At 38.4% G+C, this 105,739-nt stretch overlaps 2 protein-coding genes and 1 pseudogene across 5 annotated transcripts; 1 reads left to right on the top strand and 2 right to left on the bottom strand.

Annotated features, from left to right (window-relative positions):
• The first annotated feature begins 1,707 nt into the window (after positions 1–1,707).
• On the top strand, positions 1,708–33,277 carry CLCC1 (chloride channel CLIC like 1). Of its 4 annotated transcripts, none has more exons than XM_061121253.1 (11): positions 1,708–1,933; positions 17,231–17,360; positions 17,787–17,888; positions 20,003–20,110; positions 22,122–22,343; positions 22,576–22,716; positions 24,074–24,167; positions 26,248–26,345; positions 26,614–26,760; positions 28,811–29,152; positions 31,033–33,277. In XM_061121253.1, the coding sequence occupies exons 2-11, from the start codon at positions 17,232–17,234 to the stop codon at positions 31,276–31,278; spliced, it is 1,629 nt and encodes a 542-aa protein (XP_060977236.1). In that variant the 5' UTR covers positions 1,708–1,933; position 17,231; the 3' UTR covers positions 31,279–33,277. The 4 variants fall into 4 exon arrangements, with proteins under 4 accessions (XP_060977236.1, XP_060977235.1, XP_060977234.1 ...); XM_061121252.1 differs by having other exon boundaries at positions 1,709–1,920; positions 17,220–17,360; XM_061121251.1 differs by having other exon boundaries at positions 1,710–1,933; positions 17,220–17,360.
• An 845-nt stretch (positions 33,278–34,122) lies between these two features.
• On the bottom strand, positions 34,123–85,831 carry GPSM2 (G protein signaling modulator 2). The gene is made up of 15 exons (XM_061121250.1): positions 85,636–85,831; positions 69,656–69,958; positions 60,438–60,659; positions 59,928–60,063; positions 59,436–59,578; positions 58,415–58,538; positions 58,201–58,316; positions 55,171–55,326; positions 53,961–54,069; positions 52,994–53,123; positions 45,732–45,802; positions 43,837–44,013; positions 41,535–41,694; positions 40,435–40,652; positions 34,123–34,951 (listed from the first exon to the last, which is right to left on the bottom strand). The coding sequence occupies exons 2-15, from the start codon at positions 69,709–69,711 to the stop codon at positions 34,724–34,726; spliced, it is 2,046 nt and encodes a 681-aa protein (XP_060977233.1). The 5' UTR covers positions 69,712–69,958; positions 85,636–85,831; the 3' UTR covers positions 34,123–34,723.
• On the bottom strand, positions 61,284–61,409 carry LOC133041830 (small nucleolar RNA SNORA70; annotated as a pseudogene).
• Positions 85,832–105,739: the final 19,908 nt, after the last annotated feature.

Consider the following 105,739-nt stretch of genomic DNA (forward strand, 5'->3'; position numbering starts at 1 on the left):
GTGTTTTTAAAAATTGAGATAAGCCAAAAGACATAACAGTGAAAGGGTAACCCATGAAATCAGAGAAAATACTTGCAAGTCATGTCTAATAAAGGATTAATATTCAGAATATATAAAGATCTCCTATCAAAAATCTAATTAAAAAATGGGCAAAAGACTTGAATAGACATTTCTTCAAAGATGACAGACAAATGGCCAATAAGCATGTGAAAAGATACTCTATCACTAATTAGGGAAATGCAATTGAAAACCGCTTCACACCCAGTAGGAGAGCCACTATCAAAAAAAAAAAAAGGGCTTCCCTGGTGGTTCAGTGGTTAAGAAACTGTGCTCCCAATGCAGGGGGTACAGGTTTGATCACACATGCTACGCAGTGTGGCCAAAAAACAAAAACAAGTAGGATGTGGAGAAACTGGAATTCTTGTGCACTGTTGAAGGGAATACAAAATGGTGCGGCTGTTGTGGAAAACAGTATGGTGGTTCCTCAAAAAATGAAAAACAGAATTACTGTTTGATCCAGCAATCCCACTTACAGGTATATATGGTCAAAATAATTGAAATCAGGATCACAAAGAGATACTGTTCATTGATGTTCATAGCAGCATGACTCACAAGAGCCAAAAGGTGAAAGAAACTGGAGTCCAACAGATAAATAAGCTGTGGTATACAATACAATGGAATAATGTCAGCCTTTAAAAAGGAAGGACATTTTGATACATGTTATAACATGGTTGATCCTTGAGGATATTATGCTAAGTGAAATAGGCCAGTCACAGAAAGACAAATATTGTATGATTCCACTCAAGGTACCTGGAGTAGACAAATTCATAGAGATGAGTATCTTTGGTGGTTGCCCTGGGCAAAGAGGAAATAATTTTAAAAAGTGCACAGAGTTTCAGTTTTGCAGGATGAAAAGATGTATGGAGATGGGTGGTGGTTATACTTGCACAACAATATAAATATCCTTAATGACAACTCTACTCTTAAAAATGGTTAAGATGATAAATTTTGTGTCAGGTGTATTTTAGTTTAAAAAAAATTGTGAAAAACAACATGCACACTCAAGTGTACTACATAATATGCCAAATTTTAACATACTTTGAAATTTGCTGCCAATAATTTATGTACACCTCTCATTCCTCCTAATGTGTAAAATTCATTATTTCCTCTTTGGAGAATTTTCTGAACCTGCAAGGCCAGTACTTAAGGACAAAATCAAAGCAAAACTTACTATTTCCAATTACCACAAAGCGTGCACTCCCCATTCCCTCCCTAGGATCCAATACTACAGGACTACTGTTGTCATTAATTATGCCCCATTAAAAAAAATTATGCTCAGAAAAGATTTATGGGTTTTATTGCAAATGTTAAGTATTCGAGAACTTAGAGAAAATAAATCGATAAGAAAATACGCTTTGTACCCGTTTAATAACATTTGGCTTCGAAGTAAGATCTCACTTGCAGAGTTCAGCTTATGAGGATAAAAGTCGCTCAGTCGTGTCCGACTCTTTGCGATCCCATGGACTGTAGTCTACCAGGCTCCTCCTTCCATGGGATTTTCCAGGCAAGAATACTGGAGTGGGTTGCCATGTCCTTCTCCAGGAGATCTTCCCGACCCAGGGACTGAACCTGGGTCTCCTGCATTGTAGGCAGACGCTTTACCATCTGAGCCACCAGGGAAGTCTTAAAGAAACTGAGGCCTAAAACAGGCCGACGGAGGCTGGCCCCGCCCCCTTGACGGGCTAATCTGCCGCGCGTCCGGGAAGGCCATACAGCCGCCGGCCGAGCGAATCGATGAGGACGCGCTCTAGGCAGGCCCCCAGCTGAAGTGCTCGGCGGCTTGCGGGGCGGCTGGCCATCTTCAATAGCTGCCAAGGCTGGAGTCTGTCTTCCCGGAGAGGCAGGCGGGCGACCCGAGACGTGAGTCCGCGAGGTCGGTTGCGTTTGTGCAGCGGGCGGGTTCTGCGGGCGGCGGCACAGGCGAGGCCAGGGGCGCTGTCGGGGCCTGCGGGGAACTTCGGAGCGCGGCGTCGACCGGGGTGGGCGAGCGACCTGCCCCCTTATCTTACCGGCCAGTTGGCGGCCTTAACTCTGGCTGCCGCGCGGTTGCTCTCACTTTACGCTCTTCGAAGAACGTCCTCGGGAAAAGGGGCAAGACGCGGAGAACGTTGAGCCGCAAGCAAACGTTGACTTTTGTTGGCTTCAGTTATCTCTGAAAACTTGAAAAACAATCCGAACGAATACCGTCAGCAGAATGGCTCGGATTTGGTTGTAGTTTTCAAAAACTCCAAATTAATTTGAATGTTAAAATTAGAGATGAATATTTATGAGTGGGTGGTGAAAAACAATGACATTTTTCACTCTGATGGTGGTTATGAAGGTGTGGTCCCCAGACTAGCTTTCTCATCATTATTATCATCGTCGTCCTCATCTAAGAACTGTTAGAAATGCTCTCAAGTTTGAGAATCACGGCTCCAGGAAACTACACAAACGCACGCGAACTAAATTGCAAGCCCCTGATTTCTATGCCCTTCAGTTGACTCTAATATCCAAGTTAATTTTCTTACTCATTTCACGTGTAAACTCGTTGAAATCAGATGCGCCTCTTTTATGCCGATTTCCACTTAGTGGCTGGCAATCTCTTTGGAGATCTCTTTGTTGGTAGCTGCCCAGTCTAGTATCGCCTGTTACAGCCCACTCTCTGCACTTCCCACTTTGTAGAGATGGGATCCCGCCGTTCCTCTCCGCCTTCTCAGAATAGCCCCTCAGGACCTTTGGTATCTTGCCCTGGAGAGGCAGTTTTTAGGTCGAGCCAGTCTGGTTTGGTGGGCTTCCCTGATAGCTCAGTTGGTAAAGAATCCTCCTGCAATGGGGGAGACCTGGGTTTGATTTCTGGGTTGGGAAGATCCCCTGGAGAAAGGAAAGGCTACCCACTCCAGTATTCTGGCCTGGAGAATTCCATGGACTGTATGGTCTGGGTTGGACCGCATAACAGCTGAGTGGCCTTGGGCAAGTTACTTATTTTTCTAATCTGTAAAATGGAGATAACAATAGTACTACTTTTAAGAGTTCTTGTGAGGATTAAATGAATGAATGTAACCGGTTTTGGCACGTAATCAAATACTTGCTACTATTATTTAACAACTTTGACATTAGCCTCAAAGACAGATGAAAAAAAAGATTAAAAAAAATAAAAACTAGGGGAGAGAGACTAATTACTGACAAATAGTAGAATCACAGGTAGCACCACTGAAGTAAACCAACGTAAGGTACTTTTCCTTAACACTTTGGGTGAGATGGTAAAGAATCTCCCTGCAATGTAGGAAACCTGGGTTCATTTCCTAGGTTGGGAAGATCCCCTAGAGGAGGACATGGCAACCCACTCCAGTATTCTTGCCTGGAGAATCCCAGGGATGTGGGAGCCTGGTGGGCTTCCGTCTGTGGGGTCGCACAGAGTTGGACACAACTGAAGCAACTTAGCAGCAGCAGCAGGAGTTCCTTAACCAGGGATTTATCCCTGGCCCATGGCAATGAAAGTGCAGAGTTCTAATCACTGGACTACCAGGGAATTCCTTAGTTCTTTTATTTTCATTGAAAATGGTTGATTTACATTGTTGTGTTGATTTCTGCTCTACAGAAGAGTGATTCAGTTATACATGTATATATATATATACATTCTTTTTTCTTTTCCATTATGGTTTATCATAGGATACTGAATATAGCTCTCTGTGCGGTAGAGTAGGACCTTGTTGTTTGTCCATTTCAGATATAGCAGCTTGCATCTGCTAACCCCAAACTCCCATTCCATCCCTTTCCCACCCCCTCGGCAACCACAGTCAGTTCTCTATTCACCTACTTAGTTCTTAACTGCTTAGAATTAGGCTCTTCATCATTTTATGAAAGTCATTTCACAGATGACCAGCTGATTAACCAATCCAGTGATTTTTTTTCAGACTTTATTTTTCTCAGCTTCTCTGGACTATTTAATTGACTAACACCTCCTTCAGATTAAGCCCCTTTTGGTTTCTACACTTTGCATGTTTTTGGCTTGCCTTCCATTACTCTCATTAGTCTTGAGTCTCCTCTTTTATATTTGAATCTTCTCAAGGCTTTATTCCTTAGCGTAACTCTTTTTTTCCCAAATAAAGTATACAGTTACCCAGTATTTCTAAGTATCTCTGGAGCGTGAGAGGGATCTTAGGATGCCTTTCCCATCATTATTATTATCTAGTGTTTTGACTTCACATTTTTAAACATAAAAAGTTAGTTTTTTTCAAAAAACTCTCAGTTGTTTATTAAATTTATCAGTATACTTGATTAGTCCCCGTACTCCTTGGTTCTTTTAGGCATACCTTTCTTCATTGCGGTTAAACTTCTTTAACATATCCAGAGTCTGTGGGTTGTTGACTTTGTTAGTTTTTTTTATGTCTGAAGAAATTTGTGTTAGTTTGCTAGGGCTACCATGACAGAGTACCCCAGACTGGGCAGCTTAGACAACAGAAGTTTTTCTCAGTTTTGGAGGCCACAAATCCAAGGTCACGGTGTAGGCAGAGTGGGTTTCCTGTAGTCTCTCTGGCTTGCAGCTGGCCATCTTCTCCTGTGTCTTCATGTCATTCTCCCTCGGACCTGCCTGTGTCCAGATTTCCTCCTATAAGGACGCAGGTCATAGTGGAGTAGGGCCCATGCTAATGACCCCATTTTAACTTAATCACCTGTTTAGAGATCCTGCCTTCAAATATTCTGAGGAACTGGGAGTTAGGACTTCAACATATGAATTTGGATGGAGGGATACAGTTTAGGTCATAATAGTAGCTTAATTAGTCTTTCCCATAGCGGGAAAAAAAAACCTTTTGTAAAGTGAGAAATAGACATACATACAGAAAAGTGTGTAAAATACAAATGTTCACCTTAGCAAGTTACTAAAAAGCAAGCACCGATGTAATTACAGGTTAAGGAGTAGAACATTGCCAGTGTCCTAGATGCCCTCCAGCATCTTTTCCCTTGTCTCATTCCTGATCTTAGAAGGAAGGGTCTCAATATTTACCAAGTGTAGTGCTTGCTATAGTACTCTGACAAAGTTCCCTTTTATTCTTGGTTTGCTAAATGTTTTATGTTAATCATGAATGAGTTTTCATTCTTTGATACTGGTTTTGGGGGCCTTCTCTTTTTCTTTGTTAATCTTATTATATATAGGGCTATCAGTTTTATTTGTCATTTCATAGAACCAAGTTTTGGTTTTATCATCTTCCCTGTTACATGTTTGCTTATTTCTTTTTATTCTTTATTTTTGCACTGAGTTCTTTCCGTGGTTCTCTCTCAGACCTCAGGTACTTTCCTCCTATGCGTGCATCGGTCAGCACTGTGCTGAATACTCAAAGGGGTCTGTTTTGATACCAGTTCTCTGAGACTGGGTGTCGCCAGTTAAGTTCTGACACTGCCTATCCAGAGTTAGTGTCCACCCCGCAAGATAAGGTTGTAAGACTTTCCCCACATAAGATGCATGTCTTAGAGGCCACCTGTACTTTTGACCAATAGATTGGGTGGTTCCCACAACCCCATCAGATGGGATAATTCACTAAGATGACTGAAAGCACTACAGTTAATGGTTACCTTATAAAGAATATAGACGAAGATCGGCCAAATGAAGAGACAGGTAGGGCGAGTCTGCTGGGGAGAATGCAGAGCGCCTGTGTCCTCGTGGAGTCCAGGCGTTTCACCATCTCAGCACATCAGTGCGTCACCAGCCAGGATGCGTCTCTGAGTTGCAGTGTCTGGAGTGGTTTTTTTCCTGAATAGATATATGTTATTGACATAGAGATGACTTACAGTGTTTCAGGTGCCCCGAGTGGTGATTCAGTCACACATACACACATATGTTATTTTTCAGATTATTTTCCATTATAGATTATTATGAGATATTCACTATAGGTCCCTGTGCTATACAGTAAACCCTTGTTGCATATCTATTTTTTTAAATTAGAAATCTAGCATTCTATTCATACTGAGTCAAATGAGTAGAATCAAAATGTCATAAATTTTTTAGTTAGGCAAAATTAATAAGTTTTCTAAAAAATATATATTATACATACTATTTATTATAGTATAGTATAACATACATATATTATGTATATTATAATATACACATAATATATTACCTTTATATAATATATATTAATGTAATATACTTATAATATATTATAATATATATTTATAATATATAATATATTATTATATATTATTACATATAGTATAATATACATATATTATGCTATACTGTATATAAATACAAAAACTTTTCTGTGCTTGATAAAGTCTTGAAAAAAAACATAAAAAAAAAGATGGAGAAATTGGAAAACATAAGCTAAATGAAATGGGAGCACTGAATATGAAATAGAGAAAGTGAAACGAGATAAAAGTAAAAGATCATCATATGGTCCAGTTGTTTTTAAAATAAACATGGTTTCTAGTTTAAAACATATCTGGAGCTCTGGAGGGAAAAAAAAAGGCAATACCTGAGCATTTGTATTTTTCAAAAAATTTCAAGATAATTCTGCTATGCATCAGGATTTTAAAAAGTGATTAAAGGTTTTTCTATTAAATGGTAGTTTTGGTGATACAGAATTCTATTATTTTCCTGTTGACCAATCATGATACAGTGGTATTGAGTTACATAATCACAATAGTAAAAGATGTTTATCTGTTTTCACAATCAATAGCCAGACCAAAAAAAAAAAGATAATTACAATTGCAAGCCATAATGGGAACATGTGCTGTGCTTCGTCACTCAGTTGTATCCAACTCTTTTCGACTGGAGCCTGCCAAGCTCCTCTGTCCAGGCAAGAATACTGGGGTGGGTTGCCATGCCCTCCTCCAGGGGAATCTTCCCAACCCAGGGATTGAACCCAGATCTCCTGCATTGCATGCGGATTCTTTACCATCTACCACCAGAGAAGCCCAGTGTAAAATAATTACATACAATTTGGAAAGTCAAGCAGAGTGCTGTGGTAAGTGGAAATGCATATATGTACATGTTTTCATCTGCCCAGCCAGTCTATGTCTTTTGGTTGGTACATTTAGTCCATTTACATTTAAGGTAATGATTGATATGTATGATCCTATTACCATTTTCTTGATTGTTTTGGGTTTATTTTCTCTAAGTCTTTCCCTCCTGTTGGGTTTCCTGCCTGAAGAAGTTCCCTTAGCCTTTGTTGTAAAGCTGCTTTGGTGGTACTGAATTTTCTTAACTTTTGCTTGTCTGGAAAACTTTTGATTTCTCCATCAAATCTGAAGGAGAGTCTTGCTGGATAGAGTATCCTTGGTTGTAGGTTCGTCCCGTTCATCACTTTCAATATATCATACCATTCCCTTCTGGTTTGTAGAGTTTCTGTTGAGAAATCAACTGATAACGTTATGGGCATTCTCTTGTATGTTATTTGTTGTTTTTCCTTGTTAATATTTTATCTTTGTCTTTAATTTTTGTCAGTTTGATTACTGTGTGTATCAGTGCGTTCCTCCTTAGGTTTGTCCTGCTTGAGACTCTGTGCTTCTCGGACTTGATTGACTATTTTCTTTCCTGTGTTAGGAAGTTTTTATCTATTATCTCTTTAAATATTTTCTCAGGTCCTCTCTCTCTCTCTTCTCCTTCTGGGACCCCTATGGTGCAAATGTTGGTGCGTTTTATGTTGTCCCAGAGGTCTGTTATGCTGTCTTCCTTTTTTTTTTTTTTTCATTCTTTTTTCTATATTCTGTTCTGTGGCAGTGATTTCCATCATTCTGTCCTCCAGTTCATTTATCCATTCTTCTGCCTCAGTTATTCTGCTGTTAATTTCTTCTAATGTGTTATTCATCTGTTTTTTGTTTTTTAGTTCTTCAAGGTCTTTGGTAAACATTTCTTGCATCTTCTTCATTGTTTTCCTGAGCTCCTGGATCATCTTCACTATCATTATTCTGAATTATTTTTCTGAAAAGTTGCCTGTCTCCACTTCATTTAGTTTCTTTTCTGGGGTTTTATCTTGTCCCTTCATCTGGGACATAACTTTCTGTTTTAACACTCTAATTAACTTTGTGTAATGTGATTTTTGTTCCAGCTCCTGTGGGATTGTGGTTCTTCTTGCTCCTCCTGTCTGCCCTCTGATGGATGAGGCTAAGAGGCTTGGATAAGCTTCCTCATGGGAGGGACTGGCTGTGGGGAAAACTGGGTCTTGCTCTGGTGTGCATGGCCTTGCTCAGTAAAGCTTACTCTGATTATCTGCTGATGGGTGGGGTTACGCTCCCTCCCTGTTAGTTTGGCCTGTGGCAGCCTAGCCCTGGGGTCTGTGGGCTCTATGGTAGGGTTAATGGCAACCTTCAAGAGGAATTATGCCAAGGGGGACCTTCCAGGACCACTACTGCCAGCGCCCCCGTCCCTGTGGTCAGGCCCTGCCAACCTGTGCCTCCACAGGAGACCCTCCAACACTAGCAGGGAGTTTTGGTTCAGTCTCCTGTGGGGTCACTGCTCCTCTACTCTGGGTCTTGGTGCATGTACAATTTTGTGTGTGTCCGCTAAAACTGGAGTTCTGTTTCCTCCAGTCCTATGGAAGTCCTATAATCAAATCCTGCTGGGCTTCACAGACAGATTGCCTGGGGATTCTCAGTCTCTTTGTTGGATCCCCAGGCTGGGAAATCTGGTGTGGGATTCAGAACCTTCACAACAGTGTTAGAACTTCTTTGGTATTATTGTTCTCCAGTTTGTGGGTCACCCACCCAGTGGGTATGGGGTTTGATTTTTATTGTGATTGTGCCCCTCCTACCATCTTTCTGCTGCTTTTTTGTCTTTGGATGTGGGGTATCTTTTTTTTGGTGGGTTCCAGCATCCTCCTGTCAGTGGTTGTTCAACATCGACATTGACATCATCTACATCTACATCAACATCTACATTGACATCATCTACATCTACATCAACATCAACATCCTGTAAGAGCCATTTTGGTGCTCTTACAGGAGGAGATGAGCCAAAGTCCAGAGTTTTTTTTAATCAGGTTTCATTCCGTAGGCATGATTGATTCATTGGCCACCTGACTGAACTCAATCTCCAGCGGCCCTCTCATCCCCAGAGGTTGGATGACTGAACAAGTTCAGTCCTCTAATCATGTGCTTGGTCTTTTTTGTTTGTTAATTAATTGCTTTTGGCTCTGCTGGGTATTCACTTTTGTGTGCGGGTTTTCTTTAGTTTGGGTGTGCAGGCTTCTCATTGCAGTGGCTCCTTGTTGCGGAACGCAGGCTCTAAGGTGCTCGGGCTCAGTAGTTGCGGCACACGGGCCCAGGTGCCCCTTGGCATGTGGAATCTTCCTGAAGCAGGGATTGAACCCATGTCCCCCGAATTGGCAGACAGGTTCTCAGCCCCTGGAGCACCAGGGAAGTCCTGCTTGGTTTTTCTGGTGAACAGTCCCCAACCTGAAACTATTTAGGAGCCCACCACGAGTCACCTCATTAGCATAACACGGTCCTGTCAGTTGGGAGAACTTGAGGGTTTTGAAGGAACTGGGAACAGAGATCAGATATTCTTTACTGTGTTGCAGGGACCCTCTGCAGACCTCTGGAGGTCTGTCTCTATGCAGATTTTCCCTCTTATCTCCAGCTCCCTTGGTTTTTCCAAACTCAACTCAAATCTCCTCAAGGAGCCCAGCTGCCTGAATTCTGCCTGAATTCCCTCTCTGGGTGCCTGTGGTCTGGAGACTCTCAAGACAGTCAGCTGGGGCAGTGGAAGGGTTATCCATGTTTGTTTCCTGTCTTTCAAGGATCACCATTCTTGCTTGGTGTTCAGTGTCTTTAAAACCATTTCGTATGCTTTGTGCAGTGTTCTTTCCTGGTTGTTGAGGCAGGAAGGTAAATCTGGTCCCTGTTACTCCATCTTGGCCAGAAGTGGGATTCTGGGGAGTACTTTGGAACATGGAGTCACTATGTCATCCTGACCTAAATCCTTTACCTGAACGTTTCCTTTCTAACTCCTAGACTGCTGTACCAAATCCAGTGGTCATTTTGTTGTCCTCTGATCACTTGATCTTTCAGCAGCGTTTGATACAGTTATCTGTTCCCATCCTTCTTCATTTGGCTTCTGGAATAACAGCCTCTCCTGGTCTTCCCCCTGCTTCACTGGTGCTCATTGACATCATCTCTTGTTAGCATCCCCTGTTCTCTCCAAGTGTTGGCATGCTCCAGGTCTCAGTCTTTTATCTTCATATTAGATCTTGTGGTGGTCTTAGCCAGTCCATGGTTTATCCACCTCATCTACATCTTTGTTGTTCAGTTGCTCAGTTGTGTCTGACTCTGCGACCATGTACTACAGACAGCATGCCAGGCTTCCCTGTTCATTACCAACTCCCGGAGCTTGCTCAAACTCATGTCCATTGAGTCGATGATGCCATCCAACCACCTCATCCTGTGTCGACACCCTTCTCCTCCTGCCCTCAATCTTTCTCAGCATCAGGGTCTTTTCCAGTGAATCAGCTCTTCACATCAAGTGGCCAAAGTATTGGAACTTCAGCATCAGCCTTTCCAGTGAATATTCAGGGTTGGTTTCCTTTAGGATTGACTGCTTTGATCTCCTTGCTGTTCAAGGGACTCTCAAGAGTCTCCTCCAGCACCATAGTCCGAAAGCATCAATTTTTCGGCAATCAGCCTTCTTTATGTTCCTGGTCTCACATCCATATATAACTATTGGAAAAACCATAGCTTTGACTAGACGGACCTTTGTTGGCAAAGTAATGTCTCTGCTTTTTAATAAGCTCTCTAGGTTAGTCATAGCTTTTCTTCCAAGGAGCAAGCGTCTTTTAATTTCATGGCTGCAGTCACCATCTGCAGTGATTTGGGGGCCCCCCAAAATAAAGCCTCTCACTGTTTCCATTGTTTCCCCATCTATTTGCCTTGAAGTCATGGGACCGAATGCCATGATTTCATTTTTCGCCTGTTGAGTTTTAAGCCAGCTTTTTCACTCTCCTCTTTCACTTTCATCAAGAGGCTCTTTAGTTCCTTTTCACTTTCTGCCGTTAGGGTGGCGTCATCTGCATATCGGAGGTTATTGATATTTCTCCTGGCAGTCTTGATTTCAGCCTGAGCTTCATGCAGCCTGGCATTTCGCATGATGTACTCTGCTTATAAGTGAAATAAGCAGAGTGACAATATACAGCCTTGATGTCCTCCTTTCCCAATTTTGAACCAGTCTGTTGTTCCATGTCCAGTTCTTTTTTTTTTTTTAGTTTATTTTTAATTGAAAGATAATTGCTTCACAGTATTGTGTTGCTTTCTGCCAAACATCAGCATTAATCAGCCACAGGTATGCGTGTGTCTCCTCCCACCCCATCCCACTCCTCTCGGTTGTTCCAGAGCCCACGTTAGAGCTTCCTGGGTCTTAGAGCAAATTCCCTTTGGCTGTCTGTCTTACACGTGATAATGTATGTTTTCATGTTACTCTCCATTCAGTGTTGCTTCTTGGCCTGCATGTAGGTTTCTCAGGAGGCAGGTAAGGTGTCTGGTATTCCCATCTCTAAAAATTTTCCACAGTTTGTTATGATCCACACAGGCAGAGGCTTTAACATAGTCAGTGAAACAGAAGTAGATGTTTTTCCGGAATTCTCTTTTTCTGTGATTCTATGGATGTTGGCAGTTTGATCTCTGGTTTCTCTGCCTTCCTAAATCCAGTTTGTACATCTGGAAGTTCTTGATTCATGTACTGTTAAAGCCTGACTTGAAGGATTTTTAACATTACCTTGCTAACATGTGAAATGAGTGCAACTGTGTGGTAGTTTGAACATTCTTTGGCATTGCCCTTCTTTGGGATTGGAACGTAAACTGACCTTTCCCAGTCCTGTGGCCACTGCTGAGTTTTCCAAATTTCCTGGCATATTGAGTGTGGCACTTTAACAGCATCATCTTTTAGGATTTGAAATAGCTTATCTACATCTTGAAGGCTCTCAACTGTATTTCTGTAGACCCACTTCTCTCCTTACCTCCATACTGTGTATGGGACATCTCTATGTGGATATCAGTAAACATTTGAAATGTACTGTGTCCGAAGCAGAACTCTTGATATGTCAGAACTTGTTGTCTGCCAACCTGAGTGTCCTTCAGTCTTTTCCCCTTCTCCCAGTTGCTCTGGTCACAAACCTTAACATCATCCTGAATCTTTTCTTGTCCTTACTTCTTACATCCAATTTACCAGAATTTCTGCAGTGCATTTCTATATTAATTACAGTTAGCACAAGATGGTGTAAAGAAACCAACCCCCCAAATCTTAGGACTTACCCTAAAATAAATTAATTTTCATTCACATGAAAGTAAAAAAACATGTTCCCACTTAATAGGTGGCCTTGCATGTGGTTGTTTAGGGTCCCAGCTCCTTCCATAGTCAGGCTCCCCTCCTCTGGGCTCAGCGTCCTCCCCATTCCCTGGTGGGGGTGCAGCTGATGGAAGTTCAAGCAGGGAGGCTTTCGTGGATGTGGTGCATATTTCTCCCACGGCTGTTGTGCTGACCAGGACTTAATTGTCACGTCCTTACTAGAAGATACCACTTGTTACCATGTGTTTAGAAAGCAGAAGCAATGTGCCTGGTGGCCTGTCAGCTGGGCTTTGCCGCGTGTCTTCTTTCTAGTTTCCTGCTTCTGCCCTTCTGTTTCAGCTTCCACATAGCAGCCCCAGTGGTTTTAGAATGTAATCCCGACTCTATCATTTCTGTGCTTAAAACTCTCTAGTGGCTGACTTCCTGTTACACTTAAGTAAAAACCATACTCGTTACTATGGCCTATTCCTCTTGTCCCCTCCAGCTCATTCACAAGACATAGTTCACAAACCTTGACATCCTCCTGAATCTTTTCTCATCCAATTTACCAGCAGTTTCTGCAGTGCACTTCTGGGTTAATGTGGATAGGACAACCTCATGGTGTAAAAACAGTTGATCTAGCCTTCTTGCCCATTCTTTGAATGCTTCAAACATAATCCCTACCTGGGCCTTTATGCTTGCTGTCTCCTCTCTCTGAATTTTCTTTTCCCAAATTTTTCTACAGTTAGTTTATTATTTTTCTGCCTAATATTGTGGTTATGTACCACTGTGTAACAGACCACCCCAAAATTTAGAGGCTTTAAACAACTGTTTTCTCATCTCATGATACTGTGGCTTATGGGCCTTTATTGGACTCAGCTGGGTAGTCATTTTTTCCCACGTGATGGTGGCAGATCACCAAGTCAGTTACCAAGGGATTGGACTGATCCACCAAGAGGACTCATCTACATGACTGGTGGTTGATGTTGGCTGCCAAGTGGGAGATCAGTGTGCCCCTACACGTGGGGTCTCCTGGTGACTTAACCTTCTCACAGTGTGGTGGCTGAGTTCCATGGGAGGGTCCTCAAAAGCAATTGCTCCAAAGTAGTAAAGTAGAGGCCGCTGATCCTGGTGTAGGGTGGGCCAGGCCATCTTCACCTTTGTCTTGTGTTGTTTTCCTTATCACTATCTGAAATTACTTTTTTGTCCATTTATTGTCGTCCCCCGCTAGAATGTAAGTTTCTTAAAGACGACCTGACTGATCTAGTTTCCTATTAGCCCCATCACGACAGTGCGCAGAATCCAGCAGGTATTTTGTAAATGTTGAACAAAGGAATGCTGAACTTTTCCCCAGGCCGTATTCTTATTCTCAGTTTCTTTAAGTTAATGGTATCACTGTTTTTGTTGATGGTGGGCCTTGAAATCTTAGAGTCCTGTCTGTCATCGTTCTCCTTTTTTCCTTCTAATGTGCATTCAGCTGCCAGGGTCTGTAGAATTAATCTTTAAAATGTGTCCGGTGGGTTCTTTCTGGTCTCATTGCCACCACTCTTTCAGATCAACATCCTTTTCTACTTCAGCCACCTTTTGAACTGAGTGTACATTTAACTCTGGTTTCATCTTCCCCAAATATAGTTACCATCCCCCTTGAAAACTTGTTAGCAAGTAAAGTTAGTTATAAGCTTTTTACTTTGGCAGAGTCATCGCAGCCCACCTCTCCAGCTCTGCGTTCCACTATGTGCATCCTCATGTTTCCAGGTTCTGAGACGAACATGTTGCTTTCTGCCTCCCATGTCTCGCAATCTTAGAATGTTGCCCATGCTTCAAAGTCTATTTCCCATACCCATTCCTCCGTGAAATCTTCCCAGTTGCTCCCAGTCAGATGTGCTGTTTCATCCTTTGAGCCCTTGAAGCTCTTTGAATCGCTGCTGAGGCCTTGATTGTTTGTACTTCCTGCTTACATTACTGAGTGTCTTTCACTTGCTGGCCACTGGGCAGGGTGTTGGGTTTGGAGAGGGGTGGGGCACGATGGAGGAGAGGGCATTGCTGCTGCTAAGTCACTTCAGTCGTGTCCGACTCTGTGCGACCCCCTAGACGGCAGCCCACCAGGCTCCCCCGTCCCTGGGATTCTCCAGGCAAGAACACTGGAGTGGGTTGCCATTTCCTTCTCCAGTGCATGAAAGTGAAAAATGAAAATGAAGTCGCTCAGTCGTGTCCGACTCTCAGTGACCCCACGGACTGCAGCCTACCAGGCTCCTCCGTCCATGGGATTTTCCAGGCAAGAGTACTGGAGTGGGGTGCCGTTGCCTTCTCCAGAGAGGGCATTAGGAAGGTGAATTCAGACTTGAGTAAGGAGTTAACCTTCTCTGTAAAATTTCACATTATAGTGCTGTGGTTTTCTACCTTCATTGTGTGACGGAACCAGCAGGGGAGCTTTGAAAATCCTTTCACCTGGTTTTGACTAAAAAGATGCACAACGTGAGAGTTGCGAGTTAAGTTTTATTTAGGACAAAATGAGGACTGCAGCCAGGAGACAGCACCTCAGGTAGCTCTGAGAGACTGCGCCAAAGAGGCCCTCCAGGCTCCTCTGTCCATGGGATTCTCCAGGCAGGAATACTGGAATGGGTTGCCATTCCCTTCTCCAGGAGATCTTCCCGACCCAGGGATCGAACCTGGGTCTCCTGCGTTGCAGGCAGATTCTTTACCATCTGAGGCACCAGGAAAGCGCCCAGGGGAAGGTAAATATATGATTTTGATGAAGGGGGAGTTCAGTGCATTCAGGTGCTTACTTTACAAATGGTTTTCTGCTAGTCACAAGGAGCTGATGTCACCATGAGCAGATTTAGTGCTTTTCTAGATATGAGGAGATGCAAGGATTGGGATCATGAAAACAGTTCCCAAAAATATCTGTCTAAGGAGCTCTTCTACCGGTTTCCCTGGAGCTCAGAGCGCCTCGTTCTCTGCGCTGAGTTCCCCTCAGGGGTGTTGAAGGCCTGCAGCTGTAGCCCCACAGGGTTCAGTCTTTGCAGAGGCAGATGGCAAACACCCCTGTTGTTTTTCACTCACTGGCAAGTGCTCTTGGCAAGTGCCAGTTTGTAGTTGACAGTGGTTCCTCACCTAGAGATTCTGATTAAGTTGACTTGGGAGGTGGCCATAAGATTGGAAAATTTGGAAGCTTCCCAGGTGATTGTAATGCAGGATTGAGAGCCTTTGTGGCACGGGACGAGACTGACCAGTAAGTGGTTAATTTCAGCGTGTGTTATGCTAGAAGAAGAAACAGCACACCCAGAACACAAAGTGTTTGCTTCAGCCTGAAGTGACTTTTATTCCTACAGCCCTACTGTAAGCCATTACTGGGCAGGGCCCAGGGCATTCTCATCTTGGAACTCCCTTACCTGATCCTTATTCGCAGAGGTTGTTTGACAGAACATTCTGCAGTGATGGTAATGTTCTGTATCTGCACTGTCCATTTTGGAAGCCACTAGCCATATGTGGTAATTGAGCACTTGAAATGCAGCTAGTGAGATAAAGGAAATAATTTGCAGTGTAATTTTAATATAAATAGCCATGTGTGGCTAATGGCTGCTGTATTGGACACTGTTGGATAGAGGAGATAGTGTGTTGAAACAGTTTTGACAGTGTTTATGCAGAGGCTTAGATGAAGCAAGCTATTTTCTCTGATTGAGAGTTTAGTCACCTCATTTGAATCTTAATTTTGCACCTTTTAAGTTTCCCATTTCGCACAGCTTTACTGAGAAATTATTCACATACTGTACAATTCATCCATTTAAATTGTACAGTTCAGTTTTTTGGGATATTCACGGATAATGTACAACCATTTCCACAGTTAATTGTAGATCACTTTTCATCACCTCAAAAGGAAACCCTGTAACAACTCACAGATATAGAGGGCAGACTTGTGGTTGCCAAGGGGTAGGGAGTTGGGGGAGGGATGGGTTGGGAGTTTGGGGTGAGCAGAGGCAAACTATTATATTAATATGTTGAATGGATACATAACAAGGTTCTGCTGTATAGCACAGGGAACTATATTCAATATCCTGTGATAAACCATAATGGAAAAGAATATAAAATGGGATGTGTACGTATCTGTAACGAATCACTTTGCTATACAACAGAAACTAACACAACATTGTAAGTCACCTATACTTCAATGAAAAAAAAACTCTGTACCATTTAACTACCACCCCTCTGTCTCTTATATCCTCGGTCTGTACACCTACCATTCTCTGTAGACTTTCCTACTCTGGACAGCTCATATCCATGGAATCATAATACATGGTTTTTGGTGACTGGCTTTTTTCACATGGCGTGATGGGGTCTCAGCAGTAAAGAACCCACCTGTTAATTCAGGAGGTGTGGGGTTGGATCTCTGGATGGGTAAGATTCCTTGGAGAAGGAAATAACAACCCACTCCATGTCCTCAGTGGAACTTGGCCAGCTACAGTCCATAGGGTCACAAAGAGTTGGATATGACTTAGCAACTAAACAACAAGGTTTTCAAGACTCACCCATGCTGTAGCATGGATCAATACTTCATTCCTTTTTATGGCCTAATAATATTCCACTGTGTGATGGTCATTAGCTTATGAACATTTGGGTTGTTTCTCTGTTTTGCCTGTTGTGAATCATGCAGCTGTAAACGTTGGTGTACAGGTTTTTGTATTGACATACATTTTCACTTTTCTTGGGTATATATCTAGGAATGGAATTGCTGATTCATTTATTAAAAAAAAATATATGTATAGTCTCAATGAGACTATGTGTGCATGTATGTATGTGTTTATATACAAATACCATTTTACTAAGTATTTTTATTTCAGTTATTAAGAAAGCATTATCTTAACACTATAAGTAGGTTGTTTTTATTAAAAGTTATCATATACTTCAATATATGTGCTAATTTTTGTAGCGTTCACACAGGATGCTGTGTTCTCTGCTCCTCTGTGAATGTCTGTGGCTGATAACTGCTTATGCTTATGATGATGACTGGATTGATCCTACAGACATGCTTAACTATGATGCTGCTTCAGGAAGAATGAGAAAATCTCAGGTATTTACAAAAACCCATGTGTGTATAATACCTTACTAGTCCTGTGATGGAAATAGTCTACATTTGTTATTGTTTTTCACAGAGCTGTGAAAGAGTCCTGTGTCAGTGATTAATGACCATGCAGAATATCTTCTTGTCTCTTAGCCTAATATGATTTCAACTCCACCTGTTTATTTCTGTTTCAAATTTGAATGTAAAGCTGATCAAAAGCAAACCCATTTGATTTTAGTTCTTAGCTAGTATATAAATTTGAGGCTGTTACCTTTTTGGTGGTTTAATACAGTTGAAGAATATAACAAGCAAAGCCATAAAATGAGGGAGTCAAAATTTTGGTCTTCATTAACTGTAGATTATTATTATTTTTTAACTAGATTATTTTTACAACTGAACTATAAAGAAATAAAACCTCTCTCTGCTTTGCTTTAGGGGAAATATGGTATGTCAGAGAAAGAAGAGGTCAGTCCTGACTTATCATATGCTGATGAATTGTCAGAATGTTACAACAGACTTGATTCTTTAACTTATAAGGTTAGGATTTTTTTATTCATGATTTTTGTATTACTTGTGATGTGTTAAATTGTTCTGTGTTTTCTATCTTTGCTAACATTACTTGTGTTTCTATCTAAAGTACGATTTACAAATATATAAATGATTTTTTTATTTAATTACCCTAGCCTTGGTTTCTCTTTACTCTGGCCTTGAATTTTTAAAAATAGTAGTTTTATTTTCCTGTAATAACATTTATCTCACTATGTTACCGGGCTGAATGTTTCTTGGGACAAAGAATATTTTATTCATTCTTGATGCTCTATCACTTGTCACAATGCTGGGCTGTAGTAACTCATGACAAGTATAGCAAATGAAGAAATGTCTCTACTGCTAGCTTATAAGCATAACAGTTGTTCCTACAAATGTAAGGGATTATTATAATCTGGTGTGTGGTAACTCTTACTTCATTTATTCAGTCCTTTTATTTCTGTGGCTGCAGTAGTCTGAGAAGGGAAGTAAGTCAAGACTGTTGGTTGGTTTGAGCACAGGTTATGCTGCAAGAACCCAGCTCTGCTGGTTTTGAGGCAGGGTGCTGGCGGCAGCCTGGAGGAGGCTGGGATGGGGGGACGGCAGAGGTGCAGCAACGCTGAAGGCTCACGCTGAGGCTGACGGGGTGAAGAGAAACGTGTTCAGCTTTTCTCTGGTGGAGTAGGCAAGTTGTGGTGGTTGAGGATAGGGAAGAGCTAGAGTGAATGGGAGAGGGTCCCAGCTTGAGAGGCTGGGAGAGCATGCTAATTGAGATCCAGATGCATCCCAGTGAGGTCTATAAGCAGCTGCTTGTGGTTCTTACCAAATGTGAATGTTGTCTCATCTGAGCGCTAGCAAAGAAATGCTTGGATAAAATTTGCTTCAGTCTTAACTGTGTTTTGTGGTGTAGAGAGCTAATTTGGCTGCATGGTAGGAAATGGAGAAATGTCCTTTTACTGAAATTTTTCATTCCATTGTTTGTGACTTTGGGTCTGACATTGTAAAAACATGATTAGTTAAATGAAGTCTTTAGTCTTTGTTTTAAAAAATTTTTTTTACTCTTAAAAAGAAATTAAAAAATTTTAAGATTTGTCAACCTTGCCTGAAAGCCGAGGAGTGCCCTGTGACTTCTTGAGTGTCTTTCTGTCCTGAGTCTGTGTGTGCTAGTGTCTGTGTTTATCATCCGAAGCCCATTCCAGTGCTCCACTCAGCTTGTGGTTCACACTCAAGTAATAAGTGTAAGTTGCTTATCGCAGGTTCTAAATGTCTTACAACGTGCACTACCCTCACTCAGAAACTAGCGGTGATTATAGACTTGAGTTCAGAGGAAGTCTGTCCTAATGAAGGATTCTGTGCAGACGGGCTGCTGTGTGCGGACATCTGGAGAGGCCTTCAGTTCAGTCGCTCAGTCGTGTCCAACTCTTTGCGACCCCATGGACTACAGTACAAAAGGCTTCCCTGTCTATCACCAACTCATTGCTCAAACTCATGTCCTTTGAGTCAATGATGCTATCCAACTATCTCATCCTCTGTCATCTGCTTCTTCTCCTGCCTTCAGTCTTTCTCAGCATCAGGGTCTTTTCCAAGGAGTCAGTTCTTTGCCTCAGGTGGCCAAAATATTCCTGCCGTTTGGTAGGGCATGATTGATAGTTGGCAGGAAAAATCAATAAAAGGCCAAAAAGTAATACTCACATTCAAGAAAATCTTTGCTGTGTCCTTCATCTTCTAGCTTCATGTTGTCTCTGTTTCTATTTGGCTGTGCTCTCTTTCTATTTTTTTCTCCCTTTTTCCTTTCTTTCTTTAAATCATTACTTTGGAATTAGGAAGGGGCAGATTGGTTCTGCTTATCCACATCTCTGCTTCCTTGTTTCATGATCTTCAGCTTTAAAACTGCTGAAAGTCAGCAGGAAAACTGCCAGTTGGTACAGTAGGGGACTCCTGGTGCTCTTCTGTTGCCTACTTTTTGCAAAGAGAACCCACAGAAAGCAGGCCAGATCTGCATTTTAATGCAGGCTTGATGAAAAGAACCAGCTCCTTACTTTGACCTCCATGGGGCCACTAGGCTAGAAACTTGACCCTTACATTAAACTCTGACAGTAACTAATGTATTTGTTTTGTGGTTGCAGATTGACGAATGTGAAAAGCAAAAGAGAAAAGACTATGAAAGTCAAAGCAATCCAGTTTTTAGGAGATACTTAAATAAGATTTTGATTGAAACCAAAAAGCTTGGAGTTGTGAGTATTTGATGTGAGACTAACGAGTGTAGTGGATATTTTTGTTATGTATTCATTTGACAGTGATAAAGCATCATTATGCTTCAACAGAGAATGCCTGACTCGCGCTTTTACCAGAACCCAATCCTGCAGGCCTGAAGGTGGCAGCCTGCTGGTGTGGTGGAAGGCAGTGAGCAGCGCCCACCCTTCCTCTTTCTCTTACAGTTCGTGGGGATTTACTTACTCTGTGCACTGCTGTACCACCGAACTGAGCTGGGGGGAGAGGGATAGTGTTTTAAATTTGCTATTTGAACTTTGCCGATCAGTTGCAAACTTAGACTTATGACTTGGTAAGGAAATTCTATTCCAGTCCTTACTTCTTTTCTATCATTTCCACACTGTCTTATTCAAATGATGTAATATCATTATGTATTGAGAAAAAGAAAAGTGGGTTTTAAGATTTTTCCCCTAGCTGTTTATTGTGGCAACGGCTGCTTTATAGAATTACATGGCATGGACATACTGTTCATGATTAATGTTACGATTCCATTTTTTTGAGTCATTGTTTTCCCTTCAGGGAGCCAAAACACCTAGAAAACTTTAAAAAAGGGAGTGTTAAATGAGTAATAATTCCACCTTATTTTGGAGCTGTAAAAGCAGATGTAATCATAGGTATACCCTTCAGTTAGAGTCTTACAATGAATGCAAGGTGGAAAAGAGTCTATTTTATAGATGAGGAAACAAGTGTGGCTAGAAAATACTCAAGATGGAGAAGCTTGGAATAGTTTTTGGTTTTTTAGAAATATTTAATCAGTGACTACTTTTTTATACTTACTGATGATTTGTAATATTACATGATACTTGGGTTTTGCTTATTTTATACCTACTTTGTAATATAAAAATCAGTATTTACTGTTAGAAAAGATAATTTTCTCTTATGTTAACTGGTTAATGTTTATAGAGATTTTGCTAACCTGTACTCACACTAATAAAGATAGTTGTGAATGTCATGTATGTTCGTGGAAACCCAGATTTTGCTGCTTTTTGAGATCCTTTTTGTTTTTCTTATTTGTACACTCTAAATTTTAGGCTGTTTGAAAGCTGTGTCAGCAAATAGAAAGTCCTAAACTGAATCATAAAATAATGATAGTTTATCCTCATTATTCGTAGATTCATATTTTTTAATATTTTGAATACTAAACTTTATTTGTAACCTCAGAATCAGTACTCCTGCTTTTGCGTCACTCTTAGACATGCGCAGAGTGGCAAAACATTTGAGTTGCTTGATGAGCCCACTTTCAGTTGAGGTGAAACAAGGCTATTTTCAGCTCCCATGTTATTTTGTGATCTCTTTATCTTTTCAGGCTATTTTCTAATTTTTAAACTTTTGCTGTTTAAAAATCTCCCAAGTGTTTCGCTGTCTAGCGTTCCTAAACACAGGGAGGCTGAGATGTGCCTTAGAGAAAAATACCCTTGTTAGATAAGTTAAGTCAGTCATGAGTCCCAGTGCTGTTGGCTATGGGCTCAGTATTAGTGGATCCACAGTATGTATTAGGTGTCTTTAAGTAGTAACATAAAAAGGTTATGAATTGATTGGTTGATGAAAATATGGTTGCAGGAAACTAAGCCCATATTTCCTTTAGGAACCATGGTTCAGTATTTGCTAACTGGTTCAAGGTGACTTTATAGAATGTAAGTACTACAGATAGCAGGAATCAACTGTAATTTAGTAAAATGTACTGTATGTTACTTGCATAGAGTTTTATAATTTTGAAATATTTTATAATTTTAAAAGCATTTTAAATTAGAAAATTTTGTACTTTTGAAATGTTTTTCAAGTTTATTATCTTTGGTTTTCATGTTGGCCTGTGAGACAGACAGGTAGATATTATTATTCTTATTTTATACCTGGGAAATATCGTGAACAATTACATATTTAGTTCCAAGTTGGTTTTATCTTAATGTTTCATTGAATAATGATAAAATTCTCCTTTTCTGTTTTTTTGTGTTTTTTTTGGCAAATTTAATTCAGCCTGATGAAAACAAAGATGACATGCATTACGATGCCGAGATTATCCTTAAAAGACAAACCTTGCTAGAAATACAAAAGTTCCTCAGTGGAGAGGATTGGAAGTCAGGTGCCTTGGATGATGCACTAAGTGATATTTTAATTAATTTTAAGCTTCATGATTTTGAAACATGGAAGTGGCGGTTTGAAGATTTTTTTGGCGTGGATCCGTATAATGTGTTGATGGTAAGATGGGATGAGGGGGACCTGATTAACAGTTTACTTTTTAAAATAGTTTAAAAAATTCACCGTAATTATGTTGAGAGCTCACACTAAGTCACTGATAGTGGGTTGATGAACATGCAGCACAGTGGTACAAATGATTTTGTATATTCAAGTCCAGTTCTTTTTCTTTGCTCTCAGCCTTTTTTGATGGGGAGGATGGCTTGGCAGTAACTCTCGGTGTTTCTGTTTCGAGGTGCTTCTGTGTCTGCTCTGCATTGTGGTGTTAGTAGCTACTGAGCTCTGGACCTGTGTTCGTTGGTACACCCAGTTGAGACGTGTTTTATTCATCAGTTTTCTCATCAGTTTGGGATGGAATTGGATGTATTTATATAAGGTAATATATAAGTAGAAGTTTCTAAAACTCTAAAGTGTTATTTCATAATAGAAGACTAAGCTATTTAGAGCTAGTGTATAATCTTGCCTCGGGTGAGGGTGTGAGGCAATGATTGGAGTGTTGGTGAGGAAATTGGCAGCTGCTCAGATGTCCCTGGTTTTTTGAGTCCTTGACCAAGTTAGTGGAGGGAAATGTGCAGTCCTGATTTTCATTCTGCTGATGTGTGGCATCTGGACAGCTAAATTAGAATAGAGTTATGTAGAGACGTGAAAAATTCTCATGTTGGTAACTTGGGGTAAGTCTTTTTTATTCTTTGCTGGAAATGATGCCAAAATACTGTTTTCTAAAGTTAGATTCTTTTATGACTATAAGAATGGTATATTTATAGCAGAGAATATAGAAAAGATAGAAAAATACAGAGAAATTTAATTTTTTCTTAATTGTCTAGGGAATTTCCTGGCAGTCCAGTGATTAGGACTCGGTGTTCTCACTGCCAGGTATCCAAGTTTGGGGAACTAAGAATCCTGCAAGTTGTGTGGAGTGGCCAAAAATAAAGTCTGTAATTTTTACCACCTATAGATAACCACTGTTGATGTTGTGAGGTATTTATAAACTTTTCCCAAATTTTTATTCTTTAAAAATCAGGACCACATTACATATTGAAATTTGGAAGAATCATTATTTTTCTTGACAAATTGACATATTGTTCATGTCAAACTAGCATAATCATTGAAGAAAAATTTTAGACATTTTTAGCAAGATGAGTCAAGGAGCCAACTATTTTCAGTGAATTCATCTGATTAAATCTTTGTGATATTTCTTTAACCTTTCTCTCTAAGTTCTGTAGCTTCTAGAACTAATTATTTACAAATTAGAGGAAGGAAGAAAGTTTGGTTGAAAATTATCTGTGATTTCCCCCAGGGCTTTGATTTAGAAAAGACATCTTGGCCATTTGTGCTGAAAATCATTCAAAGCAAAACACCATTTTGTCATGAATTGTTTAAGAAAGTGAGTAGGCCCTTAATAGGTATAGTTATGTTTTGGGGCATGACACGAGCTATATTTGAACTAATTTTTAAAACAATCTTCTCAGTAAAAAGGTTTTCTAGAATTCCTCCTCATAATTATTTTACAAAGAAGGCAATTGTAGTCAGTTCTTTACCTATTAAATGTGTTTTGCCGTGAGTTGAAAAGAGCCACTCTTTAAAAATCATATGTATTTTTTTCTGTGAAAAATTTTTAAATAGTCTGGTTTGGATGAGTGGTGAAGACATGCTTTGAAGTGTGGTTTTTAGGGTGAGTAGGCATAATCTTCATTGTTGGTAGCCTTTTCATGGTTCCCTTTGGTGTTGGTCAGCTTGCTTTTGCCCAGCATCAGGCCGAAGTTGCCAAGATGGAGCCACTTAACAATGTGTGTGCTGAGAAGATGAACTGGAGTGGAAGTCTCTGGGGTAAGATATTGGTTCTCTTGGCTTTATTTTGAGTAGAATTTCTGAGAATGAGGAAACATTTTTAATAATTACAAACAAATGATAAAATGCCGGAAGGAGGCTTTCCGTGACTGAACCGTTAGCATCAGAACAGGCGGGCAGAGTCTTGGGCTTCAGTGACTTGTGTGTTTCTGTGCTGTCACAGGAAAGGGATAGAAGGTATCTCTGTGCCAGCTCCGATACTGTCTGCCTGCCTGCGCTGGACTCACTTGTGTTCATCTAGTTCTTAGCAGTGTCTAGCACGTTCTGGGTCCTCAGCAGAAGTTTATTAGAGTCCACCAGTGTGTTTTCCATCTTTGATTTCATCTCTGTATTGACTTGTGAAATCTGACATTGTAGCTTCCCTGTGTGTTTTTGTTCATTAGAGGGGAAGTTATTTTACTTTTCTTTTCCTTCAGATTTTATAAACATTCTCACTAATGTTGACTGCCTTTAGTTATATGTACCTAACAGTGGGAGTGGTTTAATGATCAAACGCTGTTTGTAAATAAAAGTCCACACAATGACTGACTCAGAATAGAATTTCGGCAGCAAATCAAGGTGTCCAAAAAATTAATTTTCTTAAAAAGATATGGGAACTAAACCAGCCCAGCCTTACTTCCTGGCCTCAGGGAATAGCTGAATGCCTCCTGTAGCTCATACTAGTACATAAAGTATTATTCAGTTCAGTTCAGTCACTCAATCGTGTCCGACTCTTTATGACCCCATGGACTGCAGCACGCCAGGCCTCCCTGTCCATCACCAGCTCCCGGAGTTTACCCAAACTCATGTCCATTGAGTCGGTGATGCCATCCAACCATCTCATCCTCTGTCGTCCCCTTTGCCTCCCGCGTTCAGTCTTTCCCAGCATCAGGGTCTTTTCAGTTGAGTCAGCTCTTCGCATCAGGTGGCCAAAGTATTACAGTTTCAGCTTCAACATCAGTCCTTCCAGTGAACACTCAGGACTGATCTCCCTTAGGATGGACTGGTTGGATCTCCTTGCAGTTCAAGGGACTCTCAAAAGTCTTCTCCAGCACCACAGTTCAAAAGCATCAGTTCTTCAGTGCTCAGCTTTCTTTATAGTCCGATCTCACATCCATACATGACCACTGGAAAAACAATAGCCTTGACTAGACAGACCTTTGTTGACAAAGTAATGTCTCTGCTTTTTAACATGCTGTCTAGGTTGGTCATAACTTTCCTTCCAAGGAGTAAGTGTCTTTTAATTTCATGGCTGCAATCACCATCTGCAGTGATTTTGGAGCCCAGAAAAATAGTCAGCCACTGTTTCCATTGTTTCCCCGTTTATTTGTCATGAAATGATGGGACTGGATGCCATGATCTTAGTTTTCTGAATGTTGAGCTTTAAGCCAACTTTTTCACTCTCCTCTTTCACTTTCAAGAGGCTCTTTAGTTCTTCTTCACTTTCTGCCATAAGTGTGGTGTCATCTGCATATCTGAGGTTATTGATATTTCCCCCAGCATTCTCTTTCAGAATTTTCCACAGTTAAAGTATTATACATGAGTCTGATTTAGAAGAAGAGAACTAATGTTCTACTTTGTTTTATAACTAAAGAACTGACTTTTTAATTTTATTGAGATAGTTGTAGATTCACAGATAGTTGTAAGAATACAGAGAGATCCTGTAGACTCTTTACCCATTTTTCCCCACTGATAACATCTTGCATAATTATACTAGTGCAGTATCACAGCCAGGATATTGACTTTGAAACAAGCCACCTATCTTACTCAGATTTTTCCAGCTTTTTCTTGGATTCCTTGGTGTGTGTAAAGGGCTATTTTAAATTATTTACCTTTTAGAAATCTTCATAAAATATTTTCTCTGTATAAGACTTGCATAATTTGAATGGATTTTTAAAATAAACATTTTGGACATGAGATGACATTTTAGAAAATCACTATTAGTAGGAGTCAATTTGTACACATAGTTTAAAATTGATTGGGGAGGTTGTGGGGGGAAGAAGAGTTAAAACTAAATATTATTTGGGAATGAAATGCAACTTAAAAAAAAAGACTCTGTTTCTTGTCTGTTTTCTAACAGAATGGCTTAGAAGTTCATGGACCTATAAGGATGACCCATGTCAGAAATACTACGAGCTCTTAATAGTCAACCCTATTTTGTTGGTCCCCCCAACAAAGGTTAGAATATATTTTGTGAAAATTACTTACACAAAGTGAGTAAAAAGTCTCTGTGTTTATTAAAAATTGGCTTTTTAACTGCCACTTTGCCAATAATAAACCTTTGTTCTAGGAAAAATACTTTCATTACATAGTCATTTCCACATTAAAAGTATATGATAACACTTAAATGTGTGGAATTTCATAATTTCAGCCTCAGCACGGTTGATTTTGACTCACCTCAGTCCTTTGAGAGAAAAAATTAAGTTGCTTTTACCTTGCGTTGTAGGCATTGGCAGTTACATTCACCAACTTTGTCACGGAGCCATTGAAGCATATTGGAAAAGGAACTGGTGAATTTATTAAAGCACTCATGAAGGAGATCCCAGTGTTACTCCACGTTCCAGTGCTCATAATTATGGCATTAGCTGTCCTGGTTAGTACATAGCACTGTTAACATTTGGGATTTACAGAAAAAGGCAATTCTAGGATTACTAGGTTTATGTTGTAAATCAGGCTAAATCAAGCTTAATGGCATGAAAAGATGATTTTTGACGGGGGGGGGGGGTTTCTTTTTTTTTCCCATTTATTTTTATTAGTTGGAGGCTAATTACTTTACAGTATTGTAGTGGTTTTTGTCATACATTGACATGAATCAGCCATGGATTTACATGTATTCCCCATCCCGATCCCCCCTCCCACCTCCCTCTCCACCTGATTCCTCTGGGTGTTCCCAGTGCACCAGCCCGAGCACTTGTCTCATGCATCCAGCCTGGGCTGGTGATCTGTTTCACCCTAGATAATATACATGTTTCGATGCTGTTCTCTCGAAACATCCCACCCTCGCCTTCTCCCACAGAGTCCAAAATTCTGTTCTGTACATCTGTGTCTGTTTTGCATATAGAGTTATCATTACCATCTTTCTAAATTCCATATATATGCATTAGTATACTGTATTGATCTTTAGAAAAGATGATTTTTAAGTGATAAACATTTGTTTATATTTGTCCCTTTCTCTTAGTAAGAAAATGGTTCTTAAGTTTGATTGTAGATGTCAAAGTGGTGATTTAGAATAATACCCTCTTTTAATATTTGTTTTTTAAACTTTGTGAATTAATACACGTGGTATCAGTTGCTTATGTCCTCTTTGAGAAAATGAGCATTATTTCAGTCTGAGCTTTTTTGCCACACTGAGAACCAGAGAACATTGGGTTTAACATAGAATCAGAGAGGGATGTAGAAAGAGGTGCATATACTGAGAAACAATTTAGGGGGTCCAGAAACAGATATTTATTAAGGAATCTTACAGTATTACTTGTCATTCATCCATGGTCTCTTCAGCTCTTTTTTGGGTTGATTTTCAGCCTTTACCCTAATAAAGCAGTTGTCCCATTAAAACAAATGCAAAGAACTCAGATGTGCCATGGGAGATTATTAAAGAATTCTCTTCCCTTAAGGATGTAACATTTACTATGTTCTATTTACTTAAAAATTGTTACTCTTTTGGTATTGCTGTTTGGCTTGTGACTAGGATTCATTGGCTCAGGGATCTGGTTTTGTTAGGTGACATTAGTTGTATAGTAGTAGTTTAGTCTCTGAGACTGAAATTAATAGCAAAACCTTGTTATTGCTTTTTGCTTCATCTGCTGCCTTTTGCTGTTCCATCTTTAAAGAGTCATATCTCTAGTGCAGTGGTTTTCAAACTTTTTTCCTCAGGACCCTTCTGTAGTCTTAAAAACTGAACACCACAAAAGTACTTGTTTGTGGGAGGTTTATTTATTGGTATTTATCAGAAATTTAAAAAATACAGGCATCCACAAGCCCACAGTGGATGGGCCATCAGAGTGAGGGAGTCATTCTAGCCCGGTAAGACTCCCCTTTCACAAGGGGAGAGTGAAGAGAACTTACGTCTTTGTATTATGAAAAGTTTAGACCTCACAGATTTGTGAAAGTGTCTGGGACCCCCAGTGGGTCCCTGGGCACACTTTGAGAACTGCTGCCTAGTTTTTCCTTGGAGTGTGACTCAAAACTTTTTGAACTTTAGCTGTGGCTAAAGCAAGTTTGTAAAATAAATAAACCTACTGGAGAATATTTGTATAATGGTATGCAACTTTAATTTTCAGCATCTACCTTATATAATGGATGTGAATATAGACAGCATATGAGCAATGATCAGACAATTAGTACCTTTTAAATTTCTAGGCTTTAGCCTAACTGCCATTATGATATAATTCAATAAAAATGTGTCCAGCCGATTGAAATGTCTACTTAATACTTAACGATTTCTCAGATTTTGTTATGGGCTACTCTGGTTCTATATTAATCTAGAGAAGAGATCTTTAATGAAAACCCAGTGAAACTAACATGTTTATGTCTATAAATAACACAAGTTAAATTACGTAATTTTGTTGGCATCAAGGAAATCACCTCAAAATTTCATTGTCAGTCATTAAGTACTCAGGAATATGTATTTCTTTTCCTTCTAGAGTTTCTGCTATGGTGCTGGCAAATCAGTTAATATGCTGAGACATGTGGGTGGTCCCGAAAGAGAACCACCTCAGGCACTTCAGGCAGGTGAAAGAAGATGCAAGCAGGAAATTGATTATAGACCCCATGGTGGAGCAGGTGATGCAGATTTCTATTATAGGGGCCACATTAGCCCCATTGAGCAAGGCCCTAATGACAAAACATATGAGGGTAGAAGAGATGTTTTGAAAGAGAGAGATGTTGGCTTGAGATTTCAGACTGGCAACAAGAGCCCTGAAGTGCTTCGGCCATTTGATTTACAAGAAGCAGAGGTGAGAGAGCATCCCGAGGTGGTACCTGGTGTAAGTCAGCAACTGTTTATTTTGCTGTTTCTCAATACTAGGCTTAAGTACTTCCTATTAAGCTTTCGGTTAAGTGTTCTACTCTTACCTTTCATGGTTAATTATGTCACCAGTGATGTAACTATTCACTCTGTTTCCCCCTTTCTGGTCAAGTTAGTCCAGTCTCAGAAGAAATGAGATTTAACTTTTATGTTAAATACTAGTTAGCGGTCATTTGTTAGAACAGATAGCAATTCGTGTGACATTTTATAGGAAACCAACAAGTGACCATGACTGAAATTTCTAGCTTTGAAGAGATCAGAGAGAACTGCCCCCTGAGGCTGGAACCTTAGGGAGCTGGCCCACAGGAGAGCCCTGAAACCTTAGCTAGATGGGAGAGTGAGCTGGGGAAGGATCAAAAACCTTGCTTTCCCAAATCTTTTGGCTGGCTAGACTAACTTTTTTATCTGGGGAAGGGTCAGGCCTCTTTTCCACCATTATTGGCCATTTAAAGGGACACTTCCATTTCTGTTTGAGAGAAGAATTTGTATTGTCATTTGCAAAGTTTATGTTGCAGACGTAAACCTTTGGGAAACCATAACGAACACAGTAGAATATAGAAACTTGTAGAATCCTTCCCTTGGAGTTCCTGAGAAGGATAAAACATATCTGCATTGGTCTAGAAAATTAAGATGTTTCTTTCAGCTTTAGTAAAGTGCACGTAAAAGTGTTGGTCTGTCGTGTCCGACTCTTTGCGACCCCATGGGCTGTAGCCCGCCAGGCTCCTCCACCAGGCAAGAATACTGGAGTGGATTGCCATTCCCTTCTCCAGGGTATCTTCCCGACCCAGAGATCGAACCCAGGTCTCCTGCATTGCAGGCAAACTCTTTACCATCTGAGCCACTGGTTATCTGTCACTTAATCTCAGAAATCCTCCAGTTCCCAGCTCACTTGAAGGGAAAGTCAAAGATATCAAAATGGCCTAGGGCCTCCCACTGCTCTCTCCTCCCATGCTCCCTCCATGCTCATTCTGCTTCAGTCACAAGGGCCTCCTGTCTGCTCTTTGAGCTCAGCCTTTGTACTTGCTATTGTCTAGAATGCTGTTCCCATATATTCGTAAGGTTCATTTCCTCAAGCTTTACTCGTATCATCTTTTCAGACCATGCTAATTTAAACAGCAATTCAGCCTTCCCACCCCCAGCATGATACTGTATTGCCCAGTAAGTTCAAGGAAGGGGGCGGGAGTTTGTCTGCTTGCTCTTTTGTATCCCTAGGACCTAGAACTTAAGGTATGCTCTGTGAACGTTTGTCAAATGAACTATTCTCCCCAGGCAGGAGGAGTTAACAGTACTGGTCACCAGTCTTCCTGACCCTTCCTAAGCTGGGTCACTAGACCACCTAGCATACCCTGAGTGTCCCACTCCTCCACAGTTCTTTTTTTTAATGTTTATTTTTAATTGGAGGGTAATTATGAAGTTGTTGACTTCTGCTGTAAAACGAGGTAAATCACCATAAGTGTGTATATACCCCCTCCCTCTTGAACCTCCCCCCACACCACCCCATCCCGCTAGGTCATCACAGCGCAGCAGGCTGAGTCCCCGTGTCATTCGGCAGCTTCCCACTGTCCGTCTCACACGTGGCAGTGTGTGTTTCGGTGCTACTCTCGCAGCTCGTCCCACCCTCTCCTTCCCCCAGTGTGTCCACAGGTCTGTCTTCTGTGTCCATGGACAGTCCTGTAAAGCTTAACACTTACATAATTATAGTCCAGCACTGGGACGAGGACTTGAAAGAATTCAATGTTTGCTATAACAGATTTGTGGGAACTTGTTGAACATGTGTATTACAAACCTTCATGTTATGTTAATTGAACAATTACAGCACTGTAATTTTCTACTTTGTAGCTTAAATCACCTGATTTGGAATCAAAGCCCAAAGAGATGGGTGAAATCCCAGGAGAAAGCACTCCGACAGAAAGCAGTACTGAAAGCAGCCAGCCTGCTAAGCCTGTCTCTGGCCAGAACGTCTCAGAGGGTGTAGAAGGTTTCCCTGCAGTGGAGAAGGCCCAGCTTAGGACTGATGCCGCAGGCGGCCCAGAGGAAGGCAGCACATCCGGCCCAGCAAGCACTACAGTGGAAGTGTGTGGCTAGAGGAACACAGACATGGGCCACAGTTCTGAGCTCATCTTCGAGTTCTGTAATCTCTTCACAGCTGTTTCTTCTGCAAATATTCTGATATTTACTACATAGATGCCAACTTTAAACATCAGTATTTTTACTGACAATCAGAATTAACAAGTGTGCATGTATTCTCTGTTCAGTTTATTTCTTTGATATTAAGATGCATCCCATAAAGTTTTTGAAGTGTTAATTTTGGAACAGGATCTCATAGATGAACATATGGCACGTATTAATGATTTTGAATCATGAAAAAGACCATGTGAGGTAGGTGACATTGAAAAAGAAGTTGTTGTTTACAGGCAGATATAGGAACCAACTCACCAAAGTGTGTTTTGCCTTTTGGAAGTCCTGTGATACCTACTTTAGTTAATAGAATTATTTGTTAGTTGTGCATCGGACCCAGAATGTTTCTAAAAATGGTAGGTACTCAAAAACATGTAAGGAAAGTCACTGTGGTCACGTTTACCCACGTCATGCACTTCAGCATTTTAGCGCAGCCCTGGAGCCTGCGTCGCCAGTTTCAGTCTGACCCCCTGTAGGCTGCCCACAGACCAGCCTGCATTTTCAACTCTTAAAGCTGTTACTGGGCCTGCTTCTTTACCACCCCTTTGACTTTATTCTTAGCTAGGACAGAACTGAAGATCGTCAGGGGAATTTAGATTACATAGCTTGTTAAACTGCTAATCCCAGTTTTACATACTTTGAGAATGGCTTTATTTCTCCAGCAAATAAGTGCACAGGTTTTACAAGGCCTGTTTTCCTTGCTACTCAGAATCCCAGATTTGAGGTTATTAGATATTACTGTATCTTACATTATAGAGTAAACCATGTTGTCCAAGCCATATGAAGTTCTAAATTTTAGAGATCTATACAAAGAGAAGGATAAATACCATGATAAAAGACGAGTGGATTTTTAACCCTAGACAGGTGATATAATCCACACTTCAGTTATTCTGATTTTCAAACTATTCTTCATTTTAAACTTTAAAAAAAAAAAGCAATTTATAAATTTTGCACAAAAGCTAGCTAGGAAGCCACAATTACACACATCCGGGTATTCTTTGTTTTAACCTTCACACTACAAGTTCCAGTCAGCTGCTTACTAAAAATGACACCACAAGTAGTTTTAAAATTTTCGTGCAGGCATTTCTTTCAGAAAAGATTTAAAGCATTTGCTTTTTGATGTTTTTTTACATGAAATGCAGAATACCCCTTCTTGGCTCCCAGAAGCATCACTTAGATGCCTGTAATTAATTTTATGTGTTAATATTATTTTCTGGCTTAATATTGCAAAACATCATTAGTATTTATCTTATCAGAAAGGTAATTTTTTCCAATAAATGCAATATGATTTATATAAAACTTTGTAACACAAGCATGTAAGGATGTCTGCATCTTGGGACAGACTTGTGACATCGATGCATATAAGGTAGTCCTCTGCGGGCCAGGTTTGTTTACTCTGTTGGTGAATGTGCTCCCAAGGTGCTAGTTATCCTCTGGGTGGTGAAATGGATGCCTCAGTTGCTAGACTGTAACTGTGAGGGTAGAGTTAATGTTATTTTGCACTTCTTACTGCTGCTTATCAATCCAAAAATGAATCTTTAAAAGAAAATTTAAGTAAAAGTTCATCTTTGTACTCTTTGATTACAGATAACCATTTGGGGAGGAACTCTGCTTTGACAGCTAGCAAGGCAACAGTACTGCTGTTGAAAGATAACAGCAGAGTTCAGGGAAGGCTTATTAAAGCCAATTGAATATTCAAGGTCCGTTTATAACTAAAAGAAGTAGGCTTGTTTATTGTTTAGCCAACATTTATCATTAAAGTCAAGGATTATAGTAACAAGCTTTTAGGAATATCAGACTGAGGCATACAGCTCTTTTAAAGCAATTTTTAAGTGGAATGGCTAACACTGAATGTTTACAGGGTCTAAGAGCTACCATCTACACAAAATAAACACTTATTTTTACATTTTTGTGTTTTGGTATGCTGTCTTTGCTCAATAAATGTGCTTGTAAGAAAAAGCCCCAAGAAATTTAAGTGCGGGTTTTGGTTTTAAATGGGTGCTATTCCAGGACATTATATGCTGTATATAATATATAAAACATAATATAATCCGAGTGTTAACTGAGTACTTTTGACAAAATTTGTGTGATTTCAGAACCAAGAATAATCTTTTTTTTCCCCCTGAGCTCCTAATGTGAGTCCAGATTGTGTAACTATCTTCTCATTTTTTAAAACATTGGCCATTTGGAGAAGTGGTTCGCATTGCCTGTCAAAATCACCTGAAAGATTTTTAGGATGAACAGAGGCCTAGATCCCATCGCAGCTTTGCAGAATCAGAAGCAACCAGAAGTGAATGAGTTGCCAGCTTGTTCCAGGTGTGGGCATTTGTATTATGCAATTCAGTCTTAGTGCAGACCCAGCTCAGTCCCATCCTTGTTGACTTGCTTTTGCTAAACTTACTTATGTCACATTATGTCCCCTTGTAAAACACCTTCAGTTTCTGGAAAGAGGAGGAGGAAACTCCTCTTGTCATTAATGATAGCTGAGGGCTTAACCTACATCTTTCATACTTAATTTTCGTGGCCTAGGTTATTGACATAGTCACATAAGGGTTTTGGGGATTTTTTGAACATTGGGTCCTAAAAAACTTTACAATAGTATTTTGCAACAGAACATACAATTTTAAACCATTACATACACACACACACACACACACACACAAGTGCACATATATACATACCTGTACTTATATATGTATATATATATATATACACATAAATTATTTTAAAAATTACACAAAGAGGCCAAACCACACTAAAAGAAGTTTATTCTTAAATTCTTTTATGTTCTTTTATGATGGCTTTGGCCTAAAAATATATTGAAAATAGAGATTTTCTTAGTGGAAAAAAAATCTAGATTCTTTAACAGATGATATAATTTTTTTACACATTGGTCAAGTATATTATTTTTATGAAACAGCATAATTTCTCACTACATCCATGGTTAGGTATAAAAAATTGCCATTATCAATTAAGAGTAAAAAAATTACCTCAACAAGAGGATTAAATCCTAGTCTAGATTCATTTTAACTTCCTACTTTACAAATAGTAGGTAAAGGAATCTTAACAAGTTACCAAAGAACATAATCCCAAGCAGTAATCACAAAAGTTGATGAAGCACCTTTCAAGACACTTCCACTCAGAAACAAGTTGAGTGTCCAGAGGAGTGTAAACACTATACTATTAAAGGTTAAATATTTACATCATGCTAAAAACATTTTAAGCTGTAGTACAGTGCTATACTTTCTCCTTTTGAAGAAAAAAGTAGTAGACTGAATTTCCCTGCAGTGTTCTGAAAGGAAATAAGGTCATTTTAAAAAAAAGAAAATTCAACAGTATACTAGTGGTTTGCTTATTTTTTCCCAGAATTTTCAAGTTCCAACACAGCTTTACTCTGCAAAAGGTCCTTGAGCCCAAATTCAGTGTCTCTGTTCTGATCTCTTTGTAAAAGAGCTCTCTGTTCATCCATTCGCTTTGCTTGCGACCGTAAAATAAGGCTAAGAAAGTCCTCATCTGGTACTGTTGGCCCCTTTGTGGCAGCAGGTGGCGGAGCACATCTCTGGTCATCTAATCTGGATCCCTAGAAATTCACAAGTTAGAGATTAAAAGACAAATCAGGAGAGCGCCAAGGTGTGTTCTATCTACCACTCACAATAAGAAATGTAGCTTTAAATGTTTACTGCCTCTTAGAACTGCTTAGAAGTTTACTCAGTCTTTAGATCTGAAAACTAGTAAGATCTTTTCTTTGAAATGACTTATATAAACAATATGCTGGTTATGTTATGTAAGCAGAAGTATAGCCATAGCTTCATGGCTTTGGTAAGAGTAGTTAAGACACAAGGTCACCTGTGTCCATGATGCCAGTTCAAGATTATAATCTTACCATAATAGGCATCACCAAATAAAACTTACCAAATCTTTAGGAATGTAATATGAGGTACAGAAACTCTGCATCGCTTCCTTATAACATTGTCTTTGGCCAAGGGTCAGCAAACTATAACTCTACTGCCCATTGTTTTTGTAACAGTACTTTCACTTCAACACTGTGCTCGTTTGTTTTGAAATGTGTGTGGCTGTTTGCCTGCTACAATGGCAGAGTTGAGCAGTTGCAACAAAGGCCAAAGGGCTCAAAAAGCCTAAAATAGTTTCTCTATGGCCCTCTACAGAAAAAGTTTGCCTTGGTCTTAAGCATTTAAATCTTTTAAGTTCTAGCTTATGGTTCTTAGAAGCATGTTAGAAATGTTTTTGATCAAATAAAAAATAAAAGCACTTTAAAAGTTTACAGGATAGCATCTGGTATTGTAGCCCAAGAGGAAGAGTAGGAATGTGATAGCTGACACCTGAGTGCCCCCTGTGTTGCTAGGCGCTGCGTGCTGATGTGCCTAAACATTTAGCCGCATGGTCCCGTGAGGATGCAGTGGTTGACTGGCCGCCCAGTCAGCACCACCCTGGCGCACACACATACTCATCATCTCTCCTGTCAAAGTTCTTGGTCCTTTCATTGTCCTCTAATTCATCCAACACTCAGGCACTTCAGTTCCTAGACCTCCTCTCCCCTGGTGTTCTCATCCTTACCCTCTGCCTTATCCATTAGCTCCCATGGTCAGAGGCCAGACATAGTTATTCTCATAAACTGCACCATCTCTGAAATCACTTTAATATCCCATGTTGACCACTGACTCCTATTTTTCCAGATCAGGCTCTCCAGTACTCCTTCCAGTAAATCATTTTTTAAAAAACTGAGATAAAATAAACATAACATAAATATACCATTTTACCCATTTTTAAGTGTACAGTTCAGTATCAGGTACATTCATATTGTGTAATTATCACCACCATCCATCTCCAGAACTTTTTTCGTCTTGGAAGACTGAAACTCTAAACCTATTTACAACTCCCCACTCTCCCCACTCTCCCCTCCCTCCAGCCTCTGCGACCACAATTTTACTTTGTCTCTATTAACTGAACCATACAAGAGGAATCATACAGTGTTTGTCCTCTTTTGACTGTGTATTTCTCAGCATAATAGCTTCAAGGTTCATCCGTGCTATAGTGTGTTTTTAAGGCTGAAAATATTCCATTGTGTAAGTATACCACATTTTGTTTATCCAATCATCTGTCAGTAGACACTTGAGTTGCTTCCAACTTTGGCTGTTGTGAATAATGCTGCTATGAATATGGGTGTATCATATTATGAATAAATATCTGTCATGTCCTTGTTTTCAGTCATACCCAGAAGTGGGATTGCTGGATCATATGATAATTGTTTTTAATTTTTTAAGGAACTGGCACAGAGTTTTCCATAGCAGCTTCACCATTTTATAATCCTACCTGCCATGCACAAGGGTGCCAATTTCTCCACATCCACACCAACATTTACTATTTTCTGCAGTTTTTGGTTTGTTTTGATAGCTGTCCTAATGGGTATGAGGTGGTATGTCATTGTGGTTTTTATCTTCCTTTCTCTAATGATTTGTGATGTCACGCATCTTTTCCTGTGCTTATTGGCCATTTGTATATCTTCTCTGGAGAAATATCTATTTGTATTCTTTGCCCATTTTTTTTTTTTTTAATCTCTATGTTCGCTGCCTTTAATTTCTTAAATTTAACGACATGCTGTTTCCCCGTGTTTAACCACCATTTCTGATTCATTCACTATCCTGCTGTTTGTCAGCTACTAAAGAAGTAAGTAAATAAAAGCAAACCCCTCCTTCTGCTCTGCAGAAGCAAGACAGGGTCTGTTCTAGTTTGGGGAGCCCCGCCCACTCCCCACGAAACTGCGCAAACCGCTCTATTCGCGCTCCCAGTCGACCTCTCGCGAGGCCTTCCCTTCGCATGCCTCCAGAACCAGATTCTACCTCTGCTGTCACAGACCTAAGCAGGGAAGCTTTGTGCCTGGCTCAGACCAGGCTCAAGGCGGCAAAAGGACACGCCTTCATGCACCCAACCGCACGTTTTCTAAACCCAGCTGCGGACACTTGGCCTCAAAGATGTTTTCAGCGGGGATGATATCAGTTCAGTTAAGTTCAGTTGCCCAGTCGTGTCCATCTCTTTGCGACCCCATGGACTGCAGCATGCCAGGCCTCCCTGTCCATAGCCAACTCCCGGAGCTTACTCAAACCCATGTCCATTGAGTGGGTGATGCTATCCAACCATCGCATCCTCTGTCGTCCCCTTCTCCTCCCGCCTTCAATCTTTCCTAGCATCAGGGTCTTGTTCCAATGAGTCAGTTCTTCACATCAGGTGGCCAAAGTATTGGAGTTTCAGCTTCAGCACCAGTCCTTCCAATGAATATTTAGGAATGATTTCCTTTAGGATGGACTGGTTGGATCTCCCTGCAGTCCAGGTGACTCTCAAGAGTTCTCCAGCACCACAGTCCAAAAGCTGCTGCTGCTACTGCTAAGTCGTTTCAGTCGTGTCCGATCTTTGCCCATTTTGAATCAGGTTTTTTGTTGTCGTTGAGCTTTTGGAGTTCTGTATATTCTGGATTAATCTTTATCTGTTACATGATTTGCAGATATTTTCTGTGGGTTGCCTTTGTGCTTTGTTGATAGTGTCCTTTGCATAGAAGTTTTAAACTTTCATGAAGTCCAATTTGTCTTTTTCTTTTTTATTCCCTATGCCTTTAGTGTTATAATTAAGAAACCATAGCCAAATCTAAAGTCATGAAGCTTTCCCCTTATGTTTTATTCTAAGAGTTTTATAGTTTTTAGCTCCTACACTTAGGTCATTGATCCACTATGAGTTAATTTTTGTATATGGTATTAGGTATGTATGTATGTAGATATCCAGTTTTCCCAGCATCAGTTCTTTTGTATGTAGACATCCAGTTTTCCCAGCATCAGTTGTTAAGATTCCTTCCATACTGAGTGGTCTTGGCAACCTTGCTGAAAATTGTTTGACCATATATGAGTGTTTACTTCTGGGCTGTCTATGTATCATCATGCTTGTATGACACTGTGTTGATTACTATAGCTCTGTAGTAAATTTTTAAATCTGGAAATGTGAGTCCTCCAATGTTGTTCTTCCTATTCAAGATAGTTTTGGCTATTTGGGTTTCCTTGAGATTCAATGTGCATTTTAGGATGGATTTTTTATTTCTGTAAAAAAGCGTCACTGAAATTTTGGTAGGGATTGCACTTTATCTGTAGATCACGCTCTGGGTGGTACTGACTTTTAACAAAAAAAGTCTTACAGTCCAAGAACATGAGACTTATGTCATCTTTAATTTCTATCAGAAATATTTTGTAGGTTTCACTGTATGAGTCTTTCACCTTCTTGGTTAATTCCTAACTGTTCTCTTTGATACTACTTACAGTCTACTGTAAGTGGAACTGTTTTTTTAATTTCCCTTTTGGACTATTATTAGTTTATAGAAACGCAACTGATGGTGATGTTGATATTATATCTTTTAACTTTGTGACTTTCTAACTTTTTTTTTCTTGGTGAAATCTTTGATTTTCTACATCTCCAGGGAATTTCCTGGTGGTCCCGTGGTTGGGGCTGCACGCTATTACTGCAGGATCATGGCTTCAGTCCCTAGTTGGGGGAACTAAAATCCCTCATGCCATGTGGTGCCGCCAAAGGAAAAGAAAAAGACCCTGTTATCTCTAAAACAGACAATTTTACTTCTTTACCAATTTGGATGCCTTCTGTTTCTTTTCCTTACCTAACTGGCTAAAACTTCTGGTACTGTGTTGAATATAAGTGGCAAAGTGGGCATCCACGTCTTGTTCCTGATCTTAAGAAGCTTTCAGTCTTTTTTCACTGAGTATGATGATCGCACATACTGAGCACTGATACGATGATAGCTGGGGTAAATGATTTCTATTATGTCATGGTAGTTTCCTGCTATTCCTAGTTTGTTTATCATGAAAATGTGTTGAATTTTATCAAATAATTTTTCTGCATCAACTGAGATGATTGTTTTTTCCTTCATTTCGTTATTGTGGTATATTACATTGGTTGATTTCCATATGTTGAACCATCTTTGGATTCTAGGAATAAACCCCATTAGGTTTTATGGCATATAATCCTTTTAACATGGTGCTGGATTCTGTTTGCTAGTATTTTGTTAATTTTTGCATCTATATTTGAAAAGGATATTGGTCTGTAGTTAAGACTGGCTTTGGTATCAGGGCAGTATTTGCCTCATAGAATGACATAGGAAGTGTTCCCTTCTCTTCAATTTTTGGAATTGGTGTTGTTTAGACATTTGGTAGAATTTCCCCATGAAGCCAGCAAGTCCAGGGCTTTTCTTTTGTCAGGAGTTTTTTTTTTTTTTTTCCTCCTTCCTCTCTGTTTCAGTACATGGCACTGAATTTACTGAAATTTACTGAATTTATTGAAATTTACTCAGTTATTCAAGCCAAAAAGGTAGGAATCATCCTGAATTCTCTTTCTCATACCCTCCATCTAGTTTATTAACGGATCTTGCCAACCGATCATAATTTCAAAAATATGTCCCTCTTCTGACCACTTACACTATGCCCACCACACTAGTCCAAGTCACCAATATTTTTTGCCTTATTACCACATTAGTTTCCTTCTGACACCTTTGCCATCACATTCTTTCAGCAGTTGTTGGGATGATCCCCCAGAACCCTCTAACGTCTTTCCATCACATTTGGAATACAAGACCTCATCGTGGCCTACAAGAGTCTATATGATCTAGGCTCTGACTGCTTCTCCATCCTCATCCTATAAGCTCTCCTCTACCCTTTACTCTATACCAGTCACACTGGCCACCTTGCCATTCCTTGAACATGCTGACTCTGCATGGAATGCTCTTTCAGTGAATTTTCACATGGCAGACTGCTTTACCTTATTCAGCTCTCTGTTCCAGTGTCTACCATAGCTCAGAGGGAGTCATCAGCGACACCCCACCTCACAGCCAAAAGGAACTCAAAATAAGAAGCTATCACAAGGGAATGTCTCCCTGAATAATCAACTGATTGCCTCACTAATATAAAATGAGCTTTTCCCAAGTTAGAATCATAACACTGCAAAAGTTCTGAACAACATCTGAGCTATATACAGAATGGCAAAAATATGCAGACATACCTGACATTTGACAAGGATGTCAAAGAAGTCTTCGTCAGGCTCTTTGTTGTCATTAGTCATCAGATGGCCAAGTACTGACTGACTGTTGTTTTGTGTCAGACGAAGCCCAGGCAGATTACTGAAACTGGCCCTCTGGTCATCTAGACGGCGGCTCTGTGAGCTGGCAAGAAGGTCTAAAAACTCATCTGTGTTGGGGGACACCACAGAAACCGGTGGTGCTATGGATAGAGGGGAATAAAATCCAAAAATACCAGTCATTTAAGCATATTATACACATATAATTTATTTCTGCCTTGTTCAGTCCCGGCACCCTCCCTGCCCTCTTGCTTTAGCTCTGTTGCTGAGGGTCACTGATAGGCTGGGGCCAGACTAGATGGGTGGTGAAGGGAGAATCAATTTCAGAGTACTTCATATGGTTATTTGGATTTAACTGTATTTCCCTTTACCTAATAGCACCTAATATGTAACTTATAAGATATGGGGCTAGATTTTGGAGGTAAATAGCTTTTCTTACATAATCTCAGCCCAGGATGAATGGGACCGTATTTTTGTTTCATGCTCTGGTTAGGACATTTAGCTAACTATAAGTGCTGCTGGCAAGTCTTGATCTTCAGGAGAGGAAGTCTTTTGGTAGCTGAAATAGAAAATTTTTTGTAGCCAACCTGTTTTAATCTTTCTATGGCTCAGGCAAGCCTTAGCTTCAGCCATAGCCACAGATTCCTCTTCAGTCTGTCTGAGCTTTTCTTTTTGAAACCACATATGAAGCATTCATATTTTACATGTAATCATAAGGTATGAATACCTAAAATTTTTTCCTCATTATTGTTAAGTTAGATTTTCTTTTCCCCAACCCCTAGGAAACTCAGGAGGCAATATAGTATAGTTATTAAAAAGTGCACCGCACTAGATAGAAATACAGATAAACTCAGGGGAACTGAAACAAAACCTTGTTTAAAACTGTACAAATTCCAGCATTTCAGATATACTTCAATTCAGGCTCCTTGATTGTACCTCCTACGATAAGAATTAAATTCTCAGAAATAACTACAAGAATATCAAAGAGAACTACTCAAACTGCAGGAGAGGCACAGATAACTTACTTTTTAGCATCCTTTTGGGGGGAGTGGAAGAAGCTGCCGCAGCAGCTGATTTAGAGTTCTTCTCTTGTAAGCAGCACCTCTGATCATCCATCCGATTGCTTTGAAATCGGCTTAATAAGTCAAAGAACCCTTCATCTCCAATAGATTCTGCACTGATTTTCTAAAATATTGAGAGAGAAAAATTTCACTAGTCCAGCATTATCATTAGATCATCAGTGAAACAATATCATCTACCTCAAATGCAAAGGATGAAGATTTAGAGTAAAAAGCTGACATTTTCTTTGTGTAAGATGGCACCATTTGGTAATAGTTATTTCAGTCCAACTAACAAAAAGCATTTCTAGTTATTTTACTTTTTGATCCTTGTATTTCTAAAGCTAAATAAATTACCTCAGACTTAGGGGAACTGTTACAGATACTGAATGAATTACCCAAATATCAGTGATATGAACATGTGCCCCACCAGGTTCAAGTTCAGCTCTTAGATTTTACAACAGAATTTAAATAAACTAAGAACTGATAAACTAAGAAAGACCAAGAAAGCGTGTATGTTTTCTTGATATAGTGACTTCTAAAGTCTTTAACTGTAAATATTTGAAGATCCTGAAAAAATATAAACTTCAAATGAATACTTGAGAAAGAGGGATACCTGTTATACTTTATTTGGAAAGATTCAAAACTAAAATGACTAATGTTTAATAAAGACAATTTTTTCACAATGATAGTCTTTATTGAAGTACATGTATACAAAATGTTATGAGCCCTAGGAGAAGGGTGCAATTAATTATTAGGTGAAATAGCAGAAGCTTACATGATATTTGAGTTCCTGAGCATAAGCATTTGCAGGGTAGAGATGTTTCATACTGATTAATATGCAATTCCAAAGATTTGCAGTGTACAGGGGATAATGAACTGAAGGGCAAGCAGGGGTAGTGAAGAAGGGGAGAAGAGGAGGTCAAGACAAAGGCCTCTGTATGACAGGCTTACAAGCTAATTAAGGCTTATCCTATGTGAAATGAGAGAAACACGATAATAGTCAATTTTAAGCAGTTTTGTACAGAAATCAAGCTGGCCCTGCCTGGTTTGGAGAGGTTAATAATGCAGGGAGGGGGATCAGTGCAGGTACCTATTCCAGAAGTATGGGCAAGATAAAGTAGTACATTAAGAACTAATACACAGTAGCAGAGATTTCTTAGGGATTAACTGGATGTGGTCAGGGAAGGAGGAGGAGTCTAGAATGACGCCTGCGTTCCCAGCCTGGGTGACAGTGTACATACAGAGCATTCCTCTTACTGAAGTAAGGAAAACAAGAGGGCTTCAGGTATGGGAATGATAAGTATGTGTATAAGCTACAGTCAAATGCATTAATCACTAACAAAAGGAGCATGAAGCCTCTTAATTCATAATTCTGCACACTGAAAGACAACAAGGCTCCAAAAATACAGACACCTTCAGTTAGGCTGATGTGCTTGGTTAGACCTCAAACCTTGAGCAAAGAGACTGCCTTCCAGTTCTGCTCTGGACCTACAAAAATATTCCTGGGCCACTTTTATATACCCCATAATGTTTCCTTTTGTGAGTCATACATACGTAAGAAACATGTGAAAAACTGATAGAATCGGGGCAAACAACATGACAGGGTGCATGTATAAATAAAATGCTGACGACAAGATCAATAGAAATCTGTTAAATAAAAGACTACCACAGTTTTTTCAAAGGTTCTCACTGCTTGAAAAATGGGCTTGGTAATTTGAAGTAGCTTCTTTCTAATTTATCTCATCTTTTTTATCAGAGTGTAGGGTAGCTTAGAGATACCCCTGATACTTACCAGTAATCCCATGGTATTTTTCAATTTTTAAATATTTTGTTATATTTAATAATATGATTCCTATGCTCACTTTTAAGCAAAATTGTTTTTAACTCTATTAGAACTTTAGTAATAGAAATAAATAAAAGTTGATGCATGCAGACAGTTCTCACTTTAAATTAGTATTTAAAAATTCTTGAACATCTGAATTTAATTTGTTCTGACTTCTAAACTGAATGGAGGACATTTTAGTTTCTAGCTTTGAAAAATACAGAAATATAATCTAATGATTTTAGATCACTGGCTTTGGAGTCAGATACTCATGTGCAATAAACAAGAGAATCTACAAAAAAAAAGAAAAATACAGGAAAAATAGGAAAATACAGAAGACTACTTTGAATATTTTATATTGACTATGTAATAATAAATTATAAAAATCCAGTATGACTATAAGAAACTCAAAACACAATACTCTAAAACTTATTTTAAACATACCCTTTGAGAATTCGGAATTCGGTGATCAATGGAATTACTAGCGTCTTGAAGAACTTTAGTGGAGGAATTAGTTTTGTATTTTTTCCCCTTCAGTCTGTTGACAAAGAGGAGCTTTGCAGAAGGTTTGGCAATAAGAGGTTTTTGTTTAGCAAGAATTTCACTGTTCCAGTTTTGTACCTACAGAATTATAAATGGAAAACAGGACATCAAAAAAAAATCAGTAACTGGGGGTGGGATGAGTTAATAAATTCCTTTTTGACAACATATCTCACTGTTTCCAAAAGCTTGGACTAAATGTATGCTATGAATTTCTTACTATCAAAATATTAAAGTGGGGGTTTTTAGAAATCTTAAGAATAAGAAAAAGTTTGCCAAAAGTCATAAAATTTAGATGGTCAGAGAAGCTGAAGTTTTATTCTCAATGTGAGTTACCAAAAATTAATTACAACTGGAAAGTTTGAATATATCTAGAATTTTTAACCTTAAAAATTGACATCTAAAACTTACAAAGCAGTAGTAATTTTCTGTTGATAAAACTACTGAACTCTTTGACTTTATTATGAGGTAAAAAACAAATCACAACTAGAGATAAAGCTTTATCATCATTTGTCTATTGGAAAATTACAGGGTTGAATCTGATCAGCTTCTCATGGAATTACTGTTAGTACCACTTACAGACACACCAAATTAATTTTGCTGCTTATTACTAGGTTCCTACCTATTAGAAGAAGGAAGATCTAAACTGACTTAAAAGTTTTTTGTGTCTACTTTTTTAAAAATACTCTATATAAAGATTTGAGAACCACACTAACAATATAAGAGGTAAATATTTGGAGAAAATCACGAAGCCCTTCAAAAGTTAACCAGAAGTTAAAAAAAAGTTTGTAATTAAAAAAATATATTGGAAATTAGTTCAAATCAGATGTTGTTCTCATGATGACTACTTACACAAAAAATGTCAATATTCAAAAATCATATGCCTATTATAATAATAGAGCAGAATAATAATGACACAAAGATGTTGATATAGTACTATGTATTATAAAATAGTATCTGTTAATATTCATATAAAATGCAAGATGAACAAATACAAAAATATTAATTTTCCTTACTTTTGGAAGGTGTGATTATTGATAATTTTAATTTCCTCATTGGAAGTTTCCCAAGTTGTTATAATAGATATATCTTATAAAAAGTGTTTTAAGAAATATCAATATACCATAAACAAATAAGAGCAAACCATAGCAATGTAAAATTAAGATAAATGGAGGTGGACGAAAGCAGCCTAGGTTTATTCTTCAGTAACCATTTTCCCAATTATAAAGTCCCTTCTCTGTTACTTTAAAAAAAAAAAAAATCCTAGAGAAGATGCATCTTGAATAAAGAGTTATTGCTTTGTTTAAAAAAGCTTTTCAAAAGTGCAGCCAGAAAAACTAGCTTGATCATAAGTATCATTAATCTTGCCAATAATGTTGCTGCTATTTAGTTGAAAAAGCTAAGCTTCTTAATCCTTTTTTTTTATTTTCCTGATCTTTTAATTAAAGAAAAACAAAATAATGCATGTACATGGTAAAATATTCAAACACTTCAAAACAGTATATAAAGCAAGCATTTTTTATAACCCAGATAGCAATTTTCCCAGAGGTAATCACTGTTATCAAGTATCTTACAAACCCTTCTAGAAACATGCAATTACAAAGGATATATATGCATAAAAGTTCTCGTGAACAGATGGCACCATACTGTACACATTGTTTGTGCACTGTACTTGATTCTTTTCAGAGGAAAATGTTCAAGTGATACCCATATGACAGGGCTTAAATTATTTAATTTAAATTAAAAGTTGCTAAAATATTTTAACAGTTCAAGAAATTTAAAACAGAAAAACTGCCAACCTTTTCTGGTGTTAACTTCATAAGCTCCATGTTTTCCATACTGTGTCGGCGTCCAAACTTGGGGCGTGCACCTTTGGGAAAAAAAGTTAATTCAAATAAACTAGGGAGCCCTGAAGACTGCAAATTCAGCATCACTATGTTATTTAAATTTAAAGTCTGCTACACAAACCCATATGGAAGGAGGAAACATGTATAAACATATATTCTTTCAAGAATAATAAATTTTCCATACCAACTAAATGAATAGAACGTTTTGATATAAGGAAGTTAAGATTTTGGTTGCAAACGAACTTTGGTTACTAACATTACCCCTTAATTTAGAAAAGGCATTTCTTAATAACTGGTCTTATATGATACACACAGTCTCCTAAAACCCACCCAAACGGTAGAGTAGTTTTACAAGTAAATACATAAGGAAAGCATAGTGAAGTCGCTAAGTCCAACTCTTTGCGACCCCATGGACTGTAGCCTACCAGGTTCTACCGTCCATGGGATTTTCCAGGCAAGGATACTGGAGTGGGTTGCCATTTCCTTCTCCAGAAGATCTTCCCGACCCAGGGATTGAACCCAGGTCTCCCGCATTGTAGGCAGATGCTTTACCGTCTAAGCCATCAGGGAAGTTTCAATTTTGAGGTAAGAATCAAAATAACATCCCCAATGCACTTTTCTCAGTTATCTGTTTCCATTTTAAGATCTCCATTGACAACAGGTTTACTGCCAGTCAGGAAAAAAGTTAAATAAAAAGATCTTCAAATATCCTTTTCAAAAAGGTATCATTAAATATGGAAAGTTTTTATAGCCAAGAAATACATGATAATACCCAGTTTAAGAAAAAAACTATGACCAACACATTAACTCCCCCTTTTGTAACTCCCCCTATAACATCCCTCTTCCTCCATAAGTTTTTATGTTTTCATTACACATGATACATCTCTAAGCAATGGAGCTTGTTATATAACATTATATAAAAGGTCTCATACTATGTATTCTCTAACTTGCTTCCTTTGAGCAATCTCATGTTTGTGAGACTCATCCAAGTTGGTACAAGTAGTTTAGTTTTTATGCAATTTATAGGACTAAGAAAGCATATACCGTTTCTATTGGTGACAGATATTTAGGTTGCTTCCAATTATTTGTTGTAAGCAATATTACTATAGAAATTCTTGGAAATACTTCATGTACATGAGCAAGGCTTTGTTCTAGTTTGGATGTCAGACATGTGTAACTGGGAGTGGAGCTGCAGGATGATACGGCTGGTACATCTTCAACTCTACCAAAATGTTGCCTGGTTGCTCTTTTGAGTACAACTTCTATTCCCATCAACACTGCATAAGGACTTCTATTACCTATATTTGTTTCAAACTGGTATCAGGCCTTTTAATTTTCATCCACCAATACTACCTCACTATAGTTTTCCCTGATTAAGTTAAAGTTGCTCAGTTGTGTGTGACTCTTTGTGACCTCATGGATAGTACATGCAATTCTCCAGGCCAGAATACTGGAATGGGTAGCCGTTCCCTTCTCCAGGGGATCTTCCCCAACCCAAGGATCAAACCCATGTCTCCCACATTGCAGGTGGATTCTTTATCAGCTGAGCCACCAGGGAAGCTTTCCCTGATTAAATGGGTTAAAAAGTGAAAATTGCTCAGTCATGTCCAACTTTTTGCAAACCCATGGACTATACAGTCCATGGAATTCTCCAGGCCAGAATACTGGAGTGGTAGCCTTTCCCTTCTCCTGGGGATCCTCCCAACCCAGGGATTGAATCCAGGTCTCCCACATTGTAGGCGGATTCTTTACCAGTTGAGCCACAAGGGAAGCCCAAGAATACTGGAGCGGGTAGCCTAGCCCTTCTCTAGGGGATCTTCCTGACCCAGTCGAACCAGGGTCTCCTTCATTGCAGGCGGATTCTTTCCCAACTGAGCTATCAGAGAAGCCCACCTCATATATTTATGGGCTATTTGTATTTCTTCTGTTCATCACTTTTGCCTATCTTTTAGTTAGGTTATCTGTCTTAATTCATAGGAGTTCTTATACATTGAGGATACAAATCCTTTTTAATCATTTGTGTTGCAAATGTCCTCTCAGTTTGTGGTTTCTCTTTATGGTTTCTTTTAATGAAAGGAAGTTCTTAATTTCAATGTCAGTCTTCTTAATGGTTTTGTTTTTGTGTTTTGAGAAATCCTTCCCCACTCTGATATCATAAAGATATTCTTCTTTACTTTCAGAGATAGCATACCGATTGAACAGACCAATCACTCATTGTGATATGACCTCTGTGTCATTCTGTTTTTCTCATTTGTAAAGAACAATGATACCCACCTTATATATCACTGTGTGATGATAAATGCATCATCACTTGTAAAGGGGTCAGTCAATGCCTGGTACGCAGTAAGCATTTAGCAAGTGTTAGATGGCTGATCATAATTACTACTTTAAATCTGTCTTTCATATTTAAATCTTTGGTCCATCAAGAATTTTTATGTGATACTAATTTCCATATATGCAAGGATTAAAAATATAGAGGCTGTATATCCTATTTGAGCTATTTGTCTCTATGACAATAACACTGTCTTAATTAGCTTTATAATCTTTATATCTGTACAGAAAGCACTTCTCATTTCTTATTTTTCATCAGGAATGTTTTGGCTCTGAGTTCTTAGCCCCTTTTTCTTTCATGTAAATTCATTAACAACCTCGAGTTCGATGAAAAAACTGTCATGATTTTCTTGGCAGCACAATGAATATATATCAATTTGGGAAGAACCGACATCTTTTATAATATTTAGTTTTTTGACAGGAGCAATTCCTGACAGAAATGTGTTTAAGTTTCCATTTATACTGGATTTTCTCATTTCTCCTTTCAGTTTAGTTCATTTTGCTTTTGTACATTGAAGTTTTGTTACTAGGCTTACCAGGTATCATACATACACATATAAGGCTTTTTTCTCCCTGATGAATTGAATTGTTAACCATTGTGAAGTGACTGTCTTCATTTCTAACAAGATGTTTTGCCTTAAAAGTACATTTCATCTGTTATTAATATACCAGCTTTCTCTTCATTAGTTTTTCCATGGTACCTTTTTTTTTTTCCCCAATCCTTTTACTGTCAGACTTATATATTTAGTTGGATTTTGCTCTTTTACCAATTGGATACCCCTGTCCTTTAAATGGAACATTTACATTTAATAGAATTACTGACATATTTGGATATTTGAGCTATTTTCTTCTTTATTGTGTTTACTAATATATAATATTAATTGATTTCCTGATATTCAGTCCACTTGAATTCCTGTTTATTTTAAATACATTGTGGGCTTGGTTTGCTAATATTTTGTTTAGAATTTTCCCTCTATGTTCATGAGTAAAGATTTGCTGTAATTTTCCTTTCTTATATATATTGTTCTTGTCTAGTTTGGATATCAAGGTTATACTCTTTTCAGAAAGACTAATAAAGTGTTCTAATTTTCCAATTACCTATATAATTTTACAGAAGGTTGGAATCAATTTTCTTAAATGTTTGGGAGATCACACTGTAAAATCCCCTTGGCCAAGTATTTTCTCAGTGGAAGGATTTTAAATAACCAAAATTTAAATGACGAAATTTTAAATTACCAAAATGGACCAAATTTCTTTATGGTTTTAGGCATTAGTGATGTCATCCATTCACATTACATTCTACCATTAGATTTTTCTAGATTCAATTTTGATAAGCTTTTTCTTTCTTTTTTTTAGAAATTGTCCATTTCTTCTAGGTTTTCAAATAAAATTATTCAGGATAATCTCTTTATAATGTCTGTTGCATCTACATTATGTCCCTTTTTTCTCTTTTTTTTTTCCCCTCAAATAATCTTGCTGTAGAGTTGTTAGTCTTTAACTAAATTTTGGGTTTTTAAAAATTCTCTTGGGCTTCCCTGGTGGCTCAGTGGTAAAGAATCCACCTGCCAAAGCAGGAGACGCGGGTTCCATCCCCGGTCCAGGAAGATCCCGCGTACGGCAGAGCAACTAAGCCCACATGCCACTGTCGAGCCTGTGCTCCAGCGCCCGGGACGTGCAGCTGCTGACCCACTTGCCGCAGCTACTGAAGCCCGAGTGCCCGAGAATGAACACGCCACAACTAGATAAGCCGCCACAATGAGAAGCCCGCACACCACAACTAGAAAGTAGCCCCCACTTGCCACAACTGGAGACTAGCCCGCTCAGCAGTGCAGACTTAGCACAGCAAAACAAAAAACAAAAACTCTCTATTGAATCTTTGTTTTAATATCATTAATTTCTATTATTTCTTGCCTTCTATTTCTTTTGAGGGTTTTTTTTTAAAATTTTTTACTTAAAAGCTGAATATTCAGCTCACTGAATCTTTTTCCTTTTTAAACATGATACAATGTAAGTTTTGCTCCAATGTAAGTTATGTATCATATAAATTAAAATTTAGGACTCTAAATTATTTTCTAATTTTATGTTAAGATTTCTTCTTAAACCCATAAAGTTTAAGTGTGTTTTTAAGTTTTCAAATGAATATGTGTTATACATTATCTTCTTGTTAATTTCTAACTTAACTGCACCATGCTCAGGGCATGAAATCTATGTGTTTCTTTCAAATTTGTTGGTTCAGCATGGTGGTTAAATTTTTGGAAGTGTTTCATGAATGCTTTCAAAAGAATGTGAATTATCAATATTGTGAAAATGACTATGCTACCAAATGCAATCTATAGATTTAGTGCAATCCCTATCAAATTACCAATGGCATTTTTCACAGAACTAGAACAAAAATTTTACAATTTGTATGGAAACACAAAAAACCCTGAATAGCCAAAGCAGTCTTGAGGAAGAAGAATGGAGCTGGAGTAATCAACCTCCCTGACTTCAGACTATACCACAAAGCAACAGTCATCAAGACAGTATGGTACTGGTACAAAGACAGAAATATAGATGTGGAACAAGATAGAAAGCCTGAGACACACCCACACACCTTATCTTTGACAAAGGAAGCAAGAATATACAATGAGGAAAAGATAGTCTCTTCAATAAGTGGTGCTGGGAACACTGGACAGCTACATGTAAAATAATGAAATGAGACACTTCTAACACCATGCACAAAGAAAAACTCAAAGTGGTTTAAAGACCTAAATGTAAGACCAGAAACTATAAAACCCTTAGAGGAAAACATAGGCAGAACACTGTAGGACATAAATCACAGTAAGATTCTCTGACTCACCTCCTAGAATAATGGAAATAAAAGCAAAAATAAACAAGTGGGACCTAATTAAACTTAACAGCTTTTGCACAGCAAAGGAAACTACAGACAAGGTGAAAAGACAGCCATCAGAATGGGAGAAAATGATAGCAGATGAAACAACTGACAAAGGATTAATTTCCAAATATACAAGCAGCTCACGCAACTCAATACCAGAAAAACAAACAACCCAGTCAAAAAGTGGGCAAGAAACCTAAACAGACATTTAGGTGGTTTAATCGCTAATTCATGTCTGACCCTTGAGACTCCATGGATTGTAGCCCAATAGGCTCCTATGTCCATGGGATTTCCCAAGCAAGAATACTGGAGTGGGTTACCATTTCCTTCTCCTGGGGATGGAACCTGGGTCTCCAGCATTGCAGGTAGATTCTTTACCATCTGAGCCACCAGGGAAGCCTTCAGCCACTAGCCATATGTGGCTTTTAAAACTTTAAATTGTATTTAAAAATTCACTTCTTTTTGCACTAGCCACATTTCATTTCAAGTGCTCAACAGCCACATATGGCTAGAGGCTATTCTAGTGGACAGCACAGATAGAGAACATTTTAATCTTCACAGAAAATTCTATTAGCATGGATCTAGAGTGTAGGATAAGAGGGAAAAGGATAACATTAGGAAGGAAGGAAGGATATGGATAGGCAGAAAACAGAAAAGGAGAGAGGGAAGAGAAAAGGTCAGCAACCAAACCCCAGGCACTACAGATGTCAAGGATGGAAACATGAGAAAGAGAGTAGAGTTATAAAGATGCGTGGTCAAGTGAGGTGGAGGCAAACCAGAAAGAAGTTAATCCTGGAGGCCAAATGAATGAAGTATTTGAAGAGGCAATCATCAGCTGTAGGAAATACTGCTGAGAAGTCAAATAAGCTGACATCTAAAACTGACCATTCTATTTGGTAAAATGGAGGCCTCTGGTACCTTGAAAAGGTCTTAGTGTCATGATGGGGCCAAAGTCAGAGTCCAGTGACTGAGTCAGAGTCCAGTGAGTTGAAGACAGAATGGGAGGAGAATACGACAACAAACAGTGATATTATTTTCAAGTTTTGTTATAGAGGGGAACAAAGGAATAGATCTATAGCTGGAGGGATCCATGAGGACATGTGATCATTTGTTAAAATATGAGAGCTATTACAGCTTAACTTACTTGAAAATTAAACACAGGAAAACCTTTTAGTCCATTATTCAATTACAAAGTACACAGTCGAGTTTACCATACTGTTCATACTTCAGTATCATTTTTCAAGTAAATGTTCTTTCAAAGTCTTAAGCAAGTAACTAGCCACTAATTTTTTCTTTTCCTTCTTGCTTTTCTCTGTATGGGTAGAGGAGGGATATTGCAAAGATAAAAGCTAGATTATTCACTGACTTTTAAGTTCAAAACATGTCTGTGTCAGTAATTTTTTTCAGACTGAGAATTTTTTAAGCCTAAGCTTAATGGAACTCACATAAAATTACATATGAATGGTATTCAAAACTGTGATTATAATCTTGTTAATTTTATTTTTTTAATCAAAAGGGTTTTTTTCCACTTAGAAACACAGACATTATAGCATATTTTTTTTCCTGTGACAACATCAAAACCAAATCAGCATCTAAAGAAAATTTCTAGGCTTTCTGAACTAAAAAAAAAAATCCTAGGAGATTTTCCCTTAAAAACGAAATGAGGGAAAAAAACCTGAACAAGTTAAATATGAAAGACATTTGAAATTTAAAGGGTTAGCTATTAAAATTTTTAAATTTTTGTTTCTTCACGTTTATAAATTTTGGAACCAGCTTACAGATACAGAATTTAAATGTATTTTTATAAAAAAAAAACTATACCTTCATCATATTCATGATAAAAGCTATAAAGTAGGGTCTATTGATAAATTAATGGGGCAGTGGTAAAGCAAAAAGGTATAAAAAGTTCCTATGTTATATATCTTTCTGGATATGGTAAACTTGAGATAAGTAATTTAATATAAATCTTGAGGATAAAGAAATTGGGTTTTGAAGACCTAATACTTACCATGCAAACTGTTATCAATTTCAATATTTTCCGATACCATTGAATTGTTTGTGCTGTAGCTCAGACCAAGGACCATTTGAAGGTCTGAGAGATTCAGTCGTGCTGTAAGCTCACCACTTCTATCTCCAACCTACAACCACAAGCATTTATTTATACATTTAGAGTAGTATTTAAAGTAAAGAATGGTGAAGATTAGTTGAAAATATTGTGAACCTAAAACTGGAAGAAAATATGGAGAAATGAAAATAGTTATTTTAGAATTATAATACTATGAATGAAATGGTTTTTTCCATTAATACTATTTTAACGAAGAAAGAAAAGGAAAGTTTCTAAACTATGGCAGTAAGACTGATGAATATATTCTATCAACTCTTCTCTAAATATTAGACAGATCTTAATCTCTGTGATCAATTAAATAATAATGTAGGTTATTCTGTGACATGTTAACTTGACATCACATGAGTAAAATTTCCTTATAATATTGTATTTCCATACTGTAGTAACAGTATTAAACCAGCACTAGACATTATACTAGGCACTTTTATATACTTTATCTCTAATCCTTATAACAATTTGCAAAGCAGTTATTATTCCCATTTTACAGATGAAAGAAATGATGCTCAGAAAATGTTTCCAAGCTCAAACAGCCAGCAAGCGGCAGAATTGTAACAGGAACCAGTCCTTGATTCTAAAAGTCATCTTCTTCCTTTCATACCATGTTACTCTTCCACATAGAGATGGGGGGACAGTGGAGATAGGTCAGTGATCCTCTCATTCCTCTATCCTACATCAAGGCCAGTGCAAACATACCTCTGATCTGTATCTTAAAATGCTTTCCGTTCTTATGCCTAGAGAACAATATATAATCAAATTTATTACTCGGCCATACAGCAGGATTCTAGAGAAATAATAGGGCTGCAGATCTGTGAATCACAGTAGCACAAATAACCATTTTTTAGTTTCATACCTCTCTTGAAATTTCCAAGTGTTTTTCAGCAAAATGCATCGCTTGGTCATGATTTCCTAGAGCTGTGTATGCATTTCCTAAGCTCCAACATGCTCTTCCTTCACCAATTCTACAAAATAATTCAAAGTTATCTGAAAGTAAGTTGGTGTGAAGAATAAAATTTATCATGTAGTAATTAAAGGTATAAAACAATGCTTTGAATTTATTTGGTCTTTCTTAGAAAGAACAAACTATCATAATACTAGAGATATATAGTTGGCCTGCTTCAGGTTCTGCATCTGGGGATTCAACCATGATTTGAGAAACTCCTGGATATGGAGGGCCAGTTGTACTACACCATTTTACACAAGAGACTTGAGTCTCCATGACTTTTGGTATCAACAGGGGTCCTGGAATCTTAACCACCATAGATATCAAGGGATAACTGTGTTAGAATATCCAGATAATACTGAACTCAGAGTCAAGTTTTAAAATGGAAAAGATCCTTTTTAAACATGTAGTTTACTATAAATAAAGTCTCAGGGATAGGTCTTGTAATTCAACTACCCCATTTTCTTTCTATGACAGCCTTACTGGGTAATCACTCACTATGAGGAAGACAGAACTCACTACCTCTTGAATTAGCATACTTCATTTTGAATAAGTATATAGAATTCTTCACACTGAAATAAAAATTTATCCTATTTAAAGCAAATGTCAGAAAGTAAAGTCCTGCACAAATATTCTGTTTTTTAATATAGTTTAAAAAAAATTAGCCATCAACATTTAAAAATCAGAATATTTTATATAAAACTCAGAATTCCTCCCTTCTCTTGAAAAAAGAGGTGGCTTTGGATCCTCATTCCTGGCCTGCAACCCTTAGCTGGAGTGAAATAGCAGCTGTCCCCTTAACATGAGGAGTAATATCTAATTTCACCACAATTTCCACACTGGTCTAGTCAGGAGGACCTTTGCAGGCATGTGAGTTTGTGACCTATTTACTGATCTTGGTTCAAGATTATATGGAACCAGTCAAATCCTCTAATATGTGCTAACCCTTCAAAACATATGCTAGCATACAGAGAATGCTACTGAAACAGAGAAGATACCTTATAAAGGAATTAAAAGGAAAACAAAGCAAACCAAAAAAGAAACTTAAAGGAAAAATTCTAGGGATTCAACAATATATCTATATTTTATCATAACAACAATAAGAAGGTGTAGAACTTACCTATCATTAAGCTCTTGAGCAATTGTTAAGTGCTTCAGATGATAGTCAATGGCCTTTTCATAGTCTTGAAGTAAAGTATATGTGTTTCCAAGACTGTAGCAAGACTGTGCTTCTATAGCTCTGTCTTTAAGCTGGCGAGCCAATAGTAGAGTCTTTCTGAAAAAACAAATTAATTCTTACATAAAGATCATTTTTATTATTGGCTATAGTAAACATAAAACTCACTTTCCTCCTGCCTTTAAAGTAAATCTACTTTAGGGCCTAATATCCCATACTTTTTCCACTACTTCTAGGTAAAATGAAAAGACATCCTTGAAACACAAAAAACAAATCCAGACTTTTAGAATAAATGTAAGAGTCCTATTAATTCCCGAGATCAAAGAATTGATGCATGAGATCAAGTGCCTCTAAAGATTAACAGTATTTTTAACATTTACAAAATCCTTTCCCTGTTGCCAAAGAATTGATGCTTTTGAAGAAGACTCTTGAGAGTCCCTTGGACTGCAAGGAAATCCAACCAGTCCATCCTAAAAGAAATCAGTTCTGAATATTCATTGGAAGGACTGGTGTTGAAGCTGAAACTCCAATACTTTGGCCACCTGATGTGAAGAGCTGACTCAACTGAGAAGACCCTGATGCTGGGAAAGACTGAAGGCCCGAGTAGAAGGGGACAACAGAGGATGAGATAGTTGGATGGCATCACTGACTTAATGGACATGAGTTTGAGTAAACTCCGGGCGTTGGTGATGGACAAGGAGGCCTGGCATGCTGCAGTCCATGGGGTCACAGAGAGTTGGACACAACTGAGCAACTGAACTGAACTTCCCTGTTGCAATGCAATAACATTAAGTCAGTTTGTCTACATACATCATACTGTTGCCTTTCCATTTTGTCAAAACTGAAAATACTTAATGTAAATTGCTTTGTATAGGCCATAAGTCACCAGTTCATGAAAAATATTAAATGCCACATTTAAATATTAACCAAACTCTACCTTGTGGAATCGCCAATGAGAAGCGATTATGTTGATTATCATAACAACAATAAGAAGGTGTTGAACTTACCTATCATTAAGCTCTTGAGCAATTGTTAAGTGCTTCAGATGATAGTCAATGGCCTTTTCATAGTTAAGAGCATGGGCCCTAGAGCCAGGCTGACTGGGTTCAGATCCCAGCTTTGTGAGTTAGTACATCTGTAACTGGGACAAGTCACTCAGCCTCTCTATGCACTAGTTTCCTCATATGTAAAAAATAGGTTTTGTTAGGATTAAATGAATTAGTATATATAATGTGCTTAGCATAGCATCTTGCTCCGAGTAGAAGCTAATAAATGTTAGTGTTTTGTTATTATTATCATCAGTGCTTCAATCTACAGATGCTTTTGGATCCAGTAATATAAATGACTCTTTCCTATAATTTCTGCCAAACAGTATAAATACTGCATATCATTATAACTATATGAAAAATAAGTATATGATAGTTGATAGTTTTATTAAGCAAACAAATCTGAAATTACATATTTGATAATGATACTTTCAAATTTGTCACCCAGCGAGGCTACACACTTACTCTAACATTGCCTGTCCTCGCCAACATTTTTGGAAGACTTTTGGAATTGTCTTCTGACCCTGTGGCACAGTCCTTTCTGGCATACTGTTATCCTTTGAGAATACAGTTAATTTGAAAATGGTTAGAAGTCTTTCTATAACCAAACTCTGTTACTAAAGTAAGTTTACCAACTACTGTTTCTATCCTTTCTATTATAGACCTGTAATATTAAGATAGTTTTTCCAGTGTGGCTCTGAAAACAATTCCAAAGAAGAGTTCCAAAAATATTTTTAGCCAATATTTTTGTAATATGTATAAAGTTCTGAATTCTCCTTGCCTGTGGGTGTGTGGGGCAGGAGTAAGTTTCTTTAGTCAAACAGCCACCATCTCTACTTTATTACAGAACTTTCCAGTATTTAATACAAATACATCATTTGTTAAGACTTTTCTATGTCTTTTGGATTTAAAATATAAGAAATGTTTATATTTAAAGTCAAAATATATACTCCTCGTATAGTGATGTATTTTATTTAGAAGGTTATTTCATATCTAACTAGTCAACCAACAAATACCAACCATTAGTTGAAGTTTAAATGGGATGGCATTCTAGTTTTTAACATGAACCTAAAGCAATTTCACCTTTTTTTTAGATGATAAACTTTCCAGACCTCTCTCACACTAGATTCTTCAACAAAATATAAATCAGTCACTGTGTCTGTGGTTCCGTCATAATGGCTTCTGCCTAAGGCCTGTATGGACCTTCAATTCCCACTAATTAGAGAAAACTCCAGACAATCTCGAATGCAAAGATCAGGCAAAATGAAGCAGCCTAAACTTTGCTATCATGTATGTTTTAAGCCTACCAGTAGCTTAAAAAGACTCTGTCTCAGAAGATGCTGGGAGTGCTACTCAAGTGAACAGGGCCTCAGCTTATAGAGAGAACCAAAGATAGGCAGAGAGGGTAGGAGAACTACTCGATAAGATGGTAGGATGAGCTGGGGGAAATTCAGCAATTGCTGGAGGAAACTAGGGCATCTGTTTATTACCAGGCTTTCATGTAGCCTCTCTGCAAACCCATAATTGGTGGTGGGGGAGCATGTAAATATATATACCATACATGCTGAACCAGTGTAAAAGACTTTAAATGTTTACAATGTCATTGAAAACAGTTTTAAAGATAAAAATTAATAAAAATATAAACGGGCTATGCTGCTGCTACTAACTGTTAACAATAACACATATCGAGCACTGTGGGCCAAGTACTGTGCTAAGTAAGTGCTTAACATATTCTTTCATTCAGTCCTCATAACAATCCCCAAAGCAAAGTACTAACATCTCTGATTACAGATGAGAAGCCTCAGACTTAGAGAGCCAAAAGTCCTGCTGCTTAAATGCACCAAAAAAGCTATAAACCCAAAGCCTGTGATTTACTGGACTGTATAACTAACCATTTTACATTTATCTACAGAAATATTAGACTAACTTGTAGTATTCAGAGGCAGTTTCAAATTCACCAAGAAATATATACGCATTTCCAAGGTTGCTGTATGCTCTTCTTTCAGCTGCTTTATCTCCAAATTCTTTTGCAATAAGGAGACGCTGAAACAGAAAGTTTTAATTAGATAAACTGAAAAAAATCTGAAAGCTGTTCAAAACACTGATGAAGAAAATGATCTGGCTCCAAAGCCTTACTGTACCTGCTCATGAGCTATAACTGCATCCCTGAAGTTGCCAAGGAGGTAATGCGTGTTTCCAAGATTTCCAAAGGCCCGTCCTTGGGCTGCTCGGTCACCCAAAGCAGTCACTAGTGATAGGTTTTCCCTAAGTGATAACAAAGAGTTTTTTTTTTAAACAAACAAACAAACAAGGTTGAAAAAACCATTTATTGATCTTTATTTACAAATCAAATTCTTTTTATTTATTTATTTATTTTTAACGGACGGGAGTAGTCTGAATTGGGTTAGGAGGCCCCCACGCTGGGTACCTCCCCTCAGCCACTGAACTCACTTCGCTGGCCGTGACTCTGTTCCAAGCTCCGGCTAAGGAGGCGTTTGCCAGGCCCCTCCGCAAAGGCGGGGTCCATGGCATCTCCTGCCCAGTCTGCACTCGCGGAGCCCCGTTCTCTGGGAACTCACCTCCCCGAAGCTCAGGGAAGGCCCTGTTAGGGCTGCTCTATGGCCCTAGTCTCAGACCTTCTCAAGGGACATGGGATAGAGTGACTAAGCGCACTCAGCTCCTAGCCCCACTGATGAGCTTCCCTACAAATCGAATTCTTTATAGGAAAAAAAATGTAAATAAGCTTACAGCCATAATGCGCCACGTTTTAATGATATGTCTGTGCTGGAGGATGGTTACAGGAAATAACTGGGTACATTTTACTCAACCATTCAGGTAGGTTTCTTCTCAGAGTCCAGGACAGAGTAATCTTAGAACCTGTACAGCTAAGAAGTTCTATGAAAGTCTGTTGATAAAAGACTCCGAATAACCTAAGACTCCCTGTTGATATTTCTTATTGGTGCCACTAGGTGGCACTGGTCTGCAGTTTAAATGAAAGTTTTCCTGGGGAGGGAGGAGATTACTACTAAGAGAACACTAACATTTTAGCAGCAACTTCATGGTCTATTTTACTTACTAGTCTATGATTTTAAAATGTCTGCCAAACTTAAAAACTTTACTACTGTCTGAGGTGGACCACATGACTGCATCAGGGCTACTCACTCATAATAATCCACAGCTGCCTGCAGAGCATTTCTTACTTCTTCTGGAAATTCTCCTACATCCTGAGGACCAGGGCAGCCAAAACTTTTCCCTTTGGCATGATACACATTTCCAAGATTGTAAAGTGCTCTTGCTTCTCCCACCTAGATGAAAATATCAGCAGTTTATATTTTGAAATCAGAGGCCAGTATTGCAATGCTTATCACATATACTTATTTGTAACATCCTTGATATTACGGTCAAGAGAAAAAAATGTTTACATCAGCCATCCATACAGAACCACAAAACACATGACCATGTATGAAAGAAGGACCTTTTACTATCTCGTCTTCTCATCTATTAAAATTTTTTTTTGTTTTTCTTCTCTCATTTTTCTGTACTTTCTTTTTGGTATTAACTTTTAGATAAACTATAGAATAATTAAATAGGATTAAAACACAAAGCAATTTCAAATGAAAACATTTGGTCTACCATCTAATGTTTCCTCATTACCTTGTCATTAAGCTCTCTGGAAATATCCAGGTGTCGCTGACAACAAACTATAGCTTCATCAAAATTCCCAAGAACTTTCAAAGTATTTCCCAGATTACCACTAGCTTTAGCTTCCCCCAACTGGTCTCCAATAGTCCTAGGGTTTAAAAAAAGGAAAAAGAAAACAGTGTGTTAAAATATAAAGCAGCCAGAATACAGTTTTCCCTAGAGAACAGTTGACATGCTTAAGGTAAAAAAGACTCATTATTCTTGAAACCTACTTTAAATAAAAATTTTAAACTTACATTTCTGTATTTAAATGTAATTTTCATCCACTTAATTAAACTCTAACATCATTTCACCACTATTCATTTACTTAATTAAACTGTGTTCAGCCTAAAGATTAGTTTTACAATGCAATGCTAATGAATTAAAACTCATTAAATGTACTATTAATTTTTTTAATTGAATGAAAATGCTTTTTAAAGTGACAATTTAGGGAGAAACTATGAAAAAGCTTAAATTAATTACCTTGCAAGAGTTAAATCATGATGATGGTATTCTAGTGCTTTGGCATAATCATGCAAATAGAAATAAGCATTGCCCAGCTGGCTGTAAATAGCGCTAAGAGTTTTTAGGTCTTCAGTTCCAACTTGAACTGCAGCTTCAAAGAATGACACACCAGCACGGCAGTCTCCAGATTTACACAGACGCTCCCCTTCCAAGGCCAGTTCAAGGCAAGAGGCTTCCATTCTATAAAATTATATAGGACAGACATTTACAACATTACATTACAACTGTATCAGTGTCTTTAACTTCCAGCAATATAATTTCAAGGTGGACTGTGGCAATTCTTGGTTACAACAGCTGCCTCTACAACTGAAGTATATACACACTATTGATAACACAGTAAACTTTGCCTATTCAAATGTCTCTCAGCCACAAAGGTCTTTTTCTTTTTGACAGGAAGTAGGATTTACTGGTGGGCGTGAGTGAGGAGGGGGCAGCACCAGGGCTCTCATGAGTGCTGGGCCTGCCATTTGGTCAGAGAGCGACGTCAGGGATGCACTTGACCTCACAGCCATCTGCGATAAGCCACTCTCCTGCCACCATGTTTTCAAATTCATCTACATTAAACTTAGTAAGTCCCTACTTCTCGGAGATACGGATCTTCTGGTGGCCAGAGAACTTGAATTTAGCCCTGCAGAGAGCCTCAATCACATGTTCCTTGTTCTGTAGCTTGGTGCAGATGGACATTATGACTTGGCCAACATGGACCGTAGCCCCTGTGCCCTGGGGCTTTCCAAAGGCACCACACATCCTTGTCTGGAGCCAAGACTGGGGACAGCGTGCCAGTCATGAGTGTCCACTGGAAAGGGGTGTCTGCAAGGTCCCTTAGGACAACCTGGAGAGCAACAGGCTGCATATACTACTGAGGAGGGTGCTGTGGCAGCCACCGCACACTGGGCCCCATGGGTAAAAGAACACAGGTCTTTTTTACAGGATAGCCAAACATCTCTATATGGAGCTGATGAAATACAATTCACATTTTATGGCAAGAGGAGGAAGAGTGAAAAAAGTTTTTCTTCTGCTCAATTGGCTTCCTTCCTCCCTTTTTGTATGTGTTGCACATCTGCATTAACCAGACCTCCTTAGGAGATAACATTCCTTCTCAATCTCATCAGATGTCACAATGACCCCTTAGGAGGTCTTGTAATGGGCCATGGTGATCCATGACTCATATCTTGCTTTGCACAGGTAGATGTGGATTGTGAAAATGTCAGTAATATGTCATCTAATGTACAGAGCTTGAACCTCAAAGGGGCAGAACAATTCTCTGAGCTTTCTGAGAGGTGTTCCCAGGTTATAATCCTCAATTTGGCTTGAATAAAATATTTCATTTCTTTCTTAGATCCATTACTTTTTTTTTTTTTTTTGTCAACAGAGCTCATTCTAATTGGCTCACCCAGAGCAATCTGTTTTACCAATGAGAGAATCTAAAATAGTGTTTCCTAAACTGTTCTGAGTTATGGCAGACTATCGGACTTTCTGGGAGTTTGGGGAGAAAAGGAATGCCTGTGGGAGGAGAAATCCTTTAAGTAATACTCTTCTCTATCCAGGTATGCAGGTGATCTACTCAGCCCCTCCAACCACACATCTCTACATCATACTCAGGTGAACTCTCATATGTATGCAGGCACACGTGCGCATGCAAGTGAGATTGCACGTGCGCGCACACACACACACATACACACACACTCCCCTTCCTCGTCTTACCACCACAAGATCACCTATACTGTAGAAAAATAGAAGAGCAAAATATCTTCAGGTACGAGGTACATTTCCATGAAAGAAGTGTTAAGAAACCTTATGTTAGAAAGCAATGATTTAAAGATTTGCAGAAATTCTAATTCTCAAAGTCTGTCACTAAATTTTAAAAGCCAGAAGAATTAAGTCACTATAAATATATCTAAGAGAAAAAACTCCAATACTTCCAATTCTAATCCTACACTTTAGTAGGTGCTCTTCATCAAAATTGCCATGGTGGTTCTTCAACATTTTCATGATTTCTGCCACGTCTATGTACTACATAATCATTCATTTAAATATATTTCTGTATTTGGCAAATTCCTTTCAACTGGCATGTGCCATTAACTGGCTTCCTTGGTGGCTCAGATGGTAAAGAATCCACCTGCAATGTGGGAGACCTGGGTTCAGTCCCTGGGTTGGGAAGATCCCCTGGAGGAGGGCATGGCAACCCACTCCAGTGTTCTTGCCTGGAGAATCCCCATGGACAGAGGGGCCTGGTGGGTTGCAGTCCATGGGGTTGCAAAGAGTCAGACTTGACTCAGTGACTAAGCACAGCACATTAAAAAAAAAAAAAATCTAGCTTCATCCAAAGCAGTATCCATGAAATTGAGTTTGATGTGATACTCACTCTTCTAATGCACATCAAAACAAATATGTAACTATTAAGACAGGGTGCTCAGGGCTGGTGCACTGGGATGACCCTGAGGGATGGGATGGGGAGGGAGGCGGGAGGGAGGTTCAGGATGGGGAACACATGTACACCATGGCTGATTCATGTCACTGTATGGCAAAAACCACCACAATACTGTAAAGTAATTAGCCTCCAATTAAAAAAAAAAAGTTAGTAAAATAAACTTAGATACTACCAGTGGTATAACACCACCCGTTGGAAGACTCTGATTTAGCTCATCAAGCATTTTAATCTTTAGAGGAGCACTAAATTACTTCTTACTAGAATTGTCTTTGAGCAACTCTACATGAGTGGTGGTTCCTGATCCCGGCTGCACAATAGTAGAGCTCACATGGAGCACTTTTTAAAAAAACTTTGGGTCCCACACTCCCCTGGGCATGAGGCATGCCCTCAGAATTGTTTAATAGCTCCCAGGTAATTCCAAGGTACAAGCCAGGGTTGAGAATCACTCCTTTAACAGGAAATGTGAATTAAACCACCACTCACCCTAAACTCATTGAAATATGATTACACTGTGTATTTTTTGTAGTAGGTCAATTAATACATTTCTTCAGGTGCTGTCTTTTAGCCTATAAAACTTCAAGGATCCTCAGAGTCATAAATTAAAATGGGGTTGTAAAAGTGGAAAATAAATCAGATGAAGCTAGATGAAAAATCCAGATTAACAGAGCCAATTACAAAGATTCAAATCAGAATTCTCGCTCAGAAGTAGTCATCTCTGAGTGGTAATTTTGAAGTTTTATATCCAGGTGTCTTTTTTTAAATAATTTAGCCAAAGGCTAAACTGCTTGTTTATGGTTAGACTAATGACTTCACCTTCACTTTATAAAACAAGGTAAAATAATGCAAGTTAACCTCTTTTTAACATTTTGCTTTAACATTAGACTAGGGATGGGTGGGAAAAGCTAAAGCACATAGAAAAATAAATTAGTTTACTGGAAATCTTAAATTGCTGTTTTATATTTCTTTATAGGTCACTTCAAATTAATAAAACCTATTTTTGTCTTCCACAAATGAAAACTTCCCTTTATTTTTGAATATGAAAGAGTTCATAAAAGAAAAAAGATTACTTTTGTTTAAAAACCTCTTATGAGGTTACTGGTATATCGAATGTGTGAAGAGAAGAGTCAGCAAAAGATTAATATATAAAAACGTGGTTTTATCAAAGGGTTCTTTTGCCAGATGAGGTACTTGAGCTAGTTATTTTTATTTGTCTAAATACTGAAACCACTGAACTTCTAAGAATTATCATGGGGGAAAAATTGGAAAAGACATTTTTACACATAAAATACATTACTGTTTCTATTAACAAATTTTAAGCATAATACTAATTATGAAAAAAATTATATGTTGAGCAATTTCACCACTAGGAGTTTATCTTAAAGCTACATCAACACAAATTTAAAAGGATGGTCACAGAAGTGAAAAACCACTAACAGTTTAAACGCCCATCAACAGAGTATTGGTTTAAAAAATTACATGCCACCATAGGATAGAATACTAGTGATGGCACATGGCTTCACTAAGAGAGAGATAGAGAAACTGTCATCACCTGCGGAACCATCAATCCAGGATGATTAGGTTGCTGGCCAGGAAATTAATAAAAGACAAGGCTATTGAGACAAATTTATTTTTAAAGCAGGACAAAAAAAATTAACATAAAAATTTCTCTGCCATTTGAGCCACTACCTTCTGCATAAGACATTAACTGGATCCCCTCAGAAGACACAGGAATGCCTACTTGCCCCCCAACCCCCCGAAAAGGCAATTACTCCTGGAGCTAGCACGTAACTCCTTAAGAGGAAACACTTTTCTCCATCCTGTAAGGGGTCACTCTCACCTTGCTGGATGATGTGAGCTGTCAACATGCTGCTTTGACGTAAAACTCTCCTTGTCTCAAAAACTTGTATTACTGTGCCTTGACTTCTCAGGAAAGCTTTCTGAAAGACTGTCTCCAGGGTTATAATCCTCCAGTTGGCACAATAATTTCCCTTTCCTTCTAAGATTGACTAATGATTAACTTTTTTGTCAGAACTATTCATATATAGGATGTGTAAAAACTGGAAGTTAATAATAACAGTATGTCCATATAAAACAGAGAAGCATCTTCTTCAAATAAATATCTTCACCACAAATATTTGATGTTCTGAACTTAAATTTACACATTATAACGGAACCATCAATCCAAATGCTGTTGCATCTCACAGAACTTAACTATAAGGCTGAATGGTATCCTAAGAATTACAAATCTTTTAAAAGGTATTTTACATAATTCTCATTGGAAACAGTGATAGCTACCCGGAACCCTGCTGGCTACACTGTCCTTAAAGGTAAGACTGCCCTACAGGACAATCTACCTTAGAAAATCATTTCAGTAACAAATGCTCAAAATAAAGCTCACACTCTCTAGCTTATGAGTTTATTTTGACATATAGTATAGTTCTGATATATTTTATTGGAAAAAAAGTCAAAGTTCTGGCAAAATCTCCAACACCTCAAATATAGCTAATTGCAAAATAGCGAAGGAAGGCTGGTTTATAAATTTTTTAGAAGATCATTAAATAGTAACAGAGAAAGTAATTTCATATCCTCTCTGTCTCTATGAGAGAATAGAATTACTTCATCTGTTTACCAGTTGGGTTGAAAACAAAGAACATACGATGATTAGAAGACAAGCCAGGAAAATATCTGTCCATTAAAATATATCTCACATATAAAGTTTTCTTTTCATTCTTCCTAATGGTCCACTGAATTATATAATAAAAAAAAGTATATTTCCAGTAAGTATAAAGACAGCACTACTATCTTTGACTGAAATGTTTACATTTTTGTCAACAGATTGAACATTACAGCTTTAAATCTTCATCTTCTGCACAATCTCACATCATTTCAATTTATTTTAACTTTTATATTTTATTATTTTTTACTCTTCTCCTACAACTTGATTTTTTTCTTCACTTCCTTCTTTTTGGTTTCTTGTGTTTACAGTATATCAACAAAAGCCAAAAGAGGATTAAAATCTTGATGCTATATTAAAAAAAAATTAATAACCAGTTCTGTCCAAATCTGACTTCCCTTCAAAGGCTTATATACTAATTAAGAATAAATGATGCGATTCAGGACTTAAGATCAAAGCAAGAGTGCCCTGAACCTTCTCCACTGTGCTGTCTCCTGTGGTTGTCCACTGCTCGCTGTAACCCCTAGAGTTCCACCTTCTCTGTGTTTTAATTGGGCATAGATCCTTTTATTACCAATCCTAGCCGCCATAAACAATTTTCATCTATCCAGTCTACCACATATGTCTAGTTATTCTAGTTTACTTTGTCAAAGGGAAAGTGCAAAACTATCTTGCATTAAATTTAAATTCTGATTGGTAACTTGGTTTTAAAAGTGATTATTCTAAAATATAATAAATTTCATCCTCAAAATGATGCTGTGAGATGGGTATTATTATAGAAGGGGAAAATGAGGCTCAGTGACCTGCTTAAGATAATACAATGGCAAAGCTGAGACGTGAAATCCTGTCTTTGTCTCCAAATCCAGTGTTCTTTCCACCACTCCACATTACCTCAAACTATTCAGAAAGAATATTATTAATAATTATATTTATCTAGCAAAATTGAAAAATTCAATACTAAAATTACATTCCTTCACAACTTATGTGCAATAGCCTAATCTTTATATAAAAGTATTGAAATGTTTTTCTTTATAGTAACAAGTATAAACAAGGAAATTTCTTTGTTTACTTATATATTTTTTTACTTATATAATTTACCTATAAATTATATAAGCAAAGTATAATTATATAAGTAAATAGAAATATTTAATTATATTTCTTTGTTATACTTAAACAAGTATATATAACAAGCTAAACAAAGAAATACAAAACGAGAGAAATTAATATAATGAACCTGATATATCTACCTTTCTACATCAACAATTACCAATATATGATACATTATCAATATATATTTCATCTTTACTTCCACCCTCACTCTACAACTTTTGAAGTAGATTGTAGAAAACACAGAATTTCATTTGTAAGTATTTCGGTATGTAACTCTGAAAGATACGGAGTCATTTTCAAAAAATACAATCACAGTACTATTACCAATCCTAAAAGCTTTAATGACAGTTATTTAAAATCAGTTGCACACTTTTTAAAAGTTTAGAAACAAATCCCATTTTACTGTCAGTCTCCATTTCTCTCTACCTTCATAAATAAGTTGCAAAATATTTCATAAAGCATTCTGATATCTCCTAGGAGGTTTCTTAGTATCTGAAGAATTATTCCATGTCAAAATTTACAAACACATTGTGCCACAGAAACTCCTCCAGGGATAGACGAGGACCTCGATGAAAGAACCAGATGGATAAAACATTACATGCTAAGTGTTTACCAGAATAGAAAAATAACCTATACAAGGACATGACGCCTAAAAAAAGGGATCCAAACTATTACCTGCAATTACATACTAAACCAGTCAGTATACAGAATGCTAATTGTACAGGACTGACAAAACCAGAGATTTGTTTGCTGTAGTCTTACTAAAAATAGTTAAGTTTTACATTTCTTTTATAGGTGAAGTCCTATATCAATATATAACCATGTTTGACCTATGCTATATCATGAAAAATGATAAATCTAAGATCTTCCTATAGGCACAGGTATAATCCACTCCTCATCAATTGTTGTTACAATATTAAACACATGGAAATATATACACTACCATATGTAAAACAGATAGCCAATGGGAATTTGCTGAATGACTTAGGGAACTCAAACCAGGCCTCTGTAACAACCTAGAAGGGTGGGATGTGGTAGGAGGTGGGAGGGAAGTTCAAGAGGAAGGGGACATAGGTACATCTATGGTTGACTCATGTTGATGTATGGCAGAAACCACCACAATACTGTAAAGCAATTATCCTTCAATTAAAAATAACTTTTTTAAAAAAAGAAGTAAGCCATTCTTGAAAATATTTAGCAAAATATTTAGCAAAAATATTTACCTGTCTTATTAAATATTTTCAAGAATGAACCATCAAGTTCATTTGATGGTTATATCCAATGAAATTCAAAGGACGTTCCATCAAATGTGGAGCCAGACAACAAGCTAGGCATCATGGGTGCCCAAAGGGAGCCAATAGTCAAAGGAGGAAGTGGCAGAGGAGGAGACAAACACATATAAAACAGGTACACTGAATTTTAATGTAGTGAGTGCTGAGAGAGATGCCCAGGATATGTGAGCACAGAGAGGGCACTTAAAATATGCAGTTCAGAAACAGTTTCCAGGAGAATATTTCTGAGCTGAATTCCTAGATATTGAGCAGAATGAGCTAAACCAAGACAGGAGGAAGGGCATTCAAGCCATAGGGTGTAGCACCAGCAAGGGCACTGAGTCATGTGCAGGGAACCGGAGCTCAAAGTGCAAGGTGAGGAATGGCAGGAAGTAAGGATGAAGGCACACGTGGAGGCCAGGCAATGCAAGCTCCTGTGTACTGTATTAAGCATGGCTCTACCCTGCAGGTGACTAGAAGCCACCAAAGAGATCATGCACAGGTTGCATGATTAACTCTGTATCTTCATACTAAGCCCTCTAGAGGCAAATTTAAAAGAGATTCCAAGAGGATAGAATGGAGAATGGAGGGAGTCTGGAAGGAAGATGATGGGGACCTGAACTTTCGCAGTGGTGGAGAGAATCCAGATGGATAGATGAATCTGAGCAGCAATTCGGAAGTAAAACTGGCAAGACTTCACACTAGACACAGAGGTTTCTGGAACTATGTCCCAGAGGGTAGAGTGAGAGCATTTCTATTCAAAATTCATTTAAATTATATTGAATGTCTTCCATTTTCTTTCATTTGAAACTTTTAAATTTGCAATAGAAATGCCCTCAGCTTACCTATATAAACTTTCTTGGCACCGTGCCCAAACATGAACCATCTGCTCCAAAGCAAATGACAGTAAGTCTCACTATTTCCTATGCAAGTGCTAAGATACCTAAGGTTTGGTATCAAACATCTTCACTCATTAGGGATAAGAACATAAAGCTAGAAGTTCTGATGTTTATTTAATATTAACTCATAACAGTTTTGATAAGGAATCTAGTAATATCTAATCACCTGATAATTAAATCTTCCATTCTAAATTCTGTGTTTATTTTACAGTTAAGAACAATGAGCATAACTTCCAAAATAAATGTTAAATAATGATGATGTACATATTTCTTGGTTTGTTCCTAAATATCTCAGAAATGTCATTAATATTTTACCACTAAATATTAAACTGATCATTCATTTATCATGTTTAGAAAGTACCCACCCACTCCAACATTAACACCCCTTTTCTTAAAAGCTCATTTATAAAAGATCACTATTTAAAAATTGTAACACAAAAATTAGGTCGTTCAGCCAACCACACTACAAAATCTATCTTCTACCCTCGAAGATTTAGAAATATATTTCACTTTTAAATTTGCATTATAAAAATAGAAACAGAGTTTAAAATAACTAATCATAAACTCTTCCACAGAACATTAATAAACAAACTATAGAATATAATTGTTCTCTACTACCATTTTCCTATAGAAAGGATATAAAAACTTACTACAACCACAACAAAGAGAAAACACCGTTTAAAGGAGATACTATGGCTAGTATATTTTTATATTTAAATTTCAAATGATCAGAGTTAAACACATGTTTAAATAAGTATTAAAATTACCCACTAAGAAAGCAGCAGTCTTACCTGTAACGAACATGAAAAGAATGGTCTTCTCTCATGCTTATCAAATTTTCCTCCATCGAGTCATATTATAAGCTGGGTATACTAAGAAATTATTTTATTTTGTGCCAATCCAGCTCTACAATGTAGAATTGTTGCAGAACATTGTCCGGTTAGTATATTAATGAGTTGGTGTTAATACATCCTAAGCTCCTGCTTCTTCTTTATTAATAATGAAAGGAGGTCAATGTCAGACAGCTTAAAGGTTCAAAATGTGTCCCAAATCCTTGCATCTCTGGCCCTTTCAGCGGCACTTCAGCAACATTTCTGCAAAAGGAATACAAGATGTTTTGCTTGAAGTCCTGTTTTCAAAGAATAACCTAAAGTAATTCCAGGCTGTACCGTAATCACACAGCTAACTTCACAGACTGCTGTCAGGTCAACTATGGTAGAAAAACAGCAAAGGGCTTAATCATCAGAGGGCTTCTACAGAAGGATGTGAACATATGATATTTACTTGAGACATGTACTTTTTAATTTTTTAAATTGGTTTAAAATACAATAATTAATGTTACATTTTCCATTACAAATATAGAAGAATAGATATAATACTAGTATCTTAAAATTGTGACACTTTAAGATTTAAAAAACTACCATTAACAAGTAAAATGAAAATTCAACAACTCATTTGAACAAGTCAGTCCTAAACTCTATAAATTTATTTCTTCAAAGAAGATATTTATGCTGATTTTAAAATTTTCTCTGAAAGTGATTATACCCACAATGAACAGCAAAAGGATGAATAAGAAGATGTAAAAGAGGACATCAAAATCATAAAATGTGGGGGAAGAGAGTAAGAAAACATGCACCTTTTCCTCCCTGGAATGTATCTGAGCCTACATGACTACCAGTCTAAGGCAAGTAGATGTACGAAAGGGTTAACATACTTGAAAAACAGGGTAACAACAAATCAAAAACATACAACAGATTCACAGAAACCAAAAGAAAGAGAACATAAGTATAATACAAGAAAAAAATCATCAAACCACAAAATGAAAAGCAAAAAGAAAAAGGGACAAAGAAGAAATATAAAATCAACAGGAAAGCAATGTTTAAAATGGCATAAATACACATCTATCAATAACTACATTAAATGTCAATGAACTAAATGCTCCAATCAAAAGATGGAATGGCAGTCTGGATTAAAACAACAGACTACAATATGCTGCCTACAAGAGACCCACTTTAAGGCAGAGTAGACATATAGATTGAAAGTAAAGGGATGGAAAAGGATATCTCATGGAAACAAAAACGACAAGAAAGCAAGAGTTGCTGTACTTAGACAAAATAGACTTTAAACCAAAAGCCATAAAGATAAAGAAGGATGCTATATGGTGATAAAAGGATCAATACAAGAAGAGGATTTTACACTAGTCAACATATATACATCCAGCAAAAGCAGTTATAAGAGGGAAGTTTATAATAATACAATCTTACCTCAAGAAACAAGAAAAACATCAAATCAACAAGCTAAACTTGCATCTAAAACAACTAGAGAAAGAACAAACAAAACCTCAAGTTAGTAGAAGGAAGGAAATCATAAAGATTAGAGCTGAAATAAATGAAATAGAGACAAAGAAAACAATCACAAAGATCAATGAAACTAAAAGCTGGTTCTTTGAAAAGATAAAATTGATAACCTTTAGCTAGACTTATCAAGGAAAAAAGGGAGAAGACTCAAATCAGTAGAATTAGAAATGAAAAAGGAGAAGTTACAACTCATCCCATAGAAATTCCAAGGGTCATAAGAGACTACTATGAACAATTGTATGCCAATAAAACGGACAGCCTGGAAGAAATGGACAAATTCTTATAAAGGTACAGTCTCCGTAGACTGTGAACCAGGAAAAAATAGAAAATATGAACAGACCAATCACAAGCACTAAAACTGAAACTATTATTAAAAACCTCCCAACAAACATAAAAGTCCAGGACCTGATGGCTTCCCAGGCCAATTTTATCAAACATTTGATTCTTTGCGACCCCATGGAATTCTCCAGGCCAGAATACCAGAGTGGGTTGCCATGCCCTCCTCCAGGGGATCTTCCCAACTCAGGGATCAAACCCAGGTCTCCCACATTGCAGGTGGATTCATTACCAGCTGAACAGTTAACAACTATCCTTCTGAAACTTTTCCAAAAAATCACAGAGGAAAGAAAACGTCCCAACTCATTTTATGAGGCCACCATCACCCTGATACCAAAACCAGATAAAGATACCACAAAAAAAGAAAATTACCTTTTATGATTAAAAAAAAAAAAAAAAAAGCTCTCCAGAAAGTGGGCATAGAGGGTACATAACTCAACATAATAAAGGCCATATATGATAAACCTGTATCCACTGTTTTCCCATCTAATTGCCATGAAGTGATGGGACTGGACACTGGAAAACAGTGACAGACTTTATTTTCTTGGGCTCCAAAATCACTGCAGAATGTAATTGCAGCCATTAAATAAAAAGATGCTTGCTCCTTGGAAGAAAAGTTATGACCAACCTAGACAGCATATTAAAAAGAGAGATGTTACTTTGCCAGCAAAGGTCTGTCTAGTCAAAGCTATGGTTTTTCCAGTAGTCATGTATGGATGTGAGAGTTTTCCATAAAAAAAGCGCCAAGGAATTGATGCTTTTGAACTGTGGTGTTGGAGAAGACTCTTGAGAGTCCCTTGGATGGCAAGGAGATCCAACCAGTCAATCATAAAGATCAGTCCTGAATATTCATTGGAAGGACTGATGCTGAAGCTGAAGCTCCCAAACTTTGGCTACCTGATGCGAAGAACTGACTCACTGGAAAAGACCCTGATGCTGGGAAAGACTGAAGACAGGAGGAGAAAGGGATGACAGAGGATGAGATGATCGGATGGCATCACTGACTTGATGGACATGTGAGTTTGAGCAAGTGCTGGGAGTTGGTGATAGACACGGAAGCCTGGCGTGCTGCAGTCCATGGGGTCGCACACAACTGAGTGACTGAACTGAACTGAAGGAGACAAAAGACCCGTACACTGAAAACTGTAAGATGCTGATGAAAGAAACTGAAGACGACATAAATAGATGGAAAGATATACCATGTTTGTGGATTGGAAGAATCAATGTTGTAAAAAATGATTATATTACCCAAGGCAATCTACGGACTCAATGTAATCCCTATCAAATTACCAATGGCATTTTTTCACAACACACACAAAAATCTCAAAATTTGTACGGAGACACAGAAGACCCCGAATAGCCAAAGCAATCTTTAAAAGAAAAACAGAGCTGGAAGAATCAGGCTCCATGACTTCTGACTACACTACAAAGCTACAGTCATCAAAAGAGTAAGTTACTGGTACAAAAATAGAAATATAGACAACAGAACAGGAGAGAAAACCCAGAAATAAGCCCATGCACCTATTGTCAATTAATCTATGACAAAGGAGACAAGACTACACAATGTTGGAAAGAGTCTCCTCAACAAATGGTGCTGGGAAAACTGGACAGCCACATGTAAAAAAAAAATGAAATTAGATCATTCCTTAAGTCCAAACACACAAAAAAGCTCAAAATGGATTAAAGACCTAAATGTTGAGACTGGACACTATAAAACTCCTGGGGGAAAACATAGGCAGAACACTCTGACATAAATCACAGCAACATCTTTTTAATCCATGTCCCAGAATAATGGAAATAAATGCAAAAATAAACAAATGGGACCTACTTAAACTCAAAAGCTTTTGCACAATAAAGGAAATGATAGACAAAATGAAAAGAGAGCCCACAGATTGGGAGAAAACATTTGCAATAAGAAATTAGTCTCCAAAATTTACAAACAGCTTATTAGGCTTACTAGCATCAATACAAACAACCCACTCAAAAAATGGGCAGACCTGAATAGACATTTCTGCAAAGAGGACATACAGATAGCCAAGAGGCATATGAAAAGATGTTCAACATCACTAGTTATTAAAGAAATGCAAATTAAAACTACCATGAGTTATCACCTCACACCAGTCAGAATGGCTATCATCAAAAAATCCACAAACAAATCTAAAACAAATGCTGGAGAGGGTGTGGAGAGAAAGAAACACTCCTGCACTGTTGGCAGGAATGTAAATTGGTACAGCCACTATGGAGAACAGTATGGATTTTCCTTAAAAAACTAAAAAATAGAGCTACCATATGACTCTGCAATCCCACTCCTGGGCATATATCCAGAGAAAAACATGGCCCAGAAAGATACATGCACCCCAATGTTCATTGCAGCTCTGTTTACAATATCCAAGACATGGAAGCAACCTAAATGTCTGTTGACACAAGAATGGATAAAGAAGATGTGGTATACATATACAATAGACTATTACTCAGCCATTAAAAAGAATGAAATAAGGTCATCTGAAGCAACATGGATGGACCTAGAGAATGCCATACTGAATGAAGTAAGTCAGAGAAGGAGAGATATCATAGGACATCCCTTATGTAAGGAATCTAAAAGAAATCATGCAAATGAACTTATTTACAAAACAGAAAGAGACTCATAGACTTAGAAAATGAACTTATGGTTGCCAGGGGGAAGGAACAGTTAGGGACTTTGGGAAAGTCACGTACACACTGCTGTGTTTAAAATGGATAACCAACAAAGACCTATTGTATAGCACATGGAACTCTGCTCAATGTTATGTGCCAGCCTGGATGAGTTTTGGGGGTTTGAGGGGGAATAGACACATGTATATGTATGACTGAGTCTCTCTGCTGTTCACCTGAAACTACCACAACATTGGTAATCAGCTCTACCCCAATACAAAATGTTTTTGGTGTTAAAAAAAATTAAACATATATGCATCTAATAAGGAAGCACCCGATACGTAAAACAAATACTAATAGATATAAAGGGAAAAATAGTGCTCGCTTTGGCAGCACATATACTAAGATATAAAGGGAAAAATGGAATACAGTAATAGTAGGAGATTTTTCAACACTCTACTTACTTCAGTGGACAGATCTTTCATTCAGAGAATCAATATGGCAACTGCTACTGCTAAGTCACTTCAGTCGTGCCTGACTCTGTGCGACCCCACAGACGGCAGCCCACCAGGCTCCACCGTCCCTGGGATTCTGCAGGTAAGAACACTGGAGTGGGTTGCCATTTCCTTCTCCAATGCATGAAAGTGAAAAGTGAAAGTGAAGTCGCTCAGTCTTGTCCAACTCTTAGCGACTCCATGGACTGCAGCCTACCAGGCTCCTCCGTCCATGGGATTTTCCAGGCAAGAGTACTGGAGTGGGGTGCCATTGCCTTCTCCCAATATGGCAACAGAGATATTCAATAATATAACAGAACAGTTAGACTTAATTGATATTTTCAGGACAGTACATCCAAAAAACCAGAATATAGATTCTTTTTAAGTGCATATGGAACATTTTCCAGGACTGACCACATACCAGGGCATAAAAGAAGCCTCAATAAATTTAAGAGTATAGGAATTAACTCAAGCATCCTTTCTGACCATAACAGAATGAAATCAGAAATTTCACAGAAGAAATGAGGAAAAAAGTAATTACATGGAGATTAAACAACATGCTGCTAAAAAAACCCCAATGGATCAACAATGGAATCAAAGAGGAAATTAAACTACAACCTTTAAGGTAATAGTTAAGAGAAACAAGGTGAACATAAGATATATGTGCTTACAGAAATAAAATTATACATATGTGTGTCTGTGTGAGTGTGTATGTATTCTTGGAATCCAGTGTTATAAACAACCCCATAGGTCAGTTAGCCCAACATATTACTACAACATTCCCAGAAAGGTTACAAGGCAGCTAATCCTAATTTTGAATAGTCCTTTCAGCAATCTATTCCATATTTTGAGCAATCTTTCCATTTCTACCCATTTCTCCCTTCTACTGCCATCCAGTAAAGCCTAACTTCTTTTCCACATAACATCCCTTTAAGTATTTCAGCTATAACATAAACTAGACTCTAAATAATACACAGTCACTGCTTTGTTAATTAACTATAGTTAGGATAGTAGGGAACAGAGTAGGAGGAGAAAAGTAGAAAGGATTAGTCTAGAGGGATTTCCTAGAGCAAATGCAGTTTTCATATTAATAACCAATGCGGCATATAAGAAACACAAAATATTATCCCTCTTATCCTCTCTCTTGGCCAACAAATGAAGCAGTATCTTAAGAAAGGAGGAAAAGATGGGTAACGGTTATTAAACCAACAAATCTCTTTTTCCTTTTGTTTAGAATTCCATTGTACTTTTTTTCTTTAATAAAAAACATTGAGGGAACTGGGCTTCCCAGGTGGTGCTTGTGGTATAGAACCCACCTGCCACTGCAGGAGACATAAGAAATGCAGGTTCAATCCCTGGGTCAGGAAGATTCCCCAGAGGAGGGTATGGCAACCCACTCCAGTATTCTTGCCTGGAGAATCCCATGGACAGAAGAGCCTGGCAGGCTATGGTCCACAGGGTTGCAAAGAGTCAGACATGACTGAAGCGACTTGGCACGCAGGCACATTAAGGGAATTAGTATAGATAATCAGAGCAACAGCTCCAAAGTGCATTTAAATTACACAACAGCTAAACTGTCAATTAAACTGTTTTCCACTACCACTTTGAGGTTTAGGTTATTTATAGTATGGGGCAGAAGGTGAGGTATTAGAATTAAGTTAAATTACAATTTAATTGAAATATTTTTCCAGCCGTGATATCATAATGAAATCCCCAAGCTCACCAAGTATTAAAAAAAAAGTTAACTTCATACTTATTAAAATATAAATATTTAATTAAATTAACAAATGTATATAAATGGAGCTGCAAAATACCTTACTTGGTTAGGACTGCATACAGAACTGTAAAAGAATGTAACTCACCATTTTACCAAGATAATTTATAATCTATTTTCAATGGGAGAGTATCCCCCAAAAGTTACTCTTAAATTCAATCTCTAAAACAATTAAGTAATATTTATCTTACATTTAGTCACTGAACAAACAAGTAATTCTTTTTTTTTGCCACTTTATTTTTTTAATTGAAGGATATTTGCTTTACAGAATTTTGTGGTTTTCTGTCACACGTCAACCAGGATCAGCCACAGGCACACCTCCCTCCTGAATCTCCCTTCTAATCCCACCCTAGACTGTCAGAGAGCCCCTGCTTCAGTTCCCTGAGCTGTACAGCTAATTCCCGTCAGCTGTCTATTTCACTTACGGTATTGTAAGTTTCCATGTTACTCTCTCCATACATCTCACCCTCTCCCTTCTCCCCCACCCCCCGCCCCATGTCCTTAGGTCTGTTTTCTATGTCTGTTTCTCCACTGTGGCCCTGAAAATAAATTCAACTGTACCATCTTTCTAGATTCCATATATATGTGTCAGTATACGATATTTATACTTCTCGAGTTCACTCTGTGTAACAGGCTCTAGGTTCGTCCACCTCATTAGAAATGATTCAAATGTGTTCCTTTTATGGCTGAGTAGTACTCCACTGTATATATGTACCACAGCTTCTTTATCCATTCACCTGTCACTGGACGTCTAGGATGCTTCCATGTCCTAGCTGTTGTAGACAGTGCTGCAGTGAACACTGGGGCACATGTGTCCTTCTCAGTTTGGGTTTCCTCAAGGCATATACCTAGGAGTGGGATTGCTGGGTCGTATGGTGGTTTTATTCCTAGTTTTTTAAGGACTCTCATACTGCCTTCCATAGTGGCTGCATCAATTTATATTCCTACCAGCAGTGCAAGGGGGTTCCCTTTTCTCCACACTCTCTCCAGCATTTATTGTTTGCAGACTTTTTGATGATGGCTATTCTAACTGGTGTGAGGTGGTATCTCATTGTAGTTTTGATTTGCATTTCTCTAATAATGAGCCATGTTGAGCATCTTTTCATTTGTTTGTTAGACATCTGTATGTCTTCTTTGGAGAAACGTCTGTTTAGGTCTTTTTCCCACTTTTTGATTGGGTTGTTTTTCTGATATTGAATTGTATGAGCTGTTTGTGTATTTTGGAAATTAATTCTTTGTCAGTTGTTTCCTTTGCTATTATTTTCTCCCATTCTGAGGGCTGTTTTCTCACCATGTTTATAGTTTACTTTGCTGTGCAAATGCGTTTTTAAGTTTAATCAGGTACCACTTGTTTACTTTTGTTTTTATTTCCATTACTTTAGGAGGTGGGTCATAGAAGGGCTTGCTTTGATTTACATCATCAAATGTTCTGCTTATGTTTTCCTCTAAGAGTTTTATGGTTTCTGGTCTTACATTTAGGTCTTTAATCCATTTTGACTTTATCTTTGTGTATGGTGTTAGGAAGTGTTCTAATTTCATTCTTTTACATGTAGCTGTCCAGTTTTCCGTGCACTACTTATTGAAGAGGCTATCTTTGCCCCACAGTACATTCTTGAACAAACAAGTAATTCTTTATTCAATGATTCATGTTGCAAAAATCTCTAACCAATTTATTAACAATATGTTCATTCATGCTCCACATGGAGTTAACAAACTCACTGCATATTTTTATATATTACAAGTACAACACTAATAAAATTTACAATAATATTAAATTATAAATTGTTCATTAAGATAAGAAAATTTAATGACAGGACCAGAAAATAGAATGGAAATTATAGGTTTGAAAGAATATTAAGAAGTCATCAAGTTTAATTTCCAACCTCCATTAAGACTTACAACTTACAACTAATAATTTACAAAGAACACATGCCCTTAAAAGCACCTCCCAGGTTTAACAAGCAATGCTCCAAAAACCACACTGCTAACAAAATTGTTAACTTACAGCAGTTTTTTGGTCTGACTATAGATAAAGAGAAAGCATAAGTATTTTCCATATCCTAGAAACTGACAGAAGCATGTAGATTGTCTCATGTCTAATTACCTGATTAGGAAGTCAAAACAGGCAGACTCCCCAATTACATACCCAGTCAGACTTCTAGACACTGTCCAAGGTATGCAATCAGAGTAAACAATAAATCCCAGACTTGCTATACTCCACTGGCAACAAAGAATCATCAAACTAGGTGACTAGGAAAAACGGGGGATAGACAGTTACAATTACAGCTGATCTTTGAATGGGTCTGAACTCCACAGGTCCATTTGTAGGAGGACTTTTTTCAATAAATAGATGCTATAGTACTACACAATCCACACTGTTGGAGAAGGGATAAGATACCCACTCCAGTATTTTTGGGCTTCCCTTGTGGCTCAGCTGGTAAAGAATCTGCCTGCAATGCGGGAGACCTGGGTTCGATCCCTGACTTGGGAAAATCCCCTGGAGAAGGGAAAGGCTACCCACTCCAGTATTCTGGCCTGGAGAATTCCATGGATTGTATAGTCCATGGGGTTGCAAAGAATCTGAAACGACTGAGCAACGTTCACTTCACTTCACTTCACTTCACAGATATAGAACCATGGATACAGAGGGACCAAATGTAAAATTATTAGTGGATTTTCCACTGCACAAGGGGTCAGCACCCTACACCGCCACAGTTTTCAAGAGTTAACTGTGTATTTTTTGTCCTTATTTCAATTTACTGGAGAAGGCAATGGCAACCCACTCCAGTATTCTTACCTGGAGAATCCCATGGCCAGAAGAGACTGGTGGGCTATAGTCCATGGGGTTGCAAAGAGTCAGACATGACTGAGCGACTAACATATACACATTATCTAAACTATCTACTCCTGACTGTAACCTAAGTGCCAATAACTTTTGGTCTGATTCTTTCATTCATGTATCTCTACATACTAGTAAAACCCATTTGATAATAAATATAACTTACTTGTCTTGCCTCCAGGTTTGATAATTTAAATTCTTTAAATTTCTCTTATCTTAATAATTCCCTCTAAAGTACAATACTCAAATTCCCCAAATCCCTTTCAGTTGTAATGTTTCAAATCAGATATAGTAGCTGTTTATAAATTGGTACTGGAATAAACATTGAGGAAGAATGAAGGACATATTTAAATAAACTTCTTCCACTTTAGAATTCAGGGTCAGGTTGGAGCAAGAACACACATCACAGTGCTAATGGGGTAGCAAAGCAGAATGCCGAAACATCCACTTACAAAAAAACTCAAGTAACCACCGTAGGTAAACTATTTTCTGTCAAATTAGGTATCTGTAAGTATACCCTAATTTATTTGTAGATGGTCTAAATATGGCTTGTCATCTGATCCAACCATCTATTTCTAGTTACATTTTATCTGAACGATATAGAGGCAACAGGATGGCAAGTATAAGGAACAATGCATGTAAAATTCAGAGTAGGAAGGGAAAAGCAGGAAGTTTACTTAGAGTATGCAGAGTGTAAGAACAAGCAAAAGCTACAGTAAGCAAAGTCCAGAAAGAGTTCAGAGCTTGCTTTCATGTGGCAGGTGCTGAGGAGCCAAGCAAAGAAAAATTATTCTGCCATCAGAACGTAAGACTGATGTGGGAAATTAGTGCCTGAAGTAAATGAAGTCAGGATCAAGAACGTCTAGGTACTTGATTAAGTAACCTAGCTAAGAGTACCTACAGAAAAATGAAAATAATGCCCCATGGCTTGAAGAGGGGCAAAGGTCAAACAGTGACAGATGCTTACAAGACTTCCAGTTATGAGGATAGGTGGAACAGTAGCAATATGCAGAGTAACTGATGAACTGGACTGTAAGAGTCATACTTCCGAGTTGAAATACATGGAATAGTTATATTAAACTTGTGCTTGGTAAGTGCTATGTTCACAAGAAACAAAAAGGTATCAAACTTAATAATCTGAAATCAGATAAAACTTGATAAATGGGGAAGGATGGGGGTGGGGGGAAGTAGAATGAGAGATTAATATTTCTTAAATTAAAAGTTGTAAAGTACCAATGAGATTCAAATGTTAAAAACTGATGATTCAGTGGCAAAATTAAGGAGAAATTGCTAAGGGATAAATAAATAAGGCAATGCAAAAAAGGTCTGATTCTTTATTCAATGTATTTTCTACCAATAATATAATAAAACTTGCATAATACTGTGAATTAAACATAATTTCAGATTATATGCATCTGTGTATCTATATCTATCTATACTGTTACATATAGTGTTACCTGATAACTGTCATTATAGCAAATGTAAATTACAAAATTCCAAATTAATAAAAAAATAGTGCATAGTAAAGCAGATCATTTCTTTATCATTCTGGAGAAAGGAGAATTTGCCACAGAGTATGCTATAAAAACTGTATCAATAAAGTTTTCTTATAGCAAATATATAATCCTAAAGTATGTACATCAACTAAGGTTACATCTTAACTTATTGCTAACCTTTAAATTTGCAGCAATCAATGTAAGTCTATAAGATGTTAGGCCAAGTTAGGTTAAAAAACAATAACTAACAGTGTAACTGCTTACTAAATATATATTTTATTATAAAGACTTTCTAATAAGTTGCTTGTGACCACTGATCAGCAAAATAAAAAGAATAAATTCAAAGAACAGATTAGAATAATAGTTCTAGATTCCAAGTAAATCTATATCTTAAAGGCACACCACCAGTCAGAAGAGTTCTCATTTATTTTGAAATTAATCCTCATGGATCATTTTGAAAAACAGCAAATACATGCAAAGTCAAAGCACTATTGATTTTAAACTCTCATTTATTCTTGGCAGATCAGAACAACAGAAATTTATGTTCAGAGCTGTGGACATTAAAAGGCCAAACAATGAATGCAACTATTTCAAAGTGGTATAATCCAAAAACAATTTTAGTAATATAAGAATTCCCTATTGTGTTTTCAAAGGTTTACACCTAAAAGTTCACCATTCTAAACAACTAAACTATACATAACCTTCCATTTTGATGAAGAATATTTATATTTCTATCCATCACATAAAGCTAAAAAGACTTCAAAGAATATGCACCCTGGATAATCAAAATACTAAAAAAAAGTCATACATGAAATTTCAAATTAGATACCTACTAAAACAAAATGGAATCTAGAAGAAAGATTTGACTAGTTCAAGCCTTCCTCTCAGCACTGCTGTTAAACAGTGAGAAAGGACCAAGTGTATGAGTCTACTCACAAGAGACAGGCTGAATGTCTGTAACAGCAGTGTTCAACAGTCTCTACATGAAGCACTGCAGACAGAATCACTACTGCACAGGCAGCCTCTTAAGTGTCTTAGGGTTTGGCATCCCATGATAAAGCAGAAAGAAGTTGAATATTGAATATTTTCCTGAGAAAAAGGTGATAGACTAAAAAGGGGCTCTATTTTTAGATTCTATATGGAGCCAATATGAATTATGCCAGTGATTACGCTAATCATTGAAACTGCTCAATGGGATATGATGAGGTAGTTGCCTAAAAATTTCAAGAACCAAAGGAAGTTTCTTTTATGCAACAGTTCTAACCTTGGTTACCTTTTTCCCCTGCAGAGCAGTTAATCAAAAATCCTATTTCAACAAGACTACTTATTTATATTTAAAAATATAAATATGTCCAACTAAAGGAGAAAAGTCTCATCTGTTTTCATTAGAATAAAATTAGCAGTTTTCTCCCTATTACTTGGTCTTATTTCTCCTCAAAGTGAAGTCCAGAGTTTACAAATAATGTTAATTTTCCCTCCTATAAAAAATTTTGAATATACTGTACTTTTAATCATTAGTAAAATCAATAACCTTTTGGAGGAGTTTCAATTAAACATATAAGTGACTTTTAGTTAATTACTGTAAACGTAAAATTGGATACAAAGCAATATTTTAATATCAAGGTTATAGAAGACACAATGATAATTTTTTTTTAAATTTTAAATTCAATCAACCCCAATTATATTTTCAGTACATTACAAATGACTACTCAGGTTATAAGGCCAGGTAATCACAAGAAAAATGTCTGCAATCCAAAAACCCTATGACTCACACTAAGCCCGATTTCCTTAAAAAAAAAAAAAAACCCTAAATATATACATTAATCCTTGCCCTTTCCAATCTGTACCTTTTGTCAATAAATAAGTTATTGGATAAACTTAATGCAATTAATAGGAGCTCAAAGAATACAAAATAAACATCATCTTATGAACACATTACTAAGACAGAAAAAAAAAGAAATACTTATTTGTAAACAATGGGGAGAATATAACTTGGAGAAAAACTGGTCACCAAATAAATCACCAGAAAATATGACTCACAACCCTTTACTACTACCAATGTTGGTCAGCCATCAGCTTAAACCAATTAATATATGTATGAAGAACTAAACAGTGAAAGAGAAAAGAAGTGGCTCCTTCTACTGAGCCTTGTTCTTGAGTTAGTAAATGACAATGAATCAGTTCTCTTAACAGAAAAACTCTGAAATGACAAAACTGGTTTCAAATACATTTTTAAGGAGAAAATAAACCCCAAATGCAAAATGATTATATATGCCTTAAAAGAATCCCTAGAGAGTTTGAATTCAGAATTCTTCACAGGAAAATATAACTGCTTTCTCCTTCCAAAAGTTATCACCATCCTGTGTGAAAATGTTTCTATTCAATTCAGTAATGTTTTGAGATGATATTGGAAGAATAATTCTAAGTAAAAAGAACTAAGAAAAGTTTTTTTGAAGCAAGGAAATCTGTTCTGCCACTTGAAGGATGGGTAAACCTTACTACTAGGCAAATTGAGAAAAGGCATTTCAGTCACAGGGAAATGCTCACACAAAAGCAGAGGGGGTGGGAGTGTAGAGAAAGCGTGCCACTTTCTGGGGTTAGGAGTCAGCAAAGAGAATTCTAAGAAGGTACTAAATTGTGAGGGACTCTGAATATACATGTGGCTGAAGGAGTATTTGGCCTTGTATTTGTACGATGAGAAATCTTGTGATTTTTTTCAACAAAGGAATTGAAAAGTTGGATCTGTGTTAGGAAGATAAACTGGCAGACAGAAGAAAGTTACTTCACAAACTCCAGAAACCATTATTGAAAATAAAGCCTTCTCTCCTCATCTCACAACACCAAGCAAATTGCTTTGCACAGAATTGACGTCCAGCAAACTTTTTTCATTTCTTGCCTAAAGAAGGTAAGAACTGTTAAGAGGCAAAGAAACCTATGGTAGTGAGAAAACTAGACTTGAGTACATTTCTGCTCCACAGTAAAAAGGATATTTATATTTATGTAAATAACTCAGGAAGAACCTCTTAAATTTTTACTGTTTTCATAAGGACAATTAGAAGGATATTGAAAGTGTTATGTGATTTATAAAGTATTGAAAGGAGAATAGCTGTCCAAAAAGAAGGGCTGAAATATTTCTGCATAGTTCACAGCAAAACACAGCACATACAGGCATCTTAAAAGTGGGATTATGTCTCTACGAATGTAATCTAGAGACCCAGAGATTTAAAGAAACACAGAGAAGCAACTGGGACTTGGTCATAGTTTGAATCTCTGCACAGTGACTAGTTACTACTTAAATGATCTAGTTAAACTCTCAGGGTTGGTTTGGCATAATGAAACTTATCCAACATGTGTCTTTGTGATTAGAGATATGATTTACAAAAAGCACCTCAATGCCTGGCTCTGGTACTTAACAGAAGTACTCAATATAGTAGTAATAATCATAATTGCCATTGTTGTTTAAAAAATTACACGTCTATTAGATTTAGAATGCTAGTCTAAATCTATGTCACATTTTCAATTTTAAAATTCAAGAGATCTAATTAAAAAGTTTTTATCTTTTAGGTAAATTAGAAACATTTTATGCTTAAGAACAAGGCCATTTTAAAAACTACTATATCCTATCTTTGTTTTAATTAGCCTAGTACCAAGTCTGAGATTTATATTAAAACACTGTAACACTGCATGTCTGATTTAATAACAGAAGTTAATACAACTAAACAGTTTATCCAGCCAAAGAGGATTTGGAGGGAAAGCTTTCTAAAACAGTAACACATAACTTTTTACTCTGTATCAGCTTCAAGGTAAGCTGTCCCTCCTCCCCTGAGCCTCCACACTACACACACACTCACACTCACACGTCAACCAAAAGCGATCTGCCCCCTTTAAACGATGATTACTGACTTCTAAACGGTTAACCAAAGCTGCCTCTTGAATAATGACAAGCCAAGCAAAAGTGGCATTTATCAGGTAATCGCACAGGTGATTATAAAGCCGGAAATCTTCCGTGCACCCTTCTAAAGTGGCAGCTTCAAAATTCAGCTTCCCACACAGGCCACCAGACTCCAATACAAGCCGACTGAAAGGAAAGCCAAGAATCTACTTCGTTTAATTCCACGGGAGGGTTATATTATACATTAAAGCAAATAAATTTTCCACCCTTAGTCGTTTTCTTTAAGAGTTCAAATGATAACAGTTTAAAAATGAGCTAACTGGTTACCATTAAACAAGGAAACTATAGGTTTTTTATTATTCGAAGATACTCTATAGATTTTCAGGAAAGGGCTTTCTTGACATTCAATGCTTACTAAAACTTTTTGCAGCAACTATCAATTTCTATGGTAAAGCGACAGGTTGATTTCCCGAGTCCACTAACTTCAATATGGTAAACGCAGGTGTCTGACAAAGGCTGCCTGCTCTAGACAGCAAACTCAACACTACAAGAAACGCGATCCTTCTCGGATTTAATTCCACGGGGTTTCGCGTTTTTGTTTGTTACTCACACTCAGAATACGTAAGTTGTTCTTGTATCCTGCTGTACTTTTTATTAAACGAACAAATTAGGGAAGAAAGCCCTTAGGATGTACTCTAATTTTTAAATGTCCAACTTGAAAGAAACTGAGGGCTCGACCTGGAGCGGGCTACTCCTCACCCCGAATTTCTGATTTCTCGACTTGCGTCCCCGCGACCACTCTGGCCCCCTCCTGACGCGAACAAAGGAGCTCGCCCCCAGACCTTGGACACAGAGCCCGCCCCCCACTCACTCACACGCCCCACTCACTCACACGCCCCCCTCCCTGTCACCTCCCTCCGTCCGGCGTCCACAAACGCCCCTCCGAACTCACCTCCCGGGGGCCGCGAGTGTAGGGAGCGCGGCGGAGACGGCGAAGCTGCAGCAGCAGCGGCCACCTGCGCAACAGGCGGGTGGCAGCGGCCGCTCCCGCGGCAGGTCCCCAAGCAGAGGCACCGCGGGAGGCCGGCGCGCGCCCCCCGCCCCCAGGTCACGTGGGCCAGAAGTCCCGCTCCCTCCTCACCGCCCCCAGCGTCGGCCGCCACGCAAGGGTCCCGCAGCACCGCCCGCCAGCTACCGCACCCCCCGTCTGCGCCTGCGCCCAGCTCCGGGCGCTCCCATTCAAACAGACAACGCCCCGCGTCTTTCGGACCCGCCAATGGCCGGCGGGAGGCGGGGCGATCGGCGCGCTGCCCCGCCCCCCGGGCTGGGCTGGGACTGCGTGTCCGATTGAGGGAGGGCCTGTGGGCGCTTAGTCTCTCCGTGGCTCAAGGGTCTCTCCTCAACCGCCAAACCGAAGTTATTAATACTTTCCTGCCCTCGCGTTTCTTCTTCAGGCAGTGGCGAGTGGGCGAAAAATATCGTCCACAAAGCGTCCTTCAGATGGGTCTGGCCGAGACCAGAAAGACCTCTGAAAGACGGGAATCCCAAACAAGTGCCTCCTGCCCTGAAGGCTTGGTGCCGGCCCAGAGACTGAGACTCCCAGCGGCGTCTGTGGGATGTTTGAGAAAAAGGGCTCTGTGAAGCGAACAGAGGGCCCCGTGTGAAAGTTTGAACAAGGCAGCCTCAGTTCTTGAGGCTGTGTGACAATTCCTGTTGTTCCCAGCTGTTCAAAAAGCAAACTTGTGTTGACTGCAGAATCGCTGGTTCCCAGGAAAATTGGAAGGCAACTTTGCTGCGTTTTAAGCAGCTCCATTTCAAATAAACTAGGAAGAATACGCTTTATTTCCGCTCATTTCCTCTTCATATCAAGTTAACTGAAAAATAGGTCTGTTTGTTCTTTACAAAAATACTAAGATTATAGTCTCTCTTGTTTTAATTATCTGAAGAATTTAATCAGATTATTTTCCAAATAAATATTTGTCCACCGAAATGAAGTTTAAATGTTTTTACAGGCTTAAGAATGTGTTAAGAAAACTCCAGTTTCAGTATCTCTCTGAATGATGGCCGTAACCAGTGATCCAAGCAACATTCCTCTTATTAGGAACGCGTTACGGGAAAGTGACTAAAATAACAGCTTTGGCATCAAACTAGACCTAGATTTTAGTTTTGTCTCTGCCACTTACTGGTTGATTGACCTTGAACAGGTTGGTGGCTTAGTCGCTAAGTTGTGTCCGGCTCTTGTGATCCCATGCCAGGCTCCTCTGTCCATGGGATTCTCCAGGCAAGAATACTGGAGTAGATTGCCATTTCCTTCTTGAATGGGTTAGCTTTATCCTTTTTAGCCTTAGTTTCCTCAGATGTAAAACACAGATAGTAAAATCCTCTTTGAAAAGGGTGGTTGCGATGCTTAAGAGAGGTAAGTTTTAAGTGGTTAAACTGACTGCTCAATAAGTGGTACCGATTATCAGTATTGTCAGCCACTACCCTAAATATCAGGAGCTTATAAACACCTGAATTAACTGGCTGTATTATTTCAGGTATTATAATCCCTTCTTACTCATCTTTTTGGGGTATTGATTCGAAAGCCACAAAGGAAGTACAGCAAATTCAACATGTCCAAAATGAATCATCATTTCCTCATTTTCCCCTTTCAAGTCTTCTCTTACACATATGACTTTGTCACTCATATCAGTTACCTCCATCTTACTCAAGTTGAGTATCTTTTAAAAGGTGTAAATCAGAGTACGTCACTCCTCTCCTTGAAAACCTTTAGTGACTTCTCATTTGATTTCAGATAAAATCTAAATTTCTTACCATGACCCACAAAACCCTACTCCATCTTCCTCTGCACACCTCTTCACTCTCCTGCATCTCCCTCCGGAGGGCTCACTTCCCTCCAAGTACACAGGACCTTCCTCAGACCCTGGCATAGACTAAGCCTCAGGGTTCTCTCAGGGCCTTCCCTGCCAGTTCCCTCTGCGAGTTTTTTCCCCCAGGCTCTTTTCAGCCCTCGGCTTTCAGCTTATTCATCACAGTATTCAGCAAATATTTACTCAGCTTTTGCTAATGTTTTAGGAACTGTTCTCTCTGTGTGTGCAACTTAGTCGTGTCCGACTCTTTGCGACCTCATGGACTGTAGCCCACCAGGCTCCTCTGTCCGTGGAATTCTCCAGGCAAGAATACTGGTGTGGGTCGTCATTTCCTTCTCCAGAGGATCTTCCCAACCCAGGAATTGAACTCACATCTCTTGTGTCTCTTGTGTCTCCTACCTTGGCAGGTGGGTTCTTTACCACTGGCGCCACCTGGGAAGCCCTAGGTGCTGGGAATATAGTAATGAGCAGGACAGAACACAGCCCTGCCCTCCTGGAATTCAATTAAAATAAATAAGAATGATATCAGTGAGGAGAATTCAAAGCAGGGGAATGTGAGAGTGACTGAATGACAGCTCTACATTGAGTGTCAAGGTAAGACAGGCCACTCTGAGAAGACAGTATTCAAACTGAAATTATAAAAAAGAGACAACTTTCCAGCACAGCTCAGGGAAGAGCACATTAGGCAGAAGGGAACATCCAATGCAAGGACTGAATTTTAATGTGAGGACTAGCTTTGTGTGTTTGAGAAGCTGGAAGGAGGCTGAGGACAGCTTACAGCTCCAGTAGGCCTTTGTAAACCAGGGAAATGTGTTTGGGCTTTATTTGTTTAAATGTTATAGAAGCCAGTGAGAGATTTTAAACTTGGGAATAACTTCATCTGTTTATATATTTTTTTAAAAAGTACTATGGAATAAATCTAGAATTTGAGACATTCTATAAGACAACTAGCCCAGACTCTTCGTAAGCATTATTGTTTACAAAAAACAGACCAGGAAAAGTTCGAGAATCTTGATGGGGTTCTAAATCAGAGGTGGGTAGGGAATAGAGAGAGAAAAAGAGAGTTGAAGAAAAGTGACTATAAAAGACATTTGAAAAGCAACTGGGAAATTTTGAATATAGACCGTATATTAGATAATATTATGGAATTACTGTTCATTTTCTTACATATGACATGGAATTATGGCTATATAGAAGAATTTTTTTATTTTTAGAAGATGCAAGCTGAAATATTAAGGATAAAGAGCCATGACTTCTGCAACTTATATTCAAATGGCTCAGCAAAAGAGAGAGAAACAAAAACCAAGTATTAACAATTGGGTCTAGATAAAGATATATGGGGAGGGGTGTGTGTGTGTGTGTGTGTGTGTCTAGATAAAGATATATGGAGGTGTGTGTGTGTGTGTGTGTATGTATGTGTAGGGCTTCCTTAGTGGCTGAGTGGTAAAGAATCTATCTGCCAATGCAGGAGATGCAGGTTCAATCCCTGGATCATTAGGGAGATCCCCTGGAGAAGGAAGGGGCAACCCACTCCAGTATTCTTGCCTGGGAAATCCCATGGAAAGAGAAGCCTGGTGGGCTACAGTCCATAGGAGTAGCAAAAAATTTGGACACAACTTAGCAACTAAACAATAATATAGATAGATAGATACTATTCTTGCACTATTGTATAATAGCATAAGATACTATTCTTGTACTATAACTATACTATACATGTATAAGTACATATGTGTGTGTGTGTATATATATATATATATATATATACACACTATATAGTAATTTGGAAAACTCAGCAGTGGCCACAAGACTGGAAAAGGTCAGTTTTCATTCCAATCCCAAAGAAAGGCAATGCCAAAGAATGCTCAAACTACCGCACAATTGCACTCATCTCGCATGCTAGTAAAGCAATGCTTAAATTTCTCCAAGCCAGGCTTCAGCAATATGTGAACCATGAACTTCCAGATGTTCAAGCTGGTTTTAGAAAAGGCAGAGGAACCAGAGATCAAATTGCCAACATCTGCTGGATCATCAAAAAAGCAAGAGAGTTCCAGAAAAACATCTATTTCTGCTTTATTGACTATGCCAAAGCCTTTGACTGTGTGGATCACAATAAACTGTGGAAAATTCTGAAAGAAATGGGAATACCAGACCACCTGACCTGCTTCTTGAGAAACTTGTGTGCAGTTCAGGAAGCAACAGTTAGAACTGGACATGGAACAACAGACTGGTTCCACATAAGAAAAGGAGTACATCAAGGCTGTATATGTCACCCTACTTATTTAACTTATATGCAGAGTACATCATGAGAAACGCCGGGCTGGAAGAAGCACAAGCTGGAATCAAGATTGCCGGGAGAAATATCAATAACCTCAGATATGCAGATGACACCACCCTTATGGCATAAAGTGAAGAAGAACTAAAAAGCCTCTTGATGAAAGTAAAAGAGGAGAGTGGAAAAGTTGGCTTAAAGCTCAACATTCAGAAAACTAAGATCATGGCATCCGGTCCCATTACTTCATGGGAAATAGATGGGTAAACAGTGGAAACAGTGTCAGACTTTATTTTCTTGGGCTCCAAAATCACTGCAGATGGTGATTGCAGCCATGAAATTTAAAGACGCTTACTCCTTGGAAGGAAAGTTATGACCAACCTAGACAGCATGTTAAAAAGCAGAGACATTACTTTGCCAACAAAGGTCCATCTAGTCAAGGCTATGGTTTTTCCAGCAGTCATGTATGGATGTGAGAGTTGGACTATAAAGAAAGCTGAGCGCCGAATAATTGATGCTTTTGAACTGTGGTGTTGGAAAAGACTCTTGAGAGTCCCTTGGATTGCAAGGAGATCCAACCAGTCCATCCTAAAGGAGATCAGTCCTGGGTGTTCATTGGAAGGACTGATGTTGAAGTTGAAACTCCAATACTTTGGCCACCAGATGCGAAGAGCTGACTCATTGGAAAAGGCCCTGATGCTGGGAAAGATTGAGGGCAGGAGGAGAAGGGGACGACAGAGGATGAGATGGTTGGATGGCATCACTGACTCAATGGACATGGGTTTGGCTAAAGTCCAGGAGTTGGTGATGGACAGGGAGGCCTGGTGTTCTGCGGTTCATGGGGTCGCAAAGAGTCAGACACGACTGAGCGACTGAACTGACTGACTGATAGTATTACACATTATTCTTATAATATACTATTGGTATATTATTGTTTTACCTTTTCTGGAAATTTGGAATTTTTCAGAATGAAAAATAGGAAGATCACTTTGTAGACTTCCATTTTTGATAGTAATGAAACAGTCCCACTCTCAGACTGAAAGCAACTTAAAATGGTTTTAAATGTTTTTTAAAAAAATAGAAAATTTGTTAATAAGCTAGCATGAAAGTAAGGACTGATTACTCAGAAGCCAGAAACTAGTAAGAGATAAGTAGAATGCTGTTTAGTTGTCATGGTCTCATGAGGCATAGAAAAAAGAAACAAAGGCCAGGTTCCTGTCAAGATGAGAAATTTCATAAGAGACTCCACACATAAAGCCAGGATCCCCCAGAAGGCCTCTTAAGCCTTTTTCCAGAAGACTACAAGAGAAAGCTGCCTATAAGCAGCCTTACAGTAGGATGGAGGGGAAATGCCTCCTCTGAGACTTTTTTTTAACCAAAGTCAATAATCTCCTGTACCTGGGTTGTCTGAAAATACTCAAGCACATAATTTACCTTAAAGTGGTTTCAAGTTGGTGGTGCTCTCACATAGCTGGCAAAGGCAAAACCAGGTCACATTTAGAGAAATCTAAATGCTATAAGCTGAATGTCTGTGTCCCTGCAAAATTCATGTTTAAACCTAATCCTCAGTGTGATGGTATCTGGAGATAAGGCCTCTGGGTGGTAATTAGTCCTAAGAGTGGGGCCCTTGTGAATGAGAATAGAGCCTTTATAGAGAAGACCTCAGAGAACAACCTCAGCCCTTCTACCATGTGAAACAAAGTGAGATGATGGCCTTCTATGAATCAGAAAATGGGCCCTCACCAAACACTGAATCTGCCAGTACCTTGATCTTGGATTTCCAGGCTTCAGAACTATGAGGAATAGGTGTTTTATTTATATAATGGTATCTCACTTTATGGTTATTTTGTCAACCCAAGTTGACTGTAATACCAACTTAACCCATATCCCAAACATTTCTATAGAAAAACTTCCAAGAAATGTGAACTCTCAGTCAAATCACAAATCATACAAAGAGACAAGACATCTTGTACAAGAATTAACAGGAAAAAAAACAAAACAAAACCCAAAAGTGAATAAAAAAATCTCAGATAACAGAATCAAATACATAAAGACTTTAAAACTGGAATTGATTATAGCCATGGATTATATAAGTGTGTTTAATATGATTAAAGAAAATAACAACGTTCTGCAAAAATTGAATGGCAGGTTTAAAAAAATCTAGGCTTTAAAATTTTTTTCTAAATCCATAATAATTAGAATTTAAGATTCACTGACAGGTTTAACAGCAGATTAGACATGCGGAAGAGAATCAGCAAATTGGAAGATAGAACTGAACTTGTTTTTTCATATAAAAGAATCACAGAGGATAGAGTGAGAAGATCTAATACATGTCTGATTGAAATTCTAAGATGAGAAAAGAAGCAGGTAACACTTCCAGTAGGATTAAAAAAAAAAAATTTACACCTAGACATGAGATAATGAAAATGCAGAGCATTGAAAACAAAGAAGTAACCAACTGTAAAACCATCGAGAGAAATGACCAATTACCTCCAACGGAACAAAAATGAGGCAGACATTTGACTTTGCAACTGCAAAAAAAGTAAACCAGAAGAAGCATATCTATGGTATTACGGTCAGAGAAAATGACTGTCAGTCTCAAATTATTTAACCAGTGGAAATATCTTTCAAAAATGAGGATTAAATAAAGGCATTTTCAGGTAAACAAAAACTGACTTTGCCATTACAGAGCCTCACCGACTGAAGCTGTGTGGGTTCTCCATCAAGAAGGAAAATGATCTTAGATGGATAGTTAAGGATGCAGGAAGGAAATGGTGACTATATTAAGTGGTAAATATTAATAAATACATATAAACAACTATTAATTGATGTCATTTTTCTTTCTCACTTTGTAAACTCAATCATCTATTCAATAACATATAGCAAACACTCTGCTGGGTGCTAGGAAAACAGCAGTGGTGTTCTTACTGCACATTTCTAGATGACCCCCTGAAACACAGGCTTCCTTGACCATTTTCCAGTGCCTTGCAGAAGGAAGAGAGCAATGAGTGTGTATAACCTTAAACCTGCTGGGTTTTCAGGATAGATCAAGATCAAGCTTAGCTTTTTTTTTTTTTTTTAAAGCTGAAGTTGGATAGATGGACTTTTCTCTGAGTTATAAATGACACCATTGAATCAACACAGATTTGAATAAGCAGGTAGATAACACCTGTTGCTTCCATTTCCAACAAATCTATCAAAGAATAACAGCACTCCCTTTACTGAAAGAAAGTCAGAATGATGGGTGTGGAGGTTCCTCAGCAAGAATGTAGGCATGGCAGCTCTACCTTTTGGAATAAAAGAGAAAAAATTAAGGGGAAGGAGCTTTTAAAGGAACACCTAAGAAAAGGGGCATGGGAAGGTGACCTCAAAATGCAGGAGGAAACAACCTATTAACAGGCTTAATCTTTGATCTGAAATGGAGAGTTAATCAATCAATAATAATTGCTAAGATTAATTGATGCTAAATATGCCCCAGGCACAGTTCTAAGCACTTCACATGCTTAAGGATTATACCTGTACCTTGACTGACATAAGGACTAAATTAATTAATACATGTAAATTGCTTAGGACAATACCTAGTGCATATAAATACTATATACTTTTTGTTATTACTATTGTTTTAGTTAGTGTTTAATCTTCACAGCAACCCTATGAAGTAGGTATTAATATTAACCCCATTTTACAGAATATAAGGTTGGCTTCCCTAGAAGCATATCCTGAGACAGGGATTTAGATCCACAGGATTTATTGAGACCTCTACAGGAGGAACCTATAAAGAGAGCAGTGAAAGGGATAGGAAACAGAAAAGAGCAGAGCAAGAATAACTCCAAGGAAATCTTAGCCTTGGTCCGATTCATAGACGGAGGGCTCTAGAGTCTAGAGCATAAACCTCACTTTAGAGAAGGGAGCTGACTTTTTGTTCCCTCTATTGGGATGGGCCGAAATGTTACTTCCCCAGGTATGGCAGCTCCCTCTAGTGCAAACTCCACAGAGAGGAGAGCAGCTGTAATCCTTAGGAGCCAGTCTCACAGCAGCTGGGAGATGTTTATTTAGTAAAGGGCCTCTGAATAGGGCCTCTATATAGCACCCACCACAGCTGGTAAATAGCAGAGCCAGTATAGTCTCTCCCTATACTGCCTCTTGTGAAGTCAAAAGGAAAATGGTAAATGGAGACATAGGTGACTGACAAAGGGTTAGTACTAAATACTTAGTATTTAAAGAGCTCTTACAATGAATGAAACAACCCAACAGGAAAAAGAAAGGCAACAACCTGATAAAAAGGCAAATGACAGGGACCAACACTTTACAATGGAAATTCAAGAAACCACAATGAGCCCACAAATGAACTTCAGCTTCACTAGTGTTTCAATAAATGTAAATTAAAACAATGGGACATCTTTTTGCCTATTATATTGCAGATTTTAAAGGATGATAATACTGTTGGTGAGAGTACGTGAAATTACTCCTTTTATGTGCTGCTGTTGGGGCTGGAAATTGGTATTATCATTGTGGAGGGAAATTCTGTAATACATATAAAAAACCTCTGTACATCTTGACCAAATTCCATTTTTAGGACTTTACATAAATGATTGGACAAGTGCACAAAATAAATGAACCAGATGTTCATTACATTCACCACACAATCATTTTTATTTTATTTTTTTATTAGTTGGAGGCTAATTACTTCACAACATTTCAGTGGGTTTTGTCATACATTGATATGAATCAGCCATAGATTTACATGTATTCCCCATCCCGATCCCCCCTCCCACCTCCCTCTCCACCCGATTCCTCTGGGTCTTCCCAGTGCACCAGGCCCGAACACTTGTCTCATGCATCCCACCTGGGCTGGTGATCTGTTTCACCATAGATAGTATACATGCTGTTCTTTTGAAACATCCCACCCTCACCTTCTCCCACAGAGTTCAAAAGTCTGTTCTGTACTTCTGTGTCTCTTTTTCTGTTTTGCATATAGGGTTGTCCTTACCATCTTTCTAAATTCCATATATATGTGTTAGTATGCTGTAATGTTCTTTATCTTTCTGGCTTACTTCACTCTGTATAATGGGCTCCAGTTTCATCCATCTCATTAGAACTGATTCAAATGAATTCTTTTTAATGGCTGAGTAATATTCCATGGTGTATATGTACCGCAGCTTCCTTATCCATTCATCTGCTGATGGACATCTAGGTTGCTTCCATGTCCTGGCTATTATAAACAGTGCTGCAATGAACATTGGGGTGCACGTGTCTCTTTCAGATCTGGTTTCCTCAGTGTGTATGCCCAGAAGTGGGATTGCTGGGTCATATGGCAGTTCTATTTCCAGTTTTTTAAGAAATCTCCACACTGTTTTCCATAGCGGTTGTACTAGTTTGCATTCCCACCAACAGTGTAAGAGGGTTCCCTTTTCTCCACACCCTCTCCAGCATTTATTGCTTGTAGACTTTTGGATAGCAGCCATCCTGACTGGTGTGTAATGGTACCTCATTGTGGTTTTGATTTGCATTTCTCTGATAATGAGTGATGTTGAGCATCTTTTCATGTGTTTGTTAGCCATCTGTATGTCTTCTTTGGAGAAATGTCTGTTTAGTTCTTTGCCCCATTTTTTGATTGGGTCATTTATTTTTCTGGAATTGAGCTTCAAGAGTTGCTTGTATATTTTTGAGATTAATCTTTTGTCTGTTGCTTCATTTGCTATTATTTTCTCCCAATCTGAGGGCTGTCTTTTCACCTTGCTTATAGTTTCCTTTGTAGTGCAAAAGCTTTTAAGTTTCATTAAGTCCCATTTGTTTAGTTTTGCTTTTATTTCCAATATTCTGGGAGGTGGGTCATAGAGGATCTTGCTGTGATTTATGTCGGAGAGTGTTTTGCCTATGTTCTCCTCTAGGAGTTTTATAGTTTCTGGTCTTATATTTAGATCTTTAATCCATTTTGAGTTTATTTTTGTGTATGGTGTTAGAAAGTGTTCTAGTTTCATTCTTTTACAAGTGGTTGACCAGTTTTCCCAGCACCACTTGTTAAAGAGGTTGTCTTTTTTCCATTGTATATCCTTGCCTCCTTTGTCAAAGATAAGGTGTCCATAGGTTCGTGGATTTATCTCTGGGCTTTCTATTCTGTTCCATTGATCTATATTTCTGTCTTTGTGCCAGTACCATACTGTCTTGATGACTCACACAATCATTTTTAATGTGGAAACATTAGACACAACTTACATGTCCCAAAGGATTGGTGAAAATAGTTCTAATTTATCCATATAATGGAACATCATGTAGCCGTTAAAAATTATGGCTGGTAGGCATAGAAAGATATTCTCAATGTATTGGATTGAGTTCCTTAAAGACCATGTTATGGACTTCTCTGGTGGTGTACTGGTAAAGAGTCCCCCTGCCAATGTAGGGGACCCAGGTTCCATTCCTGGTCCTGGAAGATTCCACATGCCATGGAGCAACTAAGCCCATACTCACAACTACTGGAGCCTGCAAGCTCCAAGGTCTGCAAGTCACAACTACTGAGCCCATGCATTGCAACTATTGAAGCCCACGTACCTAGAGCCTGTGCGCCATAGCAAAAAGAAAGCCAATGAAACGAGAAGCCCGCGCCTCTGCAAAGCAAGGAAGATCCAGTGCAGACAAAAATAAATAAAAAATTTAAAAAGCGCATGTAATATAGAACTATAAATATTAATATTGTCTAACATTTTATAATATGTTCATTATTTTTAGTTACTTTTGTAATAAAATAACTGGTCATATTGTGGATAAGAGATAAATGAGCAAACTACTGAAATAATGCACAAATAAATAAAAATGGCCAATAGCATATGAAAAGTGTCCAACCACACCAGTTATCAAAGTACTTCAAATTAAAACAACACTGAAACTACTTTTTTGACACATATTTTTAAATTGTTACTATTTAGTGTTGCAGAGTATATATAGACATATCACTCCCAGGTTGTTGATGAGAATATATGCCTTTTGAAACTAATTTAGTATATATATTAAGAGTATTAACATATTTACACTCAGTCCTAATACTTTCTCACCTAAGAATTATTTCAAGAGGAAATAATTTAAAATACAAGCAAGAATGTTTACTGTTAGGTTATTTTAAAACACTGAAAAACTGAATACAACGTAAATGTCTGTCATTAGAGAAATGATTACAGTATAGCTATAGAGTGGATATAACTACTTTTTAAAAGGTGCTTATTTCAAAGTTTTTAATAACACAGGGAAATATTCTTGATGTTAAGTGAAAGAAAGCATGTTGCAAAACTGTTTGTATATTATGACCCCAACTATATAAAACATGTGGCTCAGACAGTAAAGAATCTTCTGGCAATGCAGGAGACCTGGATTTGACTCCTAGGTCAGGAAGATCCCTTGGAGAATGAAATGACAACCCACTCCAGTATTCTTGCCTGGGAATCCCATGGATAGAAGCACTTGGAGGACTGCAGTCCATGGAGTTACAAAGAGTCTGACACAACTGAGCTACTAACACTTGAAGAAAGAATTTGAAGCATTCTGACTCTACAGTTTTTTGCTACTTTCACATTTTTTATTAAAGAAAAACAGAAAGGAATATTTTTAAGTTTAAAAATGAAGAAAAATTACTATGGATTCGTATATCCCCTCCATATCATTTCTGTCCTTTATCGAGCCCATCTTTGCATGAAATGTTCCCTTGGTATCTCTAATTTTCTTGAAGAGATCTCTAGTCTTTCCCATTCTATTGTTTTCCTCTATTTCTTTGTACTGATCGCTGAGGAAGGCTTTCTTATCTCTCCTTGCTATTCTTTGGAACTCTGCATTCAAATGGGAATATCTTTTCTTTTCTCCTTTGCTTTTCACTTCTTTTCACAGCTATTTGTAAGGCCTCCTCAGACAGCCATTTTGCTTTTTTGCATTTCCATACAGAAATGGTATGGGCCTAACAGAAGCAGAAGATATTAAGAAGAGGTGACAAGAGTACACAGAACTGTACAAAAAAGATCTTCATGACCCAGATAATCACAATGGTGTGATCACTCATCTAGAGCCAGACATCCTGGAATGTGAAGTCAAGTGGGCCTTAGAAAGCATCACTACAAACAAAGCCAGTGGAGGTGATGGAATTCCAGTTGAACTATTTCAAATCCTGAAAGATGATGCTGTGAAAGTGCTGCACGCAATATGCCAGCAAATTTGGAAAACTCGGCAGTGGCCACAGGACTGGAAAAGGTCAGTTTTCATTCCAATCCCAAAGAAAGGCAATGCCAAAGAATGCTCAAACTACCACACAATTACACTCATCTCACATGCTAGTAAAGTAATGCTTAAATTTTTCCAAGCCAGGCTTCAGCAATATGTGAACCATGAACTTCCAGATGTTCAAACTGGTTTTAGAAAAGGCAGAGGAACCAGAGATCAAATTGCCAACATCCACTCGATCATCGAAAAAGCAAGAGAGTTCCAGAAAAACATCTATTTGTGCTTTATTGACTATGCCAAAGCCTTTGACTGTGTGGATCATAATAAACTGTGGAAAATTCTGAAAGAGATGGGAATACCAGACCACCCGACCTGCCTCTTGAGAAACCTGTATGCAGGTCAGGAAGCAACAGTTAGAATTGGACATGGAACAACAGACTGGTTCCAAATAGGAAAAGGAGTACATCAAGGCTGTATATTGTCACCCAGCTTATTTAACTTATATGCAGAGTACATCATGAGAAACACTGGGCTGGATGAAGCACAAGCTAGAATCAAGATTGCCTGGAGAAATATCAGTAACCTCAGATATGCAGATGACACCACCCTTATGGCATAAAGTGAAGAGGAACTAAAGAGCCTCTTGATGAAAGTGAAGGAGGAGAGTGAAAAAGTTGGCTTAAAGCTCAACATTCAGAAAACTAAGATCATGGCATCTGGTCCCATCACTTCATGGGAGATAGATGGGGAAACAGTGGAAACAGTGTCAGACTTTATTTTCTTGGGCTCCAAAATCACTGCAGATGGTGATTGCAGCCATGAAATTAAAAGACACTTACTCCTTGGAAGGAAAGGTATGACCAACCTAGACAGCATGTTAAAAAAGCAGAGACATTACTTTGCCAAAAAAGGTCTGTCTAGTCAAGGCTATGGTTTTTCCAGTGGTCATGTATGGATGTGAGAGTTGGACTGTGAAGAAAGCTGAGCACTGAAAAATTGATGCTTTTGAACTGTGGTGTTGGAAAAGACTCTTGAGAGTCCCTTGGACTGCAAGGAGATCCAACCAGTCCATCCTAAAGGAGATCAGTCCTGGGTGTTCATTGGAAGGACTGATGTTGAAGCTGAAACTCCAGTACTTTGGCCACCTGATGCAAAGAGCTGACTCATTGGAAAAGACCCCGATGCTGGGGGGGATTGGGGGCAGGAGAAGGGGACGACAGAGAATGAGATGGCTGGATGGCATCACCGACTTGATGGACATGGGTTTGAGTAAACTCCAGGAGTTGGTGATGGACAGGGAGGCCTGGTGTTCTGCAGTTCATGGGGTTGCAAGAGTCGGACACGAGTGAGCGACTGAACTGAACTGATCCCCTCCATAAGGGCACATCTCTGTCATTTCCCTCTGGTGGCTTTGTATAAGAATTACTTAGATATAAAATGGGATTAATAGCTTAGGAGTGAGAGGATCACAGAGTTTAGGAGTCTGGAGGAAGTGAGGGAATGCATCCTAAGCTGGGATGACCAATCATTTCTGGACTGAGGGGGCTGCAGGATGCCAAACTTTTTCTCTTAAATTCAGGACAGGATTGGTAAAGGCAGGTGAGTATGGCAACCTTCAGGGCTTGTGGAAGAAAGAAAGTAAGTGTAAGAAGCCTGTCTGAGAAAGAGAAGTGGTTCAGGGCTTTAACCAGGAAACAACTGTGGTCTTTTAAAGAGTTAATTCCTGGGGTTCTCTAAAGTTGCAATAGATGGTTAGTATTGTAGCATAATAGCAGTTCTGGAGTCTGCCTGTTAGCAAAACAGTCAAGTGCTCTTACTTCACATGGCATCATGTGTGAAAGAAGTTGCACAATGAAACTTACTTACTACCCTATTATTCCGAAAGTCACTTAGGAGGGTGGATTGCTTAGAAAGGAAGAGAGACTCTTATGACTCCCCTAGTGTCTGACTTCTAAGAGTTTATTTGTCTCTGGGATAGTATGAGTACTCAGAAGTTCTCCTCTGAAGATAATACCCATGTTTTATAATGCTATTATCAGTTTTAATTACAGGATTGTAAATGTGCCCAGAGGTTTCCTTTGAGGAGGGAATCATGCAAATCTAAATTGTATTCACTTAGAATTCCTTCTACCTTTAATAATAACTAGACTCCACCTCAGACAGATATCACTGACACCTCCCAAACCGTCATTCCATTTTGCTGAGTAGGACTTCAGTAGGACCTGGAACTCAGAGTCACAAAAGACTCAGTTAACTTTTAGAGATGCCCTGCTTCCCAGTTAGCTCAAATTCCTCCCAAGAATTTGGGTGTAGTCATCCTACAGACACTTGCCAGCCAGCTTGCTGGGGGTTGTGCAGAAAAGAGCACATCTTTTAAGAATATTGAATTTAAGAATATTGAGCAACAACTCCACATTAGTGTCTATAAATTCCCTTCATTGCTTCTATTCACAGCCGATTACAACTGCCCACCCGCTGCCCAGTAGTTTCACTGGGCAACTTCTTTCACACATGATACCATGTGAAGTAAGAGCAATGGATTGATTGCTTTGCCAACCGGCAGCCTCCAGGTCTGCTGTTAGGCTGTAATACTGACCATCTGGCTTTAAGGCATTCATGAGTTCTCAGAGTCCCTCAATCCTGTTTAGGTGGCTTAGAGATATCTCCACTCTGTCATGCAAGGTATAAAGGCTAACTTTTAAGTCCAACTTTCTCAATTAAATTTCAGTATGTATATGTCCTTCCACTAGGGAAGAGGAGGAAGGGGAAAGAAGACTGGACAATCATTGAGCACCTCCCCATGTGTCGGACACTGAGCAAGCCATTCTCTATATTTACCTCATTTAATCCCCACAAATACCCTTTATCCTCATATTGTGAATGAGAAAACCAAGGTTCAGATCATTTAGAAAAGTTAGTCAAGGTCCTCAATTAACAAGGAATGATCTAAGAGTCTTTTTTTTTTTTTTTTAACATGTGTGCTGTTTCTCCTCTTATCAAACAGCCAAATGGGTCTTTCTCCTTCCTTCCTTTCCCTCCTCCTCCTCACTCCCTTCCTTTCTTCCACCAATATTTCATAATTGTGATAAATGTCATTAAAGAGATACACATGCTAGGGACAGAGTAAAGGGATAAAGTAGGTGATTATATAGTTAATCCCACTAGGGGATTGTAAGTAGAAAAATTATGGGAGACCCTGTAAGTTAATGATTACTCAAGAGAGGACACACAACCAAGCAGACTTGCTAAGCAACAAAACGATGCAGCAGAGGCACAAGACATGCCCCCAAACAATAAAACGATGGTGGCCTGAGATGCACGTCCTGCCCAGTGAGCTCACTACATTAATGATCCCTAGGACATGCCCTCTGAACACATAAAAAACAATTTGTGGACCTAGCTTGACCTTGAAGAGACAAGAAAAGTCCCCTGCTCAACCTGGAGGAGGAGCTGATAATGGAAGCATGATGTCTACTCAAGAAAGACAACGTTTTTCTCCCCCTCCCTTATGAGGGAATGCTTATGAAAAAGACTGTTTTTAAGCCTCACAAGCATCCAATTCTAATAGATCACTTCTTATCAATCACTTTACCTCTCGCTGAATTTTATCCACACTGAGACATAAGGAACTTTGGTGCCAGAGCTCTTGGGAGCCACCGAAACACCACCCAAATGGTTTCACACAGAGTGCTCCGAAGTCTCATATCATGTGAACCAGAACTACTACAGGACATGAGGGAAGGTTCTGGAGGAAGAGGAATGCTAAGAGACCAGTAAGAAATATGCAGGTAGAAAGATCTACAGTATAGCACAGGGAACGCTGCTCAATATTCTGTAATAATCTAAATGGGAAAAGAATTTGAATGTATATGTGTAACTGAATCTCTTTGCTGTACCCCTGAAACTAACACACATTATTAATCAACTACACTCTAGGACAGAATAAAAATTCTTTTAAAAAAGAAAGAAACAGGTGGAAAGAAGGAAGGTGGGACAGACACTCTTGAAGTAGAGTGAACAGCATGAAGGAAAGTCCCCAAGGTGGAAAGGAGGGGGGCTATTGGAGGAGCAGAAGAAATGAAGTCCAGGGGTCTGAGGGCAGAGTGGGGCTCAGCAGTCCATGAGGCAGACTGGGGCCAAGGAAAGTGAATGCTTGTAGCTGGGGGAGAGGATCCTGTCCTTCACTGAATCATCTCACCCTGACCTAAAGCACTAAGAAGAGAAGTATTTACAGTCTTCACCAAGAAAACACTTTTTACCTTTGGAGTGGTGTTTCTTAACGAAGGCCCTATTGGCACTGGATGTGCCTGATCTATGTACAAGACTGCTCTGTCCCTTTCTTTCTGACTGGTCTCCAGGTAATAAGGGCTTCCCTGGTGGCTCAGACAGTAAAGCGTCTGCCTGTAGTGTGAGAGACCTGGGTTGGGAAGATCCCCTGGAGAAGGAAATGGCAACCCACTCCAGTACTCTTGCCTGGAATTTTCCAGGCTGAGGAGCCTGGTAGGCTACAGTCCACAGGGTCCCAAAGAGTGGGACAGGACTGAACGACTTCACTTTCACTTTTCCAGGTAATAAATGCCAGCAGCAACTTCTTCCCCCCTAGTCCAGGCACTAGGATGACCCCAAATACCCCACACATTTCTGAAGCCTCCTGAGTGGTTCTGCCTCCCACTGAGAAAATTTGCTTTAGTTTGGGCTGCAGGAATCACTGCCACTAACTTTATGACTTCTTTATCCTTTCCTCTCTCAACATCCAAACTCCTCTTGTGCTAGATGTCCTTCCTACAGACATTCTAATATTTGCCTCTATGACATATTGGGAGTGTTTTTTAAAAAGTTATTTACTTATTTGGTTCTGCCAGGTCTTAGTTGCAGTGTGTGGGATCTTAGTTGTGGCATGCAGAACTCTTAGTTCCCTGACCAAGGATGGAATCCAGGCCCCCTGCATTGCAAGTATGGAATCTTAGCCACTGAATCACAAGGGAAGTCTCCCGGGGGCGTTTTAATTCCGTGCAGTAACTGTGGAGTCTGCCATATATCAAGGTTGGGAGTACAGATGGGCTAGTGACAGAGACAGATGTGAAAGAGTATCTGACCGTACAGTGGGAAAGCACAACTAAGAAAGCTTACATGAGGGACAGAGGAGGCAGATGAGGAAGTGATGACCTCTCCTGGCCCGTGAGGCCAGGGAGCAAGGACATTTTACAGGTGGAGAAGGCAGCAGCACACTTTATGGAGACATAATATACCCAGTGAGCTTGGCAGCCATAAAGAGCTTGGCACTATTGAAGCATGAATTTCAAGTCAAGGTGTGGCAGAAGACCGGTTGGAGAGAGAGGCAGACACAGTTCACCAAGGGCCTCATACGCCATGATTAGGAGCTGAGAGAACATGCAAAATAAACTCCTAAATTGTGGTATACTTGCAAATTTTCAATCATCCTGAAATGACAACATCTGAATGAGATGTTTACGTTTTCTAGGGACTTCCCTGCCAGCCCACTAGTTAAGATTCCACACTTCCAATGTGGGGAATACAGGTTCAGTCCCAGTCGTGGAAATAAGATTCCACATGACCAAAAAATAATAAAAAATAAAATACAGCTTCCAGAAAATCTGTTCAATCATTCATTCACTCACCAAACATTTTTTCTAAATTTTCTAAAGAGCTATATAGATAAGGTCATGGCAATGTGACACAGTCTCTCTCTGACTCTATAATCTCACTTATGAAGTTCCTGTGTACCTTGGTAGATTTTAAAGTTTCTTTCCATGAATTTTTTAAAACAGCTTTATTGAGGCATAGCTGACAAATAATAAACAGCACATACTTTGAGTGCACAGTTTGTTAAGTTTGATGTTTATATGACATACAGATACACTTATGAAACTATCAACACAGTCATCATATTCATCCATAAAAATTTCCTCATGCTCCTTGGAAATCCCTCCCCCAACCTCCATCTCAAACCCAGGCAACCACTGACATGCTTTCTGTCACCAGAGATTAGTTTGCTTTCTGTAGAATTTTCTATAAATATGTACTCTTTTTTTATTTTGGTCTGGTGCTGGTGCTCAGATGCTCACTTATGTCTGACTCTCTGCAACCCCATGGACTGTAGCCCACCAGGCTCCTCTGTCCATGGGAATTCTCCAGGCAAGAATACTGGAATGGGTTGCCATGCCCTCCTCTAGGGGATCTTACAACCCAGGGATTGAACCTGCATCTTTTACATCTCCTACATTGGCAGGCAGATTCTTTACTACTAATGCCACCTGTGAAGCCCTGCTTCTTTCAAATAGCATAATTATTTTGAGATTCATCCATGTGATTTCATGTATCAATAGTTATCATTTTTTAAAAAAACTTTCCACTTTGAGCTATGCCCTCCTACAGTATTTACTATATCTCCACAAATTTGCTCCATGGGATAACAAGTTTGCTTCACATTAGTAGGTGCTTTGGGGATAATAATCCCCCCTGGAACTATGAGATACTGCTCGAGGAAGAAATGAGGAGGCATAGATCCTAGTTTTCTAAGAATTCTCCCAAATATAAGAGTACCATAATCAACAAAATAATGGAACCAAAATATGTCCACATCCTTGTCCCTAGAACCTTGAAAATACTACTTTACATGTCAAAAGGGATTTTATAAATGTGATTAAGATAGGGCTTTTGAGGTGAGAAGACTATCTTGGGTTATCTGAGTGGGGTCCTTTTGTAATCACAGGGGTCCTTGTACGGGAAGAGGGAGGCAGGAGGAACAGAGTCAAAAAGAGACTGAAGATGCTTTGATGTTGGCTTTGAAGATGGAGGAAGGGGTCACAGGCCAAGGAATGTAGATAGCCTTAAGAAGCTGGGAAAGGCAAGGGAATGGATTCCCCCCCCTAGAGTTTGTAGAAGGAATACAGCCTGCTGACCTTGATTTTAGCCCAGAGAAACCTATTCTTCAACTTCTGTCTTCTAGAATCAAAAGATAGGAAATTTTTGTTGCTTTAAGCCATTTGTGAAAATTTGTTATAGCAGCAATAGGAGACTGATACAAATAGCAATCCTGTTTTTTAAAACGCCGAGTCTCTCTGTAACAACCTAGAGGGGTGGGAAAGGGTGGTCAAGAGGGAGGGACCATGTACACCTATGGCTGGTGTTCCTGTGGTTAAGAATCTGCCTGCCAATGCGTGGGACATGGGTTCTATCCCTGGTCCAGGAAGATCCCACAGGCCTTGGTAAAACTAAGCCCATGAGCCACAACTACTGTACCAGTGCTTTGAAGCCTGTGCTCCACAACAAAGCCGCTACTGTAATGAGAAGCTATTCACTGCACCTAGAGAGTAACCCCGACTCCTGGCAACTAGAAAAAGCCTTCATGCAGCACAGCCAAAAATAAATATTTTTTAAACATAAAAAGCTCTGTGCTTTTAATCAGTATAAGAAAAGGGTAAGGGAAATAGTGCCATTATTTTTCTACAAGGGTTGAGTTTTTAACAGATTTAAATTTCAAATTCTTATCTCTTAGATAATGCAATACAGATTGGTTTAAAAGGCTAAAATTTTGAAGTACTGAAAGAGATATTTTATGTAACAGTAAACAATATTTTTCAGCTAGCATTTATCAGACATTATGTGCCACACAGTGTTCTGAACCCTATGCGTGCCTGAAAGCTAAACCAAGCACAATAGAGCCCCAAGGTGCTACTGTGAGTTAGACAGCCTTG

This window comes from Dama dama, chromosome 20 (genome assembly GCF_033118175.1).
Source record: "Dama dama isolate Ldn47 chromosome 20, ASM3311817v1, whole genome shotgun sequence".
In the NCBI taxonomy this organism is placed as follows: domain Eukaryota; kingdom Metazoa; phylum Chordata; class Mammalia; order Artiodactyla; family Cervidae; genus Dama; species Dama dama.

Coding starts and splice junctions, on each gene's coding strand:
- CLCC1 (XM_061121253.1), top strand. CDS start 17,232: ATGCTGTGTTCTCTGCTCCTCTGTGAATGTCTGTGGCTGATAACTGCT. Junction 22,344..22,575: donor ATCCGTATAATGTGTTGATG/GTAAGATGGGAT, acceptor TTCTGTTTCGAG/GTGCTTCTGTGTCTGCTCTG. Junction 24,168..26,247: donor CTGGAGTGGAAGTCTCTGGG/GTAAGATATTGG, acceptor GTTTTCTAACAG/AATGGCTTAGAAGTTCATGG.
- GPSM2 (XM_061121250.1), bottom strand. CDS start 69,711: ATGGAGGAAAATTTGATAAGCATGAGAGAAGACCATTCTTTTCATGTT. Junction 60,660..69,655: donor TCTTTTCATGTTCGTTACAG/GTAAGACTGCTG, acceptor ATAATTTTATAG/AATGGAAGCCTCTTGCCTTG. Junction 54,070..55,170: donor GCTCAAGAGCTTAATGATAG/GTAAGTTCTACA, acceptor ATTATTTTGTAG/AATTGGTGAAGGAAGAGCAT.